Genomic DNA, 144,179 nt, shown 5'->3' with positions numbered 1-144,179 from the left:
ATCAAGTCATCTCGTCTTCTACATGTAATACCTCATGTTCGCGTAGTATGCATATTCGGTAAACAAATATCGTACCCATCTACACGGAATAATATATTTAAACAGTGTTAAATAATGAAAGAATCAATATAACGTTTTCTCTCAAGATAGTAATGTAATAAATATATATTGTATTTGTATGCATTCGCTATTGTTCCTACCTATTACAACAGGTTGTGAGCAATCTAAGTTCGAAAGATGTATTTAAAGGAAAGAGAAAAAACTAGAAGATTTACTAAAGATCGGGTTAATAATCATGTTATAGTAAAATTTTATATAGTTCATTAAAAATAATATAGTTATTTATCCCTATGAGCTTAATCAATTGCTTTGCAAATGGGTCCATAACTGCTGGAGATAATACTAATCTGAAAACATATACTTTAACAATGATAGTTGTGGTTGAGTTATAAGGGAGTATAAAAAAGTAGTTATATAAAAGAGTAAAATATTCTAATGTTAAATATCGTAGTTTGTGGCTCATTCATATTTTTGTATCAGCGACTGATGGAGAATAGTTTACGGACGGTTACTGTATTTTTTATTTAACTATATAAAACACATATTAGTCAGTTTTAAGCATAGTACTAAGATAAACAAATAAAATCCAGCTGGTGGTGGGTAGAAACAAATTTCAACAACATTATGATGCATTCTAGCGTATAGCCTAGTTTCCTTTTATGTACAAATATAAATGTAGAGGGTTTTCTGAAAAACTTTTATCCTGGAATTATTAAATATAAGTCAGCATTACTCACAGTGACCAATAAAACCTTTAAAAGTTCCCCAAGGAATAGCTTTGGACCCTTTGTTGTGTATTTTAAACCGGCTAGATACGATTGTCCACTACATCAAAATTAACTATGATGTATATAATTATTTCTATTCAGTCACTAAACATTTACATAATATCCTTTTACATAATTGTTATTTGAGAATTTTATGCTATAAAATCAATGACAATGATTTAAACGATAATACAGCATACAATGTTTTCTAAGACAGTACAATAAATCCAGACACATTGGACAGCATTTCTGCGAAAAGTACTTTACTCACTTACCATAACAATGTTAAGAACCTTGGAACTGCACTCAATAACACTTTAAATTGGAATGACAAAGCATTTTTACCTGTAATTTAGTCTTTGGAGCATTCACTTACTGCAGAAGTTGGTGCATTTTTTTCCTCTAGTCACTTAACTGTGTCAAGTCAAAACTGTTGATATTTTCTCTCTTTTATTATTGTAATGCATTGACCAACATACTTTAAAATTGACAGTGATGTAGAGGTAAATATTGCATTTTTTAATACGGTTCTTAATAACAATAATAAATAAAAAAAAAATTAATGTATTTTTTTTGTGTATTATTCAAGATTTTAAAATTTAACACTGTAAACCATATGAAATCTACTGTTATAAAGCCTACATACAATAGATGTATTACACTCTAAATGATGTTGCATACAATGATATCTTCAATCATTGTATTCAACATCAATATCAGAATTACGTTTTCGTGGTTTTCCAATCAAAGCATACTGAATATATGCATTGCCCATTACCGTTTTGTATATACTAATCTTATCGTTTAAGGTAAACTATTTATAGTTTATACCTGACCAATAGGTCAGGTATAAACTTAAACATAATAATGAAACTCACTTTTCTTTTTTATTAAGGCCATGAACGCCTGTGCTAGGTATAAGGACATATTAAAGATATATCTACGAGATAGTTGTTTGAAAGGTCTGCATAGCTTCAAGAAATGATATGGACACAAACAAACCAAAAGGTTATTATTTATGAAGATATGTTCTTTTTTGCTTTATTTCATAACTGTTTATCCATTTGTGTTTAAGTATAAATAAATAAACATGACGTCATTGAAATGTGGCTATTGAAATTGGCCTTATGGCGGATATCAGGAATATTAATAAGGATGCAAACTTTACTTATGTTAGGCAATTATACAAACTGCACTTGTATAATTACAATGTAGCCTATAACACTTTCCTTCATCTTTTGGTATATGTTCAAATTTGAAGATGGTATACCAGTTATTTTGCGCAAAATTTTTAAATTTTCAGTTAATTTGCAATGTGTGTTCTTAAACATTCATTTCTAACTCGTAAGATTTCAAGATAGATAGCGTACAAAATCTTATTAGTTTACATTGTGGGAATAATTCTGAACACGACAACTTCCGTAGTTTTAATATATTTTGGTGTTATATATTGCTGTATTCTGTTGTATATTTTGTATTTTTCTGTTGTGGTACAGAGGCAATATATTTATATTCGACTTTAATGAGCTATTTAGGCAGTTTTAACAACAACAAAAACATTCCGAGTTGACGACAGTTAGAAATAAAGAAATTTAAATTGATTAATTATCAAAATAGACTCAAAATAAAACGTATTTCAAATAGATTTTAACCAAATAAAAATCATCAAAATTCACACTATTATTAAAATTAAAAAAATTTCAAGCAACAAGTATTCTGATGCTTTTTGCGATTCTTAACGTTTCTCTATGGTGACAGTTTATATTTAAAGAAGTATGCAATTAAACTGTTATAATTAAATATATTTACAAACATAACTCCGGAATATCTGTATCTAAATTACGTCCACATGTTTACTCTAACTACTAATAAATTAATATTCTTCAAGTAATTTTTTTTCTTGTAAGTTTTCAAGATTATACACTTTATAAATGTTTTAGGTCGTTACCATAAATTAAAATTCCAACATTGAAGGTTATATTCCTATCAGTGTTGTGCTAATTAAACAAATACAATTTCATTTTGAAACTAAGAGAAGACGGCCATTTATAAAATTTATCTTTTTTCGTGGCTAAGTCGGAAAGAATATTTAATTTTTAATGAAATCTGAGAAAACGGATAATGTAATAATTTGATATTTACATTTATGAAAAGCCACAGTAATGCATAATAATAAGCAATTAAATATTCATATAAATAAAATTAAAATATATTAAACACCGTTATTCCCGCAACAAATTTACAAATACAATCTTTGTTTAAAATTTGAATTCAAATTCAATAGTATGCTATGTGTGTATATTCTTTAAAAATTAAACAATTAATAATATTTTTACTCGGTGTTTTTACTACAAACAATAATTCCAAACATATGTTATATTTTTATAACCTGAACTAATATGTAGCAATATTGTTCTATTTAGTGTAAAAAATAATTACACAAAATCCTATAAAACGTGCGTGCGTGTGTGTGTTTATTGATAGAAAGACTCAAGTTAATATAAAGGTAGTATTTCAAAGAAGGAGTCTGCTTTATAAACCAGAAGTATAACATACAGTTACAAGTCATCTTGATCATCACACTTTAAAGAAATACTAATTGAATATGTCTTAAATAATCATTCACATTCATATTAAGAAAAGAATTATGGGATTTTTCTTCAAGAATATAATGAAAAGTGGACTATATTTAGTATAAAAATTCTGAGGAATTCAACCTAACTTGAAGTACAAGTTGTTCTGTGTCTCCATTTGAATATTACGTCCTAACCTTTAAGCACGTGTTCACATTTCCACAGGTACCATTTCAAAGTGATGGGAAACCCTTTACTGAAGGATAATCACCGAAGAAATAAGTTAGAAACACGTTGACCCAATTCACAAAGCAGAACGGAAGAAGTTTAAAAGTCAAATTTAGCTAAGGAGCTGAGTTGTTTCTTCACTTACTTTGATAAATGGAAAGTACCTTTTTAACTTACCTTTCACGATAAGTCTGTGTTATATCAACTCATTTTCCATTTTTTGATATTATTTAAAAATGTAATATAATATTTGCTATTGATTTTTATATAAAATGCAATAGTTATACTTTGTTTGTGTATGCGTGTATTAAAAGAGTAATCAGTAAATACAATCGTTGACTAACGCAAGAAAAACACACTCCCAAGATCATGTATGGGGTGCTTACAATTTTAAGATATTCCAAATCTACTGTTAGTATTTATTGTGTTGGACTCATTAAGGTTTGTTTCAACTACTAAGCTTAGAAGTAATGTCCAATAACAAACAAGTTCCGACTATATTTTGATAGTTTCTCTTTAGACCATGTTTAGAAGAAATCCTTAAAATCACATTGTTATATGTACAGAATTGTTTTGGTCTCCTGATGTTGCTATGTATTAGTTTGGTTGGATCGTCACAACTGCCTGATATGGGACTTATGGAGCTTTCTAAGGACCTAAACTATCACCACAACAGGTCTCATTCTCCGTAGGCTTGGGAATTACCGGCCATAGTCTGTAAAGACTCTTCAGTACACTTTTAGAGACATCTCCAAAAAAATATTTTTTTTTTTCATTTCTTCCCAGCCCTAAAATCTTCAAGTGATTGTGCAGCAGAAATTTTCGTGCTTCCAATACGGATTGTATAGTGTAAATTTCGTTTATTGCCTTGCTTGTGAGCATATAAAAGAGTATTCTTAAATTTATATTCCTGTTGAGGTATAGTATTCAACATAAATATTGGTTGTCCAAGTTACCGTGGTTACAACCAAGATCTAGGAATTTAGCCTAGATGGCAATATTATAGAATTAGAGAACAACGATGTAACTACTATTTATAGTGGTAAAAAACTACCTTTTTACGTTATTAGGTTACGAACGTATTTTAAATATATTAAAAATTTATTGAATATTTCTAGTACCCTATTGTGTAAATATCTCAGTTATAAAAATATTTTATTTTTTGACGTGACAACGTCTTAAATTAGGTTGCGGCTCGGAGTCACTCATGAAAAAGTGTAACGCTCGGTAACGTTACGATGCCCGTCCAGTGGGTCCGCCGCACGGGATCCGCACGGGATAAAGCAGATAACTGTGGGTCCGCAGCACGGGATAAAGCAGATAACTATGTTTATTCGTGAAAATGTGGAGTGCTTAGATTCGTCATTTACAACAACAACAACAATAAAGGTAAATAATTGTATACTGATATTTCATTATCGTAAACTATGATTGATTGATTAATTGTTAGATTGACACAAAAGTTGAGAAACTGAGTTTATAGGTTATGTCATACTATTGACAAATGTTGATAGTGTTAAGTAAATTATTAGTTTTAAATCACTCTGCAATCAATCGTAATTCAGTCGATTGAGAAGAAACAGCGCGTATTGCTAGTCAAACATTTAAAATAACAAATTATAACCTCTAACCTGTCATAACAGTGCGACCAAACAAACGAACTAAAACCGACCAATCACCACGCGCGGAGTTAGAATTTAACTGTGTTTAGCAAGAATTTCAAATTCCAATTTTAGTAAATGTTTTATTCAACTTTACCATTTACAATAAAAAATTTTAATTAATTTCAAATTATGTACAATGTTTTAGTAAACAAAATATATTTCTATAGTTAAAATTTGTGCAATTCTTATTTTCATTCAATTCCTTGTTCCTATTGTGCAATTTAATAATATTCATATCAATAAATATTCTACCGAGAAAAAGGACGTTGTCACGTAAAATCTTCGCCCGTAAAACCGACTTTACAGGCAACCATAATGTTTTTTTTCATTTAAATATGGTGGCATTTTGTACTCCATATTTCACTCTGGGACTTTCTTATTAATAATTTACACGTATTTTGAATTATATAGTTGCAAATTCAAAACTAACATGTTTTTTGTATATCGTTAATAGATAGATCGTTAGGTGAATTAATTAATCAAATTATAGGGACTTGATAAAAATTTATAAAAAATATACGAGCGTGCCTAACTCCATGTAAGTCTCTCTAAGTAGGGGCTAACTAATGTATCCTTCAAGCAATAAATAAGTTTCCGTAGAATGATTAAAAGGGTCATTTCTTGGCGCATGTCAGGGTCACTGTGTAACTCTTTAAATCTGTCATTATTAATGTTCTTTGTCGCATCATAAACACTGGAAGTTTTTATTATTGCAAGAAGCTTTTTTAAACTGAAAGGGAATATCACTAAATATGAAACATGAATGTGATATTACTGTAGTTTATCTGTGGTATCAATATTATTATTATTATCTGTCCGGAAAGGGTGTAGCGGAACTTTGTTAGGTTAGTTAATTAGTTTTCATGCCATCAATAAAGTTTTTAAATTAGCTATTACATTTTATTTATTTCACCTAAAGTCTAAAATTCTATAGCTGGTTTTAAATTAATGGGTTCATTTATTTGCTTGGATTGTATCCATTGTGGGCAATCAAAGTGTTAGAATTCGCACCATGTTTCATAAAAAAATTAATAAAAACTTTAATATCTAATTTGACAAAAATGATATCGAGGGAAAATAATTTACACTTTAAAAGATGATAATAATTTTTTGAAAACTGTATCAAAATTTTAGTATATTCTATGCAGAGTTTAATTGAACGAGTCTGAGTTGTTTTATATAATTATGAAAGCGTATCTCACAGAGCCTGTACTCAGGATGTATTTCATAAGCTCTATCAGTTGTCTACAGATTGGTTGGAGCAAACTTTGACACTCAAGTCACGCCCGCAGTTACGTCTTTATCATCATTAGATTATCTTGTCTTCCTCTCTCAGAAACACTGATACGAACTCCTGTTCGCAATTTTAGGAAATCTGTTGCTTTAATTATTTTATCATTATCTATCATAAAAAACTTGTAAATGGATTACTTTTTACCAATGTATAGTCTTTTTTGTAATAAAGTTATTAAACATTTAATAGCATGTTAATAATCCATTTCAGTGAGACTTTCCTCCCAGTTTATAGATTATGTTTGTGATTGTAGAGGTAATGTCACTGTTTCCTTTTTGAACTAATTCTGATAAGATTATTATTCGTGTTTAACAACGGGTAGCTTAAAGTATTGATTTACACTATATTTTTTTCTAAACATTTTTTTATTTTGTCTAAAACTTATTTTATACTAAATAAAAATTATAAACAACCTACTTCACTGTTATAATATTTGTATGCATTATTATTAATATCAAGATATTGATTTTGTTATTTTCGTCCCACAAATTTGGTATTAACAATAAATACAAAACATTTAAACGTTTTCAAAAGAACGTATATATATATATATATATATATATATATATATATATATATACTATATAATATAGTACGAGCATATACTATATACGAGTATATACTATAGTAACGTCATGTTAACGAGCTAATATAAATACAAAAGGATTTTTATGTTGCTATTATTTTATTGTATACTATTTATAAGCTAAATCTTAACACAAGTATATAGAGAACATGCCAAACTAACACAATAAAATAATATTATCATAACTATGACAATTAAGAGGGTCTATGGCTGGGCGGTCTGAAATTTGTATCTGAACAAAGATAGCGTAGGTTCAAACTGATCTGTAACTGTAAAACCTTTTATCAATATATTTGACCTTGTACTGTATCGAAACCCCACTTATTCGGTTTAATAAGATCCTCGCGCAGCCTAATTGAATAATGAGGCTTAAAAGGAGGGAGCCAAAAAAAGCATTTAGCAATTTCTAAAAATTATCATTGTTCGTTCTATACTAATGTTATGTCACTTAATGACTGCCTTATGGATAGAATGCATTATTCTCACTGACTGAAGACTAAACTATTAGCGATTAGGGTATAGTCTTTATAAAGTATTAAAAGTCACCTTTTTGTAATCCAATTATCCCTGACAATCCAATAAATGCCATCTGTATTGAAATAATTTTTTTTAATTCTCTTTACTACAGATAATACTATAAATTGTATGCATTTTTGTTATTTTAAGTGTCTTGCTTCCAAAAATACACAAACAATTAATATATCCGATACTCCAAACCGTCTAATACGCTATGTAAATAAGTCAAACCTCTATTTTTTTCACCTTCCATTTTATCTTGCTGATTTGGATTTCTGGAGGTTTACAGTAAAAATTCATCTAAGTTGTCGTTACCGTACGGTTAACCTCAAAATCATTAATTTGCTCTCTGAAATTAAAGGAATATTTATAATAAATAATATTCATCTTGATTCCAAACATATGTATATATATATATATATATATATATATATATATATATATATGATGGTAGATACAGGCTGAATTTCAATTTATTACATTATCATAAAAATTAGATTTTACGATTAACCACACAAATTATTTACTTTATTATTACATTGCAATGGCATAAGTGGTTTACAATTTAACATTACCAAAACTTTATGATGGCTCCCTAAATAAAAACAATTAAAGCACCGGAAACACAATTTTTTTATGTTCTATTACATGTAACATAAATATATTACCATTTTTCCATAACATTTAAATTTACGCCATTAAAGAGGTCGCGTCCTGATATGTTGGGTAGTGTGCTGTACTGATAACTCTAAACATTAAATAGTACGATAATGGTCCCACCTCAACATTACATGAAGTGCAACCAACTCTCTCGTATCTCTCTATATTTTAGTTGTATATTTATATTAATAATGGTTATTACGGTACAGTAACTTTTCAAAATTTTGTTGTAAAGTACTGCAAACCAAATATGTGACAAAAATTATTTAAAGTAGCCACTGAATATAAGTATTGACTGTGTTATGAAAATAAAATGCCTTTTGAATAAACATTTTGTTATTGAATAAGCTGTAGAAAGACTCTAGGAGCTGGCAAAATTTAATTTCTCCCTGTCTCTTTGTTAAATTGCAAGTCCGTCCTCACGTTATCTCAAAAAGAATTGAGTTGTAGACTTGAAATTGTGGATGAAGCTCCAATGGTGGATGTCGTTAATGGGATTCGGCTGAGCGTTAGTGAATTTATATTTGTGTAATGGGTAACCATGTTAGGAACGAGAAAAAATTAGAATTAATAAATTTGTAACCAAACTCAATACACTATACATATATTTTAAGTCGATGTGACGTATTAACACGTGTAGCCTAACTGTCCTATTACTGTGTTACGCGCCAGAGGGTGTGGTGAAGTTATATCTTGTATTAGTATTAAAATTAATAAATTGGGAAACTTTTGCATATGTGTTTAAGTTCATAATTGAATTTAATTAAGATTTACTGACTTTCATCAAATTATTAATAATTAAAGTATATAATATAGCCATCTACAAATTGAAATAAATTACAAAAAATTTAAAGATAAATTTTAATTATGTATACAGATAATAAATAATATAGTAGAAGAAATAAATACTATTTAAGAGACACTAGAAAAACATTTAATAGGGAGTTCATTCATATTTTAGTAACTTCTACTTAAATTCTCTTGGATAGATAAGTTCACTCTACCCACCTTTGTGGTATTTAACTCATACCATAACTTTTAAGGCTGTTCCACAGATTTATGAAGATTTCAGTTTCTTTTTTTCCAACCAACTATTAAATAACGTTATTAATTATAAAAACGTAAACGGTTGATTTCGTGTTCTAGATATAAATAAATTTTCATACAGTTTTCAATTAAATACTAATCACAATTTAATAAATATTTGTAATTTGATAGTTTTAAACGTTTAGTAATAGCAGAAACATTCTCTTCTATTAAAATGAAAGGACCCCTATATTAGTATTACATTCTAGTAATTAAATGAGAACATTACATTACTATAGCCCGGGACCTCCATAGGACTGAGTTCATCCTAAGCAGTAACATTCCTAAGTTAACGAGGAAGTCCAATGTTGAATACCACACTGCCATTTTCTTTAGTTACTTTAAGGCTTTTTGAATAGAGAAATAACATCTGTTATTAGAAAATTAATTTGTGTACATGAAAACACACACACAGTCACACACATTGTGTGATATCTCTTTGGACCATCACATTTAGAGGATCACTCTTGGTTTGGGATTTTGATACCTAAAGAAATACAAATGGAGATCCGTATCAAACACGTGTATTCCAAATTATTTAAATAAAGTTGAGTAATTTATCCAGGATGCCTGGTTCGACAGAATTTGTAAAGAATCATCCTAAAGTTCATCCTAAACAGTAATATTCCTAAGTTAACGAGGAAGACCAATGTTACATGCCACACTGCGGGTTTCTTTGTTATGTTAAGGCTGTTTAAATAGAGAAAAAAGATTTGTTGTTATAAAATAATTTTTATTAATTAAAACACACACACAAATTTCGAGATATCTCTTTGGACCATCACATTTAAAGGATCTCTCTTGGTTTGGGATTTTGATACCTAAAGGTATACAAATAGCGATCACTAAACAAAATGTGTATTCCAAATTATGTAATTAAACTTTAGTAATTTATCCAGGATGCCTGTTTCAACAGAAACTTTTTACACAATCCTGACAAAAACTTTAATATTTCTCATGAAGATAGTATTGATATACCTAGAAAGGGGCCTTACAAAATATAAATTGGTGTACAATATCGCTTGTTATGATTTTTCAATATATTGATTACAATAACTATAACAACGTTAAAATTATATTTACTAAAAATAAAATTGGATTTTAATTCAATCTCAGTTTTCTGTGACAATAATCGTCTACTTTATATAAGCGGAAGATTAATTGATATGAAACTTAATTACATAAATTGAAAAGGATAATGAAATATACATTTTGTAATAATAAACAAGCAGAAATATTATCTGCGCCCTTCTGCTAGATTAAGAGTATTACATTCAACACATAACAATAAACGGTATAACAGGAGAGTACAAAAAGTGTATGGCGTAAGTAAATTAACACTAAGAGCAGTGATATACAGCCGTCACTGAGCTGAAATGTTCTCAGCTCCCTTCAAGTACTCTTATACATTTTGAACTGGTATATGTGCTTTGTAAACTGTGGCATCATTACTTTATGACTCATTGATCAATAAGGCTTAGAACAATGATAGCTGCCACAAAAGGATGAAGAATTGGAGTTAAATTTAACATTAAATCATAATTCGTAGAATTATATTTTTTTTATATAATGATAATCAATGTCCGAAATCATACAGTCCTTTCTTATCGCATAAACACACACTTATTATTTTTTACAGGTGTGAATCTTATTAGCAACGTAACGAAACATTTTTGGTAAATAATACTATATAAATAGAATGTGCGAGGTACTTATTCATAGTTAATCCTTGAGAGTAACATTGTATTTGCACATGGTTACTGCATTAGGCGCTAGGAGACGATTATTATTTTACTAAGTGTTTATTACTCCCTGAAAAAAATTCATAAATTTATCTAATCTGATTAGCCAGTGAAATGATTAAACTGATTCACAGTATACGTAATCCATTTTGAAAAGATACTGTCAATTCTTAACGTAGTACGACAGTACTTTAAACATCCTATCTTGTTATTTATGTTTCCACTTTGTTACTTTTGAGTTTAGTCAAAATTTATCAACAGTTTCGAACATTTTGTTGTGTAGACTCAAACAAATCAGACCTACGTTTTATCAGAATGAAAATTATTTTAAGTATATGAAATTATGGGAAAAGATAAACCCTTCAGTTATTGTTGTGATTAATTTAAAAGTATTAGTAATACAAAAAAGATAAATAATTACGTTACTTATTATTTTTCATATTACACCTTATTATGTATTTTATTTCAACAGTTCAATTTCCTAAATTTTTTAAATTGTTCATAATTAAGAATTAAAGTAAATATTTTTAATCACTAGCACCTGATTTTATTATTAAAAATATTTTTTTACACTACATTTTAATATTATTTTGGGGTCTAAGGGAAAGAAACCTATTTTTGGATTTCTCGCAGTTATGCAACACATCCCCACGAATGGTTTTCATCTTGGAACTACTTTATCGTTTATTTAATATTTACTGATGTGGGGTTAAGAAATGTTTTGTGTCTATTAAAAAAGAAATAAATTCTAAATAATTTATTTACAATGTATGAAGATAATTTTCTAATATACTTAGTCTTGCGGGTTTAGAACTATTGTAATAAACACTAAGATAATATGAGCGGAGTTATTGCTTAATTAATATAATTGCAAGTTGTATAAAAGAAAAAAATATTATCTACAATATTGTTGAAGCGCAACAGAAATATATTTTTATGAACACTCTACGCGTACAAGGCAACAATATTATATTGGTTGCGTATAATTGCGAAATATATTGCCAAAGTTGTTCAATATTTTCCCGGTTCCATCCGCACACAATGCGTAACGTAACACGGGTAGATGTTTTTATTGCAGAATATAAAATAAAACGTAGTTTAAAGTAAGAATATGTAGAACAACATCGATATATTAAAAAGATAATGTATATGACTGTTTACATTACTCTAGTGAGTGTTGAGATAGGTCTCAGTTAAACCGCAATGATTAACGTCACGTGTCCCAGCTGTTTGAATAATAACTACTTAATATAACTAAGCCAATTGTTTTAAATCCCTGTGTTAAAGTTTAAATTATACCAATTAGCATGTGGTAAAAATATCAAATCCATATCATTTATAGTTTCTGAGAAAAACGGGTCATTTGCATAAAAATTTAAAGTTTTCGGCAAATCGCAAATAAAGTATAAATAAACTTTTATTACCTGTATAAATAGGGGTTTAGTGCATTCCTGCACCATAGGATGGCTGGTCTGGGTCCTCCTCATCTAAAAATGCTTCTTCCAGCTTTCTTTTTGCACTTTCTCTTTGTTGTCTGGCTTTTTTCAATAAACTAGAAAGCATTCGCTCGGCTCGTAGTACACGTAATTTGTCCAGTTCACACATCACTGAGGCTGTATTATCAGTGACAGTCATTCCAAGTTCTTTTAGCACTAGACATCTAGTTTCATTGCCCTTATTAAAATTCAAAATGGCATCATAGACTCCAAGTTTTAGGGTTTTCAGGCCTACAAATACTGTTTTAGGTAGTCGCGACCAAATCACTGCATTGACCGATTCGTTAGGGTTTTTTGACTTGCCATGAAGGCATTTCTTTAGTAGATTAGGGTCTGACAGATCCTGGAAAATAGGTTTTATGGCAGTCATAATAGCTTCAGGTATGTGCATGTGCTGACGGTAGTCATATTTTTCTTTTTTGGCTATGGCTCGCTGGTATTTGCACCAACTGTCTTCACCTTTTTCACAAAGTCCGTGCTGGGGGGTTTCATTTGTGGATAAAAGGTGAAAATATTCAGCCCATATAGCTTTCTTCATTCCGTCCAAATTCACAGAATTCCTCCTGATAGCCAAGCCGTAATATTTTTGTATAGCTAAGATGCGCTCATCGGTAAGTCGATCTCTTCCTCCAATAGTTTTTCCATCAGAAAGAACATTTTTCCCACATTTCATTTTTAGTTTACTAAGTCTTGAGCCCATACGCTTTTGAACATGTCCACAGCACTCCCAGTTTTTCAATCACACATTGGTCTCCATATGGCCTACTCTGAAGAACTGTACTGAACGCACTTGAATCTCCGTCCCCTAAATAATACTTATACCTAAAACCATAATTAGGCTCAGATCTGTTGAAAATTTCTTTAGCACCAAATGATTCCATTGCACCACTAGTGCTTATGAAATTTGAAGTACATTTATTGTCATGTTCACCCTTTAGTTTGTTCTTACAAGTACAGTACTTACTTACAACAGCCACATCTAGCACACAGCCTGTGTCGACACTCGTTACTGTCACAACTCCGTTATTTCACGTATGGCTCCTCTTCTGCCAAGTACCATCCACTGCTACGGTAAGTTCTTTATTCATGTCATTTTCTTCCACAGCCTTCTCTACAGCTTCCTTCTTTACATTTTTACAAACAGTTTCAGTGACTTTGCCCAATAAATTATTGTAGAGTGTGAATTTTGTTGGGGGCTTTGGAAGATTGAGTATAGCACAAAGTATCTTACCTGCCGTTTGTCCTTTTCCAACAGTACGTAGTGCATATACTAGTCTAGTATTAATTTCATACAATTTTGATTATTTTGTTGGTTCAGAGTTATGGTAGATTACTTCCAAGTCACATTGTGTACAATACAACTGGCAGTTTGTTGCTAATCCACATAAAGAATTTCTTTTGTAGGCTAATTCACCGCCACATGATTTACAAACACTAATTGTCAACAGTAGATTCATAAAAGCCTCTACCTTCTAAAAAGTCTACTAGGTCATATATATTCTTTCCATCATACTCACTATAACTTAAAATTTAAGTTTCCAAACTTCTTCTTTGAAGCACTGACACTTGGTAAGTTATCTTGGTTAGGGCTATTACCAATTGTTTGGTTATTCACTTTCATAGTACCATTAGATTTTCTAACTCCTACATACTTCCTTTTCTTGAAAACTCCTCTAGGTTTTGTTATGTTTAGAATAATATGAAAACACTATAACACAAACATTCTCACTAATAGTAAATAAACAGAACTCAATGTTGCAAAATGTCAACAAGCAGTAATAACAACAAAATTATGTCTGCAAAAGTGTAATATAGGTTATACGAACACATCAGATTAGTCAACAAGCATAGACCACTAAACAAAAGCCCTTTTGAATATACTATTCATCATACATAATTCAAATATGTGAGTACTTGTGAAAAAACTTATGAGTATCTTACAAAACTACCCAGCATTTGCGTGGCAGGCGAATGCAAAGGAAAAAACGTCATGACATTGTCCTACATAAAGTTGAATAACTCCGTTTGTATTTATAGTACAATAGTGGGAGTGGTCTTAAATTAAAACTAAGATGCAGAGGAATACAAAAAATGCAATAAAACAATTACGATATTTTTGAAGAATTATGCCTACCGAACCCCCTTAAGCATTCGAAAAGAATGCGTTTATTTCAATACCATATGCTTTAAACCAAAACCAAAACTTCACTGTTTTTTTTTATTGTTCGTGGGCATAATTATTGTATTAAATAATAATAATTTGACATCATCTGCGTGTAACAAAAAATACCAAATGATTCTGTTTTAGAACATACGCGTTTTACTGTCAGGTTTATTACATTTTCGGCCACGAATATTTTGTATTACTGTGAGAGAGTATTCCAGTTTTGTGTTCTTGTATACAAAATCATTTTCTAGAGAAATAGCTCGGCTCTAACAGCCTAAATGTTAAGTCTATCAGAGCTACAGATTAAACAGTTTTTAACAGTCGATTGCCATTAATCGACACAGACGAGTGAAATAATTTTATTAATTATATAAATTTAAATACGAATATTTAAGACCACACCACGTTGCACGTAGTAGGCTTCATTAAGTTTCCAGGCAACATTTAAAAAATATAGCCCATGTCATGCTCGATTTGTTTTACGGACAGATGGGTAGACATGCATCATCCAGAAATGAAACCTTTTACATCCTATCGGCAGACAATTAGTACTTGTGTCATCCTACTAAGTGCTTCAATAATGCTCATCCGCATCCCATATTTGGACATGCAAATCATCAAATGTACTCATGTTTATGAAGAAAGTAAGACTCATATACAATCTAAAGGATGCATATCAAATTTATCTCTATATATTTTTACATGATACATTTAGATTTCTGTTTATCAAGGTAGGATTTATAGCAGTGTTTAAATTTAAAGAAATACTGGTGGCATATGGAGAGAACTTTAACGTAAGTCTGCGCTACTTTTTCTGTTTGAAATATGAATAAACTATATCTGTTAACATGAATGGATTATAAATTGAGTTTCCTACATTACTTTTAGAGCTATTCAAAATTGAAATATAAATACTGTATAAAATACCATAAAAAGTTTTATAAAAACATATAGTACACGTTCTTACAAATTCTATAAACTATAAAAATTAATGAAAAATATATGATTAGTTTTGAAAAACGATCCCTAAACATGAGTAGAAAATTTTTAGAACCATTGGAAAAATCAATTTGAAATTTATTGTGAAAAAAAAAAATCATGTACTAGGATAATTTTTCTTCATTTTTATAAAAATATAAAAAGGACAAATTACTCAATATTAATAAAAATTAACGAGATTTTTAAATTTAAAAAATTAATAAATATTAATTCAAATTAATTTCAAAAGATTACTAATTTTTAAAAATGATACAAATGGATAACGGAATACAAAAACCAATTCTGAATTAAAAAATATTTTTATCAAATAGTTTTTTACAATTTTTACAGGTTATTAATGCAATCAAAATACTTTAATGAAAAATTGTAACTGGTAATTCTGCTTTAAGGAACATTTCGATGTAAAAATAAGGCACTAAATTTGGCAAAACGAGACGAAATATATAGAACAATGTAGCCTATCGCCTTTCACAAGAAACTGTTATAGAATATATTTAAAATGTTCTAAAACGCCCAAAGTCTCTTAGTGCAATTAGTACTATATGTAGTCGCCAAGATTACTAAATTTTAAATGGTCCAGTAATTACAAATTACTCTGAAAATATATTGATTGATAAATTATAAAATAACATTAAATTTCTAAAATATTTCTAAATTAAATATAAAATGTTATAGAAGTATATAAAGTATCGTGTTTGAAAAGAAGTTTTCAAGAATTAATTCCATCCTATTCAAACGAAACAATTGTTGATACTTCTGCATATTTATAATCCCAATGACACAAAATAAAAATATTGACAACAGGCCAGTTGATTATAAAAATATAAAATGGGAAATATATTTGGAATGTTATATTAAAATTATTATATATTTTACCTCAAACTATTAAAATATTTTCATTCGAAATCTTAAAATAATCTTAATTTTCATTAAATACTGGATCATATACCAAAGTAGATTAAAGATAAAAAAGGTTGAGTTAATTTTAAAATAAATATGATTATTGTTTTATTTATGTGTGCTTTATAAATACCAAAATCCCATTCAGAAATATTAAATGGTATATAATTTAATTTCAAAAAATTTTAATAGATTTAGATTATAATTTTTAACTTCAAATGAAAGATTATTTGGAGAAAGAAGTCTAATATTTAAAAATATTTGTAGTTTTTAATGAATCTATGAATATTGTCCCAATGTAATTATGTAAATATTAGACATTTATGACGCTAAATTAAACATTGATTAGTTTTATACAAAACAAGAAATGCGGATTCTTATAGAAAATTCCAACAGGTAAAAATAATTCTGTAAAATAAGAAAAAAGTAAAATTTAAAAGCATATTGCTATGATTCACATTATATTTAGTTTCAAATGAAAAAGTAAAATTATAGACTTATATATATATAAGTTATATAGCAAAATCTAAAGGAAGTTTTTTAGAATTTTCAAAACGAAAATGACCCAAAGTGCTCAACTAGTTGTTAAAATACATGATACATTCAGATGTATGGTTTAATATTTAGGAATGTTTGCAAACACTTTTTTAACGCAGTGATCATAAACGTACTAATAATTTTGTTAAGTATAATATTTGTAATGGAATATTAAAAATCTTCTAAATCGTTAAACTCATTCCAGGTAAAGGAATAAATTTTTATGAAATTATCGATAGTACTGGAAAACTTAATAACAGAGAAGAACTCAAAATTGAGATTCAAATTTTTTTTCTTGCTCAGTAATAACCTTTTTACTTAAAATTTCAGTTCAAATAATATTAAAATAATGAGTTTATCATACATCTATGCCTCAATTCCACACCTATACATATATACTATGGTAGATTTTGAAACATTTTGATTGCAGCAGATCCCTGTTGACCACCACAAAGGGAATAGTTACAGTTGTATAATCAATCCATACATTTCATCACAATAGTCTCTGTTGTATTATTAAACGTGGCACCGCAGGACAACAGCAGCTCTTTACTGCACACCATACATTGTGGTGTGCATATCAAAATATAAAACTATTATTTCCTAAGACTACTAGTCTTAGGTTTAATTCAATATTTTCTGAACAATATACAAGTTAATAAACATATTATTAGTGTGTATTATAGAAATACACTATTATGCACAAATAAATAAATGATATTATATACATTATATTGTATTTATTTTTAAATTTATTTAAAAATAGCGACTAACCTTACGTTTAATTCAATATTTTGATAATAATACACAAGTTAATAAAATTATATGTAGTCTTTAATATACAAAGACACTATTATTCAGAAATAAATAAGTTATATTATATACATTTATATTGTATTTTAAAATTTATATCTCATTATTAAATTATAGTTTTAATCCGTACTCTTTTCAAATTTATTTTAATACTTATAAGGATAGCCTATACAACTATTACAAGTACCAGTTACAAATACCTTTTACTAATTACGTACTGACTTTGTTGTTGTTGTATTAATATGACTGGTAAATGTATCAGTTATTTTCTTATTCGTCAGATCTCACCCCGCTCATGCCGCTACTAGCCGTGGACGAGTGATACAACCTGTTGTACCACTGGATGACGGCGGTTTTGCGCTTATTAAATCAAATTGGGGCTGTTAGCTGTGGAAGGTAGTTTGCTCAACTAAAAATAGTTGACTACAGTGTCCGCACCTTAATCCGTCAACATTCTGTATTGGGGCATTGCTGCATGTGCAACTTACTAGCCTTGAATGTTACGAATTATACGTAATCATATTAATTGAGAATTAATGCGTATTATAATCAAGCCTATTAGACAACACAACTAATGGTCACCGACTACAGAATAACACAGGCAGGGAATTGCTTACATCCGTACATTATGAGATTTGAAGCCAGGTCCGCCAACTTTGATCGGCATAAGAAGAACGAACAGCGTAAAAGTTACACTGAAATATCAGCGCTTTTAATTCAATCACGCTGTTGTTTAAAATTCTTAACACTTATCAATTTCTTAGATTTTTCAGCAATAAAAGAGGATTAGTTTCGGCTGATGTATAATTCTTATTAATTATAACACATTTTTAAGGGTAAAAACAACTAATCGAAGTCTGTGTTTTTAATTAAACTTAGTATTTTGACATGAAACGGTTGTCCTGTGAGATTTTTTTATTTTTAGGGTACAGACGCTTCCCGACAATGGTTGTACTCGTACAGGTTTATTTAGTTAAATGTTATGTAGCTCACACTACTTAACTAATCATGTCAACTTTTATAATTATTTTTACAAAAATAAACCTCAAAATGAAGTGGAGATTTATAACCTACAAACACACGTCATCAGAGTTAGGCACTAAACTAAGCAAGGTTTAACACAGCCGCTGCCGTTACCGTTTACCGGTGGATTACCAAGTAAAACGCTGACGTTTTGCTAGCAAAGCTGTTAATTTATGTCCCTTTTATCCTTATAAGGTAATGCATGTTAATATGCAGCTTAATTTTAGAGTAGTATTTTATTGAATAATAATTTTGTCTCCATTATTAATTAAATAAATGACTCTAAATCTATAAAAGGAATCATCTAGTTCATTTATATTTGTAAATAATTTATTACTTTTAGTAGAGCTTGACTGTCTATGGACTTCTATATTTACCAGATGGAGTAGCGGCTGAATGGACCAGGTCACTGGGAGGTTGTCTTTTATATGTGCCAGCTTCTGAGGGTGCAGGGTTACTTTGGAAAGTCCTTAAATTTTAAAGAATAAAAACATATCGGTGCTACTACTGCCTGATGGACGATGATAATGTAATTCATAGTTTATCTGTTTGCGGGTGTTTCGCCGAGTCAAGAATAATCTTGATCATATACTTGACTGTACTATGAACAATATTTAACACCGTTGTAAAGGTGACAACGCTTGGACAGTGATTGTTGCTCACATCCATGCGTTCCTTCATGTGAAAAACGAGGGAGTGTGCCTGACTAATCCTTAGAGATCCGAAAAGATCAATATTCCAGGAAGGTGCAAGACATACGGTTCAGGCATGTAGTTCCGGTATAGGATCTCCGATGCTAGTAATGGACTTGCCGGACAGTCCCTCCTTTCAGTTTAAAATCATCGTTGGTGTCGTAATAATTGAATACCATCGAGTAATTATCTAAAAAACTATTGCTCTTTATAAAATTGCTATTACGAACTCTTAATGCCTAAAACTTTATACAGTTTATGTGGTTTATTTTATATAGAACTAGCGGGCCCGGCGCGCTTTGCTGCGCATTTCAATAATTTTTTGCAAAAGTTGCCCGCGGCTTCGCACGCAATTTCCCGTTGAAAACAGTACACTATATTCACTTATTCTTTTTCTATCACATTCTAAACATTGCTGAGATAATTGATAGTCGTTTCCATCGTGAGCCTCTTGGGCGTATTATGAAGGTATGTACCATATTCCTGCCTCTATCTAGCTGTTACCCACGGCTTCGCACGCAAATCTTAAGAACCGAAGTCCTTATATTACTTAGTAAATTTTTTTTTTTACTATAATAAATTTTAGATTAAATTAGTTATATCTCCGATGCCACGATTGAGCTTGCTTTGTTGTCTCGATCGAGAGAATATGTACACACGGAGTTTTGAGAACCATACTTCTGTCAAAAAAAACAACTAAGGTTGATTTTATAACATTCTTTATATTTGTAGCCAACGTAAGATAGTAATTATGATATCTGCATTACTCTTCTGATCAAGCATGAGCATGGTTTTATATTAAATAAATATTGCAGTTAAAGGTGAATTTTTACGTCAAAATTTGAATTGTATTATCTGGATAGTAAAGTCTATGTTTAACAGTGATTGCAAAAACAGTTTAAAACAAAATTTGTCGTTTCTCTTAAGCTTACTCTATGCTTTAAAACTATAAGTGTAATATATGTTTACAAAGAACAGCTGATTAAAAATTTGAAAAGACGTTAACATATGTTTGCTGCAATGCATTTCTTATGGGTATTTCTGTAACCAGTGGGGGCGGAATCCTGAATCGGGAAAGGGATGGGCATAGCTTATAAACCTTCTCCGTGGAAAAAATACATATACGTACAAATTTTCATCATGATCGGTCCAATAGTTCACGATTCCATAAAGGACAAACATACAAACATTCATTTTTATATATATAGATGTCAGTTTTTACATTTAAGAAAAAAGCAAGTAAAAATATTAGATCCTCTCCACGCTAGGTAAGTAGTATAACCTACCTTTGTTTCCAATCTGAAGTTTGTAGTTAGTGACTGATTAATTTTGCCACTAAGGCCGTTATGAGGAGTTGGAAATTAACCATAAAACCAGTTGTCGAAATAAAATCTTAGTTAGAAGAACTACAGCTGATTGAGCTGAACAATAATTTTGTTGAGTACTCCGCGCACTATACAACAGTATCACCACTACGAAATAACATAGACAGGGAAGTGCGCCAGGGAGACGACATACCGAACAAAGGTGACGGCGGCAGAGCGTGAGTCATGCCAGTCCCTCGCACCGCGCCCGTTACCTTACACCCAGTGTTGGGGATAATTACTCCATTTGAGAAAAAATCAGGTAGAATGAAATATAAGATATAAACTCTTGTACACCGAGTGATAAGAGTAATTTTCATTTTGCCACTATGTTTATTCATAAGACCAATTTAAAAAGTTTCTCTTACGTTTAGCCAAATCCTATTATCGAACTCGATGTTACCTAAAGCTTCGTGCAAATTTTAAAGTCTACTAGTCAGTTCTCTCTAGTGATATCGTGTGAAAAACAAAGAGAAGGAGAGAAATGATGAATTTTCTACACATTAAGTTGTAGGCTTCGCTAACGACCAGCTAATTACGTTATTTTTAAAAATGAAATATAAATGCTTGAAATTTACAATTTTTCAAAACTTCGCATTAATGTAATAAATAACATTTATTCAAATCTTAAAAGTATCATAAGTATAATATATGTTGTATATAATATATATTTATTCTATACAACAAATATTATTGGAATATCTCCGGTCTTTTTTTCTGCAATAGTTTTGGAAGCATTACTTACCCACAGTAACTTGTTATTGCCTCATGTTACTTAACGGAACAGTAATAAGACATTAGTCCTTCCTCGTTTTATTGAAACACGGTTTATGAACTTTATTGTTTCTGTTGCTATAATTCTATTAATTAGATGACAACTCACCATAATTGCAAAGTAAATTTTGCTAATAGTCTCGAAAGTGAACTATCTGCAGGGTGGGGTTGCATTCACGTGAGAGACAAATCCGAGCGTGAAAAATGCTACCGAGCCTGCAATACACCAAAGAAACGAATATTGAACAATATTTTTTTTTTCACGATGTTAAAAATCACATTAAATCATTTGAATCTTTATTTGAAATTTTTATTAATCATTGTTCCATTACAAAACGTACGAGTATTTTATAAATAATTTTGGTTCAAAAAATACTTTATTTTCATAAAGTTTTAATTCAGCAGTTGTTCATTTGTATACATTTCTTTTATATTTTCCCATTTTCTATTATATTCTGTATTATAAAACTTGTATTAGACGCTATCTATATGTAATTATTGTCAGTTAAGAAACAACGCACGGTAAATGATGTAAAAACAGATGTTAAGGTTATATGCAAGCCAGTACCTTAATTAATTCTAAAAAATATGCTTTATACAGGCAAACAGACAGACATGGAAAGTAAATTTTAGTCCCAACCCTCAATGTAGAAAAAACAGTAATCTGTTAGGTGACTTATCTTCAATGGACCTTAGCCAAATCCTACGACCAAACGTGCACCACTACTTAACTCATTCTTATCTATAAAGTATTTATTTTCCGTACAAGTCTATAGGACAGTTTGTTCTCAGGATGTGGCGCAGACTGGACAACTAGACAAACAGGAGTAACATATTTCCTCCTCCACACATGATTGACATTGTTAATCCTCACTATATTAATAGAGCACCAGAGTTAGAGACATATATTTCAAAAGTTTGAGTAATATTTGCACGCTTGATTACTACACAATAAGTACTATCATACAGTGGGAATTGGAATAATATTTCTAGTACCCACTTAGAAATGCAACATCTGTAGTGTATAGAACTTGCCTTGAATAATAAATCTTTCATGTTCTATATTCAAGTAATATTTATCGTTAAAAATACAAGCTTGAAGTGAGCCTTCCTTTCTGAGAAAATGTAATATCACCAACAATGGCTCTTGAAGTCATCTCTTGCAAAATTGGCTGGGAGTCGAATACCTTTGTAACGTGACAAATGTAACACTTTATATACCTCTCTACCATAGTTCTTTTTTTAACTTCCGCTAATGACGAAAACAATTAAATTTCTCTACTTTAGTACAAATTGGATGTACAATTCGAAACATAGCCTCCATTAACATCGAACTGATGGATTAATATTAGTAATAAATTATTACTATATGATTAGCCTGAGATAAATAATATTGCATAATAGTTATATCTTTGTAAACATAGCTCATCATAAATTTGTTTTGTGTTCTTTGGTTGTAGAGGTTTAATGTATACTAAACAAATTATCAGTATCGAAGTTTCTCCTAAAAACAAGTAACAACACTATCTTTCATAAAACGTAAACCATATTTCTGTCAACGAAAGAAATTTAATACTATTTGCTGCAATGCATAACAGGTTTATACAACTCAATCCGCCATACGTTCCTTTATTACTATTGCGAGGAAAAAGACTGCACCGGTATTACCCTTTCTTTTCCTATGTTTCGAGTCGAAGTCAAATGTTTTAAATAGCACTGCCAGTCTAGCGAGACAGTTTCAGATTTGGTGTGGTAAACTACATTTTGCTTTTTCAGAGTAAGGTGCTATGTTGGCATACAAGCATTCTTTTTCACTTTTATTGTAATAGCTTTTTGCGTGGCGCAATATTCTGCTTCATATGAGATTAAAATTATCACTACCATTCATTGTCAATAAAAACAGAATCTTATAGGATAATTTATCGATTACCAGCATCATATTTATTTCAAAATGGAAGCACGAAATGTTGGTAAAGAATGTTGGAGTTTATTATCTCAAAATCTTTTTCAAACGGTTGCCTCATTCTAAGGGACTATTTTTATATCAGTATTAATAAACATGAATATTGGTGGTGGGTTCTTAGTCTTTGAGTGTTGAGGAAACATCCCAAAATCAACATTTAAAAAACTAATTAAGTAATTTAAATTCAAACATATCATAACATTAAAAAAATTAAGTTCGCTGTTATTTTTAAAAGAATACTAAATCAACAAGTGTGAGTTTAAGAAAAATTTACTAAAATTCAGGGTCTCAGTTTTAAATCAGCAAAAACGTCTCCATCATATCTATCCTTTTTTAGTTTTGTTACTTTTGAATTCCGTTTAAGTACATAATGTGGGTCTAAAGTAATTTATGCTTTTCATAAAAGGACAAAAGTGGCTTGATGGAGATTAGATATAAAAAGTAGACTAGAAACTCATTATTTTGTACATAAACGAAAACTGTATCTTAATTTGTTTTTAATTTATTATACTAATTTGATAAGTATCAAAGAAATTGGAAACTATCAATTAAGAAAACATTTATAATTATTATTACTACCTTTCATAGACTATTATGTCCTTTAAAGGTAATCATTGTTACTATATATAGTAGTACCAGCATTACTATTAATTAATAATAGTAGTATTATATAGTAATAAAAATATTATTATCAGTATCATTATAATTTCGTTATATACTTTCCTTCATGGTTGTGTGGTTAGTAACTTTATATTATGAATATAAAATTGTAATCATAATAGTTATTTTATTAATTTAAAATCATAAATGTATGCAATATTGAAGTTGTGTATCTAATGTGGACTACGCAATATGAATATGTACCCAACAGTTTGATAAATTGTATATATTACATAATAGCTGAAGTTATACTTGGTGAAAAGCCAAGATCACTCGAAACTGTATTTTTACAAATTAGGATATCAATTAAAATACTACAGCGCTTAACGAACCGAAACTGTAAGATACCTGCCCAGCCGTTCTTTGAGCGGTTGAAGTTTGCAGGTTCTATGTTCATTTATCTTTTATTTATGAATTCACATGACTGGTTTAAGCTTTTATCTGAATGTCAGAATCCAGAATCCAATAAATCGTTGAAAGAAAACCCCGCTATCCATCGTTTCTCTTATATTTTCTAACCCAATGCCACCAGTTAGAAAAACCAAGGAACGAAGGTGATACATTACCTTTATGAGGAAAGATAACCACTACCATAATGCTAGATTCAGGGTCACGTCATTGATTTCATCCCAATTCAAAAGAAAATCAGTGGCTTATTTCAAATCAAATTTAAACCCTTACATATGATATGTTATCAGGTATATTTTAATATATATATAAAACTGTGAATTCACTTGTTAATCGACTGAGTGGTACACTTTTTATACTCCTACTACCTTGGAAAACCATAAAGATTCCAGGGGAATTGATTATTGTCTGTAATTTCCAGAAAACCTAGGTCATTATTGCCAGATTCTTGGCATATTTTTCTCGGATATTATTAATAGCAATAACGTGATAAAAATGAAAATAAGTAAATTTGTTAACAAACGCAATAACAAATTGAGTTCAGTTTTGTTATAATTTTTTTTGTATTTGTTTGTTTTTTTATTTATTTGTAATTGTTGTCAGGTGTCCCCTATAGAATTTTGAGTTGTTTATTATTTTAAAATTATTCAGTGTAATTTCATAATTCATTCAGAAATACAATACAAAAGAGGATTTTTTGCTACCCTGTTTGTAGGCTTTTCTGTTCTACTTCGTATAAATTTTGAATACAGTTTAAAACTAAAGCTTGATTAAACATAGATCTGGAAACAATAGTTATCAGCAAAATAATATGACTATCAACCACTACATAATTAATTACAGTTAAGGTAAATGGATGGATGAGTTAATTAATCGGATATCGTTTATTAAAACAGTTTATAATTGCTATCGTTGATACAAAATAACTGTAATTTGATATAGTACTTTGAAATATCTTGCTAAAATTAAGAATAAAAAGTAATATTATAAAGTATAGTGGTACTGGACATCCTATTTGGGCAATGTGCCAATGCGTGGGTGTTAGGTTTTCATATTTAGTTATAATAATTAATCAAATTTTACGCATTAATATAGTCTTTTTACTAATAACCAGAATTGTATGTTATTTAGAACTGCTCTATGCCCACCATTGTTCGATACCATTTTTATTATAAGCCATCTATTTCCACTTACCTTTGTACACACACACACACACACACACACACACACACACACACACACACACACACACACACACACACACACACACACACACACACACACACACACACACACACACACACACACACACACACACACACACACACACCTGCATTCCAAATCTATAGTGGTCCGATTGTCACGTGGTATGAGGTGACTTCTATCGACCAATCAGGCGTCCAGGACGCCGGACAAGAAAAGCTCCTCAAGGCATCTCTATCTCTCCAGTTCTTCTAAAGACTCCGTCTCGCTAGGTTGTACGTCAACACCAGCTTTAACTAAGTTCGGGCCGTGCCCCCTTGTCTTGTCTCTTGTGAACCGTAAGCCGTTCTATGGCAATTAACAGTCCCCTTGCCGGACATTATTTGGTTAACGAGCCAAAAGTAACTTTGTCTCAACGTTCGTGAGTGAACCGAAAACAGTGTCAAGTGAAGGTGGAATCTTCATGGTGGAATCTTCATCCATCAACAAGGACTCCCCCTGCTCAACGTTCCTTGGAAGCAACCCAGGTCGAACTACAATCAACCCAACTTCATGTGTGTCGAGGTGTCAGAAAATGGACGGTGCAAGGTAACAGGGTTTCAGACAATGGACGGTGCAAGGTAACAGTGTTTCATCATTCTTATCATGGTCCTTCGCAACTAAAGACAATTCTCTTCTCAACCAAGATTTAAAAATCCTCAACTAATTCGGACATTTTTGGACATTTTACTAGAAAACGAAAATCATTTTAACACCTGTTTTTTTGATTTAATTGTGTGCCTTTTTTCTAATACTATGTTTTGTGATCTCATTTCGTATTTTTATTTTTCCCATTCGACTAATAGTTATTCTTAGAAAATCAACGTATGGGCTCCACCTGCTCAGCTATCGAAGTATGAGTTTTTAAATATAAGACATTTTACTGGTCCTTCGAATATAATTGCAGTACGCCGGATCTCCTAACATACCTAGTTTAATGTCAACTTTAAATTTACAGAATATACTGATAAAGTAGTATAAAATGATTCTATACACCAGAAATAAAATTAGATAATCAGCAAAATATTAAATATGATTGCTGCTTCTGGATTATTACTTGAGCATCTTAGTGCATGAAAGTCAATCGTAATAATTGTGTCGTGATTCAAACGTGCAAATTTAGAATCTTCTTATTTCCAAAAATTTTACTGCTGACTTAGCTTTGTAAGACAGACTGAACTTAAGTTTTACAAATTCCTAACAACACCCTTCCACTTTTATAATTGTAAAAAAAAACAATACGACATGCCAAAATTAAGTTTTAACTTTCAAACTTCGAAGATAAATTGTTTAAAGTAGTCTAAATTATAAATGAATTTGCATATATGTTTCCTATGCCATTTTGAATTTTCATGAAGAAGATTTAATTTATATAACAGCTCTTTTTTGAAACCTCTAGAATAATTAAAAACCTGGCATTAGAAAATGCATCAGTTACCTAATTATTTTTGTACTAGTGAATGATTAAAACTACTGAAACTACTACTATTTTATATATATACATACATATACATATATATAATTATATATATAATAAATTTTATTTTAAATACATTAGGAGATATGAACAATCAGAGACAACGCAAATAAACCACCGATTTAGTAAACTTACAGTTTATGTAGTTAAATTGTAATTCCAGCAATCCGGGACAGCAGATTTAACACTAATTCCACAAAGAGCAACTCAAATAACAACTGATTACAGGCAGCACCTTTGTTCCTGAATGGAGTAATTACATCGGGTAAAATACAACCGGGTTTTTTATTAAATCAGGTTATGTTCTATACATCTTCTATACACATGAGACTAAATTCCTCGGTTGTATAATGTAACACAAATAAGATGTTGATTACTTTGTATAATTAATTATATTTTAACTTTTTATGATTTGATAAATTAAATCGAACACTTGGTTTAACTTGTAAACACAATACATTTAGTGTCCAGAGTAAATGCAAGTTTAAGAAGTACAAACAATTTTGGGATGTTAAAATCAATGCAGGAAAACTTTTCGAGACACCATCAATGTCAGCATTAAATACTATTTGATAGTGTCACTAATATATACCTCTTGTTTGCCAATCCAGATAAAATAAAAACAATTTTTGTGTAGTTAAACACTTATTGTTTAGATTTTCACAAGATATTAACATTATAAAACTGAAAAAAAGTTTTGATGCGTACTAAACTTATCTATAATTCTTACTAACTCATAATTCGATGACTAAAAATAACGACGAGTTTTGGCGATCCACAATATTACGGGATAATTACTCAAATAAGTGCATTTTTTATTTTATTTATTTTTTATTTTGTAACACATAATTTTACATAAACATGGCCCCACCAAGTCAACATGACTTATAGGTGAGGTCCATAATGAAACTTAAAAAAACGCAAGATACAACATTCCATTACAGTTTCATCAATTATTTGTTTTGCTCAGTTTAGTTCATGCTTTTACAAGAAAATGTTATCTTGTTCTTTGTGTGGCTGTGGTGCTTCTATAACTCCAGATTTTTAAATATTGACATTTTATATAACATTATGGGAATTATACATACATTATTCAGAGTATAAATAGATATTAAATTATATAACTGGATAACAATAAACAAAATATATAAAATATCACCCATCAACAAGTAGCATTCTATAAATATTTAAATATAAGCAACAAATCTCTAAACATTCAACAACACAATATTAATAAATAACAATGAACTATCAAACAACAAAAATAACAACAACAATAACAATAAATATGTAACATTATATACATCCTAGTTTTTAACAAAATCTGGTTGATCGCTGAAGTAACTAAAATTTACCCACTCATTCACTTCATTTTTCTGTGCATGTGCATGTGTGTGTGTTATGTATGTGTGCGTGCGTGCGTGCGTGCGTGTGTGTGTGTGTGTGTGTGTGTGTGTGTGTGTGTGTGTGTGTGCGTGTGTGTGTGTGTGTTTTCAGATGTTAGTCTAGATGTAGCCTAAGCTAAGTAGTCAGCTCATTGTGTGTTGTAGTAATCCATCTCTGCACTGCCTCTCTAAAACCCCTGAAGTTTCTCAAGCTTTCAATTTCATCTATAAAGTAAGTTAAAATATTATGGAATATAAAACGGCGAGCTATCACCAAACTTTGTTAATTTATATGTTAAGACATAAAATAATTATAATAATAATTTTTTATCAATTGATTATATGATACGCCACTTTTGTATAATCTTTCTATCTAATTATCGAATTATTTTTATTCATCAAAGTGTATTGCGTACTGTTCTGGCACTGTTCATACAGCCGGGTGAATGTAATATTGTTGGTAAAAAATGTTATTGAGAATACTGATTACCATTAAAGTAGCTCATAATCATGTGAGTGGCATGAACACTGGGAGATATCTAAAATATATAACTAGGAACCTGTAGTTTGTGTGTTTGTTTGATAGTGTATATTTAATAAAATATTTGTTTCAGATTGAGAAAGATCATCTCATAGCAGAAAATAGAGTCGAGAAAAACACACGATGGATGATTAAATTGCCAATTATTGGGAACAAAATCAAACGTGGAGTTGTTTACCGATATAGCCCGCCTGTTATTGGGCTTAGCCTCCTTCACCTAACATGTTTTGTATCTTGTTTATAATCATGTGACCGAACTGTATATGTTATATATGGTAGGTACAAACCGTGACTGTTAGATTATGAGATTAGTTAAAATAAATACAACATACTTCAATAGTTATACATATAATAAGGTCTTTAAATATTTGGTTAAACACATTTTGTCATATGAGAATCATTTGATAATTCAATACTATTCTCAGTGAGTTCAGCTGTATAATAGTTTGTAAGCAACTAGAATAAGTTGGATATATCATGAAACAATTATTATTCTTTAAATCAATAATCGTACAGTGGAAAGTTTTTAACTCGTATTAAATATAATCCTAAATGTTTTGATGATAGCTGTAGATGACATTGCTGATTACACTACTGTGACCAATACTGATCGTTCTTTTAATCCACACTACTAACATTTTAGTAGACGTGTTAGTGTTATGTGCACTGCGAGAGAGAAACAGTAACAGCGTATGTAAACTAGTTCAGTAGGTCATATACTGATATCTCGCTGATAATAGCTGTGGATAACATTTCAGATTACACTGCTATTATCATTACTGATTGTTCTTTTAATCTACAATACTAACATTTTAGTATACGTATTATTGTTGTGAATATATTGTATGGCTTCCTATAATATATTATCTTGATAATAGCTGTGGATAACATTTCAGATTACACAGCTATTATCATTACTGATTGTTCTTTTAATCTACAATACTAACATTTTAGTATACGTATTATTGTTGTGAATATATTGTATGGCTTCCTATAATATTAAATGTTCAATCTTCAACCTAATAATAATAAGCGGTAATTATGTGTTTCAGAAATTATGACGACTAGTTCATATTCTGTTTACTATTCCGTTATATTTACGTTACAACCAAAATAGTTCTACAAATTGAAATCAACTGTAAAATATTGTTAATGTACTCAGTATAATGTAAGTAAAGTACAAAAGTTTTCATCAAACAATTAGATGTTTTTATTATTATGAAAACTACAATTCACTTATTTCCCTGATATATATATATATATATATATATATATTAATATATTTATATATGTATGTATATATATGTATATATAATATACGATATATATAGTACGATAAATTTCTATTTATACTTCTCATATTCAAGTCTGAGTTATAAATATTATTCACTCACTGTAACCAATTTTGTGACATCCCACACATGCTGCTTGAACTAAGCTATATTGTAAAATGAAGCATAGTCGTTAAATTATACAACATTACAATATAATAAAATCAATATTAACGAGGATAAATCGGGAGTGTAAAGACTAATCATAAGTGAAACTTTGCCAACATCTAAGATAAAAATAATGTAAGTCCATCACAATCAATGTAAGTACCAAATTAATGTTAACTACACGAGCAATTTCTGAAACTATCGTAGGGGTGTGTTCTAAATCAGTATCAGATCACGCAGAGTTGATAACCATTAGAGGATCTGATTGCTGTTTACTGAGGTAATTGTGTAGCTATACACGCCTTTGATCGTGGACGAGTTTGCTTTCGTTACCAAATTTCCTCGAAAACCGGTTTGTCTATGTTTGTCTGTTAATCCAGCCAAACATACTACTAAGCAATCACGAGTAAAGTCTACTTTGTAATCAATGGAAATTGACTGCAAATACTAGTTATCTTGCTTGTATTACTTACTATACTCACAATTCCTATCTTATTAATTAGACTTTCTCAAATGTTTCAGCTTAAGATACAGCTATAGTAATTAACCTTGATTCACTCTATCAACCTTATATATATATATATATATCCCGAACAATAAAAATTGTTTGCCCTTAATTTTGACTCTATATTCGCAGGGGTAAGTTTCGTTCTAGAAATATCGTTGCTATACATACCAGTTTCTTTTTATTTTGTAAATTGTATGCTAAAAATTTTAAATATTTAAACGATGCCATGCTGTTTAAGTTTTATCTGATTTAATACTAAAAATATTGAAAAAAATAAATACGCTATTTCCCAAATAGCGTTTTTATTTACAAAGAATAGCAACCGATGTTGACCAAACAAATACCTTCTGAAACTTAATTTTTGGGCTAAGAATTGTAGTTATCAACAAAGATGGGATTTTAAATTTATGAGCACCTATAATTTAAAAATTTATTTAATTTTAAATTACAAGGAATAGTAAATTTGGTTGTATTTTAACGCGAGTCATCCGAGTCTAATAACCATTTTTTAGGTTTAAGAGGTAGAAAAAAACGAGAACTATATTTCATTGCATTGTTTTTATTGCGGAATCATTCTTTACACGCTAAAGATGATTACATATTATAATACATCTCTGCATTTTATGACTGCTTAATTTAAAATAATTTTGCAGTATTTTCAATAATTAGAGGTATTAGGGTTAACAAAAACAATTCGTAATGCCAAAGCAGTCATTTTTGCTGCCAGAGATGTTTCTTGAGTTGATTATTTTAACTCAAGGGTTAATTACTCAAGTACGTTTGTTAAATTAACACTGTAGTTGAATCTTCAACTAATGTTTTAAAATTAAGATGAACTTTCTTTTGTTACATCAAAATTGTAAGCTACATGATGATATGCTATAATAACCAAAGGGCAATAATACATTTTCCATGTATGATTTTTTCATACAAACATATTTTTGTTAAATTCCATAGTTTGTATTAAAATGAATAACCAACTTGAAATGATAATATGTTCATTAAAAACCTCTCATCCAAGTAGTCAGGCTGTACATCAAATAAAACAAATCTTTTACGAACGTTGAGTTTTTAAAAATCAATCTCAAATAAGCTCTACGTATGAAATCTGTGCAACAATTGATAAGTCGTAATATATATGAATATCTTCCTAGGGTTTGATGATTACACCATTCGTCAAAGAGTTCTTGTAACCTGTCCTTGAATTTTGAACGGATTCAAAATCGAATGTCTTTGGGTTGAAGTATATCTCATTGTCAGTGGTTTCTATTATTGCAGTAATATAATTCATTCAAAAATTTTATTTAAATGTATTACTCTGGTAATGGATTGTTTAAATTATTTCGTCTCTAACCAGAGGATAACCAAATATCACTTTGTGGGATATCGTATATTTTAGGACAGACGGGACTCTTGAAAGACGAATGAATTTTGGATATAAAAAGCCACATGGTTGTTATTGGATGAGCGTTTGCTAAGCCTATCACTCGAGGGGCTGGAACATTTAATTTCTATCTGTCTTGTGCGTAGGGTATCTCGGAAACAATAAGACCTGTAGATTTGAAATTTTGCATAAGGTATTTCTATACAAGGGACATCGCGTTAGATGATAGTGAATCACTCGGTGGAACTTTCAAACCGTTAACTAAAGTTTTTTTCGTTATTGTTACGGCTAACCATGATGGTAACGAGATAATCATAGAATAAACAAAATTTTAAATAGAATAAGCTCATTCACGCGGCATAATAACAAGTGTTATTTTATAGACTGACTTATATAAATTTAGTTACATTGTATCTTGCCTTCGATATTTCTTAAAAAGAGTTTTTTTATATAAGCAATATACATCGACAATTGTGCACGTCAGCCTATGGGTTTTGACTCAGTATGAAGAAAAGTCTATAAATAAAGGGTATATCTCGAAAATAAAAACATCAGTGTCCATACAGCAATAAATTTAAATTTAATTTTATTATTAAATAATTTGCAATAATTTTAAGGGACAACTTTTTTCTGACTTCCAAATCACAGGCCTGCCTACAAAAATCTAACCTTCCTTACGCAGTGACCCAATTTTAAAAAGTTCCACAGTATTGTGTTCCTTTACTCAACCATGACCAATAAAACTAGCAATAAATAATATAACTAAGAACTGTAGGAAGAGTAGTACAAAAGAAACCGAGAAAAATATAGATGTTGCCAATTTCTTTTTGGCTTCAATTCTACTAACACAATCTCTATAGGCATAAGACAAAATACGATTTCCAAAAGAGCTTTTGGTGGGATCAAGTAATCTATTGAATTAACCTGCATGAGTATTTTGAGAGTTGAACAATAATTATTATCATGGGTACCAGTTCTATTGCTTCTTTCCTACAATTATAATTACCTAACTTCATTTACTAAGAAATATGTATTGTAGTTGTAAAGTCAAAGATATGAAGTAATATAATAATAAGTAATAACACAGTTGATCAGAACAGCAATGCAGTCTATTGCAGATAACAAATACCGCAGTTGGTTCTATCTAAAATTACTCAGATATTACATATATCTTCTACATCACATGTAACAGAAATTTATTGAATGTGGGTTTATCATCAGTCCATCATTACGTTTAATTTGCCAACGCTTCCAATATTATTTGACAACCTGTCAATACCTAGGATTTATCGTATATTAACATCGATTGAAACGGATGCTGATATGTGGAAAGCATTTACTAACAGTACTGCACAAAATGTCAGATTTATCTGATCCTAACTTAATTGAGTTATTTGTTGCGCCAAATTGTGCACGTATTTTCGAGTAAGTTACACGTCAGTTGAAATAGTTGCGTTTTACTGAACGATACACCGGTTCTCGTCTTTCTGTCACTCCATACTGAGGATTATATTTAATATTTTATTCAGTTTGGAGTATATTCCTAGTTTCTAACACCTAAGCATTATAATTAAATGTTCCTTTATATATTATGCAGACGCCAATGTATGAACGGCCAACACATTAAAACTATGCAGGATGTATGTACGAGTCTACTATCAGAAATATCATTAACCAGTTTTAGAACCTGTATGCGCAATTGTTATTCTTATTTCAGAGCATTCAAAGATCTCAGTAAACAGATATCTCATATCCACAAAATTATTTAAGTGCACCTTTGATAATATAATTTACAAATCACAGAAATAATAAAAACAATTACTTTACTCTGCTTAGAAACTGCGTTTCTAATGGGGATTTTCTTGCAACTTATGCTTTATAGAAAGGGAGGTTAGTTGATTATTTAGCCAATTTTAACAATATCCGTAATTATCTTTGTTTTAGACACAGACGTTAAAAAAGTATAAACAAGAGAAAATATTTTAAAAATAGGATTTGATGTTAAAAGAAATTGTATAAAATGTTTATATAAACCATTTTAAAGTACTGGTACATTTACCTAATTACAATCAACGTTTACTTAAAATTATTTTAACGTTTAACTTATACCTGATAACTAACTTTATTTACCTAGAACTTTTTACAGAAAATGATATTTCGCTAGAATGATTAAATGTAAATCTATTGCAAAACTATATTCATCCTCCTGGTAAAAACATTAGCATGTTCATAATGATACTATGCAACAGTTCGGTTGTAACTGCATTTAAGTACGTAGCGATGACATGACTGTGGCGTATAAGTTAAATGCAATTAAAAAAAAATTAAACCGCATTTTAAAATTAAACAAAAATTATTAATGTTTTAATTAATTCTACTTGAATAATTTCACCCTACATGATGGTTTTGGTGATAAAATAATATTTTTAACACTTGGCCTCATGGGATTAACACAGTTTAAAATTTTAGTCTATTACATTATGGGAAATAGATAACACATTAGTAAAAATATTGTTAAAAAGTATAGTAATTTTATTATTTAAATTTTAATAATTTGGTCAGAAGATTTATGGACAGATATAGCATTTAATAATTTGGTGGGACAAATAGTTGGTAATAAAAATTACTTTAAAAATATCTCTAAACCTTATGGAATTTCTTACTTTTACATGTATGTAGCTAATTATTCTTCAAACCATCTTTATAATATTTCACATTTAAAAGTATTGAAACCTTGGACTAACTGAAATACGTACAAATACCTGCCATGTATAGCCTGTTCCCAATGTTGACAGTATCATTTATTTTCAAGAAGGCATATTTGACTACCAGCCAGCGAAATGACGTACATGTCTACCTCGTGGTTAATGTCGCTACTACAACTTTGTTTCTGAAGACACCTTAGTCTCCCAGTTCAATGAAACACCATACATGTATAGCCTGCGGTCCATGATTGTTCTACCACTTCTTCTGAAGGCACCTTAGTCTCCCAGCTCAATGAAACACCGTACGAGTATAGCCCGTGGTCCATGTTTTTACTACCACTTTTTCTAAAGGCACCTTAGTCTCCCAGCTCAATGAAACACCGTACATGTATAGTTTCTGCAACCATTTTATGTACCATGCTAGTATGTATGTTGATAATACCATTTAAGAGACAAAGTACGGTTTCATTGAGGTAGAATGTAATACCTTGGGTGGCTCTACGAAATGCAAGACGCGATACTTAAGCTTGGCTACACTGTATTACGTGAGACCACTGTCAACTACACAAATGACTGCAGTGGCTTTATACATTTTTTGTGGCATCCGTGACGTCCGAAATTGCTTAGGAAATGACGTTACTTTGATTTTTGTGCATTTATAAAAAAAATCCCATGACAGTCTTTACACTCCCACATCTTGAAGCTATCGATTCGCTAACTAATTAAAAATGTCTCGTTTCACGAGGCGAAGTTATGGCTAATAAGCCCTCTTTGACACGTAAAGTGGAGATCAACGACTTAAAGGTAACTTTCGATACTACTTCTTTTTGGTCGGCCAGGCAGATTGGTAACTAACGCCATAAAATACTGAAATTTCGCTGTAATCCTTTCTAGAAGACTCCTGTCGCTCGCGCGTACTCTCCGCTGTTTCAAGCGTTTCTGGTTTCTTGTCCATATGAGGGACATGTATTAAAGGATCGTTGATACGCCTATTTAGATATGATTTTCAACCACTCTTCAAGTATTTGGACTAATTCGCTCACGATATATTCCTTTCGGTCAAAAAACTTCCTCACGCTCAGGTTGAAGCATGAATAGCATACCTGATGTGGACCATTATATAATTGGATTGTTATAGTTTGAAAACTGTTTTTTTATAAAGATTTAAACCTAGATTGAAAAATGTATTGGATTAATTATACATCGATATATTCCCTCTGAATAAAGGCTTCACTGACGCTCAGCCTAACACCATAAATAGATATGCACCGCAATTGAACTTTATCTTGCCTATTTAGACTTGAATTTCACTCAAAACTCAATCCGTGCTCGAAATAATCTGCAGAGAGTTAGGCTTCATTAACGTTCAGGCAAATACCGGGGGCAGATGTTCTATATAATGAGACCCAGCTTTGCCTATGTGGAATTGAAGCGTCAATATATCATTCCGTTCTCAAGATATCCCGCGGGAAAGAGACAGACAAAAAGATAGAAATGGAGACACAGGAATATACAAAAGACCAAGCTTATAGCTCAACCCATGCTTGTGATATCTTGCGTAAATTGAGACCCCGCTAATGCACAGCTAGGTCTCCTGGAGGAACATGCACCATCATCAAATTCAATGATGCCCATATATATATATATATATATATATATATATATATATATATATATATATATATATATATATATATATATATATCATTTGGAACATATCATTTAAATGACAGTTATCATTTATTTTCAAAAAGGCATATTTGACTACCAGCCAGCGAAATACGTACATGTCTACCTCGTGGTTAATGTCGCTACTACCCGGCAACTTTTTTCAAATCCGAGAAAGTACCTTAGTCTTCCAATGCTTTATTGAATGAAACACCGTACATCTATAAACTGTGGGTCCATGTTTGTACTACCAATTTTTCTGAATGCACCTTAATGTCACATTCACCAGCTCAATGAAAAGTACACCGTACATGTATAGCCTGTATATATATATATATATATATATATATATATATATATATATATATATATATATCGACTGTTCTGTGCAAACATTGTTTATGATTTTCCATTTTTTTACATTTATAGTGAATACATTTTCTATTAAGTAACCATAATTTGTAACACAGTTTTAAATTTCATCGATTAGGTAATTACTAATCTATCTTAGAAAATGACCTGAAATATAAGGATATCAGAATTTGACTCCGTTTGAAACTGTCAACAAGAACTATGTTACATGAAATTTCGCTGAACTTTTATATTGAACTAATGTAGAAATTTTAGCTCTAAGTGTTCTAAAATATTAGGAAAATTTATTATAAATTTACAGACTAATATAAAACCCGTTAGTTCTCGTTTGATAGAAGTAGACTTCTCTGACCTGTGTTATATATTTTCTTGATCGTGGCAACAATGTCAAATAAAAATTGGTGTCGGTAATACAATTCACTCGAACCAGCAGTGGTCATAAACTTGCAACGCGTATTGAATTGCGTACATAGCAGCGGGCAACTTTAATGCAGATATAAGAACAATGTAGATGTTTGTGCGTACATAAACACAATTGTATGTGGATTACGCATAAATATATTATATTCTTCCTCAGGAAATAGGCAAAGTCAGCTTCGGAACAAAGAATACTAAGGCCTGAATAAATTAAAATTACCAGAAATATACATTTTTGAATATATTCTCTTGATCTTGGAAAGAAGGCAAACTCAAAATTGGCGTCGATATTATAATTCACCCGAAAAATAAGTGCTTATACAGGTGCAAAACTTTCTAAAGTGCGTGCGAAGCCCCGGGCAACTGTTAGTTTTCATACAATCATAAAAGACAAGAGCTCGATAACAATTTAAGAAAATAGATTATTTTACATAGTGATTTAACATAGTTATCACAGAACGACATTCGATGGGGATTAACTGGACAAATTGCGTGATATTCGACAGTCACAGGTGGGATAAACTGTTCCATCACTCACCCCCTAGCACGCTTTAAATGGGACATGTTCCATTCAGCAACACTGTCCCCATACATGACTACTGTTGCCTATATATCATGACTAATCTATACACAATCAACAATTAAGTTTTTACAAAAAAAATTAATTTCTTTAATATGGCAATTTAAATTCATAAACGTACGCACTGGGGGTTGGAGGGGGGACATAATGGACCTGTCCCTCAGAATAGCATTTTATTTAGAAATCGATCCATTAGTTTTTTTGGGACTAAAAGTAATATTTATGTTTCAACTTTGAAATTAATTATAATAAAACATATAAATTCCAACATTATTAATTAAGAAATACACTACACAGCACAAATAATTCACTGCACAGTTCCAAACGCTATATATTTCACAGTCATTTACGAAAGTGAGATTAGGTCTTACTATTTCTGGTGGTTTCTCTCTGTACTCGGTACTTTCAGTAACCAAATGCAAAGTTTACTCGACTGATTTAAAATCATACGTTACAGATTACTCCTAAAATGTGCAAGTTATTGTTATTACTAAACGAGTCCGAATAATTTATACCAGGAACAGCGCACATTGGGGTATTTGGCAATTTTAGCCAGATAGCAGTCAATTCTGTAAATGTTAAGAAGGGTAAATATTTTTACGGTTTTCAATAGACAAATAGTCAAGTATATTTACTGCATCCTTTTTATAGGACCTGCATTGTCCCTCGGGATTACTCACCTCTTGTAATCTCACTGATAATGTAGTTGTATGTTCTCACTGGTCAGACACTTTTATGACTCACATGTATTTAAGTCCACTGTTATCACAGTCATTCAGTCAAAGGTGAAACCACAATAGATTCTGATACTCCAGATAATTACTCCAGAATTAATATATGAACACATAATTAAAGTTTTATTAGGTTTGGTACCATAACAAATTCTGAAGTTTGTCTTACACGTAAATTATCTGAGGTCTTAAAAGAATTAACTTTTTTTGTTATACTTCCCAATGCTTCCTAGCAAAAATTTTACTCTCGCTTAAAAAAAAAAGAGTCTACTCGTGGGTTTAGAAGTTTTCTTTGCAGATTTTTTCAGATGGATTCATACTTGGATCGTGAAAGGGGGTGGATATCTACGTCAAACATTAACAGCTAAGCGTGAAAGCCTATTACTCTGTAAATATTATACACCTTTATATAACAAAACTATAGTCATTTTTAACTTAAAAGATATTTAAATTAAGTAGTCTTACTTTAAATTTTCCGTAAGTTTATAATTATTTTTTTATTCTCAATTCTATTATTTTAAGAAAAATTATTTTAAGGAAAAAAGTGGGTCTAAAAGGGTTTGAAATGTACCGCTTAATTTTATAAATTTATTTTAGTAATTTGGTAATACATATACATCGGTTTTATGATTACTTAATACATATTTAAAATTTAATATCTAATTTGTTTAGATCTGTTAATAGTAATTTAGACAGAGACTTGACATGGATTTTCTTTGCCTCCGAAAGTGTCGCAGAAGTGACAAATTCTAACCTACTGCTGTGTGATTTTATAATAAGCAACAGTACTCACCAATTTGAAGCTTTTAACGGGTTTTTATCTTTATCATCTGCTTTAGATTGAATTTGCTTTATTGAAATACTTTTCTAGGAGTATTAAAACAGGATTTTTTGAAGTTATTGAGAGCTTTCTAGTTTTATTTCCAACGAAATAATTACATAATGAACGATATCACTGATACACATGTTAGTACAGCTAATTAATGCTGTTTTGCTACCCAGAATTTTGAATTAATTGAGCTATTGATTGAAGACGATTGTGCTCAGGTCCACTTTTCCTAACACGCCAACGCATTGCCGATGTTAGGTAAGAGTGCTAAGGTGGGCTCTCAAATCGGTGATTTATTGAGTAGGCTACTACTTGTATACAATGGGTTTGTTACTTTCTGATTGGTTCCACAGTCGTCTCACGTCCTCCACTCAACCCTCTTGTGTCCAGAACTGACCACTTGGGTCGTTCCTGCACAACCGATCTTGCATACCAAACTATTAGATTTATCCTCCTTTATCAGGTTATTTATGAATTATTGAAAACTCGTCTGAAACCATTACTATATTACTTCAGGATTGGCAGATGGTGTCTGTTATGTCTTGATTTCTGTAATGTCTGTTAGAGTACAAAAATGTTATGAAAAAGTGGGGATTCGAACCCGGGCCCCTTAAGTGAGAGGCTGAGATGCTAACCACTCGGCTACCAGGGACGACTGTATGTATCATAGTAGTACATGTACTGCGTGCATTGATAGTTATCGTTCTGGGTAGGATCGAGAGACGCCGATTACGTGCTTGGATCGAAAAAAACACCGGTCTTAAGCGCCGGTCATGTGAGTCTAAATTCAAGTAACATGATAAAAAGTTAGTATTATATAATATCCTAAATGAAGGGGAAGTTTGTGTATTTTGGAACAAACTTATTTACCATGTTTATTGTATCAGTATATTATTTCAACAAAAAATATGCATTTAACAGTTTTGCCCTACCAATTATTTGATTGCGATTCATTTAAAAAGTTACTTCCGAATTTTACTGAAATGTATGGAACTTATTCCAGAGACTGATTTAGTTTACACAAAAATTCGAGAACCGAAAACTAAATTCGGATGTTAAATATAATAAAGTTAACATATTTTCTTATAATACACATGTATTAACAAATAAAACTGTTTATAAAATTATCCTTAGCATTACTTTGATATACCTTTTACTAAACTATATACCATCACGTATAACAAATAATATTATTAGTAATGCAATTTAGCATGTTTATCACCAACATGGATATTGAATACTTCCATTAAAAAAATCTTATATTGTAAAAATACTCAATTTTTAAGGCGATTCGGAATTCGATGAGTGGGAAAAGTTCAAGCAAAAAGTAGGTGAATAATGAGGTGTCGAAATGTGACGTGGCTGTGCCAGTTCCATATTTCAGATGTGTTGAGTGCTATGGGACTACGTGATTGATGATAACGTATCATGTTGTTGTGTCATCGGAGACCGGCCTTGTGAATGGTTTGTTACAACATTTTACTACAATCACTCTCATCGAGTAGTGAGGTTTGAGTTTGTTGTATGACGTAATTAGAGAGAGGACATTGCCTGAAATTTGAAAGGGAATAAGCGTGAGCAAATTATTGAACTATATTTCACTAGTAATAACCAAATTTGAAAGAAATAAATTACTGCACTCACGTTTTTTCAGATGTTTAAAACTGTATTTATTTAAGTACAATATTGCTCAAAATAAATTACTTGTAGTCATATTTGCAGTATTTTTGTAAAATCCGAGAAAGAATAAATGTGATAATGGGAGCAAGATACCCTATTTGTGTAATGTAAAATTTGTATTTCTTGGCTCTTAGGAACTGAGCTCGTTTAGTTCAAATTTCACTTGATTTATATCTTAATCTTAATTAAATGAAGCAGCCCTTAGTAAAATAATTATATATATATGTTTGTGTGTGTGTGTGTGTGTGTGTGTGTGTGTGTGTGTGTGTGTGTGTGTGTGTGTGTGTGTGTGTGTGTGTGTGTGTGTGTGTGTGTGTGTGTGTGTGTGTGTGTGTGTGTGTGTGTGTGTGTGTGTGTGTGTGTGTGTGTGTGTGTGTGTAGAAAAATTGTGACCTGGTCCAAATGAAACCTGGAATAAACGAATCCTAGCCCATTTCAGTACATGAATCATTACACGAGTTTTAACATAACCAATTTCTGACTTATGTAAATTTGTGGACTATCTCTCGGATTATATTGGTTAGTGGTGCACCAATTAAGGACGCTGTTAAAAATACGAGCTTAATAAGTAATAGGATAGCACATTATTCTCAACTCTAACTACACTACTTCGTTGATTCCCTCCCTTAAATATGTACTAAGGTATGTTGAAGCTTCTAATGCTAGTGAATCACTTCTAACACATTTCAATGTTATCGACAGAAATACTGATAAAGTTTTCTGATGTTGATCTTTTCTTCCTACCACTACCTCTAAGGAGATACACACACCATTATCAAGTATGTTCAGTTGTTTATGTAATGTGCTGACATCACAAGAACGTGGAGGTTAGTTTTATAACAGTATTGTGCATTGGAACAACCCCTGATTACTTTTTGGAGCAATAATAAACAAAGAGGGATTTGTTCGGCACCCAAGTCCACCATAAAGTATACAATCGTCTACCAGAGAGTGAACACACAAGCAGGCTCCTGTTACCCTTGTTTGCATTGTCGGTCTTGGTTTCCCCTTGTTTGGTCTTTAAACTTAGCTTAGCTGTTTTATTTTACGATGTAAATACGTATGGCCGTACAGAATAACTTAAGAATATCGCGCTTAAAGTTAAACTAAAACAAGCTTAATATTGCGTCGGTATATGGATCTTAATATTTCTAGCTACTTTTCCGTTGTTGTATTTTTTATTATCACCTTATTTTTTCATAACATTTGATTAAATAGTTAAATAAATGCCACTAATTCATTGATAAAGGCCAATTAGGTCAATCGATCTGAATATGGCTCATTATATAAGTTTGATATTATGTTTGGAAGACATAGATTTTCTCTTCAATATTCTTCAATAGTAAAGAATTAAAAGTAATTAAATACAAACAAACATATTAAGTAGATTTAATATTATTAATTTAAAAAGCATTTTTATATTCTTAGTAGTTTTTGCATGATTAACTAACTGTATTATCTTTGAGCTCTGTTTAGATCAGTTGGTTATGTTAACATTTGAAACCTCAAAACGGCCTTGAGGTGCAATATTGCTTCTTCCACAAAAAACATGGCAACATACGAGATATGTATATGCACTTTTTGTTTTATTGTAATTGTAATGGACTGTATATTTTGTGTTTGCATATAAATATGTATGTGTTATTTTAACTAAATGTATCGTATATTTTGGAAGAACAATAAATTATTATTATTATATTTATGAAAACATTTTTATCAGGGACAATATCCCAAGATACGAAACAATATCTTTGAATTTTCCCAATGTATTATATACGTTCACTTCAATGACTTACAGTACAATTACCGGTCTAATCTCTGACATTACGAGTTCATCCAATCCTAAAGTATCTCGAATTCTGGAGAAATTAATATTGTGTTCTACTTGGTGTTTCGATTCTACCTGTCTTTTAAGGTGCCGTTTTTATATTGTTTACTACACGAATATACTTAGCAGAAAAATTCAAATTTGTGAAAAATCAAGGTGGTCTGATCCTCTTACAATAAATGTGGCAGAATTAACAATCCTGTCTAACAGTTTTTATCCTGTTTAGGTTCATTAGCTATTTTATATTGTTTTAACAACTTTTGTACTGTGTGAATTTTAGTCAAAGTGCAACTCGTACCATAATAGTAACTATGTGTCTAAAATTATACGTGTCCTTCCACTAAGAAATATTGCTAAAGAAGGTTAACTTATTATTCTTGTTAATTGTGTTTATTAAAATGTAAATTAGCGTACTTTCGATGTTAGTAAATTTTAAGATGAGTATAGCTTTTAAACCGAATTTTCGTTATGTATATTTTATTATTGGGTATACATATCATATTATATGTTAAGAATATTATCTTATAATATTAAATTTATTTTTAATTTGGTTACCAACATATACAGATTTTCTCTGCTCAATTCATTTATTTATTTGATCATAATGATATGTGCTGCATTATGTCTATCTTTTGGCGTCAGAGAGAGAGCGAAGCATACTTCATGACAATTCCATGACACTTACCCCTGTACGGTCAAATTCAAAAATAAACTTACGTCGATGCAGTCAGATTTAGTCTCGGTACAGTCGGTATTACTTATGTACCACCTCCTCACCTGCTGCATGCTTTCGCTTCATTGGATTATTTCATTAAGTACAACTTTTTGAAACTTTCTTTAGATAACTCTGTAGTCGCTATGCTGGTCATATAACATTTTGCTTCTTAGGCATTTATAAATTTCTTTAAATAAACCAATGCATTTTTTTTACTAAATATTTATATTTCTCTGTAACAAATAAAAACTATATATTTTAACAATATGATTAGGGATGGATTTTAAAAACATTTTAAAATTAAAATAGTGGCAATTATACTAAATTTACAAGAAATATATATATGTATATATAGATGCATAAATATATATATAGATGTATTATCATGCGATCTATAACAGATAGAAATAGAAATAAACTTTAAAATAGCTATCGCATGACTCTTATTTCGAAAAAGCACGTACCATATTCTCTCTCTCTCTCTCACTCTCTCTCTCTCCTCTCTCTCTCTCTCTCTCTCTCTCTCTCTCTCTCTTTCATTTTTCTCACATATATATATATATATATATATATATATATATATACACATATATGTCAAAATGTTCATACCAATTAGATGTCATTTTACAAATGGCACAGAGACCAAGCAAACTCCTTTAGTTTGAACAAAAATTAAATATTATTGAATGTGCGTAAGTCTTAAAAGTCTACAAAATTATTTTGATTTCACGTTTTTAAATTAACTCAGTTTTTTAGTGTCAACCAAAGTTTTAGAGTCCAACCTTACTCATCCTGAATATCCTATGACTCTGAAGCAAGCGTAAAGATTCTTTAGGACTAAGTCAGATTTTTCAACTATTATTATTAATTTTAACTATTTGCTTGTATTTATGCTGCTGGGAACTATATTTTACTCTACGTATATTATAACTTAGAGTTCGCTTCAGTATCCCTTCTTGCTAAGCGCTTTTATAAAATGTATTCAAGAGTATTTTTACCTATATTGGTTGCTTGGGTTGTTGCCGAATATTGACGATGTTAAATTATTGTAGGCATTTCATATTCTGAATAAGTTTTACAGAATTACCAATCCAGATGTGTAAAAGAAACCTACAAGTCTTACATATCCTTAATAGACCAGTTGTTTATTAAGTCTGTTTAAAGGATTTGAGCGTTTAAAATGAAAACCATCCCTATCCATGTACATAACAATCAATATAAGGCTAAACAAAGTGAATAAACATTTTACTATGCAATTGTTTCGATATTCGCTTGGACTGTGTGTTTGTTTCTGTTCGCCATGTTATCGTCAGCTGGTTATTTGAATCCTTCTTGATAACACGTTTTTCCACTTTTTATGTGATATTTATTTGATATTTGGTCTTGGATTTTATAAAATTTGGACATGGTTCGATATTTACGTTACTATCAAATAAGAATAAAGAAATTTAACAACCTATATTTTTTATAGATATAAAATTAATTACATACATTACATTCTTGTTACAGTCTAAAAATATTGTGGGTCAACTTTTGACTTGCGCCTATATCATCATTCACGCATCCTAGTGGCTACGGCGGATATATCCTGATAAAGAAGTCAAGCAATGTTGAACGTGCTTGCTTCTTGGATAAGTGACCGCTGAGCGACGGTCTACCTGACTAATCATTGGTGGTAGTTGGGAAGTCATCTTTATGCCGTTTGATCTCTAACTTATACGTCAGAGATGGCTTCTTATCCACAACTCTGCCTGATTTTGACATTTTTTATTTTTCATTATGTCATGAAATTTATTGTTTCCATGGGAGGATTTCAGAGCTGTGGATACATTTTTTTATATTTTTCGGATGATTTGCACATCACTATGAGTTCACCATGGAAGGTCAGACTCTCGTAAAGTAACACGGCAGATCAATGAATGAGCTGTGAGTATTATTGGGATTAATGGATTCCATAACTGAAGAATTATCTGCACGATTGATGTCGTTATGAGAAATTGATGTGTCTGACCGTCAGTTACCACAATGTTGGGGAAATAAATTTTAGCTTGTCGATGATGGTTTCATCACCGGTATAATGCCAATGTGTCTTTCAGGATTTCTACGCAATCGCATTGGTTACGTGGATTGATATAGGGATTGCAATTCATTTACTTTGTAGTGTACTCGCATTCATTTTTATTTTTATTTATTCCAATGGTGCACAATTCAGGTCATATAAATTTTAATACGAAGTCAGAGTAAAAATATATACATCTTAATTGTTTTGCCAGGAATTACAGTTTGAATAATTTAAAGTAATATTTATAATTAAATTGCATAAAATAACGTTAATCTTAATATTATGGAAGTCATTGGTGTATGGATATTGGATAGTTAATATGCAAGCTAACCGACATAAATTACTTGAAGATCAATCACTTACCATTTGATGGGACCTTTAATGTTTTGCTCGACTCTTAGTAGAAAAATCATAGACTTCTGTTCGTTGTATCGGTTTAATTAGGTTCGATATTTTTTTCCTAATTCACATGCTAGAAAACTAAAGATTTCAGTGAATATAAAAATCATATCAATTTTAAGGTATTTCATGCAGCTAAGATAATATAGAGTAGCGAGTATCTATAGCAGTGTGTGTGTTACGTCAGAGTGTTTGATGGAGAAGGCTGAGGGAGGCTTCCTGTTACCTAATTTCCTACGCTAATGGTATCTAACCCAATCCAGATCCTTGTGAATATTCAGGAGTCTTACATAAGTGCTTATCAGAACAAGTACTATCCGAAGAGCTTATTACATTGTATCTAGTATAATAATAACAATTGGCTTTTTGCAACATTTTACATTAAATCTATTACCTGCTTATCAGTTTTTATTTACTTATTAATATTATAAATATACTTTGAGCAAATAAAATTTAGGCCTTTCCATATGTATGCATTTTTTCTAAACAAGTACAAAAGGACTCTTTGATTATGTTTTAACATCAAAGCAAACATTTTTCAGGCGAACATACTCTTGACAAACTTTTAAATTTTATTAGTTGGCTTACAGTACTTAATACCATTGAATACAAAATGCTCTTCAGTGACACCTGAAGTTAAGGGTTAAGGAGAAGTAGAGGTTTTTTCGATGCAAAGAAATCCGCTTCGTCTTATAAACGTGTGGTCTAAAATTGTTGCTATTTTTTACTGTTGTATTAAAGAGCAACAATTTTAGACCACACGTTTATAAGACGAAGCGGATTTCTTTGCATCAAAAAAACCTCTACTTCTCCTTAACCCTTAACTTCAGGTGTCACTGAAGAGCATTTTGTATTCAATGGTATTAAGTACTGTAAGCCAACTAATAAAATTTAAAAGTTTGTTAAGAGTATGTTCGCCTGAAAAATGTTTGCTTTGATGTTAAAACATAATCAAAGAGTAATTTTGTACTGGTTTAGAAAAACTGCATACATATGGAAAGGCCTAAATTTTATTAGCTCAAAGTATATTTATAATATTAATAAGTAAATAAAAACTGATAAGCAGGTAATAGATTTAATGTAAAATGTTGCAAAAAGCCAATTGTTATTATTATACTAGATACAATGTAATAAGCTCTTCGGATAGTACTTTTTCTGATAAGCACTTATGTAAGACTCCTGAATATTCACAAGGATCTGGATTGGGTTGGATACCATTAGCGTAGGAAATTAGGTAACAGGAAGCCTCCCTCAGCCTTCTCCATCAACACTCTGACGTAACACACACACTGCTATAGATACTCGCTACTCTATATTATCTTAGCTGCATGAAATACCTTAAAATTGATTTGATTTTTATATTCACTGAAATCTTTAGTTTTCTAGCATGTGAATTAGGAAACAAATATCGAACCTAATTAAACCGATACAACGAACAGAAGTCTATGATTTTTCAACTAAGAGTCGAGCAAAACCCTAAAGGTCCCATCAAATGGTAAGTGATTGATCTTCAAGTAATTTATGTCGGTTAGCTTGCATATTAACTATCCAATATCCATACACCAATGACTTCCATAATATTAAGATTAACGTTATTTTATGCAATTTAATTATAAATATCACTTTAAATTATTCAAACTGTAATTCCTGGCAAAACAATTAAGATGTATGTATTTTTACTCTGACTTCGTATTAAAATTTATATGACCTGAATTGTGCACCATTGGAATAAATAAAAATAAAAATGAATGCGAGTACACTACAAAGTAAATGAATTGCAATCCCTATATCAATCCACGTAACCAATGCGATTGCGTAGAAATCCTGAAAGACACATTGGCATTATACCGGTGATGAAACCATCATCGACAAGCTAAAATTTATTTCCCCAACATTGTGGTAACTGACGGTCAGACACATCAATTTCTCGTAACGACATCAATCGTGCAGATAATTCTTCAGTTATGGAATCCATTAATCCCAATAATACTCACAGCTCATTCATTGATCTGCCGTGTTACTTTACGAGAGTCTGACCTTCCATGGTGAACTCACAGTGATGTGCAAATCATCCGAAAAATATAAAAAAAATGTATCCACAGCTCTGAAATCCTCCCATGGAAACAATAAATTTCATGACATAATTAAAAATAAAAAATGTCAAAATCAGGCAGAGGTGTGGATAAGAAGCCATCTCTGACGTATAAGTTAGAGATCAAACGGCATAAAGATGACTTCCCAACTACCACCAATGATTAGTCAGGTAGACCGTCGCTCAGCGGTCACTTATCCAAGAAGCAAGCACGTTCAACATTGCTTGACTTCTTTATCAGGATATATCCGCCGTAGCCACTAGGATGCGTGAATGATGATATAGGCGCAAGTCAAAAGTTGACCCACAATTTTTTTAGACTGTAACAAGAATGTAATGTATGTAATTAATTTTATATCTCTAAAAATATAGGTTGTTAAATTTCTTTATTCTTATTTGATAGTAACGTAAATACCGAACCATGTCCAAATTTTATAAAATCCAAGACCAAATATCAAATAAATATCACATAAAAAGTGGAAAAACGTGTTATCAAGAAGGATGGAAATGCAGAAACGGACGGTAACATGGCGAACAGAAACAAACAGTGACTATCGAAACACTAGCATAGTAAAATGTTTGTCCATTTTGTTTAGCCATATATTGATTTTTATGTTTATGGATAGGGATGGTTTTCAGTTTAGACGCTCAATTCCTTTAAACAGACTTAATAGACAACTGGCCTAATAAGGATATGTAAAACTTGTAGGTTTCTTAGAGACATCAGGATTGGTAATTCTGTAAAACCTATTCAGAATATGAAGTGCCTGCAATAATTTATCATCGCCAATGATCGGCAACAATCCAAACAACCAATATAGGTACAAATACACTTGAATACATTTTCAAAAACGCTGAGCAAGTAGGGATACTGAAACAAACTCTAAGTTATAATATACGTAGATTCAAAAATAGTTAAGATCATCCACTGAAAGAATATACTTGTTATCTTCCCAGCAGCATAAATATAAAAAAAAAATACTGAAAATAGATAATAAAAGTTGAAAAATCGGACTTAGAAAGAATCCTCCTAAAGAATCTTTGCGCTTGGTTTTAGAGTCATAGGATATTTAGGATGAGTAAGGTTGAGAGTAATCACACACACACACACACACACACACACACACGCACGCACGCACACACACATACATTATCTAACAAGAAGTATGAGTGTTACCTGAATTTTTTTAGTTTGAAATGAAAACAGCGCAAAATTAACTCTTCAATCAGAACCAAAATCGAAAAAATGTCTCTCAGCTACAAAGCGATCTGAGATGGATTATTACCATGCAATTAACAGTTTCATAACTATAGTTCAAAAAGGCTACACATTCGTTAAAGTAGTCCGTTTAACAGTTTTTATGATAGATAATGATAAAATCATTAAAGCGACAGATTCCCTAAAATTGCTAACAGGAGTTCGCATCAGTGTTTCTGAGAGGAAGACAAGATAATTTAATGATGGTAAAGACGTAACTGCGGGCGTGACTTGAGTGTCAAAGTTTGCTCCAACCAATCTCTAGACAACTGATAGAGCTTATGAAATACATCCTGAGTACGGTCTGTGAGATACGCTTTCGTAATACGTATGTAAAACAACACAGATTCATTCAATTAAATCCTATACAGAATTTGACATTTTGATAAATGTTTCAAAAATTATTATCATCTTATAATTATAAAATATGTTATTTTGATAGCATTGTTGTCAAATTCGATTTTAAAGTTTAATTAATTTTTAATGAATATTGGTGCGAATTCTAACACTTCTAACATCCATGAAAATAATTCAACCCATTAATTAAAACGCAGATCTAGTTTCTCAGAATATATGACAAATAAATAATATATAATTCTAATCTGATAACGTTATTAATTAAACGAAAACTGATAAATTTCGCTAAACCCCTTCCGACCAGATTATAATAATGATACTCATACCACAGATAAGACAAACTAATGCTCCATTCAGTTTCATTTTTAGTAATATTACTTTGCAGTTTAATAAATTTCTTCTAATAGCCTATAAAAAACATTTAAATGGTTATGATGCAAATTCATAAGAAAATTAATAATGAGGGACTTAGAGGTACACAGGAACCCAGAAATGAGCCAATAACCCACCCTTTTAATCATTCTACGGTAACTTATTTATTGCTTGAAGGATACATTAGTTTGAACCCTCCCTACTTAGAAAGACTTACATGGAGTTAGGCACGCACGTATATTTTTGTCTAAATTTTTATCAGGTTTCTGTAATTTTATCAAATAATTCAACTAATTATCTAATTATTAATATGCACAGAAAATGTTGGATTTAAATATGCAAGGGTATAATTCTAAATATGTGTAAATAATTAATGAGAAACTCCCAGACAAAAAAATGGATTATACAATACTACTATCATCTGGAGAGTTGTGGACTAATAATAAATGTTTATAAATATTGTTTGAAGGTGTCTCTAAAAGTGTATATATATATATATATATATATATATATATATATCAGACAATGTGATTTTTAAGGATTCCTTTATAGGATGGTCTATGAACCAGTTATCTGAAATATAGGCGGAACTTTGTTATTTTACACAACTTCTAAGTTTAGTGGTTGAACCAGAGCCTCATGAGCCTAAAATTCTAAATCAGTAAAGAAGGTTTTTAATATCTTAAAATTTTAAGTATCCCTTAAATTAATATCGTTTTTTTGCTTACGTTAATCAATGATTGTTTTTACCGATTAATCTTCAAACACAAGCATAAACAACGTCTATTTTTTACAATCTATAAAATAAATCAATAACATATATCATTTTATATTTTTAAATACATTAAAACATGGTAAATGGCTTAAAATAACATAGAGTTATCGTGTAAAGTAAGTTACGAAGGGAGTCTCCAATTATCAAAGTAAGTGAATAAACAACTCAGCTTCTTTGCTAAATTTGACTTTTAAACTTGTTCTGTTCTGCTTTGATAATTGGGTCAATGTGTTTCTAACTTACTTTTCCAGTGATTATCCTTTAGTAAAGGATGCCCCAACACTGTGAAACTTTACAATGATACCTGGAAATTTGAACACATGTTATAAGATAAAGACCTAATTAAAAAAAGAATAGTAAAGATAAATATCGTTTACATTGTTTGGTTTAAAATTTATTAGTTTTCATATAAGATTAACGACGTCAGTTTAGTTGTCATATTTTATCTATTCTCAATAAATTTGAAGTGGTGTTTACATTTAAGAGTGCAGTTACTTTAATTACTGTTATCCATCGTGGTCAAAACCCGTTAGAAGTCGCACTAATTTTAATTTAAAATGTAATAAAATGTCACCATTTTATTTGAGAGATTTTAAAATACTGCTACTAATCGGAAATAGGTTATACTTTAAAAGATGATAACTATTGTTAGAAAAATGTCCCACAGTTTTGGTAAATTCTATGCAGGGTTTAATTGACCAAATCGGAGTTTGCTCACATTATACATTGTACTCAGGTTGTATTTCATAAGCTCTATCAGTTGTCTACAGATTGGCTGGAGCAACCTTTGACACTCAAGTCACGCCCGCAGTTACGTCTTTATCATCATTAGATTATCTCGTCTTCCTCTCAGAAACACTGATGCGAACTCCAGTCAGCAATTTGAGGGAGTCTGTAGCTTTAATGATTTCATCGTGATTCATCAATATGGAAACTGTTTAATGGATTACATTAACAATGTATAGACTTTATTATTATCCAGTAATTTAACTGTTAATGGTTTGGTAATATTCAATCACATATCGTTTTATAACAGAAAGCCTCGTTCCTTTCTTCGCAGCTCGAAGTCTTTGGTTCTGATCGTATAGATCATTTTTGTTGTTACAATTTGAAAGTAAAAGAATTTCTGTTAAGATTTATATGGCGTATTTAACGGATAACTCAATGTTTTGATTCTTATGAGCGACTAAATATATATGGTGTTCAGAAAAGGATGCCACAAACCGTGTGACGACTAAGACCTTATAAAAACATTTTTGAATTCAAAAACTAACAGAGTTTTTTAAAGTAAAAATTCAGATTGAAACCAAATGGATAAAACCGAAAATTTCTTAAAAATCATTTAATAAAACACCAAAATGTAAAATCCTTTTTGAAATTTGAGAAGAGAGAGACATATATCGAGAAAGAGAACTTACGTAATGATCAGAGATAAGTCGAATTCGGACAAAACCTATGATAAAGATTTTTGTTATTTTATGACACAGAGTGTTATTTTATGAATATCTGCTGTTTAAAGCTTTTACAAGATTTAAACAAGCTTTTATATATTATTTATTGTTAACAGATATTACTTACTATTTATAACCAGTGAAACTTACGTTACCTATTCACTTTTAATTAGGTATAAATTTATTTCTCCCATATGTTGGTCTGAACATCTGTTTTATTTTGTTCAAAATATGACTTCAAAAAAGGTCTAAGCAGCCTATATAACTTTAATTAGTTTTTATTTGTATTATGCGCATTTCAAATTCAGGAAGTTTATTTTCAGCCACTAACTAAGTTAGGCTAAATACAATAAATATAAACAAATAATTCATTAAAGCAACCTGAGTTATAGCTAACTCGTTTGGCCTGAAATTATATTATTTAAAAATATGTAAAATAACAGACTGTTCGTTAAAATATCGCTATTTATAAGCATTTAAGGATAATTTTTAGCACTTTTTAACATTTAAGATGTAAACATTTAAGATTGCTTTCAATAATTATTTTATTTCCTTATACTTGATATGAGCTTCACTTAAAAGCCATTTCCACACTTTTTTAAATCAATAACTATAATAAGATACCTTAGTACCAGTTAATATTTCTCTAAGCCCAATTTCTTAGAATATTTAATTGATATAACTTCAATGCCCAGGCAAGTGCTCAACCACGAGTAAATGAAGGTAATTTACTGATCATCACTCTAACTGGCCTGAGAATAATTACGTTTATTTTGAAATTAAACCAATTTTAACCAATTCCTAAATATTCTTTCACGTCCTAAACACATGGAAATGGCTATACATTTAAAAAAAATATTTTTTTTATTATTATATATAAATTTGGAAATGTTATATATGATCAATGTGCTATTTAAATAAATTCATAACATTTTTTTATAAAAAAAATATTTTTAAGCATTACATCATGATTTATAAAGAAAAATTTTATAAAGATTATATTACTGAGCTAAAAGAAACACAAAAGGACTTTTTATTTTGTTATTGTTTTATTGTACATTATCTATAAGATACATACGGTAAATAAGATAAATAAATAAATACGAGTGCATAGGGAACATGTCAAAACTAATGCAATAATATCATATTATCACGACTAGAACATTTGAGAGTGTCGGTGACTGAGCAGTGCATGACGTTGTACCTTGGACTAGGAACAATCCAAAAACTACCATGTTCTTATCAAACATAAATTTTTACCATTAATGGGGTTGCGTGCTTAATGTTGGGTAGTGTGCTGCACTGATAAGCCTAAACAATAAATATTACGATGATGGGTCAACTTTACCATAACATTAAGTATGCAACCAACTCTCTAGCATCTCTGTATATTGTAGCTCCGTATTTTTGTGCAAACAAAAACATTTGCACGAATTAAAAAAAAGTGGCTACAATACATAAGTATGGGCTGTATTATGAAAATAAAAACTTTTGTGAAAATAGATTTTTTTATTTTATGAACTTCGGTGAAGCCTACCACACTAAGGCCTGGCACAATTTCATGTCTGTCTTTCCTTCTGTCAATCTATTCGCACGATATCTTAAAAACTAATAGACTTAAAGACATGAACTTGTACATGAAGTTGCATGTCTATAAGAGGAGCACTTGGTTCTATGTCATAATGGTCGATGTCACTTCATGGGATTTGGATGAGTGTCAGTGAATACATTAGTGTAATGGGTAACTTTTTTAGCAACGGTAGTATAGCAGAATGAAGAAATTTGTAATCAAACTCAGTACTCTAAAAAGAGATGACAAAATGTGATATTTTAAAATATATAGCATATCCATCCTAACGCGTACATCATTTTATGGTGACTTGGTTTGCAGAATTGTATTATTTAAACACTAATATTAAACGCAATTTAATGAAAAAATGTGATTTTTCATGTAGAAAGAATTCAAGAAATATTTCATACGAATACTTCAAATTTCGCATTAAACTTAATTTCCAAATAGATAAGAATGAACTGATGGTACGTGTCAAACCTTGATATTAGAGCTAAGTATCTTTGAAGCGTAAAACCCTAAATGGTAACACAATTTCTCTTTTGTTTCAAGAGAAATTAAATAAATTTCCTTGTAGCATAAATTTTTGACGCTTTATATGTCAATAACGAAATGACCTATATACCTGAAATGTTCAATAAAACCTCAAAGCTTGTTAGGCGATATTTGTTATATTTAATATTAACATTTCAGCAACTAAGTATAATTAACTCTACCCACCTTAGTTGTATTTAAGGGATACCGCAGATTTGAAGGCGCTTCGTTAAATCTATGACGAAAATCCGATTTGTAGGATTATATTTTTCCTATCAACTATTAATTTTATTAGAGGTGATATAGCGTTATTGCTTGACTTTGTTTCCTGGACAAAAATTTAAACTTTTTATTAAATTTCTAATTATTCAGATCTCTCACAAGTGATTACGAGATATATTGTTTCAGGTCTACTGAATACAGGTAATATATCAATAGGGTAATATTTTCAGATTCCATGGGATCTGTATTTTTGAAGAAATATCTGTTAGCATAAGTAAATAGGTATTATTTTGTTTACAGTTAGAATAATATAGCTTCTGAACTATTTAACCAGTACCTCTGACATCTTTTATTTAGGTTTAGTTTAAACCTTGTGTATTGGTTGACAGTTATTAAAATGGTGGTAATAAAGGTATTACGATCTGTTGAATAACCTCTATTTGTGATTTTAACATTTTACCTAACGTTGACATATTGTTTAGATATTTCGTACACAATCAGGCTGAATAATACCTACTTAATGAACCATACGTGGATATATGAAGAATTTATTTATTTACACCTTTAAAATTATGTTTAATGTGTCATAACATGCCAGAAATCCCATATCTTTCAGCTCCTATAATTTGATTTTAGGGAATTGTTATTTGATTCATGTAGTTTTTCCTTTACCATTATCAAAGGGTCTATGCATCATCCCATATTATTATAATATTCTTGGAATAGAATTTTTGAAATGAGATTATTATAGTCCGGGACTTGTCCGTCGGACTGAGTTCATCTTAAACATAAACATTCCTAACGTTCCTAAACGTTAATGAGGAATGCTAATGTTACATGCGACAATGCGGGTTTGTTAGTTATGTTAAGGCTGTTTTAATCTCATAAACAAAAATTAATCGCAAAATGTGTTTGCTAAGCACTAATCTTTACCGTGATCAGTAGTGATGCAGATTGCAAGAAATATCGAAATTTTACCCAAAATTGCACGTCTATAACGAATTTAGAACGTCGAATGCAATGTAAATAATATTCAAAGAATAAACAAAACTGTTATGGCACCTAAAACATCTTGAAATTGTGATATTACACAAATAAAGACTGATAAATGTATACTATCATGCCTCAAAATAACCATTCTTTCCGAACTAAAGTCCAAAAAAACTACAATACACAAAACCTTATTCATGATTATTTTGAAATGTTTCATGAAAGATGGTAAGGATTTTCCTATTAGACCGGGATTAGTTTAAAATGGCTGGATATATTGGCTTTTCAACCTAAGTAAACCTTCAGACCTACTTACGTATATAACCTTTTGTTCGGGACAACAAGGCATATGTTGCTACGGCGCCAGAAATCCCCTAGACCAGTAGTAGATTAACATTTCCGGAAGTGTGCTCCTTTTGACTGAAGTAGACCTTACAGAACAAAGTTTTCGTATATTTTATGGATCTGGGCAACAGTAAACGCTCTATTGGGACACTGGGAAAAACTAAACCGGAATAATATTACAAGGGACTGAAATAGATAATACTTTATTAAAGTAGGTTTCTTTCTCAGATCGATATATCACTGCTTCCAGCTAGAAATAATTTTTCTCTCACATAAAAACTGCTTCAGTTTTCGACTTCAAGGCTACAAAATATTGCTGTTCAAATTGAAAGACCAACGTATTGAAGTGGTAAGGAGATGATCTTCGAGTTATCATCACTTATTTTCAAATGTTTCTATTATACTATTTAAAAGGACAATGCCTATTATGTATCTGTTATTTAATAGGAAATCACGTGCGAAGCTATGGATAACTACTTCGGGAGAAATACAATTTGTTAAGTAAGAATTATTGAGTATAAATGGACACACACACACACACACACACACACACACACACACACACACACACACACACACACACACACACACACATCTTATCATAATATTTGGACCATCAGCGATGGCGCATTTACAGGATTACTCTTTGTTTTGAATGCTGTTATCTTAAGCTACACAAACGGCGTTCACTCAAAACGTATTTGCATGCTCGTAATTCTCAGGTACGATTTAATTTAACATATTTTAAGTGCTACGTTATTTAATTTTACTCCTGTGGAAACGGTGAGATTGCAGATATCGAATTGTAGTGTTACTAATTTCTTGTACTTATCACTGAACGATGGCGAATGTTATAAAAAACTAACTTATTGCAGGAGATTTTCTTCCTAGTATCTATGAAAACTCGCTGAATAAGCCCCGGAAGTTTAAAATCCCTAAAACAAGGTTGAACGCTAAGTTTAGTTCAAATTGCTACATATTTAAATTTTTCAAACTCGAATATTGTATTTGAAAGGTATCCATAATTATATCTGCACGGAGCATCTCCAATAAGTTCTAACATTTGAAACGCAATAGGTACTATAAAATATGGTCTCTTTTGTAAGAATGCTAGTTGCATATACATAAAATTCTACGAGTATTCTCCCACAAATCTTCCGTTCACCGCAAGGGAAACCAGTTTAATGAAACAGATTCTAAAACGTTAATAATAGCGAGTGATAGATATTTATTTCTCATAGGCCTTAGAAGCCCTTAATAAATTATATTACAAATTTACCCATTTACCAAAAATATGCAAAAACTCTATATTATTCTATAAAACATCGCATTGCATATTTTATTCAAGCGAGATATCAATTAATATTTAATTTAATTATGTTAGTTCGAAAAGAAGAGTTAATAAATATTCTGTTATTAAAAAATAAGCAGGAAGATTATCTGCATCATTTTGCTACATTTAGACCATTAAATAAAACTCATAAACAATACACAGTATAGCAGTAGAGTGCACAACACTATGAGGAGAGTAAATTAATGCTAAGAGCAGTGATATACAGCCGTCACTGAGCTGAAATGCTCTCAGTTGCCTTCAAGTACTCTCGTGCTTCTTTGAACTGGTATATGTGCTTTATACACTGTGGCATCATTACTTTTAACGAACAACTTACAGCTTCCTCATTAACTTCGATTGCAACATTTATCACTTGTTACCTTCTTCGCAGTGTTGGTTTAAGGTTTTCAAACGCACTATTAAAATGTATAATTTTTATTGTAAGGTAATTGGTTTACAGTAATATGCCAAGCTTTAGCGTTACGATTTAAATTATTCCTTACTATTTAATTACAATACAAAATTGCTAAGCAAAATTTTGATGTATGAAGATACAACGTGTTGAACAGTGCTAAGCTTGTTTCATGAACTCTCTAATTGGTGTTATAAAACACTATCAAAATAAACTACTTAAATATGTATATTTAAGGAAAGCTTATGTATTATGGTAGAACTAGTTTGTAGGAAGTTTTGTGAAGTAGTGTGAAAAAGTTATCGTACAAAAACGTAAAAAAGTAAAAGCACTCAAAACTATCAATAGGAGAATTGAATTATAACATTTAAAATTCATCTTATTAAATTGAATATTTAGAAATAAATTTCAAATGGGGCTTACATGTGTTATATAATAAGTGACAAGGGTAGTGTTAATTTGTTTATCCAAACAAATTCTATATTTTCACTATTTCAGTGTTTTATCCCTTAATAAATCAGAATTTTAACTCAGGATAAAAACATTCTGTAATAAAGTCATCTGTGAAAAACTGTCTAAACATTAACGGTATGAGGAAACAGTTTCGGTGCGTTTGAAAGTTGAGGTGTGCAATAATTTCGCTTTTGAAAAAGGTTCATTAAAGTAAAGTAGTTGTGAACTAATTATGATTATAAATTTATTTTAATTGTTCCTTATCAACTTTTATAGGACTGACAGATCACTGTACTACTACCATCAAGTAATCCTACAGATACTGCCTAGAGACCTGGTTCCTGGTTTAGCAGTACCTTGGTCATGGAGTGTGAAGATCCGGTTCCTGATGAGATTGATCAATTAATAATTTTGTTTTTAAGATACTATACATATGAAAGTTCGAATTTTATAGAAATACATTATACTAAAGCGAAGGTCGTGATTGGTACAAACGTGGTTATATGTATCTACCCCACTTCAGACTCGAAATTTAAATATCCTTTTAAAAGACTCCCAAATAAGGGTACCGAAGGTTCTTTGTGCTAGCACTCCTATTTTCTGGTACACATTATCCTTGTCAATGGCGCAGTGTAGCGGGTACAACGGTTATCGCAAGATGAAGCAACGTCGAGCGTGGCTGCTGCTTAGACGGGTGACCGCGAAGCGATTCTGTCCTTGTAAGCAGCCTGCCTGCCCGGCCATTAGTACTTCGGAAGTCATTTTTATGCCGTTGGTCCCAAGGTTAAGTGGTAGAGAGGCTTCTTAGCCCTAACTTCACTTATTAATATAAGACATCACCTTCCCCTAAATAAGATACTTTCTTAATACTGTTATAAATGTACAGCTAGCGTATTTTAATAATATGTAAATTTTGTGTTCACAAAGTCTGCGTTGTTATTCTGCTTTTTCACAATAAGAATAAAAGTGTTGTTGTCACAGATCACATAGTCTCTATGATTCTTTTACATGCACCCAAAAACTTTCTTTCAGTTATGATATTGTTTTTCATCCACCCAATGAATTTATTATCGATTTCCTCATTTCAAAACCATTTCCGGAACGTCCATTGGACAAAACCGGATTACAGTCCGGTGAATGACAGACGTCATGCCTCTAAACAGATTAGGGAACAAAATAGCAATGTGTTATTTTCTGGGGTCACTCCCCAGTTGTAAGTCCCCGTTTCCCTCCCCATAAATTAGCACTACTAGCGTCGGTCGCCCCAGGGATGGGGAGGGGAGTGAGGGAGAGAGGGTGACTAATCAGCTGTCTATGAATAATATTACGAGCACAACAGGTGCTCTGAGGCGTATACTTTTTAGGGCTTTATTCAACGACAATAAAGAAATAAATCGAATCGACTACTAGTTTCTGATGAAAAGTAATACCTCATATTCACAAACATAAATGTAATGCAAATAATACATTTGCATTATTATAGCGCATATAATAATCAATGAGCGTCATTATGAAACTAATAATATTTGTTAACTAAATACTAACTGCAGTCCTCTTATCTCATGTTTGATAAAATTATGAGGAGTACATAATTAAACGGATTTCTTGTTGATAAACCCGAAACAAATCGACAACAGCTTCTTGATAAATCCTATGAACCGATCACATATATAAGATAATAATAAGATTCATAATAAATAGCTTTTGGATAACGCTAAATACTTAAAGTTTCACAAAGCAGCGGCTTACAATAGTCATTTGTAACCCACTCATTAAAACCATATATACAAAACATACGTGAAGTACCAAAGTATTTATATATTAAGAACTTATGACCTATCAACAGAATTCAGTTCAAAATATGGGTTTATTATAACTCTAGTTGTGGAATGTAGAATTGTAGTGCCTTGGCATAAATATTGAAGGAAATATTTAGAAAAGTATTTCCCGCCAAGTTAGAACTTTTTATATCAAATTCCTCATGACTTTTAAAAATATTAACGGTAAAATAGGCAAAGAAAAATTATCGTTTGGGACAGAATTATCTTTTATAGACCCTAAAATGAGGTACAATTAAAGTCACCAGGCTTTCTTCAGCTTTATCAATGGCAACACGACCATCATGAAATTAGTATGTGACAAACATAAGGTGTTACATAAGTCTCCATTATTCAGTCTTTGTGTTATTGTCTAAAAATTAAGAAGTATAATTATAAAATATCCTTGCAACATCTTTCCTCGAGGTAGAAGTTATGGAGAATTGTTGATACAATTTCACAAAAAATGATCTGCAGAGTTCAAAACTGTTGATGGTTGTATACAAAAATATATAAACAATAGTTAGTCGTTTTAAAACCAAGATATGATATTTAATCAATTACGGTTTTGCTGAATTGTGTGTATACAGAAAATACATGTTATTGACAAGGATGTATTTTCTTGTTGTATTGTTTCTCCTGTCAATGAAAAACTTTGATGTAGTTTGAAATTGAGATATTTTGTAAAACATATATAATGGTTTAGTGATATACATTATCCTATAGAAAAAGGACTATCTAGGGAACGTTATTGCAAGGAAAACACAACTGCAAATGTGTTGAAGTCGAAGCCAAGTCAGCAAGGACTGGATGTCACCCGTCACATTACACAGTGTAATATCCGTGTCACAGGTATACATGATTGATCTCATTAACACCTGGAGGTTCCATTGTGTCACGGCTAAACATGTAACGCTCTGCCATTTACTCTTCCCAGGAGAAGAACAGTCAAATTATGCAATTTGTATTATAAACATTTTTCAAACATTTTAGGATATTGCAAGTTTTACAAATAACCACAAAGATTAATGAAAATAATTATAAAAACAACACACAATGTAATGTTTTGAACAATCTGCAACGTATTGGATCTGCAGTATTACATTTAGAATAGCCATCTCACCATGAAGCTCTCACTTCTCCATAAAGTTTTTTAGAATAATTATTTCCTTTTCTGTAACTTTTAGGATAGGAACATGTGCTTTGAGGGCAAAATATTTCTCAACTCTTATGGACTACTGATTTCCTTAAAAGCCAATAGCATAATTTAGATTCAATTAAATTTAATGATAAATATTTACGTACCATCGAGACTCGAACCTATACCACTCACTTGCTGGGCGAGAATCCCAATCATAACATCACAGATTATTTAAATTTTTTATAATTTTTTGTATATTTCAATACCTGAAAACAAATATAACCAAAACCAACACGTGATCAGAAAACCGTACGTATGTCGACCAGCTTTAACTATTTATCAAATATGTGCAATTGGAATTAGAATAATTTAATTTAATAAAGATTGATGAACAAAATATAGTTAGACAGTACACATACATTTTTATAGAATACATGAAATGTTTTATTGAATACAACGGTTATATGTAATAACTTTATGTCTAATTGGCAGGTAATGTTAAATCTAAGCTACAAACTTAAAATAAAAACCAAATATTTAAAGATGACCCTACATTTGACAAATGCAGTTGTAAATTACTAATATTTTTATTGTAAGTGCTTCTAATTACTTTATCTAATTAAAATAAATATTCAAAGACCTTCTTCGCGTTTATGACGAGAAACAAACATCTCAAAACGCTAACAAGAATTTTACGAGCTTGCAGAATTTTGGGGACTGCTTTTACGAAAAAGCAGTGTCCAACACGTGTCGGAGAGAATCTGCATGGAGTTTTCTACTAACCGAGAAATATGATACTTTTAGACGGTATGATATTTATGTCAGTGTCGTTCCCTTTGTCGGAACGTGCCTACGCAGCTCCAACACCTATAGCTCATGCTACATGGGGAAGGAAACTTTCCTTGTCTGGTCGTGCTGGAGTGGTTCTTTTACTCACTAAAGAGGGTTTTCTCCACAATCTGAGTTGATTTGTACTCCTGAAAATGAAAATGGATTGATCCCTTCAAAAACTATGTCGCCTGCCACATATTGTGGCCAGGTGTATAGAAATGCTATGCACCTGGCTTGCGTGGGAAACAAAGTTTGAGCAAACAAGTAGATACTCTGTAGTGAAGCTGTTTCGATGTTGTTTCAATCTTCAAACACAAATAGACAGCGGATTTCAGCTGTCACTTCGTTACAGCGTACTCAGTTGAACATTGTGCACTTTGCACATTCTTCGGGTGCCATCTAGAAACTAATGTTTTACTACTGCTATTAAAAATATCTATATTAATTTAATTTAATTATAAAATTATGAAGTCTAATAAAGTCGAAAACTTTACGAATTGCGGCAAACATGTTCTCAAAACAATTTTATTGTATTTGTTTTTATACAAATATTTTTATTTACTTCCTTTTAAAAGAATATTTGTAACTCGCTGTAAAATAAATAATATTATTAGGGAAGTATGAAGCACTTTATAAGTAAGTGATTTTGTTGTTGTTGTTATAATCATTTTTATTTTTTTATTTTACTTATGAAAAAATTACATTTACAGTTTTCTCCACAATCTAAAACGCAGTCCCTAGAACTAGCTTTGAACAAAACCTCGATTCTCCGTCTGTCTGCTGTTAAATACTACCCTTAGCCCTCATTACGCATGCAACACGTGTCCGCCCATTCGGCGGCAGCATAATGATCACCGTTGTACCCTGCTGAAACCTGCCCAACAAACAAGAAACTACTTAAACTTTTTGTTACTTTTATGAGTTTGTAGAGAGCTGCTATAACATTGTAGCATGCATATCGACTTACAGTAATTGTAACACTTTTATTTTACGACATGTCATTTATTTTAATAATGTAAGTAACCTTATGTATTAATGTTATATACCAAATATACTGTTTTACATACCATTCTAAGGGAGATACTGAGGTTTTTTTTATATATATTTGAGAAACGAAATTTGGGTATATCACCGAAATATTTGTAATTTTATACCTGGGAGGGGTACATTTTTATGTTTGTACAGATCTAAAAGCAATGATGGTTCCCAGATGAGATGATATTGGGAACTAAGCTGTGGAGTATATCTGAGTGGGGAGTAGCTGGTGAGGATAATCTGGAATTCTTCGCATTCCAGATAAATAGTTGGTGTCTGCACTTTTAGTCCTGAAAGATACATTGTGCTCTTCCACTCAAATAACCTTGGCATTCAAAGTCTGCGAAGTCTACAGAATCAGCAGCTGGTTGAGGACGATTGTCGCAACTCGTAATTTTATGATGTAATACTGAGATTGTGCGATGTTTTTATCCCTTCCCTTCCTATTATTTTTCTTTTGATTGTTAAATAGTTATTATCATCCGTTAATTAATTAGCCACATTTATTTAGACTTCCAACATATTTTATTCTGCCACAATTACGTGCCTTGTGTTTTTTGTAACCAAAGATTGTCAGACAATTGAATATACAAAATATTGTGTTTACTTCTGCTCACTTGTTAGAATTCACTGACAAAATAAAATATTAAATCAATGATTCAAATCAGGGCCACATTGCATCTACCAGGAAAACAGTGCTCGGAAATCTATAGTTCAAATTGCATTGCGATATTTGGTAAATAAAATGTTCGTTTATTTGTCATATATTATGGGGTATGTCCACTCCTAATTAAACAAGCTGTAAAGCATTTTGTTTTGTTTAGATTTTACCAATATTTAACCTATAGAATTTATGTTTAGTTTTAATTAGTAATATGAGTAGTAATATATATAATGTGGTAGCACATTTACCCGGCAAGGGAGAGATCCGGGTTCGAGTCCTGGCGGAGCAAGTACTTTTTGTAATTCAATGTTTTGTGAAATTAAATTAGGCTATTGCCACTTATACAAATGTAATGAATGTATATATATATATATATATATATATACATTCATTACATTTGTATATATATATATATATATATTAGTATATATATATATATATATATATATATATATATATTACTAGTACGAATGTATACTAGTAAATTACAGAGAATTTTTAGGAAAAAATTTTCATAATACAATTAAATATATTAAAATTCATTTCAAATATACAGTATATTTTACACTATCTATATCAGGCTCCATTACGTAATATTAATTTAACTGCCGAACGTGCCCTTATCCCATTTATTTCTCTGTATATCAGCATGTCAAATGTCAAATTACGGCACCCCGCGTCTGAAGTTACGACATTGACGTTTGACTGATGTAAATTAGCCAGAGTGATGGATGATTGTTTATTATCCAATATTTCACGTCGGACTCGAGAGGTCTATTCATTTTGGAAATGTACACTAGGAAATATTTAAATTCTCAAACAAATATTTTCATAAACACAAAATTTAAAAAAATGGGATTATTGTCATGTTCAACTAAATTTGTTTTAATAGTTCACATTTTCTAGTTAAGTTAGTCATGCAGAATATAGTTTAATACTTTTTTAAATAGATCAGCATTTACCTTTCGATAAGAATAGTAATGGTTTACTAAATAAAAGTTTAATATCTCGTGCAGATTAGTTGAGTGAATATGTATCTTTTTACTATTCATGATCTTTTTATTATGCAACATTCAGAACAGACGTAATCTATTTTTGTAACATAGTAATAAAGAATAATATATAATTCACATTAAAATAACACCATCGGGCATTTATAATTTTCGGATGTCAAAAATCCTAGTAAGTTTGACAAATAGATTGCAATGGCCAGAAGTAAAATGAGATTGTTGATCTCAAAGAATTCATATAGTTTATTGGCCTGGGCATCGATGCAAACTTTACTAGGACACCTAAAATAAATTGAGACCGGAAAGAGATTAAATGGCCGAAAGTAGACATTTTTTTTTATCGAAGTAGGCTTTATCAAGCCGAGTAAATATGTTTTTAATAATGGTGGCAAGGTAAACTTTATTATGACGCGTGAAATACATTTTATTTACAAAAAAAAGTTGGGGTCATTGGCAATTTTGTTTAGCTGTTGGAATTTTATACAATGAACACTGTAATAATAGTACCATAAACATGTATACTCCAAATCAAAATTATTAAAGGGCCCCATCAATGTACATCATAAATGATTTTAATAAGATTTCTACAGCGGACCTAATATTACTCCATCTTGTCCTAAAACTATTTAAAATATTACTGATATTGTGGGAGCTAACTATTAAAAATATTATGGAATTTCGTAAAAAAAGTAAAGTTTTGTATTACCCTTAACAATTGTTTTAATCTCCATAACTAGGACACCAAAACACTACCCTTTAAAAGTTAAGTCCAATTACTCTGAATTGGATCAGAAGAATCTTTAAGTGACCTTCACTTATTTTTAGAGTACAGCGGCGGGTAACTGCTAGTATTATATATATATATATATATATATATATATATATATATTGTTATTAAATTATATAAAACATTGAATACAGAACTAAAATATTCTTCCGTTGGTTATTAAAGGATCTAATAATATCAAGATTATTAAAGCCACATATTATTATTTCGTTATCAACAGACAGATCAGTTGGAGCTTATGATTGAACGGTATATCAGTGAGAGTATGTGCCTTGGCTTACGCACGTGTGCGTGTACACAGTGTTGTACAACAAATAACCCAATCAGGAGAGAAGCCGATAATCCAACTATTCGTAGCATTGGTATTAGCAGTGGTTTCGACGTTTTCATTCCCATTTCAATAGAAGTTATTAAATGATACATTACTGTTATTGGCAATTCTATAATTAATGTTTAGTGTAGTCGCTGTAGTACCTTTAATGTCTAGTAATATTAAGGCACTCGAATGAATGGCATTCTTTTGATGGCGACAGGCATAATAGGTGATATCATTGTAAATAAACTAGACAAATAAACTTGAATAGTTTTAGAATCTTGAGTGTAACTTATTGTGCCAATCTTCTAAAACTCATACTGATTAAATTGATTTCCTATCCACACACATAGTTTAATTATAATATACTCAATGAAATATGTTGATAATACATTGTTTCAAACAATAAAACCATCTAATCAATACCATATAGGGTATATTATTATCTCCAAATTATGGGGTTATCTTTATACCAGTATAATAATCAACTAAAATCATTTATAAAAAATGTTACACTCAAGATCGTGAAATTCCAAAACACGTGAGACAAATAATTGTTTTTAAATTGGTTGTTGTTGAGTTGATACTAATTTCATATCATTTACAAATTTTGAATTTATTTTGTGAGTTTGACAGAAAATAAAAGTTAATAGTATTTTCTTTTCGAACAAAATTTTATTATGATTAACAAAGTCCTAACCGTTTAATAAACTTCATTGTTCAGTTATAATTAAAAGTGTTACGTATTTAAAACTGAAAAATATTTTTTGATGTGGCAACTTAGTAAAAAATTAATACAATATGCATGGACCGTATCTTTCGACGATTTTCACCATTTATTTTTCTGCTCATAAAACTGAAGTGCTGTTTAATCTTTTATTTGCCGAAAACCTAATTATCATGAACGTTGTATAAGATATATGTATTTATTTATTTTACATTGGAAATTATTAGAAATTAATCGTTAAAAACAATTAATAATATTCTATTTCGGTGAGCATTAGCAAAGCCTTAATCGAGGGTCTACAAAGATGCAATTTCCGTCTGACTGTCTCTCTGTCTGTCTGCAATATCTTCAACTACGCTATTGTCTTTAACATTTGCATGAAGTTTCAGTTCTATATTATCAATACAGAGCTCGATGATGGTATATGTTACACCAAGAAATTTGGATGAGCGTTAACGTATATTTTTATATTAGTCTTATAGGTAAAAATATTAACAACGAGAATATATTATCTAATAAATGAATTGTAAATTTTGTTTTGTGGTAATTTCAGAACGGCTGGATTAATTTTGTTAATATTTTTGTATAATAATTTTGTTTAAAACCTACGAATTTTTATATGAATGGAAAATAAGAAAATTTACCTGGAATATATTACAATTTAGAAAAGATTTTAATATTTATGTTACGTAATCCAAATTGAACAGACATGAAGCAGCTGTTCACAATTTTAAATGAAGTTCGGCTAAATGGCTGAAACGTGTCTTTACGTTATAATCTTACAAAATACTAGCAGTTACCCGCTACTTCGCACGCGATCTAATGTGCTTTTCACGTGTATGAGCATTTCCATTTATATTTCCGACACGAATTTTGAGTTTACTTTGTTGCCACGACCATGAAAATATGTTAAAAGTTTATATTTATGGCTATTTTAATTTAGTCTAGTCCTATTATTTTTTGTGCTATAGTATTTTGCCTTATCTCCCTGAACAGAAAATATAACACATATGTAAGAAGCCTACTTCTGTCGGAAGACAATTAAAATGAGTTTTATAACAGTATTTAAACTTTTATTAAAAGTTTAGATAATAACTTGGTCTTTTGTATCTAATACCTAATATTGGCTAAAATGTACATTGAAAAGTAAACTTTTACTAAAACTATTAATGGTTTTATCTTGATATTGTCTTAATATGTGCTGAGCAGCAGTTGCAAAAAGATTGAATTAAGAAGTGTTAATACATGCTTACTCTATGCTTTCACACAACAAAAGTAAAATAAAATTGTAAAAAAGGTTAAATTAATTAATGGGACTGCCATATAAAAATGCTTACACTGAAAACTTTATTACATTTAACAGGCATTTAAATTAATGTTTCGCAACTTTAGAGATCAAGATGGGACTTTTTAGCCCGAAGGGATTTTTGAAATAAGAAGCGACCTTTATTTATACGCGTGAAAACAAAACAAACAAACAAAGGCACAGTTGCAATTATAATATAATTGGGATTAAGTATACAGTGCTAGACCAGTAGTATAACGCAGATGAAAAGATAAAATTATTATCTAACTTTTACTCCAGATTGCTCCAGTGAAGAATTAAAAAAGTATAATGCGTTGTCAATACTATATATAAACACTGGTATAAAACCAACCTTGACGATCAAAGCTGTGAATTTTGCTACATACGATACCCCAAACTACTGAGCTTTCTTTAAATTGTGATATGGCATTTTAACGGTGGCTTAAGTGAAAACGGAGAAATGAACAATAACATGAAATACAGTCCGAAAAACAACAAAATTTCTATAAGTGAACTTAAGTAGACACACACACACACACACACATATATATATATATATATATATATATATATATATATATATATATTCAAATGCAATAGTAGAGTTTGCCTTGTTGTCTTCTCGACAAATAATATAAGGCAAACTCTACTATTGCATTAGAAAAATACTTAGGGCTAGACAAGGGAGAAGGAAACCGATTCTTAATAGAAGTAGGTTTCCATGACCTACGTATTCGTATTTATTGATCGGGGCAACAAGGCAGACTCAGCTATGGCGACGGAAACATAATTCAAACCAGAAATCCTCCTGCACGCGCAAAACTTGATATAAGACAGGTTAAGTTCTAACTCCCTTTGCCACGATTAATAAACTAATATGTACCTCATGTATTCCTAAATACACTTGAAAAATGGAAAATGAGTCCTTCGTTTTACATCATTAGCACTTTTACTAAGCAGTATAACTTTCATAATGAAAATTGCGTGCGAATCTACGGGTGTCAGCTATACACAGCATACAAATATAAGAAAACGCACAACACTCATATGACATTTTAAATTCAGTTATGTATGTAGCCTAATGAAATTAGACTTTAAATTTTGGAACCAACTTCAACGAACCTTGTTACTTGATATGTGGCTTGGCGTACTCTTGTTATGACTATTGTTATATCCTACATTGTTAATCTATTGTCTGTATGGTAAACAGTAAGCTTACATATACTCAGAATAATCTTTACCATATTGTGAAATCTAGTATGTTGATTTATCTATGTACTAAATTAAGGTTAATTAAAGACGTGCACTCTAAAACACTTTGGACACAATAATCCTAGAAATTTGAATACCCTTTTTTGAACTAATCACTTGATTTGCCTCATTTCTCATGAATTTAAAACTAGTTTCAAAAGAGGACCTTCACTAATAGAAACAAATTAAACCTATTTGAATGATATTACTGTTGACAGATTAGGAATATATCGATTTTATTGGAATATAATACCAAAATTATGCAGTATAGTAAACTTTTTCTTTGAAATTTGGTTTAGAACAAAGTGGATACTATGGATCAATGTCAACTTATTACAAGTTGTCATTCATATTTTATATTATATATTAATATCGGCTGAAACCATTATTTTGCTTATAACTTCGGTGGAAAGCCTTAAGACTTAACCAGAGATAGTTGGCAATATCATTTCATGACATTTAGATTAGGCTAACAATAAGATATTACAATTTAAATATTAATTTCTATTTTAGTGTTTAATTTTATTTAGGTTCATATCGAAAGCTAATTCTAAATTGGATGCACTCACGCTGAATATACGTTACAAATGTTGGATCGACGCATAAGTGTCAACAATACTGTGAAAGATTTACAAAAAATTTCTTCCTCCATTTATCAGACATCCAAACTGTCTCAAAGCCACAATAAATCGTTCTGCCCCGGGGAAAATATGAAGAATGGTTCTCTTCTTTATACATCTGCTGAAGTTTGAGCTGAATTGGTCAGTAGTCCGCGGCAGTTTGTATGTTTATTGTTGTTAAATGTGAATCAATCGAAATAGGCCTTTTTGTTTGAAATAAGAGGATAATTAGCTCCACTATTGAATTCGCTATGTGAAAAAGCCTCTAAAAATATGATAGCGCTTTCTAAAATGTGATCAATCTATTCCATACTTTGGTAGTTAATATATTATTAGGTCTATTTATTTAGTATACGTTTGGTTAGAAGCCAAAACTATTTGCATTTTCAAATGTAAATTTTATTAAGTATTTTATTTTATTTTATTGAAAATTTAGATTATTCATTAGATCACAAAATATGTTTTATAAAAAATTGCCAACAAAACCAAGCCCAAAGTCCAATTACACTGTTTTATGCCGTATTAAACAATAATATGGCAGTAATTCTCATCCACTTACTGAAAAGAACTTTTTTTTATCTTTATCCATAATTATTTGTGATACATACAAGCTCTCACCTTGTGTAAGCGTGGATTTAAGGAATAATTCAATATTAAAAAACTACTTACATGTTACTTTATCATTAGTATTTAATAAAACATTTGAGGAGTGATTATTCGTGTTCATACTTGCTAGAATACAAATAAATGTACTATTACTGTACTAAAAAATATCAAAAAAATTAAGTATTTAGAAACTACACGAACTTTCTTCACTAGTCACTAAATCACTTAATGAATAAGCTTTGTAGTCAAGAGCCGACGTGAGTGCGTAATTGAGCCGAATAGTATTTTCGGCCTATCTCATGATGGCACTACTACAACACCTTCATAATAGGTTTATATCTGCTAATACGTGCAGACCTTTGAAATCTATTAATGCCAAAAGTGAAGCAAATTTTTTACATCAAGAAGCGGAGTTCCAACATCACTACAGATCTTCCCAAACAAGATTCTTCTAAGACCGTGTAATTCGGGCAAAGCTGAAGAAACCGATGGTACAGAAAAATTCTTCCTCAGAGACTCTTCACATCCCTCACCATCGAGAACATCTTGATCATACTAGTTTTCTCTGGTTTCTTTTCACTTTCTGAACTACTCATAGTGTGACTTAATTATTGAATATGGAGAAAAAATTAGACTTTTCGGGACATTTAAGTGCAGTTCAGCCTCGGGCAAAAGAGAATACTAAGAACTTTAAGAAATTTTTTTAACAACTCGAAATGGCGCTCAAGTCGTTAAGAATTCAGAACCAAGCTATCAACATTTGTAAATCCCTAAGGTTATATAGTAGAGCAAATATAAAATCTCCGAGTTATCCCTCGTAGAATACAATAAACAAATTATCATGAAGTGGCCTAACCCATCCTTCCCTTACGAAACATTCAAACCTATATCATGGTTAATCGTTGCCCAAAAAAGGACCTGTCTAAGAAACCCTTTTAGTGGTTGAAAGTACTGACAGCTTGGCTAAAGCCCACTCGATTGCAGCGGACGGAGTTTCTAGAATGTCACTGATGAGAAGTGGTTAAATGTCCTTGAGGCTGCTCTGTACACCTATCCTATAACAATACAAGGACACTCCTAAGTAAGCACTTACGGCCAACACATATACTGTGTTGCTGGTGGCTCTTTAAATTGAGATCTATTATTGCAATTCATCCAATTAAATAAATTTGATATCCTATTCCGGCAACATCAGCCCATTTTTCCGATTGAGTAATTCCGTTTAACGAGCTCAACATAGTGATAATTAATCGCACCAATTATTAAGCTAGCAACGTCCTCAAATTCTGTCACCAGTACAAATTACCAATTAATAGACTGTCATTCATGGAGTCTCGAACCTACAGGTTTGATAAGCTGCGTATCCGTGATAATAAAGTATTATTATTATATATATATATATATATATATATATATATAATATATAATATATATATATATATATATATATATATATATTTATAATGAACATTGAATCCCGGCGGAGCGAGTACTTTTTGTGATTCAATGTAAACATTTGCTCAAACACATAAATAAGTTCGAGTAAGTGCTACAAAATAAAATTTGACAATATGGCAACAAATAAGATTTTGTTATAAAATAGTAAAAAAGTGTGTTGTAAATTTTACTAAACTAACAAGGGATAGATCAATAAGTGGATGGTAATAATTAGAATAGCAATAATGTATCAGATGTGAATCAGCTGGCTGGCTGTATCAGCTGACTGGCTGTATCAGCTGACTGGCTGTATCAGCTGACAGCTGACTGGCTGTATCAGCTGACTGGCTATATCAGCTGTTTGTCACCTGACAAGTAGTGGTTGTGTGTTTTTTTTAGTTTTTTAGTTTTTTATCTCATTTAAGCCTCAGCGTCAGCTATGCCGGCTTCGAAGTGCACTTGTTTTTATTTTTATTGTCAAAGTACATGATTGGACCTCTCCTGTATTTGATCCCTCGGTTAGAGAGCCGAGACTATAACCATTAGTCTACGAAGGGGGACTTTTTCGCAGTTGAACCTATCATTTAGAATGATAGAATGGATTTATTTCATTTGTCATATTTTTATTGTTTATTATTACCATTGTAGTAATAGCATGGTGCACCCTACGAAATGAATAAAAGTAAATATACTGTTGTTGCCTCACTTTTATGTGAATAAGTACGTAAATATTGATTCATAGTTATTGTCGAACGATTATAAATCAGAGAAAGGTGAACAAATACGGGAGAATGGCTGGGACAACTGATGGGAGGGGGAGGGGGAGTTTGATCAGCTGCGAGTGTCAACAATGCTCATCGAGCCCTTGGTCAAACAAAGGGTGGAACTGTCAGGGGTGTGGACTTTAAACCAGGAACACCGGAATCGAACTACCGTGGCTAATTCCAACGAGAGGCTAGTAATATATGCGTGCAGTTCTATTGTCATTTGAATAAGATTACAAGATTATGTACATGCTTCATTGAGGTTTTTCCGTATATCAACTGAAGTTCCAAGGGGAAACAAATATAACTGCGACCAATCGCATAAACGCCCAAAACATTACAATTGTTTTCCTCACTTTAGTGTATTGAATGTCTTTTGCTAGATCGAATTAAATTTTAAACTTCTGAAGAAAAACACATTATAACAATTTTGTAAACTATTTATAAACTGTGTTTTACCAATTCAATGCAACCAATGAATCATTTTAACAATCGTTGATATATCAATTCAATGTTACAACATCAACTTGTATACATATAATTATATAGGACGAATGTATAACAATAATAGGGATCAAAGATAATAATGAAACGTACATCAAGTTAAGATAGTAAATCTTTTTAGGATTAATTATTACAAATATATATAACAGGTTGTTGAGTAAAAGAAATTCTGAATGAAAATCTCTTCAATTCTATTTGAAGTTGGATTTTGTTATAACAAAATAAGCTACACTTTTAAAATGATTCAGAAGTTTTCTACAAATATAGCTATAGCAAGTTTACCCTCTAGTACCGAGTGACGCCTTTGTTGCTGGCATTTCTAACAAAAGTACAATTTGGACAAATTGATGTATAAAAAAATCAAATTGTTGTATTTTTAGTTACACATTGTGGAAGTTGAATATTACATATCTTATCTATTAGAAATTTTTATTTAGTATGTGTGCACCATAAGTATATCTGTAGTCCTTTAAAAAACAAGAGAGGAATATTGAAAGGATTTATTTGGATAACAATTGCACTTTTTTCCGGATTTAAATTTACAAATTTGTTTAGCTTTTAAGATACAGAATCGTTCCTGCTCAACAGAATAACCAACTTAGTTAACCAACTGTGCGATGGGATCGCGGAGTGAGATTCCTTGTTCTCTTGAAATATCCACAGACTGTGTACGTGGTTTTACCAATGTCTTTACTTATGAATGACTGCCTAAATCATTGTATTACGCATAGTGTCTCTCCCAGACGAGATTGTGTTTATTTTCGGATTGCCCTTCATGTCGCATATATTTAATCGCATATAATTTTTAATTTGTACTTGTAACTGAATAAACATTTTGTAATTTTTCCAGAACCCTTAGTGATGAAAAAATATGCTAATTTATTATAGGTTAATTTATTCTTAAACCACCTTCGAGTTATACCTTTATCCAATACTCAGCCGAAATTATTGTGTATAGGTTAAGTTACTTTTTACATATCGTGCGGACAGACAGAGAGAAATGAAATTTTTCCAGCCCCTCAAGGTATTAGGCTTCCCTAAAGCTGAGTAAATTAAATTTAAATATTAACATTTTGATGTCGAAATTTAGTAATACCCAGAAGACATCAGTAAAATTAAGTTGTTTAGCCTGCCTTCACAACGTACAGAAATAAACTCTCCAACTAAAATGTTCCATTTTCATCAATCAACGTATTGCTATTCTCTTTACAAGCTCGAAAAGCTACACAAAGCACGGCCCGGGGCGAACAAGGCATCATATTGCGGCTTAGATGCTTTCTGAATTAATGATTTCTATTTTGTTGTATTTTAATGAGTACCTTCACTATTACCATGATCTACCTTATTAGCTTTAACATCAATAATAAATACTGCCAATTTATAGTATTGTGTATTAAACACATAATGTATATGATTATTTGATTAAACTTAAACTTAAACTTGGTTTTTTGTACTTTAATTAATTTAATGATATATTGTCTAAAGTTTATTGTAAAAGTAACAAACAAATGTTTAATTATAAAAAAGATTGATGTAAATAGTTATATGTTAGCATTATTTTTCTAGTTAATTTCTAAAATAAAATAATTATAATATGTACTCTACTAATTGGTTGAAATATCAATTAAATATGTCTTTCCACGTTTGATTCGTAATGTACGAGTATATAAACTTTATTTAGTTTATAAACAAAATTCCACGCAAAGTTATGAAACTTTATTTTTTATTAGAATAAATATAAGTATTTTATTTACACTTTAATAGTTGTATAAAATCCTCTGTAAAAATCAATGATGCTGAGACAATGTCTATGAATAATTATGGACTGGATCATAGTTTTTATTGTTTGTGGTTTTACAGCTGGTTATCGTGGTTTTGGGAGAAAATAATCATATGGAAAACAAGATATATCCATGATAATACTACTAATAGATAGTGGCACTAAAAAATCACCGGCCCAATTTTAGAAATGTAGGCTACTTGACCATAAAAACTTTCTTCCCGGCATACTAAAATTTGTTCATGAATTGAAAGAATTAAAATTTCAGTTTTAGTTCCTAGTATGTTATAGATTGATATATATATATATATATATATATATATATATATATATATAATATAATTACATAATATATATATGTAATATAATATAATTATAATAATAATACAAATCAGGATTTGTGAAGAACATTTTAAAAACCAATCCTCACTCTTATAGAATCTGGAAATCGTCCCCCGCCTATATTGATGACCACAACTGAATCTGCCTATACATTCACGAAGTTAGGCAGAAACTGTGGGGGCTCATTCTACATGTAAAGATTGTATGTACATAAATATAATTTTGTTTTATATTATTCTAATAAAATATCGAATTAATCAAACATCTATTCGCTTCAGTGCACTTTATTTACACCGATATGTTCAAAATAAACATTTCTTTTACTTTATTACAATTTTTTGTTTTTTTTTTTCTTGGTAAAATGACAAGGTATTGTTACGCAAAGATGAAAAATGTGTTTTTTCATTCCATCTTTTTGCATTTAACACTAGTTTCTCAGAAATTACTTAATTTAAGGTTCTGGAACCTATTTCATTAGATGTATCAGGTCATAAACCATAAAAGAACTTTGAATTTATTCCTTAATCTACCTTACAAGAATTTCAGGAAGACCCCGTTTACATGGTAAGCTGAAATCCGGGAGAAATCTTTCGCTTGTTGTATCTCGTTAACGAAACATCTCCGGACACATTTTTATATAAACTTTTTACATTATTTTTACATGTAGAATTAGATCCCAGAGTTTTTTCATATTTCAGTTAATCACCCTGTATAGGAATATCTTATTTGTAAAGTATAGGATAACGTACATATTTACAGTGCAACACAATTCTCACTCTTATACAATTTTGGAGATCAGTCCCAGCCTTAATTAATGACCAGAACTGAATGTGTGTTTGTAGTAAGATCACAAACAATACAAAAGTATTGGATAATGTAAATATTTATAATGCAACATCTGATGGTGTGAACGTGCACGAATGTGAATCAGTGATCAGAAGTCGATATGCAAATACCGGGAATATTGACGAGGCAAGAGAGACGGGGCGCGGGATCTTCGGCAATAACAGAGTTTATTGAATTAGCAGACGGGTTGCAACTGTCTCCATTATAGAATCTATTGCGATTGAAATCTTAAGGTTGTCTAGTAGTTTGTAAATTTCTTGGTTCTTTACTTATTCTAGGTTGAATTTTAGTATTAATATATAATATACCTCGCGTTACTTTGTGTAAAATTGTAACATATGCACATTATGTAGATGCAGATACAGATCTGCTGAGGAATAAACTTTTGACCCTTTAAAATTTAATTGTATTTTTGAATAACTTAACCAGTAATAGATTCTACATTAGTGAATACGCAATAAGTTTCAATCAATGTATCGAAAATATTGACCTCTGACTATTTTCTTAGATTTGTCCAATTGAGACATATCTGAGCATGTCTAAAGCCTTGGTCATAGTCCATTTGTAATTTATCTTACTGTATTTCATGTAACCAAAGAAGTTACGTGAATATATTTCTAAATGCATGATTAAACAATAATGTTATTAATGTGAATTAAAGTAATAAGTTATCTAAACCAACAATTATTCAATCGATGTGTTTGTATAGTTAACGTGTTACTCAGATTTTTTCTTGTATATTATATATATTTTTCAAATAGATTTTTTACACTATCTCAAAAGTAAAATTTTAAGGTGAATAGCAATGTCTTTTCGTCTTGTCCCATACCAAGGGAATTTGGTTGTGTGATATTGCCGAATTCTTGGTGAGCAGTGTCACTTATCCTCACTGTAAAGGTTACTCTGTAAAGGTAACCGATAGATCACGGGTTCGATTCCCGGGGAAGTTATCTCATGAGTTTAGGTTTCGGATCGTTTTCCCTTAAAAACGTTTGGTGTAATTGTGTAAAATGCCATTGGTGTAAACTAAACCACATTAAACAAAAATGTTGGAATTATGGTAGTCAAGTAGGTTGTTTACTTAATCATGTTTCGAGTTTGTTAACCAATTGAAAAATAACAAACATACGGCATTCATGTGATATCTATCCCAGACTTATTTCTGAGACACGTGCTATAGAAACTTTCTACATTTTACCTTCAATTATTCCATTAACTCTGCTGAACTTATGCTATATATCATTTAATGTACTTTCAAAATATTTATACTCAGTTATTGTTCACATTGCTTGATATAATAAAACGTTCCTCCTAGGAAATCCCACTATTGCTTGGTTAAAACCTCCCAGTGGATCCTACATTTAGTATTTTTATAATAAACAAACTGATGAGCCAGTTGCATATGGCCAACTTAACGGATGTTATGGAGTGATATGTCAGTTAACTTAGAAAAGACGTCTGTTGGACTGGGTAGGGCCCCATTAGGTGTTTTTGAAAGATTAAACATGAAGGAATATTACCTTCTTTACCAGCTTTGATTGGATGAGGCTGAACAGAGCTAGTCTGCCCTTCTTCCAAGGGGAAATTACTGAGATTGTGACTATTATCTCTCCATGGTGGATGTAACAGGATCTTGATACAATGGTTTCTACCTTACCCATACTGAATATCTTCACGTAGCTATGGTAGGAAAGGTTGATACAATTGAATTTAGAGTTTAACTCCAGTTCACCTTCCTTTTATTGTAGCGTTTGGCATGTGATGCTATCTTGGTCTTCACTCCTGGAATCTGGAGTCATGTTTGTCTGAAGAGATCCAAAGAAAGTTGACGACGAAGAAGGTCAAAACGAAACATTTGCATCGTTTCGATATCAGACGCACTTATAAGTAGGTGAAGTGGTAGTCTCATTGTCTCATCAGGTACACAATTGAGTGCACTACGATGTGATAGACACGATCTGTAAACATGGTTGAGCGACCGAGTTTCTGCACATAACGTAACTATGGTAGAAAGGGTTGGCTCAATTGAATTTTAAGTTTAGCTCCAGTTCACTTATTTAAATTCAGCTTCAACAAGTTTAACTATTTATAGGATCTGATGTCGAAACGATGCAAATTTTTTGTTTTGAGCTTCTTCGTTGTCGATTTTCTTTGGATCTCTTCAGACGAACATGACTCCAGATAACAGGGGTCTAGTCCGATACAACGTCAGATACCGCTGCAGTAAAAGAAAGGTGAACTGGAGCCAAACTCAAAATTCAACTGAATATCTTCTTAATTTCAAAACAGCACAAAGGTCCTTTTAAGTTAATCACGTTTACCTAACAACTATGGTCCCTGGAAACAAACAACTCCCTAACATTTAAACGTGTTAGTAATTATGAATATTATGACAACAGTGATATGACAAAATCGTTAAAAACATTGTCGTACTTACCACTTTAACTTAAAAATTGCTCACACAGCACATTACTGCAATAAATGAGCTGTATTAAACCTTTACATACTTCATATTAAATTTATTATACAGTAACATCTTTTTAAGTTAGTATTAACTTCATCAATTTAAAGTATAAACTTGTTACTATAGAAATTTATATTGTTGATTGTTGTATGATATACGTTTAGGCGAATCATTTATTTTTTCAAATGTTAAATTCATACAAAAAATAATGTTTATCATAAGAATGTCTTATATTTTTTTATTGTCAATTTTGTTTTATAATAGTTTTAAATTACAGTCTTAGTGTAGAGAATTTGTTTGCATTTACGATTCATAGTTTTATCAAAAATAGAAAAGTAGTTTTACACTTGCGCCTCGTTTAGTAGCTGCGACCAGGCCTGCAGAGAACAGATAATCACCAACTCACACATTGTTAGTTTATCACTAACTCAATGGGTAAGGGATAAATTATGTACAATTTTCATCTCTCAGATTACTCAAAATAGATTCCGTTATAAATTTGTTAGTAGCTGCAGTCTGACTCTAATTCTAACTCTCTTCAATGTTGTTATACAGAGTGTCCCGTAACTCTCTGGACAAAGGGATACCACGTTATTGCTCAGGTCAAGACAAACATATTTCAACATATGAACATTGGTCACCTATGCTTAGTCTCTCATCTGTCTGTCTGTATGTGTGTTTTTTTGTTGTTTTTTTTTTAAATAATTCTCACAGTTTAATAAATTTAATTTGTGATAACTAGGCCAGTTACTGAAAAATATATCATGAAATTATTTTTAGTATTTTTTCAAAAATTGCGACCATTAAAACTTTTAAATTTAAATATCTTAAGAACCTGCTATCTTTCTCAAAAAATTAGAAGAATAACAGATTTTAGAGGATTTCATCACAAATATACTAACACTAAAATTATTAAAACCTAATAATACATGGCTGATTTTAGAGGATATTTACTGTGACAATACATGGCCCACATTGGGAGATGCCGTTTATTCAGTGTTTGTATTGTTGGCTATTCACTGAGAACCTTAATGTACAAATGATACACACATGATTCGTACCCAATTCAGCCTTCCTGTTTGCGAAATAGTATTAGAGGTGGAGTATTCAATATTTTTATTTGCTAATAGAATAAAGATGAGTAAGGATACATCTTATTTCTTCTTCACCCAATTGTGGGTGCGGTGAACCTTGGGATTATCATACACTACACAGCCTCTGGATGGGTCATTTATGCACCGACTCAATTTCGCAGGTTTTCTTAGACCCACCCACAATACTAACCAGTGCCAACCGACTGTACAGCAATCATCAAGTAAAGCTGAAACAAAGGATAATGATATTTGAAACGTATACAACTACTTGGAAATCATAGTAAAATTTACCAACAGTTTTAACTAGTGGTAAAAGCCTTAATAAGATTCCTTCAAAGCATTTGATGCCCAGTTACTACTAAAACAGCGTTATTTTTATGCTATTTGTGGTTTAGTCCGTAATGAAAGTAATTACAACGAGCAAAATTGGTAGTTACTTAAATTTAATTTAGTTTTTCGGTTATATTTTAAATAATTATTTTAAAATACTTTGTGTAAACTAGCACTAATACTAATAATATTATATATTAAAGAAAGTTTACAACATTTTTTGGCGAGGCTTCCTAAAAGTTTAATTAAATTAGCTCTTGTAAATAGTTTAATCGCTTTTCAACATGTATTTTTTTATGAGCAAGCCCATAAGCTGTGGGATTTTGTCATATATTAATTATTCTTTCAGCAGACTACAACGGTACAACAAAGTCGTGCGAGGGCCAATTAAGAGTCGAAATTTTGTTTTAATAAAAACTTTTAGTAACCTTTTCTCTTATATTTCTAACCATCTTTGTTTATAGTTTTTGTATTAATCAAACAAAAAGAACTTGTTCGGCCATTGTACCTACCTATGTACAAATTAGAGGTTTTGAAGAGACGAAACCATTGACACCAGGAGAACCAATTAATGACCATTCTTTAGACAAATTGGGTAAATGTTTGAACAAAGGTTTAATTGTAACTTTAATTGGACACTGTGTAGGATGGAATCAACAAAGAGACTTTTAATTTTCAGTATTCCCATTCTTTTATCAAGACTTTTAAAATTGGGTGTCATACGATGGGGTTACTGGAAAAACTCTTCATTTACTCCTAAATAGATGCATTATGTTGAGAGACGCATAAGGTTTCATTATATCCAACTCATTTTTTTACTAATGAAAATAAAAATAATGGTCAAAATTAGAGGTACCGTAATTTTGTTGATAACCATTGAAAAATAGCGTTCAATTTTTTTTATAATTTTACTTTTGTTCAAACAGTACCCGTATACGATAGACTAATCAGAATTATTTTTCCTAGACGATTCGCATATTCATATTTTAGTTGAAAGTCATTATTTTATTGAATAGAAGGGGTTTCCATCAAAATAATTCCTGTGGTAATGTTATTACATATCCTCTAGGATTATTTCATACTCCTGCTCAACAATATGCATTATGTTGGGAGAGATAAGCTTTTGACACCAACCTGTGTGCAATAATAAAACAAGAGTACTAATCAAAATTAGAAGCATTATAGTTGATAAACAACCAACAATAGCGTAAAATCCATGTTTCAGCTTTAGTTTTGTCCAAACAGTATCCGTGTGGGATAGATTTATTAGAAAACTTTCGAAAATTGTTTTCTTAGTTTTCGGTTCACACCGGGTTTAAAAAATTTAATTTGATTTTTAGGAACGAAGTCTAAAAATGGCTTTTATAAGAATTAAACGGCTTGCTTGTAATAGCAACCAAGCAACGTACATTTATTGTTGAAAGATTACTTAACATCTTTTCTGTAAATCAATAAAATATTTTTGACGAAAACTAACTACTGGCTGCAGAGCCCTACTAATATTTGGCAACTCTAGCCCATATAATATAACATCATTGACGAAAACTAACTGCTGTCAGCAGGACACTACCAATATTTGGCAGCTCTAGCCCGATTTGTGGTGTTTCAACAGTGAAGCCAGATAATTTAAGGGTTGTCTGAGAGGCAACCCTTTGAACGTTGATGAGGGAAACACAATGTTGATGCAGCGAACCCTTATCTCCTGATAAACTGACTTTAGATTACATGTTTGCATATAAAACCTCTATTTCAAATCTAATAATGATAGTTTGTATATAAAGTATAAATATTTATGTAAGGAAGGAAAACAGCATATCCTGCTGCTTTCTAACCGACACAACCCGACACAACAAGGTATAGTCGATTTTAGCTATTCAACACACACACACACACATAAACACGCGTTTATATGGTTTTTTATAGAGGTTGGGGAAAAACACATATTTATGTATTTACCAATTGCCATTTATTAAATAAAATAAACTAGTAATAACAGTGAATATATGTGATTCTGGTTCATTTAAATTTTGAATATGATTCAATATATTCAACTGATTTTGTTATGTCCATAGTATAAAGGAATAAAACTGCGAGTTATTTTATGGGAATTTTCAATTTCATTATATTGCCATGTTTTCAGAACTTTAAAATTCCACACTTTGAGTAGTCTGCACATTTATCGTGAAAGGGAACAAGCTCCACTTACGTAATGCGTGGGGTTCGTTTTATTAATGGTGTGTGATGCAGTGTTGGGGTGTATCTCTTCCATAAGATCTGTATAATGCGCTCTCGTACCGTATTTACAAAATGGCAAGTTTGTATACTACAAATATTTCTTTCGTGTAAATACTATTATAAAGTACGAGTTATTTAAGTCATATCATCATTCCTAAATGTCATTTTAATAATTTAAATTATATAATCGTTCGTTATATATAGTCTGCATTATTACTATAAGACCGTTTTATATATTCGTACTTTAGCAATCCAACTCTACACTAGTTCAAAATATAAACTGCAATGAATGCGTCACTTGGTTTTATCAACGGTTGCGTGACTATTACACAGTTTTCCTTCAAACTCTTGCAAAACTTTTTACTTATTGCTTTTACTGGTGTCGCCCAACAACCTGTAATGCTATACCTGGCGTGAAAAATGTACACGCCAAATTTGCATTAAAAATCTTTACAAAACATTTTTGTAAAGATTTTTAATGCTAAGTGTGCAAAAGCTCACTCACTGAATGATACAATCACACAAAGGTGTGTTACGTTGATTACCAACACGAGACACCACACTAGAGACTGGTTCTAGGCGAATCTTGCATGACACTGTGTAATATCTTGGAGTATATTAAAGTGATATCTATATATATATTAAAGTGTATGCTGCCATATTGTTCATTACATAATTATACTGACTGGATAGTTTTTCGAGATACAGTCTTACAACTTCATTAAAGCCTTTTCTAAGCATTTAAGCTTAATAAGAATGGAAAAAGGCGGATATGGAAGCTGTAAACCAGTAATATGTACTGGCTGTTAAGGAAATTTATCTCAACAGTAAGTGTAATATATTAATTCAGATAAATGCATGGTATAGTACATATTTCCATGTTTTGTATACTAAAGGTACACTATGTGCCACCGTGTTTTGTACTTGGCTTAGGGTTCACTTTAGGATGGCTTAACTTTAATTGGTTGTAGAAAAATTTATTTTCCGGACATTTCCTTCGTTCAGTGACACAAATCACCGAACGATGGAAAATGCCCGAAAAAATCCTCTTTCCTTCATAACCCTTCAATCGTCAAAATTAAACTACAAATAAAGATGTCGGAAGTTTTTCTCAAGTTTCTCGTGTTTTAGAAGTTGCTTCACTTTTATTCGGAATCCATCTACTTCTATCTTGAGCATCTACAATACGGACGCTGACCTTGGAGTGTGGGAACTCGTTTTCCCCCCACTCCGTAGAAGGGAAAAAAGCAGGTCCTGCTGGATCGATCTTTTGCTCTTGTGCGATTTTTTAGTATTGATGCAACCCTTTAGACGAATAACGACTCCAGATTCCATGAGAGTAGTCTTTGACAGATCTCAGACTGCACTAAGCAGAAGGTGAATTGGAGCTATACTCAACATTTCAATTGAATCAAACATTTACATGCGTATTCTGAATAATAGTTTTAAAGCAGCAAAGGCGCTGTTTCGTGATCTAATGTGCAGATGAATGAAGTGGATCTATTTAAAAATGTAATGGTACAAACACATACAACCTAGACGGAAATGCACTTGATATTACGTACGAGATAAATAAAAGATGCAGCATGATATTATAGAATATTTAAAGAGCTTTACTGTCAATTTTGCCTTAAAAATTAGTTTTGGGTGTTGCTCATTAGCTATTTTTCAACTAAATGTCTTTTTATTATGTATTGTCATAAAAGTATGTAATGTGTTTTCTACCAGTAAAGACAATAAGATAATTATCTAGGACTGGGGCTTAATTGTATATGTAGAAGGAGATTGTACGCTTAAATTATTATGACTGTTTATGAATATGGATTTAATGTAATGAATAAATTTGAATACACAAGACCGTACCTGTTGTACACGGGGTGTGAGATATGACGCCGTGTTCTGAGGTGTAGTGGTTGCGTGGATAGGGTTCACACATCATTGGCGGCCCACGGCATCCTCTTGTATCTGGGTAAGTGATGGTGACTCACACTTCTCATATACGCTATTTAATAAATAATGGAGAAGGAATAATTTAGGTACCTAATAAAGATATTTGAAAGTGTTAAGTTTATTGTCAAAGTAATTAAATTTATTAAATTACTTTATATTAAATTTTTTCTATTAACTCATTATTATTATTAACCACTAAAATGTGAAATATAAAAAATTGCACATTTAAAAATCGAAATGTTATAGATGAATATTATTCTTGAAATTTTTAATTTCGAACATTTTTAAACTTTTCGTTTGAAACACTTTTTTTAGTTCTCAGCGGTTCTTGACTTATTGAGTGCATTAAAATCCCATGAAATAAATGAATAATATTCCAGTTTTCTTGAAATATACCAATGCTTCCACCTGAGCCGGAAGGCCCTGACAGGCTCTTCTAGAAATTGAGTCGTTTTTAGTCCGTCTTGTCTGTCCATCTCTGCGATAACTTTTGAAAAATGGCCCTGGAGACTTTAAACTTGGTATATACATTTAATTTGTCCAAAGACGAATGGACTTATTTTGTAACTTTAACTGTTACGATAAATGTATTTCAGGTATATTAATTTATTTTCTTAACTTCAGCTTACGTTTAGAGGAATGTCATCGATATATAAATATATATATATATATATATATATATATATATATATATATATATATATATATGGAAATTATTGAATTAATAATAAATTGTACACGTTTATTACAATTATCATAAATTAATTTTGAAAAATTAACATTTTTCAAAATATAATTCACTAACACTTTTATTTTAAAATACCATTTTTCGAGTTTTAAATAATAATAGCATATTTTAATTATTATTTCATACTACACAAGTGGCAGTAACTTAATCGAGATATAAAATTTATTAACTGATTATGGAGTTATTGTGCCAAAGAGAGCCAAAGTGCTTATTAAAATATTACAAAGTAAAAATCATTAATGGAGAAGAGTCTAAGGCGTAATATAATATCTTGTTCGCCTCGGGCCGTACTTTGAACAGTTTTGAGAGTTTGTAAAGAGAATAGAAATAAGCTGATGGATGAAAATGGAACCTTTTACTAGTGAATTTGGTGCTTTTACAAGCATTTTGTAGAATATTAGTCAATTATTGACTTCTTGATAGTATTAATAATAATATCAAAGATTGTAATATGTCTGTGACGGCTAAAAACTATTTGTACCGTATTAAAAATTATAAATATTACGTAAATGGATACTAATAGAGAATAATGAGATCAAAATTACAAGTTCGTTATTTATTATTATTCCATTACAAACATATAGTTATAAATATATAATATTGCTGGCATATTGTTTTTTGACCCTTTTTTTGGGGTCAAAAGGTGAAATTTATTGCAGTATTCGGCGTCTTCAATTCTTCGTTATATTGGATTATTGTTTATGTAATTCTAAGCATAAATAAATGCAAACTAATTTATCTTAGGCACAAAAGCTTCGACCTGATTAAAATAAGTTCCTAAACAATTACAAATTTATATTACATACTATCTAAACATACTTTACTTAATACAAAATATAGTTATAACAGTTGTAATTGTTTCACACCATGGGGTGTAAAGTTGTATCTTCCATTATTGGTTGAGCATCGAAACCTGTGAGTGGTTGAAAAAAAGTTCATTTCTTTATGTCTGTCTATTCCCACCATATAGAGAACAAACTCACCTATATACCAACAGACTTTTGATTTTGTATGAGACAATTTGTACATAAATAAGAATGAGCTCTATAATGGTGCATTTCCATTCATGGAATTTGGCTGAATGTCATTGAAGCCAACCATTGAGTAGGATGTCACAATTTCATTTTTGCCTGGTGAGATTGTAAAAAGTTCACTTCTTTATAATTGCCTGTCAGTCCACAGGACATATCAAGAATGAAATCAGCTATAGACTCGAAATGATGCATGCAATTTCAGTAAATCCTATTACGCGACACTTTGTGTAGGATTTTTATACCTTGTTGTTTTCCAATTATAATCGTATTCCAATCCTGCGAGATCATTTTGTATTGATTAATTAACTCTGACCCTGGAAGATTTGGTTAGTTTCAGCCTAACATCACAGATGCAGGTAATAAAACCCAGCATTTTTCAAGACAGGTCAATGATCCTTTGTTTGAAATTGGTTTTTTATCTCCGGTTTTGATTTTGAGAAGTTCGTATTTTGCCCTGGATATATTTGGATTCCCTCACAACCGATGGCAGTGACTATTGTTGTGAACTGTTTCTATACTCTGTGATTCCACCAGCCAGCCCGTCTACTTATCTACTGACTGTGCCGACATAGTGAGAGTCCCTCCTGAGAATGCGATACCTCATCAGTGCCTTACTGTGCGTGTCACTTGTAAAGACGACTTTTCCGTCCGCTCTAACTTTTATTTAATTTACCTTCCCAACTATGAGTTAATTAACCTTTAATTATTCATTGGTTAACTCTAGCCTGATAACTCTTTATTTTATTCTCTCTCGTATCAAACGATTCCTTCGTCCTCTGAAGCCTATCTCTAGTTTATTCTTTCTAACTACTAAATATAAAAAAATAAAATTAGTATATGACCAATTTTACTAAATATTACTTCTTTAAATATTTATTACAATTTGTATATTATATAATTATTTATTTACTGCGCCACTACCGGTATGAGAATCTAATTCCGAGAACCACTTTATTTTATAATTTTTTTCTACTTACTAGAGTCAGTTATTAAAAAGCTCAAAACCATTTTGCACAAATTTTATTCCTTTTGTGGGAACTACTGTGAGAGGATTGTTATTGACTGTTCGGGAATCCACACTTTTTATGTTTATTACAAATACCTTAATAAATCATATAAAACTTCGCAGACTCTTTCGTGCGAGTTTTGAATTACCAACAAAATAAAAGACGAAGTATATTCAGAGTCAGCTATACTGGCACTAGCATTTTCTGAAAGCAACCACTCGCGGCTAATAGAATAACTAACCAAATGTTAGACTAAATGTTGCATGCATTGACATTCATATTATGTAAAAGGTGCTCAGTAAGTATAAGTTACGATCTCCGTTTCTACGTTTCTATTACCTGATCTGTAAACCTTGCATATATAATCAATGATTCTGAGTAGACCCGGGTATTGTGGTGCACTCAACTGACAGGATGTTATTTCATGAATGCTTAAGACGAAATTAGTGTGGTTCTGCGGGTAACAACTAGTAACGAATATATATTTAAGATCAAACTTCAGTCACATCACCTTAATAATAGTGAAATGAATTATTTGTAATTTTATTTGATACGTACAAATATATTTGTGGTGGAAAATTTTTTAGTTTAACAGAAAACAGCTATAACCGTATTTGTTTCAAAATTTTTCTTCAAACTAATATTTACGAATAAATTAAATTATTTACAAAATTATTTAACGCATACTTCAAAATACTATACATTTTATGAGTATAATATTAAAAATTTTTACAGAAACAATTACTATAATATTGCTAATTGTTGCTAATGGGTAGAAGAATAAAGGCATCTTTATTATACTTTATCGCCTCAGGCTACGCTTTGAACTGCTTTTCAAACCTTTGAAGGGAATAACAAGTAAATTGATAGATTTTTCAATAAGTCATCCCACTATAATAACTCCACTAGAATAGCATAGCTTTTTATAAGAGTATGTCATAAGGTATAGAGGCATTGATAATAATCAGCAACTACGACATAAACAGTTAAATAATAGGATTTGGTTAATAACTGTGAAAACCCTAATGTAATAAGACGAATAGGTATGTATGCATATATTAATGCATACTGTAGAATCATCGGATGTTTGTTGTTTGCATGCATGCTATTTTGAAGCTACTACTACTAAAAATACAAATTACATTTTATATCTCATATTAGTAAAAGAGAAATATCATAGCATTTATAGATAACTTAACGTACTTATAATTTACTTCTATTTGTATCATTTTGGATTTATCTTAATGGGAAAATTATTAGTAGTGTATTAATAACAGGAAACTGAAGAATAGTAGGATTCACACATTTACAATCATTATGTGTTTATATTTGGCTGAGCTTTAGCGAAGTCTATCACTCTTGATGATATAATAGTTTAATTTCTGTACAATTGACGTACTCAAAAATAGATATATTTATACAAGGAATACTGATTTCAATGCCTGATAGTGCCTGTCATTCAATGGGAATTGGCTGAGCATTAGTGAATATTATTACATTGATCATAATTGTACTCATCATGGCAACGGGAAGTGTCAAATAAATACAATTTGAAACCAACTGAATTTCAACATATAACTTTTATTCATTAGGAAAAAGAAAAAGAATGAGAAGTCAGTATTACTTTGTGACAAAAATTTTATTTTAGCGCACACTTACGTTATCGTACCCTCCTCACGTAACCCAAACTGTTATTATTTGAACGGTGATATGAAACCTAATATAATGAAAAATAATGTGAATGTATCATGTAGCAAGATATATAAAAAGATCTCTTGACTTCATAATTTGGCGGAAACTTCATTTCTACGTACCCAAGATATGCTATGATAGTAGGCTACATGTCCAATCATGTAATTTGGCTGAGTGTAATTTAAGACTATAATACATTAGCTTGACACATTTCTTTTCCCGGGTGGATAATATTTAAATTGTTATATCACTGTCTGTCATTCTATCTGCCCACAGGACATCTTGAGAATGAAATGAGTTACAGATTTTAAAGTTAGCATGCACCTCTAGCGAAGTCTACTACGTGACTCTTACTTCTCTATAATATGCATATGTTTCTGTTGTGCTCTTTTGAAAATCAAAAGGTTATGTTCGAGTTTTTATGTAAAAAGATTTATAGAAATACTAGCAGTTTCCCGCGGCTTCGCACGTAATTTCCTGTTGAAAAACACTACACTATATTCACGTATTCTTTTTCTGTCACATTCTTAAACACTCCTGAGATAATTGATAGTCGTTCCTTCGTGAGCCTCTTGGGCGCATTATGAAGGTATGAACCACATTTCCTGCATCTGTCTTTCGTGGTTTTTGCTAGGTGTTGATACAATTATGTAGATCAGTACAATTACTTCATATAGATGAATGTCGACAAATTAATTTGGTTATGAAATATCAAATTCGGTTTGTTAAAATTAATTTTCTGTCTAAGATATATCCAGTATTATTGTGGAGTTTGCCTTGTGCTCCGATCAAGAAAATGTATCAATGAAAACAATTTTGATCATAACGCGTCTTCTTTCGGCTCTTTTAGTTTACCTTCGATCTAACCAAATTCGATTACCTTATGTACAAATTTTCACGGCTTTGTACAATAGTATTTTTAATAGTATTTTCATTGCATTAGATAGTTTATTTATCATTTAAAATTAGGTAATAACTTGGTCTATGCAATCTGCATAACACTACTAATCAAGCACTTTTCAATAATAATTTTCGAAATTTTTAATGCAAACAAATGTTTCTGCCTCTTTGATGAACTTCAGCTAAAATTATTAACAGCTGTTAAGTATCAGTTCATTTTGTATTAAGTGTCGCAGAGCAGTCTGCCGGATCGAAGGTAAAACATCCTAAAATCAACAACTACTTAGAAATTAAAGATTAATTAATAAAACATTTTCCAGTGGACCAAATTGTGAATCTAAACCATTTTCGAATTCCATTGAAAACACACACAAAATTTCATCTAAATCGGTCCAGTTGTTTAAGAGGAATTGAGTCATATACACACGAACACAAGAGAAAGTCATAACGAACACACGAAACTATTCGAAATTCATAACAATTTTATCCTGGCCTTTACAAAATCAACTCAATCATGAAAACAGCCTTTAACCTACTTAAAAATTCTCAAAGAAACTAAAGACTTATCCAAGAGTTGTATTAAAAAAGCCCGCCAACATTAAACAGATATTTTATACCCTAAAAAAGGTAAATAAGGAATCACAGTCCATTGGTTGTAAACCTTGCCAAAAATTAGGTGTGGAACCTGTAAGATCATGTCTTCAAGTAAAAATTTCAAAAGTAATGTAACCAATCATGTATACCCTATCAAAGGAACTATCAACTGTGACACTAAAAAACCTTATTTACCAATTTGACTGTAAATTTTGTGAAAAACAGTACGTCGGCCACAAATCGAATCCTTTACGCATACGAGTAACTGGCCATCGATTTGACATTGTCCATAGCGATATAGAAAAACCTTTAGCCAGTCACGCTATCAATGTCCATAAACAAAATCAGATAGAAAATTGCTACACCATCAAAGGCATAAATAAGATCCCTGAAGATTCAAACGAAAGCCTTAATAGATTTAAATTGAAGAAAAATGAAACTACACACCAATTGGTGCTTCAGACAAGACATCCAAGGGGTCTTAATTTAAGATAAATTTATTTTTCGTCAACTTATTCACACACGTCATGTCATGGCCCATCAGCTGCTGATCTACTGTATTTATTTATAATGTTTGTTTTACTTGTTTGAGTTCTTACCTAATTTTTTGTCACAATTTATGTAAATATTTATACATGTATATTTATCTGAAGAAGTGTACCTAGATACACGAAAATTTATAAATGTTTCAAACCAATATACCGTGGCTTATTTGTTAAGAAGAGAATAACCTGTTTCTGAATATATATATTATATATATATATATATATATATATATATATATATATATATATATATAGATGGGTTGCAACACAACATATACGTAAATACTTTATTTTAAACCTATATCTAACATAACCTACCGTATTTAAAGGTTTTCAGGATTCTTTAAAATTAAATTCTTCACAATTTTAAGATATTTTCAAATTTTCATCCAAAAATACTCCTTATGCAGAGAATAGCATTATCTTTAACACAAATGATAACGTGCAGAATTGCGGCAGTTTCGGTAAAACTTTAATCTGTACCTTTTGCAGTTTTACTGTTCACGTCTATCTGTCCACAAGACATTTCGGAGATGAAATGAGCTACAGACTTCAAATTTTTTATTCATTTTTTGGCATAACATCATTCATTTGTGGTGAAGCCAGTTACGCGACACGAAGTGTGGAGTACCTATATTTTATGTACCTAGGGATCATAATCATCTTTATATTTAATTTATGTAAATTTTATAGTAAAAACACATGAATCAAAAAATAGAAACTGAAATTGAATCAGTTACCCTACAAATCCTGATCATAGTATGGGAGGAGATCACTTGAATGTTTTCGGGGCGATTCCTGGTGCTCATAGTGCCTCCAATGTACAGTGTACTCCAATAAACTGACGTAAAACTGCAAATTAATATTTATTAATATATTACTCGCTGTAATTTAGTAAATAATGTAATTTAAAAGAGTTTCCTGCCTTTGTAGACACACACACACACACGCGCGCGTACTCGTGCTTAAAAGTGATTATGAGGAACATCAGTGTTTATGTTTATGTTTTTGATTTTCGGGGTTTTCAGTACACTACTAATTACAAATTTAAAAAAATATAAATTCAAACTAGTAAATAATACAACCAAATAATATTTTTTTACAAATAATATCAAATACGTTTAACAAGTCAGGTTGCCATGGTTTTAAAATTAATTCCTGTGTGATTTCAAAACTAATTTCTTACATTAGATAGTACTGATGTTGGAAATTAACTCCAAATGCTACATCTCTCTTAGTTTGAAGCAAAGTTTTCGGTTAAACTTTGATTGTGATAAATCGCATTTAAAGATTATGGTTTCTCCGAATTTTGATGAATTAGATTAAACATATATATGTATGTATATTTATACGTAGATTTTATGAGTTTCCAAAGGCCTTTTTTCAATGTGATGCAAAAAACTATTTTAAATGCCTGAAGTTCGTCTTGCAGGTTTTAGAATCATTCCCTTAATTCTTCAGGAAAGGTATCCTAATGAGGCGTGGCGAAATATTATTAATCCTGATGGAAGCCAAGTTACCCATCTTTAGTCAATTCATCTGCGTTTCCTTTTTTTAATACACAATAAGATATATCTTAAGCGAACAGTTAAATCACTCAAAATACCGCAATATTAAGTCTACAGTCGGACAGTGCCGTTATTATGGGCAGTTATGGGGTAGTCTGATCCATTTATCATTAGGGTGTGAGAACGTTAGTTTTATTGTGGGGGATAGAAAGGGAGATGGACCATAACACTCTCGATATTTATTACAGAATATATGTTTAAACAATAAAAATATTAGATATAAATGCTCTGTAAGTTTCCAATACTCTTTTCTCAAGTAATAACGCTATACATTCCTTAGACTAGAATTGATATCATTAAATATTTTTCTCCCTCAAAATGTAATAATACACATTTTGGGGATCGTCAATGTTTTACATAAAGTATAAAGCATTTCAATTTGTACTTTTGTGAGATATAAATTAGTAGTCAGTTAGTTTTCCGTAATAAATATACTTAAAGCCGACATCCTAAAAGGAAAGCCTAAAACTTATTCGGCATATTTTCTTATGATGCTACATTGGGATATACAGGGCCATCTTTGATTTCATTCAAATGTCAATATTTCACTGACTCTTTATATGAAATAAGTGCAATGATGAGAACAAATTATTTTAGTAGTTGAACTATTTTATTTTTATTTTCCTACAATATTGCTTTCCTTATTTCATCCTTATTTTCTGCAATGAGTAGAATAAACAAACCGATGAGCCAGTTACATATGGCCAACTTAATGGATGTTATGGAGTGACATGTCAGTTTACTTAGAAAGACGTCTATTGGACTGGGTGAGGCCCCATTAGGTGTTTTGAAAGAGTAAACATGAAGGAATATCACCTCCTTCACCAGCTTTGATTGGATGAGGCTGGACAGAGCTAGTCTACTCTTCTTCCAAGGTGAAATTACTGAGATCGCGTCTATTTTCTCTCTATAGTGGATGTAACTGGATATTGATACAATGGTTTTAACTTACCCATACTGAATATCTTCACATAAAGTAGCTATGGTAGGAAGGGTTTATTCAATTGAATTTAGAGTTTAGCTCCAGTTCACCTTATTGCAGCGTTTGGCATCTGACGTTGTCTTGGTCTTCACCCCTGAAATCTGGAGTCATTTAGTCTGAAGAAATCCAAAGAAAGTTGACGACGAAGAAGGTCAAAACGAAACATTTGCACACCTGTAATTAGGGGAATTGGTAGTCTCTTTGTTTCATCAGGTACACAATTGAGTGCACTACGATGTGATAGACATGATCTGTAAGCATGGTGGAGCAACCGAGTTTCTGCACATAACGTAGCTGGGGTAGAAAGGGTTGGTTCAATTGAATTTTAAGTTTTACCTCCAGGTTCACCTATTTAACTTCAACTTCAACCAGTTCAACTATTTATAGATTTGTCTGATTTCGAAACGATGCAAATGTTTTGTTTTGAGCTTCGTCGTTGTCGACTTTCTTTAATCTTTTCAGACGAACATGACACCAGATTCCAGGGGTCTAGTCTGATACAGCGTCAGATGCCGCTGCAATAAAAAAAGGTGAACTGGAGCTAAACTCAAAATTCAACTGAATATCTTGTTACTTTGAAAAGAGCACAAAGGTCTTTTTAAGTTAATTACGTTTTCTTAACAACTATGGTCCCTGGAAACAAACAACTGCATACAAGTTAAACGTGTTAGTAATTATGGATATTATGTAATAGTGATATGATAAAATCATTAAATAATTGTCGTACTTACGATTTTAACTTAAAAATTGCTCACACCATGGATTACTGTAATAAATGAGCTGTGTTAAACCTTTACATATTTAATTTTTATTATACAGTAACATATTTTTAAGTTAGTATTAACTTCATTAATTTAAAGTATAAACTTGTTACTATAGAAATTTATATTGTTGATTGTTGTATGATATACGTTTAGGCGAATCATTTATTTTTCAAATGTTAAATTCATAAAAAAATAATGTTTCTTATAAAAATGTCTTATATTTTTTTATTATTAATTTTGTTTCATAATAGTTTTAAATTACTGTCTTAGTGAAGATATTTTGTTTGCATTTACGTTTCATAGTTTTATAAAAAACAGAAAAGTACTCGTATACTTGTACCTCGTTTAGTAGCTGTCACCAAGCCTGCAGGGAACAAATGATCAATGGGTATGGGATAAATGATCTATCATTCTCATCCCCCAGATTAATCAAACTAGATTCTGTTATAAATTTGCTAGTAGCTTCAGTCTGTCTCTAATTCTAACTCTCATTGATGTTTTTATACAGAGTGTCCATTAACTCTCTGGACAAAGGTATACCACCACGTTATTGCTCATGTCAAGACAAACATATTTCAACATACGAAACATGGGTCTCCTATATCAGTTTCTAATCCGTCTGTGTGTATGTGTTTTTTTTATGAAATAATTCTTACAGTTTCGTAAATTTAGTTTTGCCAAATTTCGCTCAAATGTTTTTGATAACAAGGCCAGTTAATAAAAAATACATCATACAATTATTTTTAGCATTTTTCAAAAATTGCTGCCAGTAAGACTTTTAAACTTTAAATATCTTAAGAACCTGCCATCTTTTCTCAAAAATTACAAAAAGAACAGACATTATAGGATTTAATCACAAATATAATAACACTAAAATGATTAAAACCTACCGTAATAATGCATGGCTGACTTAGGGCATATTTACTGTGACAAGACATGGCCCACATTGGTAGATGTCGTTTATTCAGTGTTTTTGTATTGTTGGCTATTCACTAAGAACCTTAATATACAAGCGATAAACAAATGATTCGTTCCCAATTTAGCCTTCCTTTTTGCGAAATAGTATTAGTGGTGGAGTGTTTTAACAATATTTTTAATTGCTAATAGCATAAATAGAACACAGAATGTGGGTGTGGGGAACATCATTATCAGACACCACACAGCCTCTGGATGGGTCATTTATGCACTGACTCAATTTCGTAGGTTTTCTTAGACGCACCCACAATACTAACCAGTGCTAACTGCGATAGTACCCGACTGTACAGCAATCACCAAGTCAAGCTGAATATATAACGGCATAAAGGATAATGATATTTGATACGTACACAACTACTTGAAAATCATAGTAACAAACTTACCAACAGTTTTAACCTTTGCTAAAAACCTTAATAAGATTCTTTCAAAGCATTTGAAGCTAATTCGCTAAGGAAACAGCATTATTAAATTCTTTGTACAAGATACCACTTTATACAATACTAATAGTACTATATTTTATAGAAAGTTACCAAATTTTTTTGGTGTGGCCTCCTAAACTTTGAATTAAATTAACTCTTGTAAAGAGTCTAATTGATTTTCACCTTGTATTTTTTATGAGCAAGACCATAAGCTGTGGGACTTTTACATATATTAAATTATTCTTTCAGCAGACATGAACGGCGCAACAGAGTTGTGCAGCGGCCAAGTAAGAGTCGAAATTCCGTTTTCATACAAACGTTTTAGTAAGCTTTTCTCTGATATTTCTTCCTATCTTTGTTTTGACTTTTTGTAATAATAAAAAAAACTTGTTCAGATCATTGTACCTATCTATGTACAAATTAGAGGTTTTGATGAGACGAAACCATTGACACCAGGAGAACCAATTAATGACAATTCTTTAGGAAAATTGGGCACTGTTTGAACAAAGGTTTAATTGTAACTTTAATTGGACACTATGTAGGATGGAATCAACAAAGAGACTTTTAATTTTCAGTATCCCCATTCTTTTATCAAGACCTTTAAAATTGGGTGTCATACGATGGGGTTACTGGCAAAACTTTTCATTTACTCCTAAAAAGATGCATTATTTTGAGAGACGTATAAGGTTTTATTATACCAAAATAATTTTTTTCACTAATGAAATAAAAGTAATGGTCAAAATTTTGTTGATAACCGTTGAAAAAAGCGTTCAATTTTTTTATAATTTTACTTTTGGTCAAACAGTACCCGTATACGATAGACTAATCATAATTATTTTCCTTGGACAATCGCATATTCATATTTTAGTTGCAAGTCATTATTTTAGTGAATAGGAGGGGTTTTCATCAAAAAAATTCCTGTGGTAATGTTATTACATATCCTTTAGGATTATTTCATCCTCCTAAAATCTGCATTATGTTGAGAGAGGTATCAAGTTTTTGACACCAACCTGTATGCAACAATAAAACGAGTATAATGATAAAAATTAGAAGCATTATAGTTTATAAACGACCAAAAATAGCGTAAAGTCTATGTTACAGCTTTAGTTTTGTCCAAACAGTATCCGTGTGGATTTATTAGAAAACTGTCGAAAATGTTTTTCTTAGTTTTCGGTTCACAACGAGTCTAAGTACTGTTTACACAATTAAATTACTTAAACATTTTGATTTCGCTTTGGATTAACCTAAAGGAAATACAAAGAACTCCACCGAGTGCCCAAATATGTTTAGAATTAAATTATAAAGAAAAGTTTTACCCGAAAACATTTAAATGATACATGTTCAAAAAATAAAATTGAGACACAGTATCTTTAGTATGACTAAATGTGATTCTAGGGAACAAAGTATAAAAATTGCTTTTATAAGAGCTTGCTTGTTATAGCAACCAAAAAATGTACATTAGATGTTGAAACACTACTTAACATCTACTCTGTAAATCAATAAAATATTTTTGACGAAAACTAACTGGCTGCAGAACACGACCAATATTTGCAGCTCTTGCCCGATTTGTGGGTGTTTCAACGGTGAAGCCAGATAATTAAGGGTTGCCTGAGAGGCAACCCTTTGAACATTGATGAGGGAAGCACAAAGTTGATGCAGCGAACCCTTATCTCCTGATAAAGTGACTTTAGATTACATGTTTGCATATAAAACCTCTATTTCAAATCTAATTATGATATTTTGTATATAAAGTATGAATATTTATGTAAGGAAGGAAAACAGCATACCCTGCTGCTTTCTAACCGACACAACAAGGTATCAAGTAATTTTTGCGATTCAATGTTTATTGAAATTAAATAAGTCTATTGCCATTTATACAATTTAATGTAAATAAAAGTCGTTTGACAGGTATTTGGTCTTCCGATCATATGTTAGTTTGCTTATTTAAACGCATATGTGACAGATACGGCCAAAATCAAAATAATTGAATCGGAAAAAGCAAGAGTTCTGTGGTGTAATGGTAGCACATTCACCCGGAAAGTGAGAGATCCGGGATCAACTCCCGGTGGAGCAAGTAATTTTTTCGATTCAATGTTTATTGAAATTAAATAAGGCTATTGACATTTATACAATATAATGTAAATAAAAGTCGTTTGACATATATTTGGTCTTCCGATCATATGTTAGTTTGCTTATTTAAACTCATATGTGACAGATACAGCCAAACACAAAATAATTGAATCGGAAAAAGTAAGCGCTCTGTGGTGTAATGGTAGCACATTCACCCGGCAAGTGAGAGATCCTGGATAGACTCCCGGCGGAGCAAGCAATTTTTGCGATTCAATGTTTATTGAAATTAAATAAGGTTATTGCCATTTACACAATTTAATGTAAATAAAAGTCGTTTGACAGGTATTTGGTCTTCAGATCATATGTTAGTTTCCTTATTTAAACGCATATGTGACAGATACGGCCAAATACAAAATAATTGAATCGGAAAAAGTAAGCGCTCTGTGGTGTAATGGTAGGAAATTCACCCGGCAAGTGAGAGATCCGGGTTCGACTCCCGGCGGAGCAAGTAATTTTTGCGATTCAATGTTTATTGAAATTAAATAAGGCTATTGCCATTTATACAATTTAATATATATATATATATATATAATATATATATATATATATATATATATATATATATATATATATATATAGAAGTTGGGTAAAAATAAATTTAAGTAATTACAAATTACTATTTGTTAAATAAATAATATAGGAATAAAACTGCGAATTACTTTATGGGAATTTTTAATGTCATTATATTGCCCTGTTTTCTGAACTTTAAAACTGCACACTTTGAGTAGTCTGCACATTTATCGTGAAAGAGAACGAGCTCCACTTACGAAATGCGTGGGGTTCGTTTTATTAATGGTGTCTGATGCAGTGTTGGGGTGTATCTCTTCCATAAGATCTGTATAATGCGCTCTCGTACCGTATTTACAAAATGCCAAGTTTGTATACTACAAATATTTCTTTCGTGTAAATACTATTATAAAGTACGAGTTATTTAAGTCATATCATCATTCCTAAATGTCATTATAATAATTTAAATGATATAATCGTTTGTTATATATGGTCTGAATTATTACTATAAGACCGTTTTATATATTCGTACTTTAGCAATACAACTCTACACTAGTTCAAAATATAACCTCCAAGTATGCGTCACTTAGTTTTATCAACGCTGCGTGACTATCCTCAGTTTTCCTTCAAACTATTGCACAACATTTTACTTATTGCTTTTACTGGTGTCACCCAACGACCAGTAATGCTATACCTGGCGTGAAAAAAGTTAGCAAAACATTTTTATAAAGATTTGTAATGCTAGGTGTGCAAAAGCTCACTCACTGAATGAAGCTCACAAAGGTGTGTTACGTTGATTACCAACACGAGACACCACACTAAAGACTGGTTCTAGGCGAGTCTTGCATGACACTGTGTAATATCTTGGAGTATATTAAAGTGATATCTATATATATTAAAGTGTATGCTGCCATATTGTTCATTAAATAATTATACTGACTGGATAGGTTTCCAGATACAGTCTTACAACTTTATTAAAGCCTTTTCTAAGCATTTCAGCTTAATAAGAATGGAAAAATGCGGATATGGAAGCTGTAAACTAGTAATATGTACTGGCTGTTAAGGAAATTTATCTCAACAGTAATTGTAATATATTAATTCAGATAAACGCATGGTATAGTACATATTTCCTTGTTTTGTACACTAAAGGTACAGTATGTGACATCGTGTTTTGGAATTGACTTTAGGATGGCTTAACTTTAAATGGTTGTAGAAAAACTTATTTTCCGGACATGTCCTTCGTTCAGTGACACAAATCACCGAACGATGGAAAATGCCCGAAAAAATCCTCTTTCCTTCATAACCCTTCAATCGTCAAAATTAAACTACAAATAAAGATGTCAGAAGTTTTTCTCAAGTTTCTCGTGTTTTAGAAGTTGCTTCTTCTTTTATTCGGAATCCATCTACTTCTGATCTTGAGCATCTACAATACGGACTCTGGCCTTGGAGTGTGGGAACTCGTTTTCCCCCCACTCCGTAGAAGGGGAAAAAGCAGGTCCTGCTGGATCGATCTTTTGCTCTTGTGCGATTTTTTAGTATTGATGCAACCCTTTAGACGAATAACGATTCCAGATTCCATGAGAGTAGTCTTTAACAGATCTCACACTGCACTAAGCAAAAGGTGAATTGGAGCTATACTCAACATTTCAATTGAATCAAACATTTACATGTTCCCTGTTTCGTGATCTAATGTGCAGATGAATGAAGTGGATCTATTTAAAAATGTAATGGTAAAAACACATACAACCTAGACGGAAATGCACTTGATATTACGTGCGAGATAAGTAAAAGATGCAGCATGATATTATAGAATATTTAAAGAGCTTTCATGTAAATTTTTCCTTAAAAATTAGTTTTGGGTGCTGCTCATTAGCTATTTGGCAATTAAATCTTTTTTATTATGTATTGTCATAAAAGTATGTAATTTGTTTTCTACCAGTAAAGACAATAAGATAATTATCTAGGACTGGGGATTAACTGTATATGTAGAAGGAGATTGTACGCTTAAATTATTATGACTGTTTATGAATATGGATTGAAAGTAATGAATAAATTTGAATATACAAGACCGCACCTGTTGTACACGGGGTGTGAGATATGACGCCGTGTTTCTGAGGTGTAGTGGTTGCGTGGATAGGGTTCACACATCATTGGCGGCCCACGGCATCCTCTTGCATCTGGGTAAGTGATGGTGACTCACACTTCTCATATACGCTATTTAATGGAGAAGGAATAATTTAGGTACCTAATAAAGATATTTGAAAGTGTTAAGTTTATTGTCAAAGTAATAAAATTTATTAAATTACTTTATATTAAATTTTTTCTACCAACTCATTATTATTATTAAGCACTAAAATGTGAAATATAAAAAATTGCACATTTAAAAATCGAAATGTTATAGATGAATACTATTCTTGAAATTTTTTATTTCGAACATTTTTAAACTTTTCGTTTGAAATACTTTTTTAGTTCTCAGCGGTTCTTGACTTATTGAGTGCATTAAAATCCCATGAAATAAATGAATAATATTCCAGTTTTCTTGAAATATACCAATGCTTCCACCTGAGTCGGAAGGCCCTGACAGGCTCTTCTAGAAATTGAGTCGTTTTTAGTCCGTCTTGTCTGTCCATCTCTGCAATAACTTTTGAAAAATGGCCCTGGAGACTTTAAACTTGGTATATACATTTAATTTGTCCAAAGACGAATGGACTTATTTTGTAACTTTAACTGTTACGATATATGTATTTCAGGTATATTAATTTATTTTCTTAACTTCAGCTTACGTTTAGAGGAATGTCATCCATATATATATATATATATATATATATATATATATATATATATATATATATATATGTATATGGAAATTATTGAATTAATAATAAATTGTACACGTTTATTGCAATTATCATAAATTAATTTTGAAAATTTACATTTTTCAAAATATAATTCACTAACACTTTTATTTTAAAATTCCATTTTTCGAGTTTTTAAATAATAATAGCATATTTTAATTATTATTCCATACTACACAAGTGGCAGTAACTTAATCGAGATATGAAATTTATTAACTGATTATGGAGTTATTGTGCCAAAGAGAGCCAAAGTGCTTATTCAAATATTACAAATTAAAAATCATTAATGGAGAAGAGTCTAAGGCGTAATATGATATCTTGTTTGCCTCGGGCCGTGCTTTGAACAGTTTTGAGAGTTTGTAAAGAGAATAGAAATAAGCTGATGGATGAAAATGAAACCTTTTACTAGTGAATTTGGTGCTTTTACAAGCATCTTGTAGAATATTAGTCAATTATTGACTTCTTGATATTATTAATAATAATATCAAAGATAGTAATATGTCTGTAATGGCTAAAAACTATTTGTACCGTATTACAAATTATAAATATTACGTAAATGGGTACTAATAGAGAATAATGAGATCATAATTACAAGTTCGTTATTTATTATTATTCCATTACAAACATAGAGTTATAAATATATAATATTGCTGGCATATTGTTTTTTTGACCCTTTTTTGGGGGTGTTTTTTGCAGTATTCGGCTTCTTCAATTCTTCGTTATATTGGATTATTGTTTACGTATTTCTAAGCATAAATAAATGCAAACTAATTTATCTTAGGCACAAAAGCTTGGACCTGATTAAAATAAGTTCCTAAAAAAATTACAAATTTATATAACATACTATCTAAACATACTTTACTCAATACAAAATATATATTTGTAATTGTTTCACACCATAGAGTGTAAAGATGTATCTTCATTATTGGTTGAGCATCGAAACCTGTGAGTGGTTGAAACAAAATTTCATTCTTTATGTCTGTCTATTCCCACCATATAGAGAACAATCTCACTTATATAGCAACAGACTTTTGATTTTGTATGAGACAATTTGTACATAAATAAGCATGAGCTCTATAATGGTGCATTTCAATTCATGGAATTTGGCTGAATGTCACTGAGGCCAACCATTGAGTAGGATGTCACAATTTCATTTTTGCCTGGTGAGATTTTAAAACGTTCACTTCTTTATAATTGCCTGTCAGTCCACAGGACATATCAAGAATGAAATCAGCTATAGACTCGAAATGATGCATGCAATTTCAGTAAATCCTATTACGCGACACTTTGTGTAGGATTTGTATACCTTGTTGTTTTCCAATTATAATCGTATTCCAATCCTGCGAGATCATTTTGTATTGATTAATTAACTCTGACCCTGGAAGATTTGGTTAGTTTCAGCCTAACATCACAGATTCAGGTAATAAAACCCCGGATTTTTCAAGACAGGTCAATGATCCTTTGTTTGAAATTGGTTTTTTATCTCCGGTTTTGATTTTGAGAAGTTCGTATTTTTCCCTGGATATATTTGGATTCCCTCACAACCGATGGCAGTGATTACTGTTTTGAACTGTTTCTATACTCTCTGTGATTCCACCTACTTATCTACTGACGGTGCCGACATAGTGAGAGTCCCTCCTGAGAATGCGATACTTCATCAGTACCTTACTGTGCGCGTCGCTTGTAAGGACGACTTTTCCGCCCGCTCTAACTTTTATTTAATTTACCTTCCCAACTACGACTTAATTAACCTTTAATTATTCATTGTTTAACTCTAGCCTAATAACTCTTTATTTTATTCTCTCTCGTATCAAACGATTCCTTCGTCCTCTGAAGCCTAACTCTAGTTTATTCTTTCTAACTACTAAATTTAAAAAAATAAAATTAGTATACGACAAATTTTACTAAATATTACTTCTTTAAATATTTATTACAATTTGTATATTATATCATTACAGTATTTATTTACTGCGTCACTACCGGTATGAGAATCCAATTCCGAGAAGCAATTTATTTTATAATTTGTTCTACTTAATAGAGTCAGTTATTAAAGAGCTCAAAACCATTACATTTTGCACAAATTTTATTCCTTTTGTGGGAACTACTGTGAGAGGATTGTTATTGACTGTTCGGGGATCCACACTTTTTATGTTTATTACAAATACCTTAATAAATCATATAAAACTTCGCAGACTCTTTCGTGCGAGTTTTGAATTACCAACAAAATAAAAGACGAAGTATATTCAGGGTCAGCTATACTGGCACTAGCATTTTCTGAAAGCAACCACTCGCGGCTAATAGAATAACTAACCAAATGTTAGACTAAATGTTGTATGCATTGACATTCATATTATGTAAAAGGTGCTCAGTAAGTATATATTACGATCTCCGTTTCTATTACCTGATCTGTAAACCTTGCATATATAATCAATGATTCTGAGTAGACCCGGGTATTGTGGTGCACTCAACTGACAGGATGTTATTTCATGAATGCTTAAGACGAAATTAGTGTGGTTCTGCGGGTAACAACTAGTAACGAATATATATTTAAGATCAAACTTCAGTCACATCACCTTACTAATAGTGAAATGAATTATTTGTAATTTTATTTGATACGTACAATTATATTTGTGGTGGAAATTTTTTTAGTTTAACAGAAAACATCTATAACCGTATTTGTTTCCAAATTTTTATTCAACTAATATTTACGAATAAATTAAATTATTTACAAAATTATTTAAGGCATACTTCAAAATACTATACATTTTATGAGTATAATATTAAAAATTTCTACAGAAACAATTACTATAATATTGCTAATTGTTGCTAATGGGTAGAAGAATAAAGGCATCTTTATTATACTTTATCGCCTTAGGCTACGCTTTGAACTGCTTCTCAAACCTTTGAAGGGAATAAGAAGTAAATTGATAGATTTTTCAATAAGTCATACCACTATAATAACTTCACTAGAATAGCACTTTTTATAATAGCATGTCATAAGGTATAAAGGCATTGATAATAATCAGCAACTACGACATAATCAGTTAAATAATAGGATTTGGTTAAAAACTGTGAAAACCCTAATGTACTAAGACGAATAGGTATGTATGCATATATTTATGTGTCCTGTAGAATCATCGGATGTTTGTTGCTGGTAGACGAATAGGTATGTATGCATATATTTATGTGTCCTGTAGAATCATCGGATGTTTGTTGTTTGCATGCTAGCTATTTTGATGCTACTACTACCAACAATACAAATTACATTTTATATAACATAATAGTAAAAGAGAAATATCATAGCACCTATAGATAAATTTAATTATATCATTTGGATTTATCTGGATGGTCAAATTATTAGTAGTGTAGTAATAACAGAAAACTGTAGAATAGTAGGATTCATACATTTACAATCATTATGTGTTTATATTTGGCTGAGCTTTAGTGAAGTCTATCACTCTTGATGATAGAATAGTTTAATTTCTGTACAATTGACGTACTCAAAAATAGATATATTTATACAAGGAATATTGATTTCAATGCCTGATAGTGCCTGTCATTCAATGGGAATTGGCTGAGCATTAGTGAATATTATTTCATTAATAATAATTGTACTCATCATGGCAACGGGAAGTTTCAAATAAATACAATTTGAAACCCACTGAATTTCAACATATAGCTTTTATTCATTAGGAAAAAAAATAATGGAAAGTCAGTATAACTCTGTGACAAAAATTTTATTTCAGCGCACACTTACGTTATCGTACCCTCCTCAGGTCACCGAAAGTGTTATAACTTGAACGGTGGTATGAAACCTAATATAATGAACAATAATTTGATGTATTATGTATCAAGATATATAAAAAGATCTCTTGACTTTAGAATTTGGCTGAAACTTCATTTCTACATACCCAAGATATGCTATGATGGTACATGTCAAACATGTAATTTGCCTCTATGTCATTGAAGACTATAATACATTAGCCTGACACAGTTCTTTTCTCGGGTGGATAATATTTAAATTGTTTTATAAGTGTCTGCAATTCTATTTGCCCACATGACATCTCTAGAATGAAATGAGTTACAGATTTTAAAGTTAGCATGCACCCCTAGCGAAGTCTACTACGTGACTCTTTCTTCTTTACAATATGAATATGTTTCAGTTGTGCTCTTTTGAAAATAAAAGGTTATGTTCAAGTTTTTATGTAAAAATATTTATAGAAATACTAGCAGTGTCCCGCGGTTTCGCACGCAATTTCCTGTTGAAAAACAGTACACTATATTCACGTATTCTTTTTCTGTCACATTCTTAAACACTCCTGAGATAATTGATAGTCGTTCCTTCGTGAGCCTCTTGGGCGCATTATGAAGGTATGAACCACATTTCCTGCATCTGTCTTTCGTGGTTTTTGCTAGGTGTTGATACAATTATGTAGATCAGTACAATTACTTCATATAGATGAATGTCGACAGACTAATTTGGTTATGAAATATCAAATTCGGTTTGTTAAAATTAATTTTCTGTCTAAGATATATCCAGTATTATTGTGGAGTTTGCCTTGTGCTCCGATCAAGAAAATGTATCAATGAAAACAATTTCGATCATAAAGCGTCTTCTTCCGGCTCTCTTAGTTTACCTTCGATCTAACCAAATTCGATTACCTTATGTACAAATTTTCATTTAAAATTAGGTAATAACTTGGTCTATGCAATCTGCATAACACTACTAATCAAGCACTGTTCAACAATAATTTTCGAAATTTTTAATGCAAACAAATGTTTCTCTTCATCTTCTGCCTCTTTGATGAACTTGAGCTGAAATTATTAACAGCTGTTAAGTATCAGTTCATTTTCTATTACGTGTCGCAGCGCAGTCTGCCGGATCGAAGGTAAAACATCATAAAATCAACAACTACTTAGAAATTAAAGATTAATTAATAAAACATTTTCCAGTGGACCAAATTGTGAATCTAAACCATTTTCGAATTCCATTGAAAACACACACAAAAATTTCATCTAAATCGGTCTAGTTGTTTAAGAGGAATTGAGTCATATACACACGAACACAAGAGAAATTCATAACGAACACACGAAACGATCCGAAATTCATAACAAAATTTTATCCTGGCCTTTACAAAATCAACTCAATCATGAAGACAGCCTTTAACCTACTTAAAAATTCTCAAGAAACTAAAGACTTATTTTCAAAATCTCCAAGAGTTGTATTCAAAAAGCCCGCCAACATTAAACAGATATTTTATCCTCTAAAAAAGGTAAATAAGGAATCACAGTCCATTGGTTGTAAACCTTGCCAAAAATTAGGTGTGGAACCTGTAAGACCATGTCTTCAAGTCAAAATTTCAAAAGTAATGTAACCAATCATGTATACCCTATCAAAGGAACTATCAACTGTGCCACTAAAAACCTTATTTACCAATTTGACTGTAAATTTTGTGAAAAACAGTACGTCGGCCACACATCGAATCCTTTACGCATACGAGTAACTGACCATCGATTTGACATTGTCCATAGCGATATAGAAAAACCTTTGGCCAGTCACGCTATCATTGTCCATAAACAAAATCAGATAGAAAATTGCTACACCATCAAAGGCATAAATAAGATCCCTGAAGATTCAAACGAAAGCCTTAATAGATTTAAATTGAAGAAAAGTGAAACTACACACCAATTGGTGCTTCAGACAAGACATCCAAGGGGTCTTAATTTCAGATAAATTTATTTTTCGTCAACTTATTCACACACGTCATGTCATGGCCCATCAGCTGCTGATCTACTGTATTTATTTATAATGTTTGTTTTTCTTGTTTGAGTTCTTACCTAATTGTTTGTCACAATTTATGTAAATATTTTATACATGTATATTTATCTGAAGAAGTGTACCTAGATACACGAAAATTTATAAATGTTTCAAACCATTATACCGTGGCTTATTTGTTAAGAAGAGAATAACCTCTTTCTGAAAATATATATATATATATATAGATGGGTTGCAACACAACATATACATATATACTTTATTTTAAACCTATATCTAACATACCGTATTTAAAGCTTTTCAGGATTCTTTAAAATTAAATTCTTCACAATTTTAAGATATTTTCAAATTTTCATCCAAATATACTCCTTATGCAGAGAATAGCATTATCTTTAACACAAATGATAACGTGCAGAATTGCGGCAGTTTCGGTAAAACTTTAATCTGTACCTTTTGCAGTTTTACTGTTTCCGTCTATCTGTCCACAAGACATTTCGGAGATGAAATGAGCTACAGACTTCAAATTTTTTATTCATTTTTTGGCATTACATCATTCATTTGTTGTGAAGCCAGTTACGCGACACGATGTGTGGAGTACCTATATTTTGTGTACCTAGGGATCATAATCATCTTTATATTCAACTTATGTAAAGTTTATAGTAAAAACACATGAATCAAAAAATAGAAACTGAAATTGAATCAGTTACCCTAGAAATCCTGATCATAGTATGGGAGGAGATCACTTGAATGTTTTCGGGGCGATTCCTGGTGCTCATAGTGCCTCCAATGTACAGTGTACTCCAATAAACTGACGTAAAACTGTAAATTAATATTTATTAATATACAGGATGAGGCAGACCACCCGTACAGTACGTATAGCGGCCAAAGCAAACGAGGTAGATTATTCGTAACAACTTAAACCCCCCTATTTCCACCCCAAAGAATTTGGAGAAATTATTTTGAGATCTCTAAAACTCCCCAAAAGGGTAGTTTTTGGGGGGTAGGGGTGGTTTTTGGAAAATTTTCAAATGTAAAGGTATATTGAGTTATACCTCATTTTAAAGGTAATTCTTCACTGATTATTTTCATGCAAACAATTTGAGCCTATCTTGCCGCTTATGTACAGGGTACACCAAAACGTTAAAAAATCAGGGGTTTGTGGGTAAATTTATTGCAATTACCTGCAGAAATGTAGAAAGACGATAATTTTATTCAAAACTAATGATGAGACGGCTTATTGAAAAATATCATCAAATGCCACCCTACCCCAAAATTTACACATTTTAAAAATACATAGATTTTTTTAAATTCTTAACAGCCCCAATCTAAAAAAAAATCAAATAGCAACCTAGGTTTTGTTGTACATCATTAGAAAGTTCTTAAAAAAATAAACATTTTCTACATTTAAAGTTTGTCTCTATCTCCAATGGTTTCAAAACTGTAGTACAAAAATAGATTTTTTAATAATTTTACTAATTTAGTTTGAATTAATATCAAAACCCAATGGAAAAAATGGAAAAATTTGGACTTTTAAGTTTAATTTGCTTTTAAATAATGTAATAAAAAACACATCAGGATTTCTATCAGTGTAACATGTTTCAAAAGCAATCTAACCGTGGTGTTCATGTTTTAACAATCCCAAATACACGAGTTGCCCCTGGAAGAATTTTGGAACCAATTCATTGGTCTCTTATCTAATCTCTGTTATTATCGTCTCCCCATTCAGTTGTTCTTGTGACCACGTGGTATGAGGTAGATATTAATTTTTTTTAAGTACGTACCGGTAGTGTAAGTTTTGTTTGTTCTAAAATGCTGTTTTCAAATGAGGAGGGATTCCAGATGCTTATGGTATTAGGGGGATGTTTCCAAAATTACTCAGCTGCCGCTCTTCTTTATGCCCAACGTTACCCAGACCGCAAAACATCACTCCAGGAACGTTTTTCAAAGACTTGTTAGTCGAGTTCGTGAAACAGGTCATATTCAACCTGACCTCAACAAAGGAAAGGAACTCGCTAGACCTGTGAGAAGTGATAGGGCACCCGAAGTTTTGGCAGCCTTTGAACTGAATCCGCATGATTCTACACGAAGAGTAGCTCTTGATTCTGGTTTGAGTCAAAGATCTGTTTTAAGAATCGTTCACAATCATAAAATGCACCCATATAGGATGTCATTACATCAAGAACTCCATGGAGATGACTACCTTCATAGAATGAACTTTTGTTTGTGGGCTCGAGAAAAACTACAACAAAATCCAAACTTTCTGTGGTGTGACGAGGCTACGTTTAAGTACGTGTAAACGAGGAGTGAACCGTTTACAATATGAGATACTGGTTGTTTGAAAATCCACACTGGATGCGAGAAGTGGACAACCAAAGGTACTGGACCCTAAATACCTGGTGCGGTATTATCGGTGACAAAATTGTAGGTCCATTCTTTTTTGACGATCGCCTAGACCGAGTAGTTTATATCAACATTCTAATCGAAATCCCTGAGAAAGTCTTACAACGTATGTGGTTTATGCACGATGGGGCACCAGCACACTACGCCGAAGATTTTCGATTAATTCTAAACGAGCAATACCCTGACAGATGGATTGGAAGAGGCGGCCCTGTGAACTACCCAGCGAGATCTCCTGATTTAATATAAATGGACTTTTAGTTGTGGGGTAGACTAAAAGACCTAGTGTATAAATCAAGACCAACAACTAGAGAGGACATGATGTGGCGGATAAGGGAGGCTATAAACACGATCAGTAGAGAAGAGATAATGAGAGCTGTAGATAGCTTTACCTCGAGGATTGAACTCAAAACAATGGGTTGCAGTTTGAGCACCGGTTTTAACTCTTCACGAGGTCAGTTACTAGGTTATTGTTAGTTTTAGTTTGATAATTGATAATTGTCATATTGATCATTTACCATGATGCTGCTGTAACATGGAAGATTTGTTTTCAAAACCAGTGTGAAGTGTTTATCTTTTTTAATAATGACAGGATACTCCTTCCTTCCAGGGCACTCACATCAATGATTAAATAACAACAGGTTTTCTCCTATACATTTTGTGTAATTTAAGTGTAAAGCTTTTTATAATTCAAACGGTACTAATTTAATAACTGGGTAATTTACCTGTTTCATGAGAGAACTCAGCACTTATCGTAAGACATTGTAGTTTACAGTGTTCCAGTACCTTTTGAAATTTTAAAAGACTTAAAAATTGGGTACAGTATTTTTTTTTTTAATCATAAACATAATAGACCAGTTTACTGTTGGAACTTTTTTTTACTTGCACATTGCACTGACTTTTATAATAAATACATTGAGTAAAATTATTAACAAATCTATTTTTGTACTACAGTTTTGAAACCATCGGAGATAGAGACAAACTTTAAATGTAGAAAATGTTTATTTTTTAAATACCTTTCTAATGATGTACAACACAACCTAGGTTGCCTTTCTATTTGTTTTAGATTTGGGCTGTTAAGTATTTTTAAATTCGATGTATTTTTAAAATGTGTAAATTTTGGGGTAGGGTTGCATTTGATGATATTTTTCGATAAGCCGTCTCATCATCAGTTTTGAATACAAATAAGCTCAAATTTTTTGCATCAAAATAATCAGTGAAGAATTACCTTTAAAATGAGGTATAACTTAACATACCTTTACATTTGAAAATTTTCCAAAAACCACCCCTACCCCCCAAAAACTACCCTTTTGGGGAGTTTTAGAGATTTCAAAATAATTTCTCCAAATTCTTTGGGGTGGAAATAGGGGGGTTTAAGTTGTTACGAATAATCTACCTCGTTTTGTTTGGCCGCTATACGTACCGTACGGGTGGTCTGCCTCACCCTGTATTACTCGCTGTAATTTAGTAAATAATGTAATTTAAAAGAGTTTCCTGCCTTTTTAGACACACGCACGACACACACACGCGCGCGTACTCGTGCTTAAAAGTGATTATGAGGAACATCAGTGTTTATGTTTATGTTTTTGATTTTCGGGGTTTTCAGTACACTACCAATTACAATTTAAAAAAATATAAATTCAAACTAGTAAATAATACAACCAAATAATATATTTTTTTACAAATAATATCAAATACGTTTAACAAGTCAGGTTGCCATGGTTTTAAAATTAATTCGTGTGTGATTTCAAAACTAATTTCTTATATTAGATAGTACTGATGTTGGAACTTAACTCCAAATGCTACACCTCTCTTAGTTTGAAGCAAATTTTTCGGTTAACTTTGATTGTGATAAATCGCATTTAAAGATTATGGTTTCTCCGAATTTTTATTAATTAGATTAAACATATATATGTATGTATATTTATACGTAGATTTTACGAGTTTCCAAAGGCCTTTTTTCAATGTGATGCAAACAACTATTTTAAATGCCTGAAGTTCGTTTTGCAGGTTTTAGAATCATTCCCTTAATTCTTCAGGAAAGATATCCTAATGAGGCGTGGCGAAACATTATTAATCCTGATGGAAGCCAAGTTACCCATCTTTAGTCAATTCATCTGCGTTTCCTTTTTTAATACACAATAAGATATATCTTAAGCGAACAGTTAAATCACTCAAAATACCGCAATATTAAGTCTACAGTCGGACAGTGCCGTTATTATGGGCAGTTATGGGGTAGTCTGATCCATTTATCATTAGGGTGTGAGAACTTTAGTTTTATTGTAGGGGATAGAAAGGGAGATGGACCATAACACTCTCGAGAATTATTACCGAATATATGTTTAAACAATAACAATATTAGATATAAATGCTCTGTGAGTTTCTAATACTGTTTTCTCAAGTAATATCTCTATAAATTCCTTAGACTAGAATTGATATCATTAAACATTTTTCTCCCTCAAAATTTAATAATACACATTTTGGGGATCGTCAATGTTTTACATAAAGTATAAAGCATTTCAATTTGTATTTTTGTGAGATATAAATTAGTGGTCAGTTAGTTTTCCGTAATAAATATACTTAAAGCCGACATCCTAAAAGGAAAGCCTAAAACTTATTCGGCATATTTTCTTATGATGCTACATTGGGATATACAGAGCCATCTTTGATTTCATTCAAATGTCAATATTACTTTATATGAAATAAGTGCAATGATGAGAACAAATTATTTTAGTAGTTGAACTATTTTATTTTTATTTTCCTACAATATTGCTTTCCTTATTTCATCCTTATTTTCTGCAATGAGTAGAATAAACAAACCGATGAGCCAGTTACATATGGCCAACTTAACGGATATTATGGAGTGACATGTCAGTTTACTTAGAAAGACGTCTATTGGACTGGGTGAGGCCCCATTAGGTGTTTTGAAAGAGTAAACATGAAGGAATATCACCTCCTTCACCAGCTTTGATTGGATGAGGCTGGACAGAGCTAGTCTACTCTTCTTCCAAGGTGAAATTACTGAGATCGCGTCTATTTTCTCTCTATAATGGATGTAACTGGATCTTGATACAATGATTTTAACTTACCCATACTGAATATCTTCACATAAAGTAGCTATGGTAGGAAGGGTTTATTCAATTGAATTTAGAGTTTAGCTCCAGTTCACCTTCCTTTTATTGCAGCGTTTGGCATCTGACGCTGTCTTGGTCTTCACCCCTGAAATCTGGAGTCATTTAGTCTGAAGAGATCCAAAGAAATTTGACGACGAAGAAGGTCAAAACAAAACATTTGCACACCTGTAATTAGGGGAATTGGTAGTCTCTTTGTTTCATCAGGTACACAATTGAGTGCACTACGATGTGATAGACATGATCTGTAAGCATGGTGGAGCAACCGAGTTTCTGCACATAACGTAGCTGGGGTAGAAAGGGTTGGTTCAATTGAATTTTAAGTTTACCTCCAGGTTCACCTATTTAACTTCAACTTCAACTAGTTCAACTATTTATAGATTTGTCTGATTTCGAAACGATGCAAATGTTTTGTTTTGAGCTTCGTCGTTGTCGACTTTCTTTAATCTTTTCAGACGAACATGACACCAGATTCCAGGGGTCTAGTCTGATACAGCGTCAGATGCCGCTTCAATAAAAAAAGGTGAACTGGAGCTAAACTCAAAATTCAACTGAATATCTTGTTACTTTGAAAAGAGCACAAAGGTCTTTTTAAATTAATTACGTTTTCTTAACAACTATGGTCCCTGGAAACAAACAACTGCATACAAGTTAAACGTGTTAGTAATTATGGATATTATGTAACAGTGATATGATAAAATCGTTAAATAATTGTCGTACTTACGATTTTAACTTAAAAATTGCTCACACAGTGGATTACTGTAATAAATGAGCTGTGTTAAACCTTTACATATTTAATTTTTATTACACAGTAACATATTTTTAAGTTAGCATTAATTTCATCAATTTAAAATACAAACTTGTTACTATAGAAATTTATATTGTTGATTGTTGTATGATATACTTTTAGGCGAATCATTTATTTTTCAAATGTTAAATTCATAAAAAAATAATGTTTCTTATAAAAATGTCTTATATTTTTTTATTATTAATTTTGTTTTATAATAGTTTTAAATTACTGTCTTAGTGAAGATATTTTGTTTGCATTTATGTTTCATAGTTTTATCAAAAACAGAAAAGTAATCGTATACTTGTACCTCGTTTAGTAGCTGCCACCAAGCCTGCAGGGAACAAATGATTAATGGGTATGGGATAAATGATCTATCATTCTCATCTCCCTGATTAACCAAACTAGATTCTGTTATAAATTTGCTAGTAGCTTCAGTCTGTCTCTAATTCTAACTCTCATCGATGTTTTGATACAGAGTGTCCATTAACTCTCTGGACAAAGGTATACCACGTTATTGCTCATGTCAAGACAAACATATTTCAACATACGAACATGGGTCTCCTATATCAGTTTCTAATCCGTCTGTGTTTATGTGTTTTTTATGAAATAATTCTTACAGTTTCGTAAATTTAGTTTTGCCAAATTTCGCTCAAATGTTTTTGATAACAAGGCCAGTTAATGAAAAATACATCATACAATTATTTTTAGCATTTTTCAAAAATTGCGGCCAGTAAGACTTTTAAACTTTAAGTAACTTAAGAACCTGCCATCTTTCTCAAAAATTACAAATATAACAGACATTAGAGGATTTATTCACAAATATAATAACACTAAAATGATTAAAACCTACCATAATAATGCATGGCTGATTTAGGGCATATTTACTGTGACAAGACATGGCCCACATTGGTAGATGTCGTTTATTCAGTGTTTGTATTGTTGGCTATTCACTAAGAACCTTAATATACAAGCGATAAACAAATGATTCGTTCCCAATTTAGCCTTCCTTTTTGCGAAATAGTATTAGTGGTGGGGTGTTTAACAATATTTTTAATTGCTAATAGTATAAATAGAACACAGAATGTGGGTGTGGGGAACATCATTATCAGACACCACACAGCCTCTGGATGGGTCATTTATGCACTGACTCAATTTCGTAGGTTTTCTTAGACGCACCCACAATACTAACCAGTGCTAACTGCGATAGTACCCGACTGTACAGCAATCACTAAGTCAAGCTGAATATATAACGGCATAAAGGATAATGATATTTGATACGTACACAACTACTTGAAAATCATAGTAACAAACTTACCAACAGTTTTAACCTTTGCTAAAAACCTTAATAAGATTCTTTCAAAGCATTTGAAGCTAACTCGCTAAGGAAACAGCATTATTAAATTCTTTGTACAAGATACCACTTTATACAATACTAATAGTACTATATTTTATAGAAAGTTACCAAATTTTTTTGGTGTGGCCTCCTAAACTTTGAATTAAATTAACTCTTGTAAAGAGTCTAATTGCTTTTCACCTTGTATTTTTTATGAGCAAGACCATAAGCTGTGGGACTTTTACATATATTAATTATTCTTTCAGCAGACATGAACGGCGCAACAGAGTTGTGCAGCGGCCAAGTAAGAGTCGAAATTCCGTTTTCATACAAACGTTTTAGTAAGCTTTTCTCTGATATTTCTTCCTATCTTTGTTTTGACTTTTTGTAATAATAAAAAAAACTTTTTCAGATCATTGTACCTATCTATGTACAAATTAGAGGTTTTGATGAGACGAAACCATTGACACCAGGAGAACCAATTAATGACAATTCTTTAGGAAAATTGGGCACTGTTTGAACAAAGGTTTAATTGTAACTTTAATTGGACACTATGTAGGATGGAATCAACAAAGAGACTTTTAATTTTCAGTATCCCCATTCTTTTATCAAGACCTTTAAAATTGGGTGTCATACGATGGGGTTACTGGCAAAACTTTTCATTTACTCCTAAAAAGATGCATTATTTTGAGAGACGTATAAGGTTTTATTATACCAAAATAATTTTTTTCACTAATGAAATAAAAGTAATGGTCAAAATTTTGTTGATAACCGTTGAAAAAAGCGTTCAATTTTTTTTATAATTTTACTTTTGGTCAAACAGTACCCGTATACGATAGACTAATCATAATTATTTTCCTTGGACAATCGCATATTCATATTTTAGTTCCAAGTCATTATTTTAGTGAATAGGAGGGGTTTCCATCAAAAAAATTCCTGTGGTAATGTTATTACATATCCTCTAGGATTATTTCATCATCCTAAAATCTGCATTATGTTGAGAGAGGTATCAAGTTTTTGACACCAACCTGTATGCAATAATAAAACAAGTGTAATGATACAAATTAGAAGCATTATAGTTTATAAACGACCAAAAATAGCGTAAAATCTACGTTACAGCTTTAGTTTTGTCCAAACAGTATCCGTGTGGGATAGATTTATTAGAAAATTGTCGAATATGTTTTTCTTAGTTTTCGGTTCACACCGAGTCTAAGTACTGCTTACACAATTAAATTACTTAAACATTTTGATTTCGCTTTGGATTAACCGAAAGGAAATACAAAGACTCCACCGAGTGCCCAAATATGTTTAGAATTAAATTATAAAGAAAAGTTTTACCCGAAAACATTTAAATGATAAATGTTCAAAAAATAAAATTGAGACACGGTATCTTTAGTATGACTAAATGTGATTCTAGGGAACAAAGTATAAAAATTGCTTTTATAAGAGCTTGCTTGTTATAGCAACCAAACAACGTACATTTATTGTTGAAAGATTACTTAACATCTTTTCTGTAAATCAATAAAATATTTTTGACGAAAACTAACGACTGGCTGCAGAACAATACCAATATTTGCAGCTCTTGCCCGATTTGTGGGTGTGTTTCAACGGTGAAGCCAGATAATTAAGGGTTGTCTGAGAGGCAACCCTTTGAACATTGATGAAAGAAACACAAAGTTGATGCAGCGAACCCTTATCTCCTGATAAAGTGACTTTAGATTACATGTTTGCATATAAAACCTCTATTTCAAATCTAATAATGATAGTTTGTATATAAAGTATAAATATTTATTTAAGGAAGGAAAACAGCATATCCTGCTGCTTTCTAACCGACACAACAAGGTATAGTCGATTTTAGCTATTTAACACACACACGCGCGTGTATATAGTTTTTTTATAGACGTTGGGGAAAAACACATATTTAAGTAATTACCAATTGCCATTTATTAAATAAAATAAACTAGTAATAACTGTGAATTATTTTAAACTTTCCGATTCTGGTTCATTTAAATTTTGGATATGATTCAATATATTCAACTGATTTTGTTATGTCCATAGTATAAAGGAATAAAACTGCGAATTACTTTATGGGAATTTTCAATGTCATTATATTGCCCTGTTTTCAGAACTTTAAAACTGCACACTTTCAGCAGTCTGCACATTTATCGTGAAAGAGAACAAGCTCTACTTACGTAATGCGTGGGGTTCGTTTTATTAATGGTGTCTGATGCAGTGTTGGGGTGTATCTCTTCCATAAGATCTGTATAATGTGCTCTCGTACCGTATTTACAAAATGGCAAGTTGTATACTACAAATATTTCTTTCGTGTAAATACTGTTATAAAGTACGTGTCATTTAAGTCATATTATCATTCCTAAATGTCATTTTAACAACTTAAATTATTTAATGTTCGTTATATACAGTCTGCATTATTACTATAAGACCGTTTTATATATTCGTACTTTAGCAATCCAACTCTACACTAGTTCAAAATATAACCTCGAAGTATGCGTCACTTGGTTTTATCAACGCTGCGTGACTATCCTCAGTTTTCCTTCAAACTCTTGCACAAAATTTTACTTATTGCTTTTACTGGTGTCGCCCAATAACCAGTAACGCTATACCTGGCGTGAAAAATGTTAGCAAAACATTTTTATAAAGATTTGTAATGCTAGGTGTGCAAAAGCCCACTCACTGATTGAAGTTCACAAAGGTGTTTTACGTTGATTACCAACATGAGACACCACACTAGAGACTGGTTCTAGGCGAATCTTGCATGACACTGTGTAATATCTTGGAGTATATTAAAGTGATATATATATTTTATATTAAAGTGTATGCTGCCATATTGTTCATTACATAATTATACTGACTGGATAGGTTTCCAGATACAGTCTTACAACTTTATTAAAGCCTTTTCTAAGCATTTCAGCTTAATAAGAATGGAAAAAGGCGGATATGGAAGCTGTAAACCAGTAATATGTACTGGCTGTTAAGGAAATTTATCTCAACAGTAATTGTAATATATTAATTCAGATAAACGCATGGTATAGTACATATTTATATACTCAGATAATTTTTCGAGATACAGTATTACAACTTCGTTAAAGCTTTTTCTAAGCATTTAAGCTTAATAAGAATGGAAAAAGGCGCATATGGAAGCTTTAAACCAGTAATATGTATTATATTAATTCAGATAAATGCATAGTACATATTCCCATGTTTTGTATACTAAAGGTACACTATGTGCCATCGTGTTTTGTACTTGGCTTAGGGTTCACTTTAGGATTGCTTAACTTTAATTAATTGTAGAAAAAATGTATTTTCTAGAAATTTCCTTCGTTCAGTGACAAAAATCACCGAACGATGGAAAATGCCCGAAAAAATCCTCTTTCCTTCATAACCCTTCAATCGTCAAAATTAAACTACAAATAAAGATGTCGGAAGTTTTTCTCAAGTTTCTCGTGTTTTAGAAGTTGCTTCACTTTTATTCGGAATCCATCTACTTCTGATCTTGAGCATCTACAATACGGACTCTGGCCTTGGAGTGTGGGAACTCGTTTTCCCCCCACTCCGTAGAAGGGGAAAAAGCAGGTCCTGCTGGATCGATCTTTTGCTCTTGTGCGATTTTTTAGTATTGATGCAACCCTTTAGACGACATTTTAATTGAATCAAACATTTACATATTCGCTGTTTCGTGATCTAATGTGCATATGAATGAAGTGGATCTATTTTAAAATGTAATGGTACAAACACATACAACCTAGACGGAAATGCACTTGATATTACGTGCGAGATAAGTAAAAGATGCAGCATGATATTATAAAATATATTTAAAGAGCTTTCATGTAAATTTTTCCTTAAAAATTAGTTTTTGGGTGTTGATCATTAGCTATTTGGCATCTAAATCTTTTTATTATGTATTGTCATAAAAGTATGTAATGTGTTTTCTACCAGTAAAGACAATAAGATAATTATCTAGGACTGGGGATTAACTGTATATGTAGAAGGAGATTGTACGCTTAAATTATTATGACTGTTTATGAATATGGATTGAAAGTAATGAATAAATTTGAATACACAAGACCGTACCTGTTGTACACGGGGTGTGAGATATGACGCCGTGTTCTAAGGTGTAGTGGTTGCATGGATAGGGTTCACACATCATTGGCGGCCCACGGCATCCTCTTGTATCTGGGTAAGTGATGGTGACTCACACTTCTCATATACGCTATTTAATGGAGAAGGAATAATTTAGGTACCTAATAAAGATATTTGAAAGTGTTAAGTTTATTGTCAAAGTATTTAAATTTATTAAATTACTTATATTAAATTTTTTCTATTAACTCATTATTATTATTAACCACTAAAATGTGAAATATAAAAAATTGTACATTTAAAAATCGAAATGTTATAGATGAATATTTTTCTTGAAATTTTGTATTTCGAACATTTTTAAACTTTTCGTTTAAAACACTTTTTTAGTTCTCAGCGGTTCTTGACTTATTGAGTGCATTAAAATCCCATGAAATTAAAGAATAATATTCCAGTTTTCTTGAAATATACCAATGCTTCCTTCCACCTAAGCCGGAAGGCCCTGACAGGCTCTTCTAGAAATTGAGTCGTTTTTAGTCCGTCTTGTCTCTCCATCTCTGCGATAACTTTTGAAAAATGGCCCTGGAGAATTTAAACTTGGTATATACATTTAATTTGTCCAAAGACGAATGGACTTTTTTGTAACTTTAACTGTTACGATAAATGTATTTCAGGTATATTAATTTATTTTCTTAACTTCAGCTTACGTTTAGAGGAATGTCATCGATATATATATATATGGAAATCATTGAATTAATTATAAATTTTACACGTTTATTACAATTATCATAAATTTATTTTGAAAAATTAAAATTTTTCTAAATATAATTCACTAACACTTTTATTTTAAAATACATTTTTTCGAGTTTTAAATAATAATAGCATATTTTAATTATTATTTCATACTACACGAGTAGCAGTAACTTAATCGAGATATAAAATTTATTAACTGATTATGGAGTTATTGGGTCAAAGAGAGCCAAAGTACTTATTAAAATATTACAAAGTAAAAATCATTAATGGAGAAGAGTCAGGCGTAATATGATATCTTGTTCGCCTCGGGCCGTACTTTGAACAGTTTTGAGAGTTTGTAAAGAGAATAGAAATAAGCTGATGGAGGAAAATGGAACCTTTTACTAGTGAATTTGGTTTTTTTACAAGCATTTTGTAGAATATTAGTCAATTATTGACTTCTTGATAGTATTAATAATAATATCATAGATTGTAATATGTCTGTGACGGCTAAAAACTATTTGTACCGTATTAAAAATTATAAATATTACGGTAAATGGATACTACGAGGAGTATAATGAGATCAAAATTACAAGTTCGTTATTTATTATTATTCCATTACAAAACATAGAGTTATAAATATATAATATTGCTGGCATATTGTTTTTTGACCCTTTTTGGGGTCAAAAGGTGAAATTTTTGCAGTATTCGGCGTCTTCAATTCTTCGTTATATTGGATTATTGTTTACGTAATTCTAAGCATAAATAAATGGAAACTAATTTATCTTAGGCGCAAAAGCTTCGACCTGATTAAAATAAGTTCCCAAACAATTAAAAATTTATATTAACATACTATCTAAACATACTTTACTTAATACAAAATATATATTTGTAATTGTTTCACACCATAGGGTGTAAAGATGTATCTTCCATTATTGGTTGAGCATCGAAACCTGTGAGTGGTTGAAAAAAAAATTCATTTCTTTCTGTATGGTGTTTCTATTCCCACCATATAGAGAACAAACTCACCTATATACCAACACTGTTTTGATTTTGTATGAGACGATTTGTACATAAATAAGAATGAGCTCTATAATGGTGCATTTCAATTCATGGAATTTAGCTGAATGTCATTGAAGCCAACAATTGAGTAGGATGTCACAATTTCATTTTTGCCTGGTGAGATTGTAAAAAGTTCTCTTCTTTATAACTGCCTGTCAGTCCACAGGACATATTAAGAATGAAATCAGCTATAGACTCGAAATGATGAATGAAATTTCAGTAAAAGCGACACTTTGTGTGGGATTTTTATACCTTGTTGTTTTCCAATTATAGTCATATTCCAATCCTGCGAGATCATTTTGTATTAATTAATTAACTCTGACCCTGGAAGATTTGGTTAGTATCAGCCTACCATCACAAATGCAGGTAATAAAAAGCCAGCATTTTTGGGGGGGGGGGGTGGGGGGGGGGGGGGGTGGGGGGGGGGGGGGGTGGGGGGGGGGGGGGGTGGGGGGGGGGGGGGGTGGGGGGGGGGGGGGGTGGGGGGGGCGCCATCGTGTGCTAAAGTGCATTAACACTTCTAAAAATCTCGAAATGACCGGTGATGTCAATAGACATATTCCCATGAAATCTACCTAAGATATTAGAGTAGTTATCAATTGCCATTTTTAGAAGAACACTCTGCAACTAATTAATCACAAAAGTGAATATTTTTTAATTTTCAGATTCTGGTTCCTTCATTTTTAAATAAGATTATTTCCATTGTATAAGAAAAAAGGAAAACTGCGAGTTATTTAATGGGAATTTTCAATGTCATTATATTGCCATGTTTTCATAACTAAAAAATTGCCCACTTTCAGTAGTGTGCACATTTATCGTGAAAGGGAACAAGCTCTACTTACGTAATGCGTGGGGTTCGTTTTTATTAATGGTGTGTAATGCAGTGTTGGGGTGTATCTCTTCTACATGAACTGTATAAAGTGCTCTTGTACTACTTTTGTAAAATTGCAAGCTAGTATATTAGAAACATTAGTTTTTAATAAACATTTTTATAAAATAATAAGATGATCAAAGTTAAATCATAATTTCTAAATGTTATTTCACGATTAAAATTTTAAACAGTTATTTACTCATTCTATATTACTCTGTAATAATATTATATAAACTGTGTTTATATGTACGTATTTTTAGCAATTCACTCTCCAATTTTAGTTCAAAATATAAACTCAATTTATGCGTCACTTGGTTTTATCAACGGGTGCGTGACTACACACAGTTTTCCTTCAAACTCTTGCACAACTTTTTATTTATTGTCTTAACTGGTGTCGCCAAACAACCTGTAATTCTATACCTGGCGTGAGAAATGCTAACAAAATATCTTTATAAAGGCGTTTAATAATAGGGTGTGAAAAAGCTCCCTTGCTGAATTATTCAATCACACACAAGTTTTACGTTGATAATCAGCATCGTAGGGACTGATTTTATTCAAATCTCATCATATCTTATATGGAACTGTGTAATATTTAAATATTAAAGTGAATATTGTCGGAAATTTCATTATATAGTTAAATTGACTAGAGAAAAGCATTTAAACTTACTTATATTGGAAAGAGAGGGCATGCACGCTGTAAACCAGTAATATGAAGAGGCTTTATCAGAACTCCATCCCAACAGTGGATGGAGTGTTGTAATTCAGAGAAATCCATTATACAGTACATATTCCCATATTAGGCAAGATTTTTTACACTAATGGTCCACATATGCCGTCAATATTCGTGTTTGAGTGGTTGAAGGAACAGGATTTTTTCCGGAAATTTCCATCGTCCATAGAAACAAAATTTCGCTGATCAATCGAAATTTCTAGGTAAAATACTGTTTCCTTCACAATCCTTCCATTGTAAAAGGAATTTAAACAAAGAATGTTAGCAATTTTTCACAAGTCATAGATAGATTAAGAGATTAAAGTATCTTGGCAGTACTGTGCAGTACTGGCATTGATTTCAGTACTAGAAACGTACTCAGCTTCACGATGACTTTGATAAGATAACTATTTCCGAGTTACCTTTTTTGATACCAGAGATACCTAGCCCACAAAAGGGATTCGTCTGGTTTACTCAGCAGTCCAGTGCAATATAGATGAAAAAGTGTTCTCATTGTTTCATCAGATACACAGTAGAGTGCACAACAATGTTTTGGGCACGATCTTAAAGCACGGAGCAAATCAACCAAATTATCTTCTCGTAACATTGTTGAAAGGGTTTATTTCATTCAAATTTTGGAGTTTATCTCCATTTAACCTTCCAAATAGTGCAGTTTCTGTGATTAGAAAATGTCATAGACTTTCTAATTTGATATCTAAAAAAAAAAGATTTATGCACTTTAAAATCGAATCTTTACGGATAAATTAATATTAGACCATAAAGTTTTGATTTTGAACATGTTCTAACAAATGTTTTAAACAATTTTTGTCTCGCACGTGTTCCATATATTGAGTTATTAAAATCCCATTAGAATAAATTAATAATAATTCAGTTGTCACAAAATCCACAACGATTTCTTTCCACTGAGTCAGAAAGACCCAACAGGCTCTTCTCGAAATCGAGTCGTTTTTCCGTCGTCTCGCCTGTCTGTCTGTGCGATGACTTTGGATAAAATTAATCTAGAGAATTGTTGCACACGTTTTATTTGTCCAATGAAGATTGTATTGATTTTGGAAGTAAGGTTCAAAAGGCAGTTCGTCCAACTATCTGTCCAATGGTTTCTTCGTCTGGTCCTTTCATTCTTCGTTGTATGCTTTAATTGTTATGATAAATATATGAAAGGTATATTAATTTATTTTATTAACTTAAGCTTACGTTTAGAGCAATGACATCGATATTTGTGGAAAATATTAAATTGATAATAAATTTTAGACATTTACTACAATTATCATAAATTAATTTTGAAAAATAAATATTTTGCAACAAAATAAATAAGTAAAACTTATTTTAAAATCCCATATTTCGACAGTTGAATACTAGTAGCATATTTGCATTACTTTTTCATTTTACCAAGTGACAGTAACTTAATATTACATATTATATTACCTATATCTTAACTGATTGCGGACTTATTGTGCTAAAGATAACCAAAGTGCTTATTAAAATATTGCAAAAGTAAAAAATCATTAATGCTGAGAGCGTCTAAGACGGAATATGATCTCTTGTGCGCCTCGGACCTTGCTTTGTACAGCTTCGAGAGCTTGTAAAGAGAATAGAAATAAGCTGATGGATGATAATGGAACCTTTTACTGGCGAATTTAGTGTTTTTACTAGCAATATTTGCGATATTTGTCAATTATTGACTTGTTGATAGTAGTAATAATGATGTCTTTGTCGGCTAATATATTTGTACCATACTAAGAATTATAGATATTACGTAAATGGCTATTAATAGAGAAGAGTTAGATAAAAATTACAAGCGTGTTTGTTATCATTCTTCCATTAAATGCACATTCTATATAAATATATTATATTGCTGGCTCTATGCTAAATATAGATTACAAATCATATTTACCAATTAAGAGGACCCGAAACTAAATTGAAAACATTCAAGTGTTTCAAAAATTATCCTACACAGACTGAACGTTCGCAAAACACATTATGATATAAATAAACCTACCAGTTCAGTAGTAGCTAGATAACTTTAGCTGCACACAACTAAGGCTGTAACTGATAGTTGCATTATATTATACTTGACGGTTTACTAGTACATCCTCCATCCATTACCTACACGTGCAAAGTAAATTATTGTGTAACTATCTTACATTGTACGTTACATTTCCAGCGACAGTTCTTGATAATGTGATCACGTATAGTATCTTTCTAATAGACTCAGTTGCACACGACTAAGCTGGTAACTGATAGCTATATTATAGTGTCCGTACCAGTTCTCTAGTACTTCCTACACATGTAACGTATGACTGTGGAACGCAAGGTTTTAAGTTCGCCATGAAGCTTTATTTTAATTTTGAGCTTGCAACTTTTTGATATATCTAAAAGAAATTGAAATGTTAAAAGATGCTACTCAAGCTATCCACTTTATTGTGTAATCAGAATATCTAACACCTTTACTTTACCTTTAAACTGTTGATAGCAATAATTTTTCCAGATGTACTAAACAATAAATTAGTGCATTCAAATAATTTAAATTGCTACGAAAGTTGTTCTCTAAAACTGTTCTAGTAAAAAGAATTTTTGATTGTATGGTAAATACGAATATTATATGAAGCTCTGCGACTAACATAATAAAACACACAAGTATTAAAAAGATATTAACGTTGAAGTGGATATTTCAGTTATTTTGAATTTTTTAATGTTTTATGTATGAATCATTACAGATAATTTATTTTAATGTATTTTTATTAACAGAGTACAATTGTTTACATGTATTAACACAATACCTTTCAAATCAAATTAAGGTGATTGACATTTAATATTTTCTTTTTTTATAAAACTTTAAGGTAGCTTTCATCTTTCAGATATCAGAATCTTCAAATGGAGGTTTTTGGTTCTTAAATATATATTCTTCACATTGTGCGACAATATCGAAAGCTTTAAGGTTCTCAAATGTTTAACCCACTATCGTTATTTTCCATGAGGCTTGATAGGAACTTGCCTAAAACATGTAAGTAATAGAAGAGTATCAGTTAAAAAATTTAGAAACTACCTCTAAGAGTTCATCACACACACATCAAAACACGTAAAAGACAAAAGTTATTGTGAAAAGCCTATGATTACAAAATCCCTTTTATTTTTTCTCTGCGATGCTCAATATCTAAATTTTAATCCATATCTAGACATGCAATAATAACAATTATTCATAAAACAGAGGAAAGTCTATTTTGAAAATTGTGGAAATTACAATAAAGTAATAGATTATATGAACAGATTTTGAAAGGCCAGTACTGAGTTTTGTATTAAAGAAAAGTATTCTAACTCTGTTAATAACTTTAAACTTTAAAACTGGCGTAGAACTACATAAATAAACAAGGTAGAAATAAACTTGCATGTAGAAATGAAGGTTAATGCAATATTTAGTATATTAGTATGATTTTTTTGTCTTAGATGTATTAATTATCATTGCATTGGTTTTATTTTTGCTGTATAAGTAGTCTCAATTTGTTAATACGTATGTCACATGTTAAATATCATTTCGTTGTACTTAGCTTGCTTACAAATTTATTTATAAATTTTATAATTTTATATATAATTTTATAATTTATTTATGCAATCCTCTCGTTTTCATAATGGTTGCCCAAGCTCATTAAAATCCTAATAAATGATATGCACTATCTTCAAAAACAGCAATACTAATATATAAATACAGTTTAATGTAAATAATCAAGCCTGTAGGTAAATCAGTTTTTGAGATATCGAGCGGACATACAGATATGAAATGTTTCCAGCCCCTAGAGTGATAGGCCTCGCTAAAGCTGTGTGCGTTAGATTTGGTGAGGAGTTAAATGAAAAAATGAAAATTTTGATGTTGAAATTTAGTATTAACCAGAAGTCATCAGCAAAAATGTGTTTGTTAAGTCTGCCTAACATCTTACAGAAATAAACTCTACAACTAAAATGTTTAATTTTCATCAATCAACGTATTGCTATTCTCTTTACAAGCTCGAAAAGCTACACAAAGCACGGCTCGGGGCGAACAAGGCATCATGTTACGGCTTAGACGCTTTCTACATTAATAATTTTTATTTTGTAATATTTTTATGAGTACCCTATTACCATGATCTACCTTATTAGCTTTAACATCAATATTAATTAATGCCAGTTTATAGTATTGTGTATTAATCACATAATCTATATCATTATTTGATATTTAAATGATAAGATGATCATAAAACTTCGTTTTTTTTGTACTTTAATTTATTTAATGATAAATATTATTTAACTATTTATTGAAAAAAGTAACAAGAAATATATTTATTATAAAAAAGGAGCCATAAATGTAAACAGTTATATGTTGGAATTATTTCTAAAATAAAAATAATTATAATTTGTACTCTACTAATTGGTTGAACATTTTCAACATACCTTTTATCTGACGTAAGCAATTTAATGTAATATGCTTTCATTTTTAATATTCAATTTAGGCCCCAATATGTCTTTCCACGTTTGATTCGTAATGTATATAAATATTACTTAGTTTGAACAAAATATTACGCACAGTTTTGAAACTGTATTTGGTAATAGAAAAAAGAAAGCTGAGTGTTTTAACTACACTGTAATACGTACACTTTAAATTCCTCTTTAATAATGAATGGTGCGCAGACAATTTGTATCAATCATTATGACTGAATCATAGTTTTTACTGTTTGTGATTTTACAGGTGGTTATTGTGGTTTTGGGAGAAAATAAGCATCTGCAAAAAAAGATAAGTCCATGACTAATAACTAATTGAACCGTATATCTCCATCCCCAGACTCCCAGTTTAGAAATGTTTGGCTATTTTACCATAAGCATATCCTTCCTGGCTTACTAAAACTTTTTACATTAAATGAAGGAAATAAAATTTTATTCTTAGTTTTTACATGTCAAAGTTAAACTTTTATATTTATACCTAACTTAATTTAAAACTTTTAAATCCTATGAAATCAGTAATTCTTTACATAGCTTTTAAAAATATTCTTACTCTTATCGAATTTTGGAAATCAGTCACAGTCTTATTGATAACCAGATCAAAATAGTAAGATCACAAACATTATAAAAGAATGTGTAAAGTATTGGTCTGATGGTATGAACGTCCATGAATGTGAATCAGTGATCAGAAGCCGATATGCATATACCGGGAATATTGACGAGGCAAGAGAGACGGGGCGCGGGATCTTCGGCAATAACAGAGTTTATTGAATTAGTAGACGGGTTGCAACTGTCTCCATTATAGAATCGATTAGGATTGAAATCTTAAGGTTGTCTAGTAGTTTGTAAACGTCTTGGGTTTTTACGTATTCTAGGTCGAATTTTAGTATAAATACAGTACATAATATATCTCAAGATATTTTGAGTAAAATTGTTATATATGCACATTATGCAAATGCAGATGCAGATCTGTAATGAATAGACTATTGACTCTTTAAAATTTCAATTATATCCTCTTGGATAAAGAAACGGTTAATCGATTCATTAGGAATTACGTAATAAATGCCAAACAATGTATCGAAACAACACAGAGGCAGTAAAACAAAACAATAAGAAAGTAGATGACTATTTGAAACTAATTGACACTCTTGCAGCTGAAAACAGTAAACTAAAAGATAGAGTTCTCTATTTTAGAAAATAAAGTCGATGAAATGGAACAATACTCTAGAAAAAACTGTGTTGAAATTCATGGGATACCTGAAACTGATAATGATGTTATGGTTCATGTAAAATCTGTAGGCCAAGCTCTTGGTATGGAGATAACTGACCAAATGATTGACAACTGTGATTTGTTACGCATAAGGCCAGGTTCAGATAGGCCCCCAGGCATCATAATTAAGTTTGTGAGAAAAATAGATGCTGAAAATATGTTGCAAAAGAGGAAAGGGAAGAAGCTTTCTACTAGGCATCTGGGAATGCAGTCAGATATCCCAGTCTATATTAATGAATCCTTATCACCGGCTAGAAGGAGATTGCTTGCCATGGCGAGAGAGTTAAAGCTCCAGAAACATTACAAGTGGTTGTGGGTGAGGGGTGGAAAAATATTTTTAAGAAAAGAAGACAATGGCCCAGTGTCAACTGTGACATGCCAAGCAGACCTGGTGAAACTGTGAGTAATGTAATTGGACTTTTTCTGTTCAAATATTAGTTATGTTATAGTTATTTTATGTTGCTATTGTGTTTTAAAACTACTTATTAGCTACATACTTAGAAGTACTGTTTTGTTTTCTTTATATTAAATGCAAAGTAGTTCTCAATGTTATGAAGACATAGATTTTGTTAACAAAGACTCTGGGTTTGTTTTAATCCACCAGAATATAAGGAGTTTGAGGGCGAATTTCGACACATTTTTAGCTGAATTGTCAACTTTAAATAATGTTCCAAAATTAATTGTTCTGACAGAAATATGGATAAATAGCTTTGAGAAAAATTTTTATCAAATTTCCAAATTATAAATCTTACTAACAAAACTAATGAAAAATATAGAGCTGGAGGAGTGGTTGTATTTGTACACAATAGTTTTACTGTTATAAATATGTCTGATGTTGTGTTTCATTCAGCTGATGTGATAGAGTTATCTTTTAAAATGTATGGATGCTATTTTAAGTTACTTAGTATTTATAGGTTGCAACAGCAGTCTGCAGATATATTTATTGATGAACTTAAAGCCTACACATCTACTCAAGATGTAAAATCATGCAATAACTTAATTATTATAGGAGACATAAACTTAAACTTATTGGATGACAATAGTATAATTGAAGAATATAAAATTACCTTAGCTTGTAATGGATTAGAATCTTTAGTAAATATTCCTACAAGAATCACAGATAAGTCACAAAACATGCATTGATCACTTACTTGTTAGAATAAGAAACAAAAATAAAGTTACAGTCGAAGCAGCTGTGATTGACTGTGCCATAACTGATCATTGTTTATCAGCTGTTTGGGTGCGTGGAGAGAAGGATAATTCGGTCAAGGTCGCACAACTGGCCAACTCCTCTTATCGCGTAAATCATAACTATCTAAATTCATTGCTTGATAAAGCTGACTGGAGAGCAGTATATAATGAACAGAACGCATGAAATGCATTTGACACATTTTATAGTATTTTTCAAGATATATTGAATAAAAGCAAAGATTTAATTAAAAATAAAAACACTGAAATAGTTAAACTAAAACCGTGGATCGATGAATCTACTTGTAGGCGTATTAAAATAAGAAACCTTTTACTTAAAAGGCTTAATAAGGAACCTGATAATGAATTACTTAAACGAAACTTCAAAGAATATAGAAACAAGCTACAGTTAGATATTCGATTGCTAAAAAGTAATTATTATCGCCGACGTTTTGAAACAAACAAAGGTAACTCTAGAGAGACGTGGAAAGTTTTAAATGAAATTACTGGACAAAAATCCATCACTAATTCCAACATTGCGTCAAATATTAACAACACCTATGAAAATGATCCATATGTCGTCGCTAATGAGTTTAATAACTATTTTTTATCGGTTGCTGAAAAGCTTAGTACAAAACAATATAAGCCTCACAATTTTTTATACTATGAATTTTAAAAACTATTTTACAGAGAGATCTCCAACTCGATCAATGTTCTTATATCCGGTTTTAGAACAAGATGTATATAATGCAATAAATTCGCTTAAAAACGGAAAGCCAGGAATAGATGGAATTAGCTCACAAATAATTAAAAGATATTCTAACAAAATTATTCATGTATTAGTATACATAATTAACCTAAGTTTTGAAACGGGCGTTTTTCCAGATAAAATGAAGGAAGCAGTTGTAATTCCAATTCACAAGAAAGATTCCAAACTGATAAGTGGAAACTACAGGCCAATATCTTTATTATCATCATTTTCCAAGATAATTGAAAAATTAATGAAGAAGCAATTGACCGGTTTCCTTGAAAAAATTAAATTTTTCAGTGATAATCAATTTGGGTTTCGACAAGGCATGGATACTGAAAGTGCGCTTTTAAAATTTATGGGAAAAGTCTCAGAAGGTATTAATGATGGAAAAAAAGTCTGCGGTCTTTTCCTAGATATCACAAAGGCTTTTGACATGGTAGATCACCAAATTTTGCTTACTAAACTATACAATTGTGGTTTAAGGGGAGTGATTTATAAATGGTTTGAGAGTTATATATTATCAAATAGAAAACAGTGTGTCAGAATAAATGGGGTATTTAGTGAAATGGGCAAAATTAAATACGGTGTTCCACAAGGATCGGTGTTAGGGGCAGTTTCTCTTCTTGATATATATAAATGACCTTTGTAACGCAGAATTTCATGGACAAGTCACATCATTTGCAGATGATACTGCTTTATGTTACATTGATGATAAGTGGAGTGATATTCAGGAAAATATTAATTTAGATATGCAAGCTATTCAATGGTGGTTTACAAAAAACAATTTGGTTTTAAGTCCTACGAAAACAAATTACATACATTTTAATTTACGGGGGAAAGTAGATTTTCCAATTAAAATTATTTCAAAATGCATTACTTGTATTTGCTGCTGTAGAACGTGCAGCACTAACTGTGTAGAGGTAAAACCTGCAGAGAGTGTCAAGTATCTAGGTCTAACTTTGGATTCAGAACTAACATGGAAAACCCATATTTTTAATCTAAAACAAAAACTTAATAATGTCCTGCGGCTTTTCTTTTTCCTAATAAATATATGTAATGATGGTCTATTGAGAATGTTGTATTTTTCATTGGTACACAGCCGATTAGAGTACGGAATCTCTTGCTGGGGGGGAACTTATGTAACAAGTACTAAAACATTATTTATTTCTCAAAAACAATTCATCAGATTAATTTTGAAAAAAAAAACCAAAACAGATCCGACCTTTCCGTTATTTTGTCAATTAAAAATTTTACCCTTGAGACATATGTATGTTTATAAAGTACTAAGGTTGTTTTTTAATCGTAGTAGAAACAATACGCACTTGAATGTGTATAAGACGAAATTACGTAATGCAAGAGATGTGTATGTGCCTAGACCAGCTAATACCTATTTTACTAAAACTTATAGTTTCCTAGCTCCAAGAACTTTTAACCAATTACCCATTTCAATTCGTAATGCGAAGTCTTTAACCTTCTTCAATTCTAGATTGAGGTCTTGGCTTTTAAGCATAGAAAATATTGATGAATTATTACTTGTAAATAGCTAGAAAGGTAACATAGCTTTTTATTTTTCTATTTTGCTAGTAAATAGTAAATTGGTTCGGTTATGATGTGTGTGTATTTTACCATGTGTTTTTTTCCATGTATTTAAGTTGCAATAGAATTAATTAATAGATTAGGTATATGTACAGCAATGCCATATTTCAATAAGTTGCCAATTTTGGAGTTTTTGTTCAGGTTTTTGTGTATGTCATAACGAAATTGTATGTGGAAATTCAAGGACCTTTTGTATTCCTCTTGTGTGTTTATGTTTAAGTTTCAAGAAAATCTTTTAAGTAATAATTTTTAAATTCTGTTGAGATTCTTTTCTTTTTCTGTAACATTTTTATGCTTTTTGTTGGCTTATTGCATAATTAAATTGTATTATATGAAACTTATAGGCTCCTAATTTTCCACTAGTAACAACTTTGTGAAATGTATATATTAGTTAATGTATTATACATATAGTAGTTAAAGTTTGGATCTATATATTTTATGTTAAATAGAAGATTTAGCCATCACTCTAGGAAAAATTGTGTGTTAATTTCCTCCACACAGGCTTTGCCTTGGAGGTTAGTTATTTTCTCTATTAGAACGTATATTTTATATTTGTATTTATATTGTACATTAGTAGATATTATGGTAATATTGAATGTAAACATGGTTTCTGTACAATTCTGTAATGTATTTTGAGAAAATAAATCATTATTATTATTATTATTATTCATTAAAATTTACCTCATACTATTTTCTGAGTCCTGACTAATTAAGACATCTGAGAATGTGTAAACATTTGTCATAGTCCATTTGCAATTTCTTGATATATAATAATTTGATTCTTTTCATATAATAAAAGAATTAAAGAAGCGTGTATAGATTTCTAAATACATAACTACACAATAATGTTATATAAACAACAAAATAAATCAAATATAAATGAAAATTTCAGTATAGATTAGAGACTTTAGCCATACAATTCTAAAAGAATGTATTATAAAAATAGGAAGGTAATTAAAATATAATTTATTTTAAAAATTTAGAAATAAAAATATAACTTTATATATTTATCTTTGTCCTCATTTGCTTAAATTTTTATCAAATTAATTTTTAATGATTATTTTTTTGTTTTTGCATACTATCTCAAAGGATAATTTTAAGATCACTAACTCTGTATTTTTATCGTGCTCAAACCCTTGCCAAGATATTGTGTTGTATCATGTTGTCACTTGTTGTTTACTGTTCTTGGCGAGCTTGTGTCACTTATCTACTGCTAAGCACCTTCACTGTAGCGTAGAGGTAACATTGTAGCTAACCGAGATCCCGGGTTCAATTCCTGTAAAAGACAGTAAAATTTAGCTAATGTGTATGATTTCGGACCATTATTCCTTAAAAACCTTTGGTGCAATTGTGTAAAATGCCACCGGCGTAAATTGAACCACGTAAGGTTTAAAAAATGGAATTCCCTCAGTATTATAGGTTTTTTCAATGGAGACATCCTGCTAAGTTCTTAAATTTAATTTAGTTCGTGTGTTACATTTTAATGAATTACTTTTTAAATAGCTTATTATGAACTAGAACTTTAGAAAATCCTAATAGAATTATTTATAAACAAGTAATTATCTTATTATTTATAAACTCTACTAATCTGTACAATAACCTTTATATTTTACACGTACAATGAAATATTTACTCACATTTTTGGTCAGGCCTCCAGAAAGTTTAATAAATTTAACTCTTGTAGGTTTGCCTTTAATATATTCCTTCTACACCTCACAAGACTTCCATGGTAGAATATAGCCGTGTGTTGGCCAAGTAAGGGATCAAAATTTCATATTCAACAAATAATACTCTAGTAAGCCTCTCTGTTGTATTGGAATCCATTTTCTAACTATCTTGTTTTTTTTCACACAAAAAGATAAATTCAACAACTTGACCAGATCATTGTACCTACCTTTGTACAATTATAGGTTTTGATGTGACAAAACCATTGCCACCTGGAGAAGCAATTAATGACCATTCTTTGTATAAATTGGGTACTGTTAGAACAAAAGGTGTAATTATAACCTTAATTTGACACTGTGGAGGATGGAATCAACAAAGATACCTCTAATGTTCACTATCCTCGTTCTTTCATGAAGACTTTTTACATTGGGTATCATACGATGAGGTTACTAGCAAAGAGTGTTCATTTAATCCTAAAACCTACATTATTTTTGGAGAGGTGTAAAAATATTTAACGAACTCATTGTTTTCAATAATAATAATTAATGTTAAAAACTACAGGTATTTCGAATGATAACCCTTAAAATATAGGGTGCAATGTATGTTATAATTTTAGTTTTGTTCGAACAGTACCCGTCTAGGTTTAGCTAATAAGAAATATATTTCCTTGATAATGGGAGTCTTCATATTTTAGTTGAATGACATTCTTGCAACGAATAAGAGGTTGGCCCAACAAAATCATTTTTAGGGAAAAACATATCTCCTAGTATAATATGAAAAAATTTCGATACAGTTCAAGTTCTTTCGACAGGCTTTTCGGTTCACATAGCGTCAAAACATTTTTTACTAAGCTATTCAAGTATTTAGGTTTTCCTTGTGTTTTAAGCCGAAGGAAACACAAAAACTTCATTTTCGGCTTATAGGTTTTGCTCTAATACTGGCTCTCTGCAGCGAACCCATGTTTTTAGGATTAAATTGCAGAAGCAAATCTTTTTGCGGTACGGACTGGAAATCATTATACCATAAATTTTCAAAAAATTACGTAGAAGAATATACCGTTAGTATCGATAGACAAGTAATAAACAGAAATTAACAGAAATAGTATACTTAAAGTAATTATAACAATAAAATTGCTTTTAAGAATTAAATTTGCTGGTTTGTAATAGAAATCGAACTATGCCCATTTATTGTTGAAAATTGATTTAAAATCTTATCCGTATATCAATAAAATATCGATAAATATATTGGCAGCTGTAGCCCAATTTCTCGGTGTTTCACCGATGAAGCCAGATAATTAATGCTTTTCTGAGAGGAAACTCTTTGAACGTTGATGATGGAACCACAAGGTTGATGCAGCTAACCCCTATCTTTTGATAAACTGAATCTAGATTACATGCTTGCATACACAACTTCTATTTCAACTCTATAATTTTGGGAGAGGAGTAAAAATATTTAGCAAACTCATTTTTTCAACAATAAAACAAAAAATAATGAGAAAAACTACAGGTATTTCAAAGGACAACCTTAAGCTATAGCATGCAATTTATGTTACAATTTTAGTTTTGTTCGAACATTACATGTTTAGCGTAGACTAATAAGAAAGCTGCTTCCTTAAAAATGGGAGTCTTAATATTTTAGTTGCAATTAATTTTTTTTTAACGATTGAGTGGTTGTGCCAAAAAAATAATTTTTGGGGAAATAACATATCTTCTAATAAAATATGAAAAGTATTTATTATTTACTTTTTTATGTGTATTATGCCGAATGAAATACAAAGACTTCGTTTTTTGCCTATAGGTTTTGAACTTAAACTGGCTCTCCACAGTGAACCCATATTTACAGGATTAAATTTCAGCAACAAAACGTTTTGCGATGCAGACCTGAAATCATTATACCATAAATGTTCAAAAAATTAAGTAGGAGAAGGTACCGTTAGTATCGGTAGACAGGAACAAACATAAATTAACATAAATAGTATACTTAACGTAATTATAAGAATAAAATTTCTTTTATAAGAATTAAATGGCTGGTTTGTCATAAAAATAGAACTATGTTCATTTATTGTTGAAAATTGATTTAACATCTTATCCGTATATCAATAAAATATCCTTGACGAAACCTAACTGCTGGCTGCAGCAGGACACTACCGATATTGACAGCTTTAGCCCGATTTGTGGGTGTTTCAACCATGAAGCGAGATAATTAATGCTTCTCTGAGAGGAAACTCTTTGAACGTTGATGATGGAACCACAAAGTTGATGCAGCTAACCCCTATCTTTTGATAAACTGAATCTAGATTACATGCTTGCGTACACAACTTCTATTTCAACTCTATAATAATAATAGTATATATATATATATATATATATATATATATATATATATATATATATATATATATATATATATAGTTTGAATATTTATTTAAATAATGAAAACAGCATATCCTGCTTTCTAACTGTCAAAAAATGCTATAGCTAATTTCAGTCAATTTGATCATTTTAACTTCTTAAAGAATATTCTTAAATCTAACTTGTATTTAACAAATTGAGGACTAAAAAACGAGGAACTTTTAACAATAAAATATTAATATGCGAATTTAAATAAACATTTTTAAATCCTCGATAATATTTATGTTGTTTAGTGATAATTTAGTGCATATATTTACTACCTTACACCAACTAGTGTATTAAGTACATGACACTAAATATTGTTTTGGCCATAATGTAACGTGATAGCAGTTAACAGTAGGACTTAGTTTAAAAATTAAAAAAAGTTTAACGCACTTTTAAAGCTATTTTCATTTTCTTAATATTTAGTTTTGAATCTTTGGAATAAACGTTTTTTTTTTGCTCAATCTCCATTTTTTTACTCGAGAAATCTTGACTCATGAGCATGTTTGAATTTGTTATACATTTATCAAAATTCGTTTGAAATTTTTAATTTTCAATAAAACAATAAAGTGCCTATCTTATTCGTTTGCTAATCAGACAATATATAATACGGCAGTCTGTTCCAAAAATACAACGTTAATATAAATTCAAACGTTGTGAGATTGTGCATACGAGCATATTCTTAGGTGCAGAAATATTTTTGTTTAAAAATCTATAATTTTGTACACCATGAGAGTTTATACATTGGGCTGATCTAAATTAGTTTTGTTGAAACACCTAGCAATATAGATTTTTCAATTTTTACCAAACAAAATAATGCATATACCGTTCTACCAGATTTATTTCTGTCTATATGCACGAAATGTGTAGAATGAGTTGACCTGGAAGTTTGAAATTTGGTGTGAATCTATAAATGTGTTACTATGTAAAACTATGTTATGTGTTGACTGGGATTACTGATTAACATGAGGTCAAATGCAGCGTATATCTAATTTATAACAGTTCAAAAGTTTACACTAATGTATTTTCTTCTATGACTTTTATAGAGAATACTTTATGGATTTTAAACTAACTTTTCAAAGACCTAGAGTCTGAAAATTAACATGTGGCTGAGAACTGGAATCCATTGGAAGAATTTACCTCATACTGCTTCACATATTATATATACTATGTATATACTAATATATAATATGAATAATATGAGTAGATATGAATATGAGGGTCGTAGCTCACTTTTGGGACAGTCAGAAAACCAACGGAAAATACTGTCCATTGAACCATAAACAAATCTGTAAATCACGAATGTTAAATAACCGAATCTATAGCTGTTTTACTGTTCAATGTTTGCTTCTACATTTATAAGCTGTTTTAATGACAAAATCCAGAAATCTTCGAAATCTTTATTCCACGAAGTTAATTGTAACACAGTCTTTATCTTTAATAGTCTTCTTTCCAGTAACAACCAAGTGTAATTTTTCATTTTTGTTCAATTCTTTAATCTTTTTTTCATCCAAAACAGTCAAAAATCTGTTTGGCAAGTGTACTTTACAATCTTCCAACTCGGCAATTATTGTAAACCCGAATTTATCTTTCATTTTCTCCAAATTCACAATTTTGTATTTCTTATTTTCTTCTAATTCTATTAATTTCTTGTATTCTTTGAATGTTAAATCACCTACCTTATTCAACTCTTGTAACAGTGCCATTTACATAGAAAAAAATTAATACTTCTACACTTTTAAGGTGAAAAATCAACACTATACTTCCAAAATACACAAAAAACCGGGGTTTTTACCCTAAAAACGTGTTTTTAGGGTCAAAACCACAGCTCTTAAGGTGCATACATACTAGAGTTTTTTAAAAAAATCCTGAAAATCTACTGAATTTCTCTAATTATTGCGAATTTTTAGCTTTAAAGTTGATAATGTGAACGATATTTCTCGAAAAATCACTACAAAATTGAAATTTAAAAAATCTCTAAATAAAAATTTGTCTATATAAATAGAAGAATCAAAGGCTGTTTAACCATAAATTGTGCTGATTTGTATCAAATTTTAGTAAAAATCTGTACTTTTCAAAGTGTTAGTTAAACAAATTTTTCTTCTTTAAATAGAAGAATCAAAGGCTGTTCAACCATAAATTGTGCTGATTTTTATCAAATTTTGATAAAAATCCTTAGAAATCTACTGAATTATTGCTATTTTTCAGCTTAATAAAAAGATATTTTACTAAAAAGTAAAACTTGGCAGATTCAAATTTTCCCTATTTAAATGGAGAGGAAAAAGATATCCTGCCCGTACTGCAAAAAAGATGTTTTCGAACATCATTTTACCCGACATTATAAGTCGAAAAATCATTTGAAGAACAAAGAAATTTATAATAAAGAACTAAATTATTTGAGGACTTGGGCTAAAGAGAATCAAATCGATGGTCACGAGAAGATGTACAATATAGAAAAATTGCGTGAACTAAAGAAAAATTTTAAGGAAAGTAAAAAAGATCTCAATCTATTTAAAGATGAAAAAATTCAATCAATCGTTGAGAAATTGTCCATTGAAACAAACGATAAAACTAAGTCTGAAATGATCGAAGAAATTGACAAAACTCTTAATGAGAAACCTGAAAATATCATTGATGTAGAAGTTTTATCCTCAATACATGGTCTATTTAAGCAATACATTTTAACAAATTTGAACGACAATTTCATGTCAATTTACAAATATCTTTCTATTTTGCGCCCAGAAATTAAAAGTTTAATCGAAAAATTTCAAGAAACTGTGAAAAATAGTAAAGGATATCTCTCTTTAGAATGCGAATACGAACGAACTTTAGTGAACGGTGAAACACAAACTTGTCCAATGTACTTTACTATAAAAGCAGACGAGATCTTTGATGTAAACGACTTTATTGCTAAGCAATTTAATAAATTAACACATCGAGAACAGACAAATCATCCAAATAAGGGTTCTGGATGGACATTTAAAAGCTGCAAACAACTAGTTTTGAGCCTTAATAAACACGAAATAATGAACGCAGGATCATATATCGATTTGCCAAAGAAAATCAAAGATAAGAAAGCTTGTGTAAATATCAAAAATAAAGATGATTTCTGTTTTGTTTATTCTATCCGATGCGCTATTGAAAAACCCGAAAAGAATGCTGACAGAGCAAAGCAATACGAGAAATTTGTAAATGACGAGATATTTTCTGGGTTCGACTATCCTATGTCTTTAAAAGATATACAATTATTTGAAAAACGAAGCAGTAAAGCAAAGTATAATTATCCGAAAATGTCTGTAAATGTCTATAGTTTTGATGAAAAACTCAATATTGTTCCGTTGCAAATTTCAGAAGTTTATGACGCCAAATTAGAAATCAATTTATTGTATGTAAAACAAGATGAAAAATCTCATTATGTTTTGATAACAGATTTAAACAAACTTGTATTTTCTCAGTTATCTAAGTGTAAAAATAAAAAATTTCTATGCAGAAGATGTTTAAGCCATTTCTACAAATCTGGAGATTTAACAGATCATTTAGAAATTTGCAAGCAACACGAAGTTTGTAAGCTAATTATGCCGTTTCCAGGTCAAACAACAACATTTACTAATTATCAAAAGAAATTTTCTCATCCTTACGTTATTTATATGGATTTTGAGAGCATATTAGAAAAAATTCCGACATGCAAGAACAATCCACAAAGATCGATTACAACCAAGATTCAGAAGCACATTCCTTATGGTTTTACTCTATATTTAGTGTCAAATGTGACGAATCGCATGTATAAACCGATATGTTATCGAGCCGAAAATGAAGACGATTTGCCTAATGTTCCTGCAAAATTGTTTGAAGAGCTCAATAAAATATCAAAATACATAGCTAAAAAGTATAATTCTAAGAATAAAATACCTATGAAATTGACCGAAGAAGAAGAATTAGCGTACCAAAATTCTAGTCTTTGTCATATTTGTGAATGTGAGGGTTTTGATAATCAAACAAGAAAAAAAGTACGAGATCATTGTCATTTAACAGGTAAATTTAGAGGTTCAGCTCATTTATCTTGTAACTTGAATCTCAAATTTCCTCAAAATATTCCAGTTTTCTGTCACAATATGAGTAACTACGATACTCATTTGTACATAAAAGAGTTGGCAAAACAGTATGGTAATGTTGATTTGATCGCAAACACCGATGAAAAATACATAAATTATTCAGTAAATTCAGGATATGGGTATGAGTTTGAAGATGATAAACCAAGAAAGTTCATCAAGTTTTCTTTCGTAGATACGTTCAGATTTATGGCATCGTCTATAGAAAAGTTAGCTAAAAACCTCAAAAAAGATGATTTCAAACATACAAATCATTTTATACAAGATGGTCTGAACGCAATTCTAGATAGACAACCAAATGACGAAGAAGAAATCTTTAAAATTCTATCTGGAAAAGGAATATTTCCCTATGAATTTATCGACAGTATTGAAAAACTTGATTACACAGAAGAATTGAGAATTCAAGATTTCTATTCACTTTTGACAGATGAGAGCATATCTGAGAAAGATTTTCAACACTACTTAAATGTTTGGAACAAATTAAAAGAGAAAAATCTAGGAAATTACTCTGATCTCTATAACATTCAAGATGTTCTATTGCTCGCTGATATCTTTGAAAATTTTAGGAATATTTGTTTGAATTGTTATAAGCTTGATCCAGCACACTATCTAACAGCTCCCAGTCTTGCATGGGATGCTATGTTAAAATTAACGAAGATAGAATTACAATTAATTAGTGATTATAATATGTATTTGATGATCGAAAAAGGTATTCGCGGAGGCATTTCTCAATGTATTAAACGATATGTGAAAGCAAATAACAAATATTTAAAAGATTTTGATAAGACAAAGCCCGAAAACTATTTGTTGTACGTCGATGCAAACAACCTTTATGGGTATGGACTTATGCAAAATTTACCATATAACGAAATCAAGTGGATGGATCCTAAAACGTATACAACAGCAGAATGGAAAGAAACAATTTTGGAACTCACTGGCGACGAAGATTATGGATATATTTTAGAAGTTGATCTTGAATATCCAACAAATTTGCATGAACATCACAAAGATTTACCTCTTGCTCCAGAACATTATAACAACAAACTTTGCACAACTCTTTTAAACAAAACAGAATATGTTGTTCATTCTAGAAATTTGAAATTCTATCTAGAACAAGGTATGATTTTAAAACATGTGAATAGGGTTATTGCGTTTGATCAGAAACCTTTCATGAAAGAATACATTGATTTTAACACAAACATGAGAACCAAAGCTACAAGCGACTTTGAAAAGGACTTTTATAAGCTGATGAACAACTCAGTTTTTGGAAAATCTATGGAAAATGTGAGAAACAGATGTGATATTAAGCTTGGAAATGAAGAATTTTCAATGAAACAAGCTAAGAAAACGAATTTCAAATGTTTCAATATCTTTGACGACAACTGTATAGCGAGTCACATGTACAAACAAAAGGTTAAATTTAACAAACCGATTTACATAGGATTTTCAGTTCTCGACCTCTCAAAATTGCTAATGTACGAGTTTTATTACAACAAATTAAAGAAGTTTGATCCAGATTTGAATCTGTGTTACATGGATACAGACAGTTATTTTTCTAGAATTGAAACGAGATCCTTTTAAAATTATTAAAGAAAATATAGATGACTTTGATACAAGTGATTATCCAAAAGATCATGAATGTTTCACTACTAAAAATAAGAAGGTAATAGGAAAATTCAAAGACGAACTAAATAGCGAAGTTTTAGAAGAATTTTGTGGTTTAAGATCAAAGATGTACTCGTACAAATATCTAGACAAAAATCCAGTTAGGTGTAAAGGAATTAAGAGAAGCGTTGTAAATAAAACAATAAATATCGAAAACTTGAAGAGATGTTTGTTCGAAGATAAAGAAGAATTTAGGGAGATGACTGTAATAAAAAGCTATAAACATGAATTGTATACCATCACTATAAACAAGTTAGCACTGAACGCTAAAGATGATAAGAGAATTGTCCTAGAAAATAAGATCGATACAGTACCTTATGGCTATAAAAATGAAGCAAAATCTGATATATTAGATGAGTTAAATAAACTTGGAAACTTTGACATGTAAATGGAAGATGATTTGATTCACTGCCACAAATGCAAGAAAAAAACGAAAAATATAGATTCTAAAATCGTTCAAACTCAAAACGGATTGTATAGAATCGCTGCAAAATGTTCAAAATGTAAGACAAACAAGAGTAAGTTTATAAAGAATCCAAATCCAAAACCTGTTAAGCAAAAATTGAAGACTAAAGATGAGATAGAGATTGAAGCTCGAGAAATTCATGCACCAGTACGAAAAAAGTTTAAAAAGAGAAAAATTATAACATTAGGAATTGACGATTTATGGGCAGCAGATTTAGTTATAATGTCTAACTATTCAGATCAAAATGATGGATTTAAGTATATGTTAAATGTTATTGATACTTTCTCAAAATATGCTTGGTCAAGAGCTATCAAAAGAAAAAACGGCAAGGATATTTCAAAAGCTTTCGAAGATATAGTAAAAGATGCCATAAGGATCAATCACAAACCTCCTAACCTACTTCATACAGATAAGGGTTTAGAGTTTAAAAATAAAGAATTTAACGATGTTTTGAGGAAATACAACATTAAGATTTATCATACTGAAAACGAAGAGAAATCAAGTATTGTAGAGAGATATAACAGAACTCAAAATGAGAGAATGAAAGTAATTTTTGAGATTAATAAAAACTTTAAATGGATCGATATTCTTCAAAAAATCGTAAACAATTATAACGATACACTTCACAGCACAATCAAAATGAAGCCCAAAGACGTAGATAAAGATGCAGAAAAAGAGTTATTAGAGTCGGTTTTTAAGTATGTTCCACCAGAAATTCACACGAAAACTAAATTTAAAGTCAATGATCATGTAAGAATTGTTAGTAAAAAACAAACATTTTCGAACAAATATAAGAACAATTGGTCAAGAGAAATCTTTGTGATTTATCAAATTAATAACACAGATCCTGTAACTTATAGTATAAAAGATTTAAATAATGAAGAAATAACCGGAAAGTTTTATGAATATGAATTGAGAAAGTCAAAGATTTTTTCTATATAAATGGAGGCTCAAAAGAAATGTTCAAGGTGCAAAGAATTTAAAGATTTTGAAGCTTTTCATAAAAATAAGAATACCAAAGATGGATTATACTATTATTGTAAGGATTGTCATAAAAAATATGCAAGAGAATTATACGATAAATTAGAAAAAATTAACGTTAGAAGAGAAAAAATGTTGCGTTTGTAAAGAAATTAAGGATATTTCCAAATTTTACGATTGGCATTATAGTAAAGATAACAAGAAGGCTTTTTGTAGAGATTGTGCTAGAAGAATTAAACGAGAAAGTCAAAAGAAACCGACTCTTTGCGAGTGTGGACGAATCATTCAATGGTTACCTTATCTTCAAAAACATTTACAAACAAAATATCATAATTCGAGAGTTTAATAAAATTTATTAACATTTTCATCGTGTAATTTAGATATTCTATAAATCAGTCGAGATTCTGCCATATTTGTAGTAAAATGATTTCCGTTGTATAAAATATTCAAAGATTCTTTCATTTGGTTATACAGATTGATAGAATTTGGTTCGTCATCAATGAACAAAATCTCTAATTCAGGATAATTTATTTTTAGATGTTTTAATCGGTTTGGTATTTCTCGTTTCTGAGCTCTGATAACGTAATAAGGCCATTCCCACATGTGATTCTTCTTAATTAACACAAAAACATGGTGTTTTTTTCTTATCAAAATCTTTACAAACAAGGTCTGGTTTCATCAAGTCAATTTTTACACTTTGTTTTGCGATTATTTCCGTTTTGATTTCATCTTTAATTTGCAAGTGTTTTACTTCATCCTCTAAATATTTAATCTTGTTTTCAAGTTTGTACTCACCAAGTTTTCTAATAGAGGGCAAAACTTCTTTTGTAACCCAATTTTTGAAGATTTTTGCCTCTTTTTTATGTGATCTCAAAATTAAAGAATAAAGTCCAGATTCATTGATAAAAACAGTGTCAGGATGAAGATTGTTAAGGGGCCATTCGAATAGCCCCTTGTTTTTTAAGTAAAAAATATTGAATTTTGTCATCATCATCAACATTTAATTTAATTGCGTTTTTTGTTTTTTCATAACCTAATA

Source organism: Homalodisca vitripennis, chromosome 1, assembly GCF_021130785.1.
Source record: "Homalodisca vitripennis isolate AUS2020 chromosome 1, UT_GWSS_2.1, whole genome shotgun sequence".
Taxonomy (NCBI): domain Eukaryota; kingdom Metazoa; phylum Arthropoda; class Insecta; order Hemiptera; family Cicadellidae; genus Homalodisca; species Homalodisca vitripennis.
Note: the sequence above shows the minus strand (reverse complement) of the source record.